Here is a 144,179-nt window from a genome sequence, read left to right on the forward strand (position 1 = left end):
CAGCCTGACCTCTTCTGTTTTATTTTGATGTTAGTTTCCAAGATTCCAGCATGGAGCTAATATTGGCTTGCTCTTTAACTTCACCATAAAAGTCCCAACTTATCCCCTGCCATACCAGAAAGGGGACTTTTGAAAATCAAAGTTTGACAGGTAAACAGGAAGATGCCATGGAGCCTCTCATGACTCCTAAAATGAGAATTTTTATAATTTCTATTTATAAGTTTCACATTCCTTCCATAGCGGGCATCTAGAATGATGGTCTGTAAGAATTTTCTAGGTTGAGGATCATGGGAGGGACTAAGAAGAAGTAGTAATAGAGAGAAATCTGTACATTCTGGTGTTGTATGGACCCCTAGTTATAAATACAGAAACATAGGTTATAGGGCTATGCATGTGTCCATCACAAGCATAGGAGATGCAGCAATGTAAACACTGCTTTATGTAGTGACCTCAAGAGAAGCTGTGCACACAGGAATGGCATGGTGCTATGTTCTGTGCCTCAGTATCAATGGCTTCTAAAGATCGACATTTTCTCAAATACAGCTTTGACATTTTAATAAATTAAGGGCCTCAAAATAAGGACCAAGATACATCTTTTTCTGGTAGGCGATTCTTTCAGCTTCTGTCGGGCTCTGAATTATATTCACCACATTGAAAAGAATGGTAAAGGGAATACAACATGTGTGTTCATGTTTTGAAGGGACAAAGACTATCCATGCTTAGAGATGACAGCCCCAGTGTCCCCAGACTGAGGTCTTTGAGATGTGAAGAGAAGCACCGGAAAGGAGAGCCTTCAAGAAGAGGTAAGAGTTTTGCTTTGACTGTAGCTCCTGCTTCATTTCCATGCCTTTCACATCCTTGGTTTCTATCCAATTCTCTTTTCAAAGAATGTTCAATGGGTTCTTATAGCCATTAAAGTTTTTAATTGGGGACTCCTACTTTGAGAATTTACTGACAATAAAAATAGGCATATTTTGGAGACTTGGCAGGATACGAGCCCCGGAGCATCTGAGCAGTGAACTCTTCAAGTCTTCGATTAAAAAAAAATGGCTCCAATAAAACTACATTGCCCAAAATGGGAAAGAAACAGAATGGAAAGAGTAAAAAAGTTGAAGAGGCAGAACCTCAAGAATTTGTGGTAGAAAAAGTACTGGAGCGGCGTGTAGTGAGTGGGAAGGTGGAGTATTTCCTTCAGTGGAAGGCTTCACAGATGCTGATAATACTTGGGAACCAGAAGAAAATTCAGATTGTTCAGAACTAATTGAAGCATTTCTTAATTCTCAAAAAGCTGGTAAAGGAAAAGATGGTACAAAAAGGAAATCTTTATCTGACAGTGAATCTGATGATAGCAAATCGAAGAAAAAGACAGATGCTGCTGACAAACCAAGGGGTTTTGCCAGAGGTCTTGATCCTGAACGAATAATCAGTGCCACAGACAGCAGTGGAAAATTAATGTTTCTCATGAAATGGAAGGACTCAGATGAGGCAGACTTGGTGCTGGCAAAGGAGGCAAATATGAAGTGTCCTCAGATTGTCATTGCCTTTTATGAGGAGAGACTGACTTGGCATTCTTGTCCAGAAGATGAAGCCCAATAATTGTTTTCATATATATATATATATATATATATGTATGTATGTATGTATGTATATATATATATATGTATGTATGTATGTATGTATATATATATATATAAAATCTGGATCTTGGGTTTTTAATTACTAGTGTAGAAAAATAGCATTCTAATGGAAATCGAGTTTGATATGCTGGTTTTAAAAGTATTGATAGTAGTTGGGATATTTTTGGTTTTTGTTTTGCATCAAAAGGCACTGACTGATTCCTTTGGGCAAATAAAAGCTTTCTGTAGTTGCTTCCTTTCACAATAGAATGTTTGATACCATGTTGTATTTCCTCAGCTTTGAAGAACAGCTTTTCTTAAACGCTGAGGAGATCTTACAGTCATTAGTCAACCAAAACTTATTTTTGACTGAGACACAGAAAGGACCATTCTGAGTTTTTTGTTTGTATTCGTGTGTTGCATAAGACACGTAACTTTTTCATTTTGTCTTGTTTTCTAATACTCAAAAACCATAGATGAAAATGTGTTGATGAGGTTCCATCATTGTGAACATTTTCCCAAAACCACAACCTCACAAGTAGGTGATTCTGTAATTTATCGAATAGTTTTACAGCAAGCACATCAGAATTTATGTAATATCATATTACATAAATTTATTTACAAAATTTTGTCGTTACAAACTCCCCTTTCAGAAAATGGAATTAGACAGTTTTAATAACAACACTTAAGCTGGGTGTTGTTGTGCATGCCTTTAATCCCAGCACTCTGAAGGCAGAGGGATTTCTGACTAGGTCAGCCTGGACTACACAGAGAAATCCCCATCTCTAAAAACCAAACAAAAGACTTAAGTGGGCATGTAAAGGTTTCTGTAGTGAACCATTCCTTTGTAGAAAGTTGAAATCTCCTAAAAGGTTATGATTCGTGGACTATCTGTTTGCTGTGGAAATGGAATACAGTTAGAGAAGATGTTGGCAATTTCAGACCCATTGACATAAATGAACAAAATTTGGTAATATAAATTGATGACTTGTATGCTTTTTCTTTACCCTGACTCGTTCCTTACTAGTAGGATCCATCTTTTCAGAATTTGGGTTCTGGTTCAATGAGCCAGAAAAATAACTTTGTAGTATCAGAATGTCATCCAACTGTATATTTACTTTATTGTAAATAATGGTGAACAGTGGTCAACAAATAGTTTTATATTCCTTTTAAAAATAGGCATATTTCAATCTCTAATGTGAGACACATTCCTGCAACTTGGATTAATAACATGAGAGAAGGAGAGAGAGAAGACAGGTGTGTCTTTCCCCCAACTGGATCCTTCTCCTTTTAGTTTTTGAACATATTTGATTTACATGAAGGCCTGGTAAGACATAGAGGGAGCAAGGGAGGGAGGAGAAGAGGAGGAGATTATAACTGGCTAACTTTGTAGCCTGTGACACATAGATTACATCAGAAATACAGAGTTCTGTTCGACAGAGAGATCCACTCATTCCCATTGGAGTGGCTTCTGTGTTGAGGGTTAGCACTTCCTGAACCAGGAGGAACAGTCATTGACCTCTCTCCTCCACACCAATCATTAATCTGGCCTTCGTTTTCAGCATGGGTTGATTTGGGGTGTTCTACTGTTTATACACAAAACAGTAAAAGCCACAGCCACCTACTGGAGGCTCTTCACTATCTTCCCCGCTGCTCTTTAGCACCACTGAATGGGTCTGTTCAGGTGTGCATGCCTTCTTTGTCTAGTGGGAGGTCATTTGGAGAGTCATCGGAGGGTAAGTGTGAAAGGACATGTGAGTGGTAGAGAAGGGATATGAGATGAGTGGCTGCTAGTACACAAATTTAGGAATGGGGTAAAATAGGGGAATGTCTTTATTCACACCTCATTCACTTTAAAATGACTGCATGGGTAACCACTGACATAAACTCCTTGTATTTATTAACTCCTTTGTTCCTCAAAGCAACTCTAGGTCACGGGTGTCATTATAACCAAAAACTGGGCATCAGAAAGGCCATGACTCTCAAGGAAACCAACTCAATATGCTCCTACTCCAGTGTTTGAACAGAAAAAGCCCATGACCAGAGGCTGTGCCCCAGTCTGCTAGACCATTTTGTCTCTCAAAGGAAATTAAGAAATTAAGATGAATTAAGAAGTAATTATTTTTTTACATGTAGTGAACTATGGGTAGTGCTACATGACTGTGCTTTCAGCTTTTGGGGAGCTGAGGCGGGGGATTGCAGTTTAAGGCCAACCTGAATGCCTGGATTTAAAAAACAAGACCACATCTCAAGAAAAAAAGAGAAAGAAAATTCAAGACCCCTATTGTTGATGTCCTGGCATTATGCTGACCATGCCCCCTGACAACTAGCAGGTTTGTACACGAGCATTCAGGCAGAAACTTAGACAGTTCAAAGGGCCCTGCATTGCATGGCTATGTCACACGTTAAGTGGCTGTGTAAGGAATCTGTATGCATGTGCAAGCTTTCCCTTTTAAGTGAGCACCTCCCACCTGTTCACCCCTTCTTTCCCCTTCCTCTTTCATCTCTGTTCCCAGTTGGCCAACATCTACCCCTCCCTTTGCTCCCTTTCCCCAATAAACTCCACATGGGTTTTGTTGAGTTTTGTGGTTCCTGTTTCATTGCCCTCAGCTGTAGCAAACAAGACTCATCCCATACCATTACTGGTCTACATTATTCATTGGCTTGTTTTGTTTTGATTTGGTTTGGTTTGGTTTTTTTCTCTGAAATAGGGTTTTGCTTTGTAGCCCAGGCTACTTTGACATTCACTACCTTCCTGCTTCCACATCCCACTGCTGGGACTTCTGATGTGTGCCACTAAAACTGGCTACTAGTTTAAATGATTTCTGGGATCCATATATAACTTGGGCTAATTGGTTCAGAAGAGGTGCATTTGTAGGAGTAACATGCAGTTGAAGTATTTACTTAAATCACAGCTGGAATACTTCTTGGTCACCTAGAAGTATTCTAAGCAGAATGAAAACTGTCTGAAGACAAAACAGGAGACCTCCGATGGGGTCATTCACAAGTGAGGCCATTGATATCAAAACAGAAAATGAAAAATTCCTCCTGTGTAACTCAGACATCAGGCTCAAGGGATTTGGCCTATCCAAATCCACTCCTTTCACCCTAATGCCCACTCCAAAAGCCCTGTCTCCCAAACAGTACTATTCTAAGGTACTAAAGGTTAGATGGTGGTATGAATTGAAGAGGTTGGCAGGGGGTAACACAATTCAGTCCCTAACAAATGCTATCCCAATGCATATCCTGTAAGCAAGGAAATGTGAGACATGAGATGATAGCCTGGGGAAAGGAATCCAGCAGGCTGAAGAGAGCTACTTGACAAATTTAGAGTGAATGGTGAACCATGAGAAATACAGTGTCAGACATAACAACTTGGTCCAAAGGGAACAATAAATAAAGAAACATGGACAGTATCAGATAATATTTTCGATAACTGTATGCTTCCCCAAGTAACAGATTAAAGCTAAGTCATTGTTAGGATTCCAAACAGGGCTATTGTCTTAAACATGACTTACCTGTCACAGAGAGGCAGACAGCCAAGTGTCTTTTTCTAATGCACAGTTCACACACCGGGAGAAGAGAAATGATTCACAGGAACCGAATCTAACACCTAACAATCTAGCTCTAAGAGATGCCATCAATATCCAGAGGTAGAGTTCACTCACAGACAGCAGGTAGAGGTGGCACAAGCACGTCACAGTCCATTTGCCCAGTGCATAACGGGCCACCATGTTCACATCCACTGGTGGGAAAAGGACAATGAGTGGGTGCTGGTTCTGTAAGTGTGTCCCTTGAGCTCAATGGAGGCTAGCTTGTCACAGCCTTAGTTGTACTTAGCCAGGGTTTCTGGTATTCAAAGTTCACCAAAGTCAAAGCCAAATCAGAGGCAGGAGGTCCTTGTAGGAGATGTGGTCACTAGAAGGGTCCCTTGTTGCTAGTATAGGTGGCTTGCATGTGTTGAGGTACAATGGAGACCAGGCTCTGCTGAGCTGCCTGGAGCCTGTGATTTTATGATCCTCCAGAGGCATGTCTTGTCCTTGAAGACATTTTGGTCCCTGCTTCTGATTGGTGGGTGCCTTGGGATCCTGGAGCTTTGTGGGTTGCACTCAGTTGCTTCCTTCTGCTGTCAGCACATTCTTACTCTATTTTGCATTCTGTATTCACTACAGCTCCCAAGGTGCCACCAAACTGTCTCCTAACTAAATGTGGTCTAGGATGAATGGGTGGCAGTGCCATTTTGAATCCCAAGCAAAGACTCGGGTGCCATTGGAGTTGGTGACACTCCTGCCTGCGGGGCAATGTCTGTTTGTGATTATCATCCTCAGTTTGCTAGGACAAGTTGGACACTGCTTTCTCCAGTGAGGAGAAGATGTCTGCTCACCACTGTAAAGGCAAGAGGAGTTGCTCTCTCTTCAGTTCACCTTCTTTCCATGGCAATACCTGTTGGCTGGGCCCACGGGGAATCACATTACTCATCTCTGTGACATTGCCCCTGGAATCTGTGCTGGGTCACAGCACTCACGGTACTGACACTGTAACAGTAAAGTGAGAGCGATATTGGTTTATTGTAGAGGAGGAAAACATTCTGCAGCTGTGCTTTTCCCCAGGAAACAACACAGCACTTCCCTGTTCAAGTTAGTGCTGTGAGCTGGCATCAATCTCTGAAGGTGGGAGCCGGGAGATGTAGGAAACTGTTCAAGGTATGAATAAGCCTCTAAACTTCACCTCCACATACTGTCAGAGAGGAAAGCTTATCTTGCTCTGCCTGGGTCGCTCCACAGCACTCCATCACTCCAGCCCAGCCCTTCCATGGAGTCTGCCTCTCAGCTCAGCTCACACCATGCTGGCTGTTGTTGAGTACATTCTGCTATTGTCACTTATTTTTGTGTCTTCAGTGCTATTTTTACTTTACATACACTGTGACCTTCTGGTTAATGTGGTCAGACTGAGAACTCTATTAGGTCAGGGTCCCTATCTTTTCACTCTATAGTTAATGCATGTTAAATTTACTCTCAGACTGATCCTACAATGAAGGAATGGCAAAGAAAGCATTCATTTTATGAAGCAATTTCACTTTGTCCTGTCTTTTATGCAAAGGATATTTCAAAAATTGCAATTGAGGAAATATGCCTGATGAATGTTGACAAAACTGTAATTTCAGCTAGGTAGCAAGCTCCTATAATCCCAGATACATAAATGTATACATGGATGATAGATAGATGATAGGCAGGTCGATAGATAGAAGAATCAACCAACTAGGAAGGAGGCTGAGCCAAGAGCTATATAGTACTACACTGTCTTAAACACACACACACACACACACACACACACAGAGAGAGAGAGAGAGAGAGAGAGAGAGAGAGAGAGAGAGAGAGAGAGAGAGAGAGAATTCAAAACCACCACCAACAACAAAATAAGGCCCGACAGAGTGGCACATGCCTATAATCCCTGCATCTGAGAGATGGTGTCAGGAGAATTTGTAGTTCAGGGGTTGTCTCAGCTTTGAAGTTAGCCTGGCACAGGTTGAGACTAAATGGATGCATGCATGCATGGATGGATGAATGGATGGATGGATGATAGGTAGATGATAGGTAGATAAATAGAAGAACCTACAAGCAAATCTGCAGGAATTTATGTTTCTTACTCTACCCCTGAGAACTCCCTATTCTCAACTCACTGCCAGAGACTGGGCTGGATTTCCCCCAGGTATTTCAAGAATCCCAGAACAGATGATAATCCAGTGTTTGTGTTGTATGAAATCCCAGAGCTGGCAGATTCTGGAGAGCAATTAATGAACAAATTTCCATTTTAATAAAGTGACCCAGAAGTTCCAGGTAACTGACACACAAATGCCATCAAACCAGTGAATGGGTGGACACACCTACCACCTAAACCTCAGTCTTTTTTTCTTTTTTTTAATCATTTTTTATTTGAATTAGAAACAAGACTGGTTTACATGACAATCCAAGTTCCCTTCTCCCTCCCTTCCTCCCCTACCACTCCCCCAACTAAAACCCTTCCTATCACATACCCTTTCTTCTATTCTTCACCTGACTCAACCTTTCTGCTCCCTTATGACCTCTGCATCCTTCCTCTTCTTCACATCTCATTCTTGTAGCTCCCTCCCCCCTCTTCCCATGTTCTCAATTTGCTCAGGGCAAACCTCAGTCTTTAATGTCATTTTTCTGAAGGAAGTAGCAATTCTCAAAGAAATGGCAGATTTGAGACTGAGGTAGAAAATATACAAGATGAATGGATTACTTGTAGTGCTATAAAGTGGAAAATGTATCAAAAGAATGAAAAAGCCCATATTGGTGTAACAAGGGCTATGCTCGTAGTTCTCAACCTCCTAATGTTGAGAATCTTTGATATAACCTAACCCTAACCCTATAGTTCCAACCAACGCACCAAACATAAAATCACTTTATTGCTACTTCATAATTGTAATTTTGCTGCTGTTATGAATTACATTATAAATATCTCATATTTCCAACAGTCTTAGGTAACCCTTGTGAAAGGGTTGTTCAATCCCAAAGGGATTGCAACCCACAGGTTGAGAACCACTGGGCTATAGCCATTTGAGAAAATAAATAAATAAGTAGATAAACAGTGGTATTGGATGATAGTCAAAAATAAAAACAATTTCACATGTATGTGATAAATACTTGAATAAATAAGTGATAATAAATGAATTCCATATGCAGAAAAACTCTCACTAAACCTGCAAGATATTCCACACTTAGACAGGTGTCCCTGTTTCTTCACACTTTTAATGTTGGGGACACATAATGGCTCTGTCCAGGGGCTGCAGTGTAGTGGGTGGGAGGAGACAGTTGGCTGGACTATTACTGCAGAGAAATACTCCATCTAGGTGGCCAAGGTGAAGGCACAAGTCACAGTAATGTGGCAGTGTCCTCCCTTCATAGGGTCTGATGAAGAAGGGACACTTCGGACTCTCCTACCTCTGTGATCTTTTGTCCTGAAATACATACTGTAGGTCAAGGTAAGTGGAAACAGCAATTTCTGATTAAGCTATCTATAGTATGAAAAAAAAAGTCAAAGAAAGGAAATATCTAGAAATGGCCACAACCAAAAAGAGCCTAAAAAACACAAGTACCAAGTGTTTCATATATCCAGGAGTCTGAAGAGTAGAAGAGATTTAGTGGGAATTGAAAGAATCTCAATTAAATGTTGACTTTCACCTAATGCTGATGCATGCATATCGAAAGCATTGGAGACTATGCAATCCTCCAAAAGTAGAGTGCCACTTGATCTGCTAACTTTGCCTGGGTGTCCATTCAAATGGGAGGAAATCTTTCCACCGGGGCGTATCTTACACCCTGTGATACTGTGCTGTAGCCCAAACACCAAGATGATCCAGGTGCCCTTTGGTGACTGAATGGATAAAGAAAAGGCATCATTTCACTAGAAAGACTCCTCAGCCAATGGAATGATGAAACCCTGTCATAGGCATCCTCGTGAATCAGACGTTGAGTGAAATTTGTGAGAGGCAGAAAGACAAACTGCTCATGTTTTAACTTATGCAGGCCGAGCACAAGTCAGGCTGTAGAAGTAGCGTAGAAATGCAGTCAGTTGTGATGGGAAGGGGAAGGGACCCAAGAGAAATGAGAGGGGACAGTTAGGGACAGTTAAAAGTGTTGATGAGTCCCTAGGTGCAGGATGGGTGGGTGGACATGATTAAACACAATGTCTGTACACACACACACACACACACACACACACACACACACACACACACACACACACATATATATATAAAGCTACTCAGTGGGCCTTTTAATTTGTCCAATGCATATAAAGCTAGATAATCTAAATACATATGCCATTCATAAATTGTGATAAACACACCACGCTGATACCAAAACCTCTATAATGAGGGAGCTGGGTTGAACATGAGTGTCTGGATTACCTTAAAATAGTCTGTAAGTTTGTCACTGTTCTGAAATAGCCTGTTTAAAACAAAACAACAACAAAATATGACCTCATGTGCCTCTGGAGGCACTGGGAGTTCACTGTGTTCCCAGCTGCTGTGTGGACACTTCTCCTCCAAGGAGCAGCTAGACAAAGGCATTTCACCTATGCATGGGGCATTTTATACAGACTTCTTGCCAACTCTGATGATTAATAGTCAGGATTCTGCCATAGTAAGGCTGTTCCAAGGATTGAGAATGGTTCCAGTTATCTGTCCACTCTCTCCTCTCTGTTATGTTTAATGTATGGACTATGGATTCCAGCATAATGAAAGTTCAAAAACAATAGCAGCTTGTTTCAAGAAAATGAGATGCCAAGAACACTGGGGCCCACGCTTCTCAGAAACAAAGGAGAGATGTAAGTACGGCTAGGGAACTGTGGCTTTCCATTGTTGGGATAGTTTCTGATCAAATTATTACATTTGGTGACCCCCATCCCTTCCCATTTATTGGGCTGGAGAGACTTGCTGTGGAGTTATATTCTGTGGGCACTAAAGGTTAATAGCGCCTTAAACTTTGCAAAACTGTGGAAAACACAATTTCAAAGCAAGTTAAAACATACCACGAGCCTGGTGAACGAACCTGCAAGAATGTAGCTTACTTTTTTTCTCAATTTTTTAATTTATATTAGAAACAAGATTGTTTCACATGTCAAGCCCAGTTCCCTCTCCCTCCCCTCCTCCCCTGTACCCTGAAACACCCTACCTATCCCATACTCTTTCTGCGTCCCAGGAGAGTGAGGCCTTCCATGGGAACATCTTCAGAGTCTGTCATATCCTTTGGAGTAGGGCTTAGGCCCTCCCCCGTGTGTCTAGGCTGAGGGAGTATCCCTCTATGTGAAATGGGCTCCCAAAGTCCATTCCTATGCTAGGGATAAGTATTCATCTACTATAAAAGGCCCCATAGATTTCTGAGGCCTCCACAGTGACATCTACATTCATGGGAACTGGAACAGTTCCATGCTGTTTTCGCAGCAATCAGTCTGGGGACCAAGAGCTCCCCCTTGTTCAGGTCAACTGTTTCTGTTGGTTTCATCAGTCTGGTCATGACCCCTTTGCTCATCACTCCTCCTTCTCTGCAAATGGATTCCAGTTCAATTCAGTGTTTAGCTGTGGCTGTCTGCTTCTACTTCTATCAGCTGCTGGATGAAGGTTCTAGGATGGCATATAAGTTAGTCATCAATCCCATTATCAGGGGAGGCATTTAAGGTACCCTCTCCACTGTTGCTTAGATGGTTAGTTGGTCTCATCCTTGTAGATCTCTGAACATTTCCCTAGTGCCTGATTTCTCTTTAAACCTATAATGGCTCCCTCTCTGATGGTATCTCTTATTTTGCTCTCCTCTATTCTTCCCCCTACACAAAAATTTCCTGCTCCCTTATGTCCTCCTCACCCCTCCTCTTCTCTCCTTCTCATTTTCCTAGCTGCCTCTCCCCTCCCCCATGCTCCCAATTTGCTCAGGATATCTTATCCCTTTCCCCTTCTCTGGGGGACCATTTATGTCTCTTAGAGTCCTCTTTGTTGCCTAACTTTTCTAGTGGTGTGAATTGTAGGCTGGCAATACTTTGCTCTATGTATAAAATCCACATATGAGTGAGTACATGTCCTGTTTGTCTTTTTGTGACTGGTTTACCTCCCTCAGGATGGTTTCTTCTTGTTCCACCCATTTGCCTGCAAATTTCAAGATTCCATTGTTTTTTTTTTTTTTTTCTGCTGAGTAGTACTCTATTCAGTAAATAGTAGTACTCTATTCAGTAGTAAATGTACCACGTTTTCTGCATCTATTCTTCAGTTGAGGGGCATCTAGGTTACTTCCAGGTTTTGGTTATTACAAATAATGCTGCTATGAACATAGTTCAACAGATGTCCTTATTGTATGAACGTGCTTCTTTTGGGTATATGCCTAAGAGTGGAATTGCTGGATCTTGTGGTAAACTGATTCCCATTTTCCTGAGGCATCGCCATACTAATTTCCAAAATGGTTGTACAAGTTGGCACTCCCACCACCAGTGGAGGAGTGTTCCCCTTTCTCCACATACTCTCCAGCATAAGGTATCATTGGTGTTTTTGATTTTAGCTATTTTGGCAGGAGAAAGATGGTATCTCAGATTTGTTTTGATTTGCATTTCCCTAACAGCTAAGGATGTTGAGCACTTTCTTATGTGTCTTTCAGCCATTTTAGATTCCTCTATTGAGAATTCTCTATTTAGTTCTGTACCCCACTTTTTAATTTGATTATTTGGTGATTTGGAAACTAGCTTCTTGAATTCTTTGTAAAATTTGGAGATCAGCTCTCTGTCAGATGTGGGGTTGGTGACTATCTTTTCTCATTCTGTAGGCTGCCTTTTTGTCTTGCTGACTGTGTCTTTTGCCTTACAGAAGCTTCTTCATTTGAAATCTTTCAAACTCCTAAAAAGTTTGTGATTGATGGGGCTAAAAAGAAAAGTCCCTGCAAGCCTTCCTGAGGGAACTTTGACAATGACCTGAGGCCACATGCTTATCCCAGAGGATAGAAAATGACAAATGATGACTTAGTGACTAGACACAGGAATTATGGGACTGTTTTCTAACATGGAAAAGATGTTCAGTTAGCAACTCTGAGCCCATGTCTGCCTCTAGTCCAGACTGTGTAGTTTAATGAAAATACTTTATTGTAAGGACTAGCATGAAATGGGCTGTGGCCTATGGTGTCAGTCCCTGTATCATGTGAGTTCTGAAAAGCCTGGGAAGTACAGTGGGCACACAGTCTAAAGTTCTGGCAGAGTTCATTCAAATCCACAAAAATAGACAGGAAAAAGCACGAAAGGGAAGGCTGTCCACACACACAGAAAATGGCAAGGGCAGGGGTGTGAGGATAGAGACACAAGTATTATGCCTGGGGTTGGGGGTCAGTGGTTAGATGATTTGTTGCACAAGTGTGAGGGCCAGAATTCAAATCCCCACAAACCCATGTAGATGCCAGGAGGGCCCACCTGCAATTCCAGCCTTGGAGGTGTAGACAGGACTCCAGAGTCAGCTGGTTAGTAAAGCTAACCATACCGGCAAGCTCTGGGTTTGACTGAGAGACCCTGCCTCAGTGAATAAGGTGGGAAGGCCACATGCACACACATGTGCATCCACATGTAAACATGGATGCATTGCCCCCCCAAAAAAAACTGGGAAAAAAGAAATGTCAACTGAAATGGGTACAGAGAAAATACAATCTTACAATATCTCAATCATTTGACATTTATTTTTTAAATTTAGTGGTAGGGATTGAACCCAGGGACTCAATCATGAACCCTGGGAGATATTTTTTTAAATGATACAATATTTTCAATCCTGGAAAAGTAACCTTGGCAACTAATCTGCCTCTGTTTTGATTATATCATACTCTCACTCTCTTTTATGAAGTCAACCTTAACTGTTCTGGGCTTTGCCAAATACCTAAGAAATTAGCTGAGATATAAATTATAAGTGACCTCGTACAGGATCTGAGGTCAGATTCATCCTTGTTGGTTTACTGTGTGTGCTAAAGGAGCTCCCAGGTTGACTGTTAACAGTTCTGTCTAGCTAAAGAGAAGTAGGGGTAGGGGGAGGCAGAAGAGAGAGTTGTTCTTACTTCCAAAAAAAAATCAACTTCTGTACAACTTCTAACTCTTGCTAGAAATGTTTCAGGAATACACCATGGTCACACAGCCATCAAATCATAGAGGAATTGGTAATGACAGCAAAGGGGGATACTATTGATCTGGGGTAGCATGGCATCTCATTTATATCATCTAAATTCCCAGATTACAGAATAATGATGTAAAACCTTAAATAGCACCACACCGTCATCTCTACTGTCTGAGACCTGTTAGGAGGGAATAGAACATGGAGAAATGAGAGGCCAGTTCTTTCTGTCAATCTTTTGATAATTGCACACCAAAGTTTTGAATTTATTGTCAGCCTGCCCTCTCCTAGAGCAGTCTAACACATCCTTGGGTCACTGTCCCTGCCTGTCCTCCTCACCTGGGTCATGCCTTTCTGGTCTGATTCTCCAAACTTCACTCACTTGTCAAGGTTTAGGTGAATGGCCCTCCCCCATGCTAGTCCCAACTACCTCCCTCTCCATCTCTTCCTTCATTTAAATAGTCTATTTAGGAAAGAAACCAATGTGAATGCTGTCACCTGTTTGGCTTTGTAGAGCTAGGAAACCAAAAGAGTGATAAACAAACAGGGCATTGTCCTTCCTCTCCTGTTGTGTAAGAGTATAAGGAAGCCCAGCACACAATCTCTTTCCCTCTTCTCTTCAATGGCTCTCTAACAGAAGTGACCAGTTGTAGGTGCTCTGTAAATGCTTCCCTGCTGTACGTAAATGAGGCATTAAATGGATGCCTGGACACAGCAAGTGGATGATGACCTGAGGACAGTGACCATGAGGTAGAAAGAGAGGTGCAACAGAACAATGTATTAGGTCAGAACAGTTTTATGGGGTCGGCTGCCGCTGGTTCCCACAGAGCCTGGTCTTCTTCAGAGGGTGAACTCGGTTGTTTTGACAGAGTCAAGGCAAAGAAAGTGAAAGAGGACTTGGTAAAATTGGTGGCCTTCATAAACATAGAACCCCCATTAGCAGTCCTTTATGGACAATAAAAAGTCATAGGACACAAGCAGATAATAATTTTCCTTTCCTAGAGCCCAAGGGAAAAAACAATCTGTGAACATCTTTCTTCAGTCATGTCCCGCTTTCCACTAATGAGAAAACTCAACCACTCCATTTCCTGTTTATGTAAAACTCTGTCAGTAGATGCCCCCCCCCAAAAATTATCCATCTTGCTGGCTTCCCCTAAGGATAGCCAACCAACATTAGTGTTTGCTTCAAGCAGGACTCACTAATGTGACTTGTCCCCAAAGAGTAGACTGCAAAGCCTGCTTCCTTGGTGCCCTCAAACCCTGCAAAGAATGGGTTTCATTAGATTGACTTTGTTGCATGGCCAGGCTCAGGGAAAGCCTTGGTTAAATTTGGACATGGGGCTTGAATTGGTGACATGTGACCTCGATGGTTAACTTTCTGAAGCAGGCTTGCCTGACCTGAGACTGTTGGGCCCAAAAGGGGAGTCCAACCTTGGGAGACACAGCCCATAGAGTTACTCACAGGACACAAGTTCGATGCAAAAGCAAAAGGATTTTATTCTAACGAGTTGGGGTCGTTCCCTGGGAAGAGAACGACCCCAAGTTTCCAAAGCAGGCAGTTTTTATGTCTTTTTGGTGACTAGGCAGGAGTATGACAACATATAATTGGCTATAACATACACGAGTCATTTACTGATTGGTTGGGAACTGAACTTACAGTTTTGCCCACAAGGGATTTGGAATGCTATTTTGGTTTTTACATCTGCAAGGCCATGGGACAGCTAGTGGTTTTTCTGGGAACCAAGTGACATACTTATTTTTAAAACTTGAGTGCTCTGAAACAGGGTAACCCAAAACAATTTTTAGACAAGAAACCAGACAGTTGTTGAAGATAATAACATTCCTTGGAAACTAGTAATAATAACAATTTCCAGAGACGGGTCATAATGATCGACCATTTCATGTGTTCTTTTTCCCAGAGCTATGTGTGTGGCCAGAGTGATTTTCAAATACAGGCTGGTGGGTAGTAGGCTGGGTTGAGTTGGGGTCTTTCAAGACCTTTCTTGAGACATTTTTTTGTTATGAACCAAGGCAGGATTACAAAGCATTTGTTTGCCTGTCTTCAGGGGGCAAATGCCAGAACTATGCCTTTGTTCAAACCATATCCTTGTTCTGCCAACACTTTGTGGTGATCTTATCACTGAAAGCTGGCCTTTGTTAAGCTACTCCATCCTTCATTGGTAGGAGACAGCATGTAATTCCGCCTCTGGTCATCAGCTGTGACAGGAATTTTATCATCTGCATACTTCGGCTAACTGTGCCTAGACTGAGGACACTTGCCAATGATGCACATTTTAATAGCCTGTCTTAACTGTTCATTTTAAAATAATCTTTACTCAAACCATGCTCATTATAGACTCTTCTCATCACCCAGGTGTAAAAGCAGTGTGGACATTTTTTTCCTGTATTAAATTCAGGGCCTTGTACAATGAGCCAGAGGCAAGAGACTAACATTTAGCTACATCCCACCCATTTTGAGACAGCATCTCAAAGGTGGCCCAGAATGACCTTACTCAAGACCTTCCCACTTCAGCCTCCTGTATGCCAGAATCATAGGGGTATGCCACCACACACGGCTTTCTGAACATGGAGAGAAAGTTGCCAAGATGATACTCCTTATAGTTCATGAACATTTCCTCAAATTGAGAATGTTTCTTAGCAAGATGGTTGTGGTGCATTAATTCCAGCATTGTGGAGGCAGGCAGATCTCTGCGAGCTCAAGGCCAGCTTGGTCTAAAAAGCAAGTTCCAGGGCAACTAGGGCTACACAGTGAAACTGTGTCTCAAAAACAAAACAAAACAAAAATATTTCCTTATAAAAACAGAAGTACAATGTCTAATATCAGGAAACTGTGATGGCTCTGTTTATTTAGTTTGGTAGTTCTAGATTGAACAGGGGGCCTCACACATGCTAAGTAAGAGCTCTACCCTGTTCTAATTTCTTATGTGGGTCATGCTTTCCATATTCCCCCATCCAGGATCCAATCTAGATTGCATTCTGCCCTTGGTCCTCATACTCCATTAATAAAAAGGGCTCCCGAGTCTCTTTTCATCTTGACCCTTATGCTTTTGAAGAGCAGTGGCCATCATTATGGAGCACTGTACTCTGCCTGGGCCATCCTGCAACTGTTTTGGGGTTGGATTCATAAAGGGTGTTTGGGCTACACATCTCAGACACAACGTTGTCATTCTCTCCACACCATGTAAGATGCCTGTTTCATGAATGGTCATGCTGCCCTTGCTCCCCCATTTAAGGGACACCATCAGACTCTTACCATTGTTGATTCTTGACTAAAGCAATTATTATAGTAGGATCAAACGGTGGTCTTCTGAACATACCATATCCATATGTAATATTGTCATTCTTCTAGCAAGAAGGACTTTCCTAACTCATTCAGTTTTGATCTTCAATTTCAGGGTAGATGTGTAGTCTTTATCAGTTCTTACGATTCCTATTTGTGGGATAAAAACAATAACCCTTTATTTAGATACTCAAATTACCTTTGATTTGACTAGTGGAAGGGACCTTTTCAAGGCTGTTTTTATTTCATTATGACATATCCATTATTCTTTGAGAATTCCTTGGGGAATATTATGATTTGGACTCCAAAATGCTTGTGTGTTAGCACCTTGGTTCCCAGATGGCTATACCATTGAAAAGTCTTGTGGACAGGTTAAGAGTCCACTAGCTTTATCAATGAGTTAGTCCACTCATGAGTTCATAGCTGAATGAACTCTTAGGTGGGGATCACCTGAAGAAAATGGGTCACTAGGGCCTTTCCTGTGAAGGATACTCTTCCTTAACTTAGATGCTCTCTCTATCTCTGTTTGTCTCCCCTTTTCTACCAATAAAACCTGCCACTTAAGCTCCATCTGCCTGGTATGTTTGTTCCTCACTACCTGTGAACAAGCCTGTGTTGCATTTTCTTGATTAACAGGTGATGTATGAGTGCCTGATCCACTGTGGGAATTGCCACTCCTGAGCTTGTCCTTCTGGGTGCTGTCAGAAAGCAGGCAAAGCAAGCTCTAGGGAGCATACCAGTAAATAGAGTCCTCCATGGCTTCTGGATTAGTTCCTGTTTGAACACCTGCCTTGACTTAACCTCACTGATGGGCTGTTATAAGAAAGGGTGATAGAAATCCTTCCATCCCCAATTGCTTTTTGTCACCATGACCCATCACAGCAACAGAAATCTTAATTCAGACAAATAGCAACCTAAGCTGTGTAGCTCCGAGGAGTAATCACTCCCGGGGGACTTCCAGTCTTAGCTCTGGGTAGCCTGAAACTTTGTCAAGGTTCATTGTTGTTGTCCTGGTACAAACCTCATTTTTACATGATTCCCACATCCTCCTGCAGATAGGAGAAATCTTTTGTGGAGGAACAGTTTCCCGAGTGCATGCTGGGACATTCTTCATTCTCCAAAGCTAGCACTACCACACTTTCTCCTCCTTACTCTGCTTGATCTGTGCATGCTGAGAGGAAGATGCATTGCTCAATCTTACCCTCTAGAATTGTGTGAACAGCATCTCACAGCATCTTGCCTTAATCTCAGGAATTGTCACCACTCCAGCTTTCTTCCTGCTCTCTAGTTCATAGTCTATAGACATTTCTGCACTGAGCTACATAGTCCTCTTAGATGAACAAACTGCTTCCAGGGTGAATTATCTCACCCCAAAACCTCAGCCATACACAAGCTATCTTTACAGGGGGGAAATCCATCATTGTTTCACTTAGGATGCTTGGACGATTTCACACCATTTTGAAATAAAACCCTAAGATGCATTGGTCTTCCCTTCTCTCTCATTGCTTGTGGTTTTGCTTTGTAATGTGTGTATTATGGAGTTATTGAGCCATTTCAAGTATAACTAAGTTCTGACATTCAGGTTTAACCATGGGAACACATGGTGACTTCAAACATATAACTAAGGCAACTCATCTTGATTTCTACACTACCAGAGCTTATAGCAGATGATGTACTTCAGAGCCAGTTTATTTAGAGCCAACCCATAACAAATTTAAGCAACACCTTCCTATATCCATGAGTATAGTTTGCAGATAATACAGTAAAATTTTCTCTCCAAGTTCAGATGTCTTTAATTTCTGGATTAATTTCCAACATAGGAGGGCTATGGCCGCCAAAGAAGGGGAATGATATAATCAGAACTGATGAATATATCTAATATTTATATATTACATATACAGCAGGCTCTGTGAGACTGCTGTCCTCTGTTCATGTCATCTCTGCTGCTAAGACTAAGGCTGCCTGTAAGTGATGCTTCACACCACATGCTGATTTTGACTTGTCTTGGGACATAAGTATTCCCATAGCCTCATCCAATCGGGCTTTACCATTACCAAGATCGTCCTTAAGGGCAGGCTTGGAGGCCACCATCGACCTTCTCTTTCTCTACAATCAGTTACCAATCACCTCCTGCAGCTGCCGAACTTCTCTGAATGCAACACTTGCTGATGTAGGGTTCCCATATGTTTGCACTTCCCTGCTTTATTTTGAATTTGCTACTTTGGAAGACATGCACAATCAGTGAATAACTCTTGGGTATTTATCATGCCCCAAATCAATATTATATTCACACAGAAATTGTAACACAGGCTGTCTTAGTTAGGGTTTCTATTGCTGAAGAGACACCATGACCACAGCAACTCTTTTTTTTTTTTTTTTTTTTGCATATGCCAGTTTTATTCACAATGTCCAAATGCAGAGGCAACACTTTTAGTAGGTGGATGGATGACTGGATAAAGAGACATAGCCAGGCAATAGTAACTAAAGGGAGATGAGTTATCCAGACACACAGAACCCCAGATGAAGCTGATCTGGAGGGTTCTGGCCTGTACAACCACAACTAAGCAGCATCACAGCTCTTAGAAAGGAAAACATTTAATTGGGACTACCTTACAGTTCAGAGGTTTAGTCCATCATGGCTGCATGCAGGCAGACATGGTGCTAGAGAAGGTGCTGAGAGCTCTACATTTGGGCCCCACAAGAAGCAGAAAGAGACAGGGAGCCACTAGGCCTGATTTGTGCTTCTGAAACCTCAAAGGCCCCCAACTCCTGAGTGACACACTTCCTCCAACAAGGCCACACCTACTCCAAAAGGCTACATCTCCAATAGAGTCTTTTTATCTCCAATAGAGGCTTTATCTCCTTCTGAGTCTATGGGGGCCATTGTCATACAAACTCCCACACATGCATTTGTAATCCTAAAGGACATACTAGCCCAAACCCAGAAATGACTGAAAACAGATAGATGTTTGCTTAAATTGGAGAAATTTTTTTCTCACAATACTCCACTTTAATAAATGATGGAAATGATGGAATAAAATGATGGCAATAATTAGAAAAGTAAAGGGATACATGCTTAGTAGATAATGTTCAAATCAGAACCTCACCTATGATTATGTTGATAAATTGATTAGCATATTAAAAATTCTAGGTATAGGGAAGACATTAGATGAAGAAGCTTAAGGTGAGGGAAATGTGGGTGTGTCTATAGAATGAATTATCAAAAAGCTTTATTTACATTGTACAGTTTTTCTATGAAAGGAAATTTGATTAAGTTGCATAATACCCTTTCCCAGACACACACACACACACACACACACACACACACACACACACACACACACACACACGTCAGCTGTGTGTATGTCTGTCTTACCATGAGCAGAGACATGTGAAAGAAGAGTGTGTGGGTTCTCCCTGCAAAGGCCTTAATATTTGTATTTATTTATTAATTTTCTGTGCCTGTGTGTGCCTTCATAAGTTAATATGTACCATGTGTACACAAAAGCATTTGGAGGTCAAGAGGGCATTGGGCCCCCTGGAATTGGAGTTAGAGGTTGTTGTGAATGGTGACGTGGGTGCTGGGGAACAAACTCGGATTCTCTGCAAGAGCAGTCAGTTCTGCCACCATAATAGACTCATCGCCCTGTAAAAGGTTGTACACAACTTCCTAAAAATCTCTATTTTAAATACTATACAAGGTCAACCTAGACTCCACACCTCTCCCAAAAGTAATTAAAAAAAAAACAAAACAGAAAAGAAGACAAGAAGAGCAACAAAGAGATATCATAAATTGTAATACATAGTTAATAGATTTAAAATATAGAAAACCTAGTATAGTCTACAGCAAGATTGACCCTGCTTGGACACCCTTGGGGGGGGGGGAGAAGATGCAGTACCAAGGACTCCACTCAGGCACTGGGAGTCAGTGATTAGCAGAGCTTGCTGCAGACTTGTTTGTTTATTGAGGAAGTTAGGAAAGATACCCCCTCCCAAGGTCGCACTGGCTCAGGCAGCTGACTCTGCTGCATTGTCATTTTCTCATTGGTGTCTCTGGTCAGGTGTCTCTATGTCAGCAGTCCCTGGGTGTGGAGGCTGGCTTGGCTCAGGGAGGAAGTGCCTGCCATGCATGGCCTGGGCACCTGGGCAAGGCAACTGTGGCTTGGGTAGGCTGGCTGGCAGTTTCCCCTACACAAGATGTTAATGTGACTTTCAACCATATGGAGCCATAATAAATTTGTGCTACACAGTTGACATTTCTCTATATTCTTGCATAGCTATGCTTACACAACATTTATTCACAACACTTTCTCCATGTATTTCTGTCAGACTGTCCCATCCACTCTCTCCAAGTTGTTTTTTTAAAGCATTCCTAAAGAGTCTACTAACTTTTAGAAGACCTCACTTAATTTAATGACTGTTGTTGCTTAAATCCCACACTCCTTTGTTCTAACTCCTCCCCAGCTCATCTGCAGACCTCACCTCAGACTCAGAAAGGATTTTGAACATCTTTGCTGTCTATGAAGAAGTACTGAGGGCTGTTGGCAGAGCCAGCCCTGTCAGGAAAGTTTTGCCAGGTCTATAAGCCCTGTTTTCTCTTTGAGGTGGTCTTGGTTCTGAGGTTCAAGTACACCTTTGGTCATCTCAAAGAAACACGAAGTTTTATTCACCCTTTTATAAATATGGCGACTACCTATGAAATTGGTTATATCTATATAACAAAGAAAACCTTCTTGAATATGTACTTAATAAATATTGAAAGAAACACAGTTTTATTAAGAAGGGGAGGATAAATGGGAGACTTATTTGGCTTTTTCCTGAAAAAGTTATTTTCAAAGATAAAAATAAGTATCTTTTACGGTTTTCCTCTCATGGGTTGACAACTGTGATCTGACTATGCACAGTTCTTCTAAATGGACTTACCACTTCCAGTCTTGACGACTGGTCTCATGTCCAGATTATTACAGATTAGGTTTTGAGATACAATGCAGTGTTAGTAAAACCCTTGGTAAAGTCATTTACCAATTCAGTTATGCCTCATCATAAATACGGCACCCTTTCTCTAGCTACAATTGTGATAAAGCTTGAGAGGGACCTTAGCAGATTCCATGGCAGGCAAGGGTGACGGAGACCGAGGGACAAACATGCCAGGCAGACAGAGCTCAGTGAGTTTTATTAGAAGGGTGTGTGTGTGGGGGGGGGGAGAGGCAAAGAGAGACAGAGACAGAGAGAGGACAGAAGAGAAGAGGGAGACAGGAAAAGTCCTGTCTGCCGCAGGAGGACACTAGAAAGAGAGGAGCAGGAAAGAGAAGAGGGCAGAAAGAGAGGAGCAGGAAAAAAAAAAAAAAAGCGCACAGAGGGCATTCTTTTAGAGGGGTCCTTTGCACCAGGGCTGACCAGGGTACTGCCTGAGTGCATTCTGCCAGGTGACAGGGCAGGCCCCATAATGCCTGAATCGTTACAGCTACTGTCGAGCAATGTAGGGAAAAAAAAAAAAAAGGAGCCATCTCCATGCAGTGACAAAAACTTTGTCTGTCTTACAGACACACTTAGGATTTCTAGGCGTGGCATCTCTTCTACACAGGTGCCTTCCTTATTTGTACCTGACTCAGACACAAATATAGTATCAATCATATATAACATTCCATGCCTGTTGCTTCTTGGCCTTCAAAAAGTTAAGATTGAATTAATATTAAATTTTTACTGCTTACAGTCAGATCCCTGATGTGTGTCCACGTTAATCAGGTTAAATAATAAAAATGGGTTTCTGTTTGAGTTACCTTGTTAACCCCCATAGAATATGATAAAACCATAAATTATTAGCACTGATCATAACTTTCATGACTTATTTTAAATTTCAAAAATGTGTGAAGGTACCAGCCAGGAAGTCACGCAATTTAGGAACAACCAAATATAACCCCTTATATATTATTTACTGTCAATGATTAGACAATATGGCCTTATGCAATGCTGAAATATTAAAATAAATAACATCTATAACACGAACCAGAATAAATTCCTCTGTAAACAGAGAGGCTCAGATTATCCTGTGATTAATAGTTAGCCACTACAGATACTTCTTAAGATGTTTAGATGTTTACTAAGCATTAATGAAAAAAACTTAAATTTTTATTATTTTGTTTCTTTTACAAAATGGGAAAGGTATTCATTCATTTTACTTTACATGTAAATATTGTATGTAAAAACATGCAAGCCAAAGCCTGCTCAGAAAAAAAAGTAAATAACTGCTACTATGTGGTTGGAGACATTGCTCATGCTTTAGGAGGGTGCCCCAGCTCCTCCTGAAGCTCCCCACTTATGTGGGGTGGCTCCAAGGCATCCTCTGACCTCTGCAGGGAGAATGCTGACTCCTCAGAGCTCTGGTCCCTGATGCACAGAGCTTCATTGTGGGACTTCCGGTTCGTGCTGGGCTCTGCCTTTCCTGCTTCCCAAGAGCCCAGGTTAGGGGCCACGAGCTGCTACCGTTTGCACCAACTGCCATCACTGTGGCAATGCCAGCGGCCACACCATGCTGCCTTTTTTCCTGGTCCTCTCCTGCCTGTGCCAACTGATCATTGCAGGCCAGGGTAAGTGAAGATGCTCTGGGCAAGGGACCACCTGTCCACAGGCCACCTGCCATTCTGGCTTCAAGAGTTGCTCTCGGGAGGTGCAGAACAAGGGCTAATGAAGGTGCCCAGAGCCCACCCAGTTCCAGGGTCTAGGGGCCCATCTTTGCCTGGTGGTTGGAAGATTCAGCCCAAAGACCGTTGACCCTCATTTGCTGACTTTCTACAATGAGGAGGACATCTGCAAAGTGGGAGGAGAGGGAGATGGAGAGGGAGCAGGATAGACAGAGCCCTGCAAGTCCCCAGTGTTTTCTTCTTGGCTAGAGGAGAGCTCAGCCAAGGCAGGGTATTTACTGCTGCGCTGGGGAATACTAACTGTGTCCCTCTCGGCAGAGTCTGAAACACCACTTCTGCAGACCACAGTGCCACAGAAAATCGAGAGCAACATCAAGGATGCCAAGGCAGCAGAAGCGCAGGTAATTAAGAAACCGGATTTGTGAAAAATGATGGGCGTTTATTTGCACTCCACTTCTGGCCCACAGCAGTGAATTCCTACATGGCCTCTTTGAAATTCTGTTCATGACTAATTTAGGAAGGTAAGACTCGTGGTCTGAGGGAGAGCAAAATGTCTCAGTTTTCTTTCATTTTCCAAGTAGTGTAATAACATTGCACAACTGTTTTATGAGAGACTTAAGCGCTCTAGCTTTCAGTAACACTACTATAACAAACACACTAATTATATATCCTTATGCATGAGACTGCACTAAATTTCACCTTGTTTAATGGTTTTTAAACTGACTACATTAAAATCTCCAGGCCTATAAATGTAAATCTCTTGAAAAACAAAACAGTGAAGTATAAAATCATAACATTGTCGGAGGTGTTTAAAATGAGCGTCCACATGAGTCTGAAGTGCTAATTTTAACCAATTGAATATTTAATCCCATACATTTTTTGACGGTATGTGCCAATGCTGTTTTTCCACCTCTCCATTGCTACCTCATATGTGAGCATTTTCTCAGAACCATTGACACAGGACTGATGCAGAAGCAGATAAAAATTTTTGGCAAAGTAGATGAGAATTTTTTCAGTTCTTTCCAGGCACACAATTGTTTCCTATGAAGTTCATCATCATCATCATCATCATTCCACATTGACTTCAAACCTTATAAAAGTCTTTCGGCTTTTGCTTTTCTAAAACAGCTATTTCAATTTAATATATAATATGAGTGTCATCTTGCCTAGTTTTACAGCCAGCCTCTTGGGATTTGACAGTAGATAATATTCAGTCTACAAGTCAATAATATTTCACATTCCCAGACATGAACTTAGCATTTTAAATGGTATTTTTACTCTTTTAAGGTTTCATAAATATATATGATACATCGTGATCATAGCCAACACCACACCCCTTCCCTCTCAGCTCCCTGTGGTCCAAACCTTAATGTCCTTTCTTTAAGTGCTTAAATTGATTGTCAAACAAGATTTATGTATATTTTCTCTGTGTATGATGCATGTGTGTCCTTTGCACCTGTCTGTGGGTTTCATGATAAAATCTCTCCATATCATCTTATTCTCTCAGGCTATAGTAACTGGAATTATAAAATTTCCTTTCCAATTGTTTGTTATCCAGTTTATAGGAATAAAAATGTCCCCTGTATAGTTAATTGAATATATCAATCTTGCAAATAATGGCGGTGACCATTTACAATGTGGGTACATTTTATGGCTTCTTTTGAGTGTCTGTGGTTCTGGTGTTAATTTGTAGTAGAAGACATTTGTATTTTATTTGTTACCCCTTTAGGTTCAATGATGACAGGAGTTGATATTTTTAATAATGGCTTTCTCTCTCTCTCTGCACAATTTGCCACAGGTCTCTTACTTGGTCAGAATTGAGGGCAAAGCATACACGTTCCATCTTGAAAAACAGTAAGTGCTCACCCTACCACAGAGCTGTTTCTAGTTGACCTTCTTCAACCATTCATCAAGCTGAGCGTAAATACCCCATTTACTTGCTTTATCTTCTTTAATATTCATGTGGAACTGAGACTTTAAATTCAATAATCTAAGTTCTAACTTAATGATGTCTTAAGCACATGAGATGAATGAAAATTGCCAAAGTCCGTAAAGCATGCAGTCATGCAAGCTATAGTTGTTACCTGCCCATGTGTAACTTTGCACCCGCATACGTTGTTTTGCATAGTTATGGGATTTCAAACATCTTACTTAGTACACTACACATGCCTGAGAAAAATGGAGACCAACCAGAAACATCACTGCCTAGGAAACCAGGTAGACCTTGTAAACACTAAAGTGCAGCTTAAATTGCAAACAGGCAGAACTTGCCTAGGTCATTTATTAAAGAGAATGAAAACTTGACTTATCAAAAACAGTGAGCAGACATCAATTGTGTGGTCGTAGACTTCACAGGGGTAAAGCAGAATGCACCCTACAGCTGTAGCTATTGAAGCACTGCATTCTCACTGTCCATGCCCCTTGCTTCTCCAGGAGCAGCTCCCTTCCAGGCCCAGCTCCCTTCCCTAGCTGCTGCTCCAGCACCAGCTCTGCCCCCTGCCCTCCTCTACCTTATGTTCCCTGCTCATATGCTGTTGTTTCTTGATGACAGACTGCATTTCTGTTATGCTCAAATGGTTTTGCCAACCCACCACTGCGTCTCTGCCATTTTGCTCCAATGTATATTCTTGACTTCCCCCTTTCTCCCTTTTTCCTTTGAGGAATCCAGTGGCATCAACATTGGATAAAACCTTCTATCACTCTTTATATTTTGTCTCTATTTAAAAGTTACAAAAATTCATAAAAAGGTTACACACACACACACACACACACACACACACACACACACACACACACACATCCATTGTTTTGAAATGGTCTGTTCTTTTGTGATAGAATGCAGGGTGCAAATTCTCAGTGTGGGTATATATCTTACATTATTCAGTATAAAATTTCATAGTGTAGAGTGTAATAGGTAATAAGGGTCCTTTACAGAGATTGTCTGTATGCATTCTGAAAATGACATTAGCAATTAGTATCTGTCCATGCTCAAATAGGCATTTTGTCTGAGGCACATGGACGATGAAGGTGGAGTCTCATTTTTGCTCTCTTTACTACATCTGACTTTGTATCCCATCCCACCATTGTAATCTACTTTGATAGGCTCCTCTGTAATCTGTTTCCAAAGTCCAAAGTGGTAATCATACATTTAAATAGATGTAAATTAGTATATTTTTGATTAAGAGCATTTAAGCCACATTTGTCACAATATGGGTGACAGTGATGTTCTTCTCTTCACTCTTCTTTGAAGCTTTGGAACTGATACCAAGAGATGTGTATCTTCCCCTCCAGGGCTTCTCAGCCCCCACCCTGTATCTGAGTTTACTCCTGTCCCACTGGGCAAAATTGGGAGAAGGCGCCATAACCTATGTGGTAGTAAGCTATCTGTGATTAACACGAAAATTCGATATTTGTCAATTTAAAAAATGTTTAGTGATAGATTTGGATGTTTACATGTACTGTTATTGGGTCTGTGGTTAGGACGCAATGGCAGTAAGTCCTTGGCACTTACCTCCTATCTGGGAAGTCAGAGAGAGATTGATGAAAAGACAAGGTCCCAAGATTCTCTTCAGGGACACAGGCTGCCAGTCATCTAGAACAGTGCATGCAGGTCTGCCTTGGTTGGTTATGGTCAATGTGATGCAAACCCATGTGTACCTGGGACTAGAGAATCTGAACTGGGGTTTACACCCCTCAGATTGCTGGCTGATGTCTGAGGGCCCAGCCCACCGGGTGGTACCACTCATTGGCAAAGCCATCCTGTGCTGCATAAGAAAGTCTGCTGGATGAGCCAGGGAGAGCAAACCTGTAAGTACATTCTTCTATGCTCTCCACTTCAGTGACTGCCTCCATGTTCCTGCTTTATTTCCTGCCCTGACATTCATTAATGATAGACAGTGATGTGGAAATACAGGCCAAATAAACTCTTTTATCCTCAAGTGGGCTTTGATCAGTGTTTTATCAAAGCAACAAAAACAACAGCAACAACAGAAAACAAACTAGGAAAAGGCCCCACTCTCAGTAGGCTAGCTACCATATTCCAGTAGCTCTAGGGACAGAAGGCTGGGCATAAGCACATGGTCTCTGGGGAGCACTGCTGATGCAAACAACCTGGTTAATGCTTCTAGAGTTGTTTCAATGTTTTTTTATTCAGCCTGGAGCCTACAAATTAAGTTGCTTATATGTGACACTGATACTTAGTTTGGCCAAAGAGAAGTTGTGTCTGTTTTTATGCCAGTGCCATACCGTTTTCATTACTATAGCTCTGTGGTGTCACTTAAAGTCTGGGATGTTGTTACCTCCAGCAGGGTTTTGTCTGTTGGACTTTTTAATTGTTCAGGATTGTTTTGGCTATCCTGGGTCTTTTGTCTTTCCATATAAAATTTAAGATTGTGTTTTTCAATTTCTGTGAAAAATTGTGTTGGAATTTTAAGGGAGATTATATTGAACCTGTAAATTTCTTTTGGTATGGTGATCATTTTTAGTATATTAATCCTACCAACCCATGAGCATGAGAGGTCTTTCTATTTTCTGATGTTGTTTTCCATATTTTGTCAATGTCTTAATTTCCCATTGTACAAGTCTTTCTCTCCTTTGTTTAGATTTATTCACAGATTTTTTTGAGGCTACTGTTAATGGTCTTGCTTCTCTGATTAATTCTTGGTGCCATTTGTTTATAGGAAGGGTGTGTGTGTGTGTGTGTGTGTGTGTGTGTGTGTGTGTACATGTGTTTGTTTTGTATCCTGCTAAATGTGACTCTGTTTACTAGCTATGGAGGTTTTCCAGTGGTACCCTTTGAGTCTTTTATTTATACAATTGTAGCATCTGAAAATAAAGCTACCTTTATGTCTTCCTTTCTAATTTGTAACCCTTCATCTCCTTCAGTAGTCTTACTGCTCTAGCTATGGATATAAGTACTGTATTGATCACTGATAGAGAGAGTGGGCATGCTTGTCTTATGTCTAATTTTTGGAAATGTTTTGTGTTTTTCTCCATTTAGCAAGATGTCAGCGGTGGACTTGCTGTAAATGGTCTTTATTGTACAGAGATGTGTCTCCTGTATCCCTAGAGTCCCCAGAACTTTTATCACAAAGAGAGGTTTTATTTAATCAAATTCCTTCCTATGTTTAATGAGATGGTTTAAATCTATTTATGTGGTGGTTTATGTCTCTTGATTGATGTTTGTTGAATCATCCTTTGATCTCTGATAAAAGCCAACTTGTTCATAATGGGTAATCTTTCTCTGTATTTTTGAATTGGGTTTCCACATATTTTACTGAGAAATTTTGCATCCAGTTTTATCAGAGAAAGGCCCATAATTTTCTTTTTGTGTTGGATCTTTCCATGTCAACTTTGGTATCAGGGTAATACTGATTTCATAAAAATAATTCAGAAACATCCCTTCACTTTCTATTTTGTGGAGTAGTTTGAGGAGTATTGCCATTAGTTCTTCTATGGAGGTCTGGAAGATTTCTGCACTGAATTCACCTGACTCCTGGGGTTTTGATTTTTGTTTTTAATTTTGGAGGTTTTTAATTATTGTTTCTATCTCATTGAATGTTATGGGACTAAATCTAGAATTAGCTTTTGCAGGCTGCATATATTCAGAAATGCAAATCTTTTACATTTCCAGTTTGGTATTGAGATCCAGTGGCACAATTGGCTAGCAAGGTACTTAGATTTTTAAAAGTGTGTTCTTAAGGTGCTCTGAATTTCCTCAGTGTCATAATGTATCCCATATCATCTTCCATTTTATTATTTGGATACTTTCTCTCTTTATTAGGTTAAATTGGCCAAATGTTTGTCAATCTTGTTAATCTTTTCAAAGACGAAGTTCTTCATGTCACTAATTTTTGTAGTATCTTCTGTATTTATAGTTCATTAATTTCAACCCTGGTTTTGATTATCTTTTCCCATCTGGTTTGGGGGTATTACTTGTCCTTATAATTCCAAGGCCTTCAGGTGTAATCATTCAGTTCTTAAGGATCTCTCAGATTCTCAGTGCAGGCCCTTACTGTTCTTAACTTACTTGTAGGACTGCCTCTATGTTCCATAGAATTTCTAACATTTTTCTTTTTCATTTGCCACTTTTAGGAATTTCCTAATTTCCCTGTTGATTTCTTTCTTGACTCAGTGAGTCAGTAGTCTGTTGCACAGTGTCCATGAGTTTGTGTGCTTTCTCTAGTTTCTGTTGTTGGTGTCCAGTTTCACTCCTTTGTGACCCAATAGGATGAGGGATGCCAACTCCATTTTCCTGTATTTGTTAAAACTGGCTTTCCTTTCTACTGTGTGGTTTATTTTGGAGAAAGTCCCGTTGGCTGCTTAGAAGAATGTATATCCTTTAGTGTCTGGGTGGGATGGTCTGTAGATGTCTGCTGTGTTTATCTGGTGAGGGCCCCAACATAAGCCCATACTCCAAGAGCTATCTGGTGTTTGACAGAGAGGCCAACCATGCACTTTGGAGCAAAGGCATCATCTTTACCAAACATTACCAGTAAAATTGGATGGCTGCATGTAGAAGAATGAACTCTAAAGTCTTTCTAAGCCCACAGAAAATTCAACTCCAAATGGCTTTAAGACTTCCGTATAAGACTGATACCCTGAATCTCATAGAAGGACAAGTAGGGAATATCTCTGAACTCATTGACATAGGAGGGGACTTTCTGAACAGAATACCAATAGTTGGAAGAATTAAAACCAGTAGCTAATGAAAGGGAACTTCATGAACCCAAAGTTTCTGTACAACAAAGAACACTGTCACTGGAGTGGAAAGGAAGCCTACAGAATGGGAAATAAATATTTAGCAGCTACATATCTAACTGAAAATTAGTAAGTAGGATATATAAAGAACTAAAACAACTAAACAAGCAAAAAAGCTAAACATCAAGGAAGCATACAATTTAAAAATGGGGCATGGAAGTAAAGAGATTTCTAAAAAGATGAAATAGACATGAGAGTAAAGAATTTTGAGATGGTTTGTAATTTTATGAAAAACATTTGATGCTGATTTGTGATTAACTCATTATCTACTATACTATAATCTACTCATTATTGAATACTAAAATTATCATACCATGAGATTTATTTGTGGTTAATATAAACTAAAACGTATATGAGAAGATGTTTGTATGTATCTAATATACCATTAGAACACAAGCTAGATAATGAAAAGACAAGTATTTTTAATTTTCAGATATTTTGGTTTGAAAGATTTCACTTTAGTTTAATTATTCTGAAAGTTTTTTTGTTAATGAACTCTTAAACCTGATATTGTTATTAATGATGTATTGCAATGAAATGTCATTATTTTGGTTGAAATAGGTCATTTTTACATCCAAGTTTTATGGCATATTCGAATACCAAGTCAGGAAAATTTCAAACAGACACTTCTTTAGTAAAGGTAAGCTTAGACTTCTGCTGTGTATACTTTGTGTGTGTGTGTGTGTGTGTGTGTGTGTGTGTGTGTGTGTGTGTGTGTAGTGGTGTTTTCCCCATATATGTTCATAGTTTTTAATTAGAAATAGTTATGCATACATTTATATATAGATTGTATATTTTTCTACACATGTATGGTTTCATACTAAGTTACCGTTAGAAGTTGGTTTTTGCATTTTACATTTATTTTTTTAATTTTATTTTTTCATTTTTTTGTAATTATTTTTTTTAGTTCAAATTAGGAACAAGCTTGCTTCACATGTCAATCCCTTCTCCTTCCCCTCCCCCCAACCCTCTACCCCAACTCCCCACTTGCCCCCCACCCCAAACACCCTCCACTCCCCAGGCAGGCTAGGGCCCTCGATAGAGCTCCTCAATGTCCACCACATCATCCTCGACTGTGCCTAGACCCTCCCCCATGAGTCCAGGCCAAGAGTCACACAATATATTTTTGATCATATTCTTTCTCCTTCCCCAACTCCCCCCAGATCGCCTCATCTCCATACCCACCCAACTCCATGTTCTTTTTCTTAAAAGAAAAAAGAACAAAAATCAAAACAAATAAACAAAAACAAAACAAAATACAAAGAACACCAAAATCAAACAACAATAAAAAGCACACACAAGGACCAGCCCCATGCTCAGCAGTAGTTGGTCAGAACAGAAGGATTGTATGACTTTTGTGTGTGCATTTTACATTTATTTTTAAAGTATTATTGTATCACTTGACTCCTGCCCTTTCCTACCTCCAACGTTTCTCCTGCCTCTTCCTTCCAACTGTGGTGATAATAACAAGGTATCCTGAAGGAGCCTAGGCTGGAGGTAAAATCACAATCCTCCTGCGTCCACTCTTCAGTGCTGGAATTCCAGGTTTGTGGTTATCATGAACAACTTGGATTCATTATTTACAAAGTAGGTGTAAGATGCTGCTGTTGGAAAGACAAAGAAACGCTTTTGAATCTACAGTGCTGTGGCTAAACAGATCCCAAATCCAAAGCCCCCGTTTGAACTGCTAGGAAAGCACACTGAGTAAGATGACTGCCCTGGGACTCTGAAATCCCTTATCTGAAAGTACAATTAAACCTTGTCTGAAGTCATCAGGAGTTAGAGGTGGAAAAGAAAAGGCAGGTTGAGGCATCAGGCACACACAAGGCTGGGAATGAAGTCCCACGGGTCCTGAACAGTGGAGGAGACCGTGGGAAAATGGTGAGAGGAGACTCCAGAGGCTGACTGCATACACACCAACACTGGAGGATGATGGGTCAGGGGAAATGAGGTAGCACCCATTGGTTCTCTGATGGAAACAGTGGGCTAGCTCATAAGGGATTCAAAAACAACCCCAGGGCTAAAAACCTTCCAGCACCTTGCATAGCACAAGCTGAAGGGGCGGCGACTATATGCCTGCATTTTACGATTAATTTTGATAAGCACTTATAAATTGTACATATTAACAGGGCCTAGTGTGGTTTTTCCACACGTGTATATTATATCATGTGCAATGAATGAAAACTACTAAACATCGAAAACACAAACAACAACAACAGAACCTTCTGGAACATCACCATCCAATTTTCAAGTTATACTGTAGAGCTACCGAACTAAAAACTGCATGGCACTGGCATAAACACAGAGAGCCTCTCGGCAGGCTCCAGTGTAGGTATATCTGCTGGCCCCTGTGCTACATGGTACGGTATGCTGCATGGCTCATGTGAGGCTCCTGGGACAGACAGGATTGTCCCTGGTTTTTCTCTTGTTAATTGCTGACCTCGTGATTCGCTGTCTCACTTCTGTCTGAGTGACTTTTCCTGTGTAGGTATTGGATGACACCTTACAGGAAGGTACAGTCAGAGATCCTTCGGAACTCTTCTCTTCCGTGGTTAATAGTGGGTTGGGACCTGGATTACTTCTTTGGAAAGGGCTGTTGGTATCACTTGAGGAGCAGGCTGCTGTTCCTTTTTGCTTCACATGCACGGTAGTGCAGATCTCCCTGTCTGGGCAAAGCCCTGGAGTGTGAGTACATTGGGCGTCATGCTGAAGGTGTATGTTGGGATTATATGGGCTCTGATGACAGCCCTTGTGGCTGTATCCAGTCTATTACTCCAGTTGTCAGTGATGAGGTTTGGAATGGGGTTTATGCCATGCTAAATAGAGATCTATACCTGGATGCTGTTAATATATAGATAGAGTTGAAGGAGTCATACAGTTGGAAGTGAAGTTTTACAGTGATAGGAACAAAAAGGTCCTGGAAATCACTACAATATAAGTCTATTAGGAGGAAGAAGAATTCACTAAAGGGATTATTAGTGGGGAAGTTTGGGGATCACTAACACTGATAACGTCAAGAGGTAAGAGTGTTAACTACTAATGATTAATTACCTTCCTATTGAGATATTAAGATAAAGCAAGGTGGACAAATGTGAGCTAAATAGTTATGGATTTACAAGATGGCTCCGTGCAAAAAATCATGCAAAACATGATGACCTGAGTTCCATCCCCTGGTCCCACATGGAAGAAGGAGAAAAGTGACCTCTGTTGTCCACTGTGACAGGGGCACACAGACAGGCAAAATAAATAAAAAAATACTTCAAAAAACCCTTCTTGCATTCTTGCATGACTCAGAAAAATTGAATGCAAATGTTCATAATTGAACCCAGCCAAATGCTATAAATCATAAGCTAGTGTGTACAAACTATACTCCTAGGCAATCTTGCTAAAAAGGAAAAGATACCATTAAATAGGGTAAGTAGTGGAAAAAAATTAAGGTTATAGCAACAATATTTCAGAGAGGAAAGTGATGAGGAGTGAAACATAGGAAGGCACTAAGGATGCATGTTCAGGAGAGGAGAGGGACTCTGGACATGGACACACAATGCAATGGCTGATCGTGGATGTTTGCTGATGTCAGGAAGCGGGCATGACCTCGAAGGCATCCCGTGGGGATCAGCTATGATATTTCTTCTGTTCCTTCTTAGGTTCATTGCTTTTATCAAGGACACGCTGCCGAGATCCCAGCATCAACGGTGACCCTCAGCACTTGCTCAGGTCTCAGGTACCACTCTGGAAGTGTGAACTAAGATTGTATGTCAACCCTCAGTTTCTACCATCTTCTGTGAGAACAAATGAGGCAAAAACAGAGAAAGAAAACAGAAAAAAAAAAGAATACAGAGCTGTTGACAGTGGTGGCTGTGTTTATACACCTCCTTTACTCCCATCTCTCTCTCTCTTGTCCTTTCATGTGCTTTTTAAAGGCCTTTTTGCCTTTTGCCATCATAAATCTTAAGCAGAAAAAGCTCCCATGAGCAGGGAGGGAATTCATATTTTCTAGACACATCAGATCACAATTTTTCTTAAATGCCATAATGGAGGGAGGATAGGTATTGTTGTAATTTAAGAAAAGTATCCAAGACAAAGATGCCATGAGACATCATTTGTTCAAGCAAAGGTTATTTTTGTTTGTTTGTTTTTGTTTTTAATTAGGGAAAGGGATCATAAAAAGGATAAAAAGGAGGTTGGAGACAGTTCTCTGGAGACAGGAGAAGCAGGAGAGGAGAGAGGGTCAGAAAGAGAGGTAGAGAGGGAGAGACAGCAGAACATAGAGAGGAGAGAAAGAGAGAGAGGATGGGAGGTGGGCAGGGCCCTTTTATAAGTGACAATAGTGAATGTGCACAGGTGGTGGTGTTCTTAGTGGCTGCAGCTGAGAGTGTATCCTGTCACAACCCCAAGGACAGACCAGTACAGATGCCTAAATACTAACAGGTATAACAATGGGTTTTAAATTCAATAGATAAAGAATTTATAGAAGATACTTTTAGCGTGATTTCTCAGTGGGAAGCCTATACTAAATGTGCTTTATTTTCTTTATATGTTTAGGGGCTTGTTGCAGTTAGAGAACATCACTTATGGAATTGAGCCATTAGAGTCATCAGCTACATTTGAACACATGATTTATCAAATAAAGAATAATAACATTGATTATTCCCCCTTAAGAGAAAATTTAAATTCCCAGCATGAAAGTCAGTCCTACCGAATTCTTGTAAAACCAGAGGTGAGTTTGTCCTTCATTTGTGCTATTTACATTGAAATTTTGAGATTGTGTATATTGGGAAAACAAAGTCAAACTGTTGTACAGTAATTATTTTAAGATATCATTGGTTTCCTCAGGTAGTCTAAAGGAAAGAACAAGTAGACATAATTTTTAAAAACTCATCAAAACTTGTCAGTGTCATTTGTATAGTGATTTATGGATCCTTTAAATAGATTCTCATAGTTGCTATTTGTGTGGGTTTGCATGCTGTTAACTTACTCAGTCCTGGATTTACTGACTGATACTTTGTATTTTCTTTGTCAATTCATTTGCTTTGTAAAAAAAAGCATTACTTTGCCATACAATTTAAAAGGAAAATGAGTCATGACAATAACCAGGACTTTGGCATGTTTGCTCTCAGATGGTTTGCCATAAATGCACAGTCACAAATGTCTAGACTTTTTAAGGAAAAATAATCCAGTCAGGGTTTTTAAAATTGTTTTCACTTTTTCTATGAAAAAGATTTCATATTTTTGCTTATTTTACATTTGTTACTTTCTAAATTAAATAATATTGGCAAGTAAATCTATTAAAATGCTAAATGAATGGGTGTCTACGGAAAAATTTAAAATAAGAATGGACCAAACTATTATTTTCTCCAGCCAGGAGCTGCCATGGGATGTACTGTCTTGTTTTGCAGTGTGCTTCTATTCTGTTTCTGACATAAATATATAAATGCACACTGATTTTAATTGTAAAGTATATACTTTATACACTTATGGCAGCCTCACATTAAAATTTTCCCTTTAATTGGTAAATTAATTTGATAGAAACAAAAATTAACTTTTCTTATAAATAATGTCAGCCAAGAGCAGGCTCTCTTCCAAAGAGATTGTTGGTATGCATCTTAACATCTCCATTTACAATGTGTGCTCACCTTCTCATTTGAACATCAGTGGCTAAATAAGTTAATTTCTAGGTATACATTCTTATCATATAAAACAGAAGTAAGAAAAAACCTGGTGAATGAAGCTTGAATCTAATTAATGACAAACTTCCTTTCACCATTCCCTTACCTTGTTTTTATTTAATTTGTTGGAAGTGTCAATTTGAATAAAAGTTGACAAACTAATCACAGAAATCCATAAAACTGACAGTCACGAACTGAACAACAAAGTTGTACTCCTCCCATGAGAAGGACCTTGTCAAATCAGTTAAAGGCTGAAAAGAAAACTTACTCTCATATACATAGTCTTTGGATCCAACCGGAACCTCAATGTCATGTCCTTCTGGATCTCCAGATGGGAGGTCCTGCCTTGGAACAGGTCCAGGGTTCTGGATTCCTCTTTAGACATTGGACTAAATGGCCTCTATGATCACAGAAGCCATATATGCACATTTCATGTTATTAAACATTATGTATTGAAATAAATAAGCCTTGTTACAATAAATGTTCAAGAAGCCACAAACCAAATCAGTAATGAGATATAATGTGGATAATATATTTCATCCTAAAAATAAGTAATTCCATACCCAACCAACTTATCTTCTATTGAAGACATTCAGAAAAAAAAAAAACAAACAAACATTAAATTGAAGCACCTTTAAAACAGCCAAGGTTGCCGGGCGTTGGTGGCACACGCCTTTAATCCCAGCACTCGGGAGGTAGATGCAGGTGTATCTCTGTGAGTTCAAGACCAGCCTGGTCTACAAGAGCTAGTTCCAGGACAGCCTCCAAAGCCACAGAGAAACCCTGTCTCTGAAAGCAAGCAAGCAAGCAAACAAACAAACAAAAACAAACAAACAAACAAAAAGCCAAAGTTATCCTTGTTTACATTATGATAGCAAACAATTTCTTTCCAGTCAAACTGTCTTTAGAGTATTTAAAGAATTTATCTGTCATCCCTGTTACTGAAATAAGTACAGTAAGCAGTCCTAAACCAGGACCCTTAACAGACATGTGGTTACCCGATTGAAGTTTTTTATTATATTGATGGGTTTTTGTTTGTTTGTTTGTTTCACAGAAAGCTGAAAATGTATCACTAATGAAGAGGACCCTGCGGGTGAAGATTGTTATGGATAAAGCAATGGTAGGACTGACCTGTCTGTCTTCCTGAGGTCTTGGTTTTGTAGTGAGATTGAGTAAGGATTGTGAATATAAAACTTAAACTTCCTTCCTTCCTTCCTTCCTTCCTTCCTTCCTTCCTTCCTTCCTTCCTTCCTTCCTTCCTTCCTTCCTTCCTTCCTTCCTTTGTTCTTTCCTCCTTCCCTTCCTCCCTCTCTCCCTTCCTTCCTTCCTTGCTTGCTTCCTTTTGAAGTATCTTTATTCTATGGGTGCAGTGTTTTGCCTGCATTGTGGAAGGCTGTGGACTATGTGCATGCAGTACTCTTAGCGTCCAGAAGAGGGAGGCAGATCCACTGGAACTGGAGTTGCACAAGGCTGTGAGGGACCCTGTGAATTTTGGGGTTTGAATTAAGGTCCTCTAGAAGGGCAAAGTGCTCTCAGCTGCTAAGCTATCTTTCCAGTCTGCATTTCACAGTTTTATACAAATGTTTTTTACTCTGTTCAAATGTCAGTCATGATGACATGTGCCAATAATCCCAGCACTTAGGACGGGAGGCAGAGAGGCTGAGTTTCCTACCACCCAGGGCTACCGTAAGAAGATCTTGTGTCAAAAGACAAACATTTCTTTCTCTGCTCAAAATAATGTGCCAAAGCCTTGCAGTGCATAGCGACTTCTCATCAGTCATCCCTGCACTGGCGTGAGGGCATGATAGCAATGGCACATGGCTTTGCATGAACAGGGTCTCCTACACCATCGCCCATCTTTAGCAGAGACTAGCAGGTGCACCTCAATTTTTATTGAGACTAGATCTCATTTCCATTATACTGGAAGTAGTTCATTAAGTACTAAATTGGATTAAATTTTCCAAATATTTACTTCCTGAGCTTACTTTATGTGTCATAGCCAGCTGGCTTGTTGAGTGGAAGCTCCATGTTTTACGGATGAAATGGCGGTTTGCTAGCACTCCAGTTACTTTGCACTCTCCTCTCCAAACAGTGCTGCACACTTCCTTTCTTCCCCCACCGGGTTGACCTCATTTGGTGTCAGTACTGACTTTCTGTGTCCCCTCAACATCCTCTGGTTCCCAGCATCCAGCCCACGGTGCATTGAGTCACTTAGTCTCATGGTGTGAATCCATTCCACCAGCCTCTGCCTCACCACACTGAAATCTCACTTAAACAGTCATTTCTGTTTTGCCTTAGTTAATGTTTACATGTACCATAGTCTACAGAATAAATGATTTAATTAATTCTCCAGTTTCTATTTTTCTTTTAATGAAAACACATTTTTCTTTTAATACAATTTGATTATAGTTTCTCCTTCCCCAACTCCTCCAAGAGCCTCCCCAAATCCGCTCCCGTCCAAATCTACACCTTTTCAGTTTCTCCTAAGAAAACAAACAGGCATCTAAAGAATAATTACAAAATAAAATAAGATAAAACAAAGCCAAAAGAATCAGAATAGGACAAAATAGAAGTAATAAAAGATAGCAAAAACACATATGAAACACATATAGGTCCAGAAACACACAGGATAAAAATATAGGAATTCCATAAAAACCCTAAACTGGAAGTCATAATATATCTGAAGGACTTGTGATGTTAAAAGAAAATAAAGAAATAATGCCCTGACATACATTATGAGATAAGGAACCTCTAAAGATGCAAATGAGTTCCTTTTGTATTGGCCATCTACTGCTGGGCACCGGGCCTGCCTGCCCTTAAGAGTGGTTTGTTTCCCCAGTGAGACTTCCTTGGCGAAAACGAAGTTTTCATTTGCAAGCCATATCCATTGGAGACAGCTTTGGGGTTAGGGAAGGGGACATGTACCCACTTCTCCTCTTAGCACTGGGATCCCATCTGGTGCAGGTCTGTGCAGGCCCTGTGCATGCTGTCTCAGTCTCTGTGAGGTCTTTGTGCATGGATCCTGCTGCGTTAAGAAGGCCTTGTTTTCTTGGTATCCTCCATCCCCTCTGGCTCTGACACTCATTCTGCCTCCTCTAGCCCCAAGGGAAGAGATCAATGGGGCTATCCCATTTAGGATTGGGTATTTCCCTCCCAGCATTTGTCCATTTCTGGGTCTCTGTATTCATCCCCATCGGCTGCCATCAAACAGTATTACATATTTTGTATGAAGTAGTCTGTGTCCGATTAAGCACCATTGCCAGGAGTTCATCGCTCACTTTCTCCTGAGCTTGTGGAAGAGTCTGCAGCTTTTGTTCATTTGAAATTGTCTTAGCATTTCAAGTTTGAACATTTTAGCCTTTTAAACAGTTCTGGTTTTTGGAAAAAAATACACCATTAAACTTTCAGGAAGTTGTAGCAAGAATACCTCACAGAGCAGCCTTTTCTTGTCACCTGTGTTACCGTCAAGTAGTCTTCTGCTGTCATCTGTGCTGTCTCCATTTGAATTCGAGAGCAAATTTTCAGTTACATCACAGGGATTACAATGAACAACAGCACAGCAGCATTTCCTGACTCTGAGGATGAGCCCTCCATTGCCCTGCATTTACACAGCTGGTCTCAGTAAGACTGTGTTTTATACTTATGCATAGTCTGTCCTTGCTACTTAGAAGTTTCTATGCAGGCATATTAAAGCTAACTTTTGCCTTGGTGTCTCAAATCTCTACTGTTAATTTGCTTGCTACTAAATATAACCATGTAAATTATAAATGTAATTAACACAAAATCATAAACAATATTTGCAGACAGTATGATGACTATCATCTCCTTATATGAAGGTATACTCTGGTAGCTGGCCACTAGCTGGGACACATGGTGCGTTTCTTTAATTGCAATGAAGCCCTGATGATAGAGACGTGAGTGCGGTCACAGTGAGTCAGTGACTAGACTCCTTGATTTTGTCCTCATCAGTTATGTGCTCTGGAACTTTAATTCATCCAATCTTAGTTTCTGTGCCCCTGAGGAGGAAGTTCCTCACAGCTATCCCTTCTAATAGTCTTAATCATTAAGACCCTGGGGTTTTGTGTAAAACACAGGATAGACAGTAACTAGGAAGTTTACAGGCACGGAGGATTAACTGACAACCAATTTTCACATTGCCTCTTCAGTTGAGTACTGCATGATTTTAACATCTGTATCTGAAACTATCAAAGAGTGATTATTTGATCAGTTATATTGGTAATCGAGAAACAAACTTGTCTTTCAGTTTGACCATTTGGGCTCTGAGATGGGAGTTGCGGTTCAGAAAGTTGTTCATATGTTTGGTCTCATTAACACCGTGAGTACTTCTGCTGTCATTGAAGTAAGAGAATAACGCTAACCCACTGCCAGGGTTTTTGTGAGTAGCCGTGTGGCTTTGTGAAATGTGTACTCCTCCCTGCACTTTGCCCCATGAGCTGGGTTGTCTCCTCATAGCAATCAGGTGAATGGAAGCCCAGCATTCACAGACAGGGCAGGATGACTGTCCACTCACACTGAAGAGTGTCCTCTTTTCAGATGTTTTCCGAGCTGAAGATGACAGTGATGTTAACCTCTCTAGAGATCTGGTCAGATGAAAACAAGATTGAAACAAATGGGGATGCTGATGAAGTTCTGCAAAGGTTTCTGGTATGGAAACAAAATCAGCCATCTGAAAGAGTCAAGGTTATCATGTATTTACTCCTGTAAGTACTTTATCTACAACAATGGGGACTTGACTAATTGTTTAATGTCAGCTGTCAAAGTTGTGTTTCTGTAACTGTGCCAGCATAAGCAAAATGTAAAGATCTGACCATGTAGTCAATTGCAGTTCCCCCCCCCAGACCCTATCACTCCATTCCACCTTGGCACTGAGGTGGGAGTATGAAAAGCAGCAGGGTGAATGTGGGCCTCTGTGTTTATAAAGACCTCACCAGGAAATGTTCATACCATGATGTTAATGCTATGAAAACAGTAATTACCCATTTTTCATGTTGCTGGTTTAAAAGGTAAATAACTGAACTGGACCAGCCACTTGCCTGCACCTATGGCTACTCCCAGTTTCTATAGTGACCTGAGATGTAGCTGTTAGCTACTTGCTGTGCATGCTTCAAGAGTCTTCATGTGGGCTTCAGCATTGCTCACTCAATTGGTTTGCATGGAAACAGGAGACATTCACTCCAGAAGATCTCAAGAGCTATAAAAGGACCATATGTCTTCTGTTGCCTCCTATTAGGTTCAAGGTCAGGCTTGAGTATTTGAAGGCAACACTAATGTCTAATTTCTGCATACTACCTCTTTTTTTTTCTTGATGTACCTCTCTTTCTTTCTCCTTCACCTCTGGTCCAACACTGTATAAAGACTTGTCCAATATGTGAAAAGCTTGACAATAAGATAACACTGGCCTTTAGATTTTAGAGTCAATGTCCATCTAGTGATGGGGATCCTGTGGGACAGGTCATGGAAATACTATGTGTCTCTAGGTTTTGGATAGGGTATCATAGAATCTTAAGCATCAAATTAACTTAAATTCCTATCAAGTATGGAGGACTTACTATTTGTGTTTTTACTAATTAATGAATGGTTGGTAGCATGAAGCATATGGCATGCTGAATACCATGTTTTAAAGATACAGAAATTCTAGAAAAACACTGTTTAAATGTCCTTTCTAGCAACATTTTGGAACAAGTGCACTGACATAAAATTTCACTTTAGGTATAAGGATTACCCTGATTATATGGGAGCAACATATCACGGGATGGCCTGCAACCCAAAGTTCACAGCAGGAATTGCTCTGGTATGCCTTCTGTTGTCCCTGTCCCTTGAAAGAAAAGACAAAGAATGCATTTGTATACTTTTGGCAAATTTGTATAATAGTATTTTTTAGGCTTTTAATGTTACAACTTATAAAAGAGTTGGTCTGGTTGAGAGACACACCCTGAATTTGTGATTTTAACCAGTTCTGTGGTGCTATTGTAAAATAAGTCTCAAGATATGTTCACCTTATTAAAAATGAGTCTCCACATCAATCAACAAAACCACTCCTGTGTCCCAGGTGATGGCACTCCATGTTCTGCTTCTACTGTTAGAACAACTTTGGTGATCTTCTTTGATTCTCTTTCATTACATGTATATCTCATAGATTTTGTTGTTTACCATTGTACTTGGCCAAAATATTAAATTTAAGTCAGTTATAAATAAAATTTTATTTCAATTTTAAAAAACTCCTCAGGCAATTTCTAAAGTAAAAATCGATTGCCAATTAAATCTTCATGGTCTAAATTTTTTTTCTAATTTTTTTTCAAAAAACAGTTATTAAGATTATTCTACTTCCCAGAATGTTTTTATATTTTTTGAATTCTATACAATAATATGCCATAAATGTAAGGTTTTATGCAGCAACTTTATTTTTCCTATCTGTCAGCTCCATTTGGACTAAAAGATTATTGCTTAAAAACGAATATCACAATTTGCTCATTTTCTTTTGCATGGGTTTCTGTGAGGAAACCTCAGAAATCCATGGGACCTCCTGTAGAAGTCCAGTATTTATCACTAGCATAGGTGATAAATAGCATGGACTTTGGGAGCCCATTTCATATAGAGGAATACTCCCTGAGCCAAGACACATGGGGATGGGCCTGGACCCTATCCCAAAGGATACAGTAGACACTGATGACACCCTATGGAAGGCCTCACCATCCAGGGGGAGCAGAAAAGATATGAGACAGATAAGGTTTTAGTTGAGGGGGTGGGGGTGGGGAGGGGAGGACGGGTGGGAGAAGGGAACTGGAATTGTCATGTAAAACAATCCTGTTTCTAATTCAAATAAAAAAAAGTTGGAAAAAGAAAAAAATACAAAAAAAAGTTTTGCTAGTCTATTTTCTTGACTTTGCATTGTTGTTTAGGAACCATTGCCAAATAAAGCCTGACAAAGCAAACAGGAAGAAGCAGGAGGATTGCAGGAGGAGGAGCAGGAGGACTGACACACTAATTCTGTTCCTTTTATCTGCCTAGCACCCAAAGACCTTAACCGTGGAGGGCTTTGCTGCTGTCCTATCCCAGCTGCTTGGGATTAACCTGGGCTTAACATATGATGATGTCTTCAACTGCTTCTGTCCTGGAAGCACATGCATAATGAACCCTTCAGCAATGTAAGGGGCCTTTCCAGGTCATGTCTCTGTAGAAGCTTAGGAAATACTTGCTGTGTTCTGACATACACTTTGTCAAAGTATCACCGATTAAGAACAGCTTAAATGAATGCATCCACAATAATTTAAAGCACACAGAAGAGGACAAGCTCATGGTATTACAGAAAACATGCTTGCCAGTTCTTAAGAGTCAACAGCCAGTACGCTGCTAGTATACAGAGTGAGTGGGAGTTTATGGGCTCTTTTGTCAGCACTGTCGATATGCTTCTATGGAAGAAACACAACAATGCTGAAATAGAGGAGGCTCAAAGTCTCAGCAGACCCGAGGATAAGGAAATTTAGCTGTGTACATTGGGGCACAGGGAGATAAAAGTTTACAAAAAACTTAGAAGCTACTGAGACTATAAGGAGGAGTTATTGTAGGGAGACCAAACACAGTCTCTGGGGGAGAGGAATGTTCTCATAATCACCCATAGGAATTTATTAACACTGAGAGTAAGGCCTTGGAAGAATCACTTATAGACAGGCTCTTGGCTATCACAGTTCACTACTAAATCTTGAAATATTCTGAACAGTTTCATTTGTTGCATCTGGCTTACTATTAGTTTTCTGTTAGGCTTTCCAAGCAATTGGTTAAGATAAGCTGTACAGATTGGACTTCAAGTCAAGTGTTCTAGAATGCTCAAACCTTCAGCCAATGGGAGTGAATTAAAATTATGGGCAGATGGTGTTGAGAGAAGTCATGAGGTGAAAGGAGAAGCTATGGCCCCTGGGTGGGGGTGGGGGTTGCTGAATGGAATCTTCCCGAGGGAGGAGGAGCCTGTGGGATGAATGAAGGAGACTATGGAAGCCATGAGTTTTGGTCTCCCCAGAGGCTTTCATGTACCAGAGAGGGAAAAACTGAACTGAGGGGGGGGGAAGCCCTCTTCATTACAAGGCAGGGGGCATGGCAGCTATCCTACTCCACACCTGCATTCCAGCTTTTTGTAGGGACAATTCTTTTGAAACTAATGTGCTATTTTTATTTGTGTCCTGAAGCTGAGGCCTCGAGCACTCTACCTCCCTCCACTTTCTGTATGTTGATCCTAACAAATTACAATAGAAAGAAATGCACTGCTTTGGTTATAACTGGCCAGCATTATAACCAGAGTTGGCTCTGCTTTAAAGTGAATATTCAGGAATCGTACAATTTATGTTACTTGGATAACAGTTGCATTTCTTTTATCTGAGGGATATTAATTTATTTTTAGACGTTCCCAGGGAATCAAGGTTTTTAGCAGCTGCAGCATGGATGCATTCAAACAGCTGGCTTCACAGCCTGATCTAGACTGCCTCCGGGAGAAACCAGAGCCAGAGTTTGAAGCTCTGCCCCAAATCAGAATATGTGGCAACTTCAAATTGGATGGATATGAGCAGTGTGACTGTGGCCCTGCAGAGGTTAGTGAGACTGTCCCGACTCATCCCAACACTTGGTCTATGTGTCATATCCACTCTTGTAGATTTACATGTAATGGAAAAGGGGAGAACATCATTTGACAGCAGGCACTCAAGATTTGTAGAACATGCAATGTTTGTCTTTCTGGGTGTAGATTACATCACGATCAATCAAAGTGCAGAGTTTTGGGGGCCAGTCCCAATGGATACATTTATGGAACACTACCATGGCTAAGTCTCAGGACATTGTAGAAGAGATGGTAGAAAGATTGTAGGAGCCAGAGAATCGGGGAGTTTGCTATGAGATTGTGTCTCCTAGTGATATAGGACTTGTATCCATAAAGTCTCATCAACATGACTGTCTAAACATTTGGTGAATGAGGAGGGGACCAATGAAAGTGTTAAAGCAAAAGGGGAAAAACCCATGAGGCCTCAGCCCTACACAGAGACCTGCCCATGACTAAGGAATGCTGAGGGGGATAAATAATCTTCTCCGGGGAGGAACACAACAATTGGTTATCCAATACCAACATCCGGCCCTGACAACATACATGCAAGTAACATTCCATAGACAGGGCAGGCGATATTTAAGAATATATATGTATACACACACATGCATTTATCAACAAATAATGTATATACAAATATGCATATAATAATGATTGATGGGAAAAGAGGCCATGAAGATGAAAGAGAGCAAGAAGGGTACCTGGGAGGGCTTGGAAGGAGGAAGCAGAATGGAGAAATATTGTAATAATACTATAATCTCAGAATAATTTATTTATCTTTCAAAACATTATGTGGGGTTTTACTTTTTACTACCATATTTTTCATTATCTAAGACAATTTTCAAGTGCAAACACATTTTGATAACATTCTTACCTTCTTTTAAGTCTCTCTAGGGTTTCCAACCTTGCTAATGCTTTAGCCCTTTAATATAGTTCCTCATTTTGGGGTAACCCCCAATATTTTCATTACTACTTCACACTGTAATTTTGCTACTATTGTGATTTGTAATGTAAATATCGGATACACAGGCTATCTTATGTGCAATCCCGTGAAAGGGTCGTTTGATCCCCCAAGGGGTTGAGACTCCAGGTTAAGAACCACTCCTCCAGATCCTTTCCTAATTCCAACCTACCCAACTTTAAGTTCTTTGTTTGAAAATAAGTAAAACTGCCATACAACAACAACAACAACAACAACATCAACAAAAACCACAAGCCAAGAAAACAAAATAAAACCACATGCAAAAAGAGAAAAAAAAAACCATAAAAGATAAATATTTAGAAGACAATTTGAACTATATCCATGTGGCAAAATGGGAGTCACAGGTTCTCTCTTAAGGCCTATGACATGTCCAGCCAGGAGTTCTTGGCTCCAATTACAGTGCCAGGCATTATCCCTGATCACAAAATAGCTTGTTGCCCCTATAATGTTCATGCCACCTTGTGTTTCTCATTAAGCCAAATGTTTTAGCTCTCAAGTTTCATGGGTAAGTAGGATGGCTGATGGCTGTTCATTCCTCAGTAGCCTGAATAGCACCTTATGAAAGCTAGCCAGTAGGAAGGAGGTCAGGCTTGGTTCCTCCATGTCTTGTGATCAAAGTATGTGATATCTTCAGAAATGGAGTCCTTTCATCAGGTTCTATTGGATGGAATGGCAATGGCAATGTATTGTGTGTGTGTGTGTGTGTGTGTGTGTGTGTGTGTGTGTGTGTGTGTGTGTTTGTATGTGTGTGTGTGTGTTTGTGTGTGTCAGATTCTATGAGACCCATTGACCAACAACTATGAGGGGCTACTCCACACCTGCTAAGTGAATTTTTTGTGTGATAACCTATTGCATCTGAAAGAGGCATTAGCCCTCCGTGAGGTATAAGTGCATCTAAACTCATATGTATATATTAGGAAACTTTGAAAATAGCATATTTTTAAATAATCTATTAGTTGTTATTGTATAAGCATTCTATAAGAAAGTATGCATTAAAGATAATAAAATGACATCAATCCACTGTATTGGGATAGTCCAGTAATTTGGGAAATGTAGTACAGGTATTTTTTTCTTTCTGTCCTTCAGGATAATGGGTTTAGTGTATCAAACATTAGCTATAAACAAAATCAGCAATTTTATGACAGTCATACCACCATTGATTTTCATCATCTGGGTCTTTTTTTGTACTGTAGCTTTTAATAAATAGAAGCTGTTAGAGTCAGGATAACTTATTTCCCCTCCCCTGTATGATATCCAATTAATTGGGGTAATTTGTTGAAAAGACTACCTTTTCCAAATTAACGTATCATGGTGCCTTTAGGAAGAAATGATTGTCTATTTTATAATTTTAATATATATTCTGAAATAATATATGCTTTTAAGTACTAAACACATATTGTGTGTTTTTCATAGTCCCCAAATAAAGTTTTTTCTTTCTTATGGCCCCTGGCTAAGAAAGAGCAACCAGAGTGAGTACCACAGTGTGATGAGAGGAGTCAGAAGGGGGAAAAGAGTGTGTTCAGGGGTCTATTATGTTCTCAGTAGAAAAGGTGAGTAAGGGACTGCAAGCAGTAGGACTGGTGAATTTGAATACTAAGGGTTGGCTCTTCCCTCACAGGTAGGTCCCAGTTGCCAAGTACGTGTCCCAATTTGTAAGAGCTTGACAAAGGAGGCATTTACTTTGGTTTGGTCAGTTTGAATGTAAAAGCTGTTGTAAAAAAATGGTTGTAACCATGTAGCTTATTTAAAGAAATTGGCAACAAATAAAAAAACAAACAAAAAACCAAAGATGAAAGAAAACACACAGGAGCCTTGACCTAGCCTAGACACACAGGATGAAGTGAAACACCATCATCCCCCTGCCTCTGTCCCATGGTCAGGGATATAGCGATGAGTGCATGTTAACCTGAATGGAGGAAGGCTTGTCATGAACACTAGTGTGTATTGCATAATTCGGTGACTTTGGCCACAGTGTCAAGAGATGCTAGAAACCTTTAGCTCCACTACAACTTTAGGAGGCTACATATTTAGATACGCTGTGTTGTTGGCAGGGCTGTGACTATTAGGGGATGCCTGTTAACTAGTGAAGATTTATTGGGAAGCCCACAATGGGATAAAAATCAGATATCCGATTTCTAACTCCTACATTGATCTGGACCATGTTTTCTTCTCTAGAAATGTACTCATAAAAATTGCTGTCACCCTGAAAATTGTACTCTGACAAGGTCTGCGCAATGTGGAACAGGGGCCTGCTGTGACAAAAGGACATGCAAGGTAAGCCTCACACACAGAACCTTTCAGGAATCTTTAGTATACTTCCTTCCTAGTTTTTAGAACCATCCTTCAAATGCTTTAATTTGCATTCTCTTTGGAGAGCTTTCTTTTGTTCTTAAGTCTTAAAAGTCAGAATATGAACAACCATTTGGAGCACTTCCTCCCCCATGAGGAAATGAGGAGTAGATACAAAGGATATTTTCTAATTTCCAATTTGTCCTTAATTTCAGCCTGTGGGTCACTTTTTCAACTCTGCTTTTTATTGCATTTAAATGTGTCCCAAAGACATCTCCAGCTGTGGTATGGAGTATCATTCAAAATTGTCATGCCATGAATTTTTCTTTGTCCTGTCTGAATACAGTTCTTTATGTTCAAATAATGTATAACAAAATGAGAACTAAGGAGGTTCATCTGACAAAGCAGCAATAACAAATCCCATTCTGAAGAACCATTAAAAAGGGATTAGGGCACGTAAGCTGGTGGCATGCAGCAGATAAACATGAAAGCTTGGCTCTGGCAGGGTGTCTTCTCTGAGTCCTGATGGTTAGAACCATATGTTTTCTAGGTGCCTGAACAGAGAGGCACATGAAGGGCATTCACAGACCTTGCACTTCTCTTACTAGAGCCTGTCAACTAATATCACTAAGTTGGGCTCTTCCATACAGCCCATCCTTCCGTAGTGAAAATCCAGAGGTCTGGTCATTAGGGAGAGATCCACGGAGAACAAGTTAATAGGCACTATGAGTCCATACTCATTTTTTCAGACACAATAAACTGGAAGTAGAGCCTTGCTCACAGATGCTCTATGTTATCACCTTGTCTTTACTGACTGAGTGGAGAAGGCCCTATTCTCTTCTTTGTGTTCTTGCAAATAGGTGAGTTTCCTCCAGACCTTGTCCAAAAGTTGAGCGATTTGATCCAAGTGTGTTCCTTAAGGCTTTCTGTTTAGACACAAGTGCACATGAAAAGCTATGATGGATATCAATGGAATCAGCTGGTTCACCCACAGGTACTAGTGAGAAAGATGTTTGGAGCCAACACCTAGACACTCTTAGAGGCCACTGTGAGTGCAACTGGCATCATATTATAATTATGTTCCCCAGTGTGTAGACAAAAAAAGATAATGAGTCCTTGAGTGGCATCTTCATTCTGTGTGTATTTTGGGAGTCTATTTTCTTGATGGTTCTCAAACAAGCTCTGTTCCTATGTAGAGCTCCATTTCTGCATCTTTTCTTTCTTTCCTTTTTTTAAAAAAACTGATTTTTAGTCCATATGGCATGATTTTTCAAAGGAATAGAGAAATCTTCTCTTGCCTACCTTCCAGAAAGTGGAGAACCAAGTCACCCTGACAAAATCTAGCCTGTTATTCATCTTTCAGATAGCTGAACGAGGGCGTCCTTGTAGGAAAAGTACGGACCTGTGTGATTTCCCTGAGTTCTGCAATGGATCATCTGAATTCTGTGTACCTGACACAAAATCTGCTGACCTAGAACTCTGCAACAACAAGACAGCCTATTGCTATGGTGGGATTTGCCAAGACTTGGATAGGCAGTGCATGGATATATTTGGAAAACGTATGAGATGTACCTTGTTTTTTGGTTTTGGTGGGATGCTTTTTTAATTGCTGCTATTTGTTGAAAGCCACAAATCTATCCTATAGCCTTATTATAAAATATTGATCTACACCCATATTTGAAAATCAAATCAAAGCAGTTCCTATCTATGTCAAAAAGGAAAAGACTATAACATTGAAACCATATAGGATATGAGTCAGGGTCGAGGCCATTGGTGAGAGAAGAGTAGAGTATTAGTGTATGGCCTTAGAGAGAGAGAGAGTGGCTTTTTCAACAGTTTTCTTTAACAGATTACTTTTTTTTTCTGGGTAGTTCTTGGTTGATTCTTGCCATTTACACTTCCAGACACTGACTCCCATTTACACTTCCAGATACTGAGTATCTCAGTATAAATGTCCTACACTTTTAAGTACTGTGAATTACTTTTTGGCTTTTAACATGAGAAAGTTGAAATCCTCTTTTTTTTTCAGATGCTAAGGGTGCTAATTATTTGTGTGTGGAAGAAGTGAATAATCAACACGACAAATTTGGAAACTGTCATGGACACTGCAAGTATGAGTATGTACTCATCAAATTGTACATTTTCAATGTGTGGTTTGTGCAGTGCAAAGAGGTGCACCTAGTGTTTACAGGCGGGTCACATGTTGCCTTTCATAATAGATACATGTTCTCAACAGCTTGCAATTATGGGTTGCCTTAAAGTTTTGAATTATCCTTGTATATTGAATTATTATTGAACTAATGGATAAGACAGCTAAGTGACAATATGCAACTTTTCTACCTTGTATTGCCAGTGAACTGTTTTGTGGAAAATTGATTTGCTACTGGAACCATGAAAAAATAATTCATAAAGAAAGTTATGATATCCAGTATACTTACATTGGAGGCCAAGTATGTGTGTCTGCACACTTAAGAGACGGTAACGCACAAGATGATACCTATGTACGCGAAGGTACTATTTGTGGTGAAGGCAAGGTAAATACACTTTTAATTGATGTTTATGCATTGTGTGTGTTTATAATGTATTTAAGAATGCCTATGAATGTGAACATACATACACGTGAGTGTGTATGTAATTTCTCTTGCTTTATCACAATAACGAAGTTTAATGGTGTATAACTAAAATGATGTAACAATATCCATTGTTTGTGTGTTAACCAGTAATTAATATTTAAAAGGAAAATCTGATTGCTATTGGTCAAAGAAGCTTTCATTTTGTTAATATTTTTCTTAGGAATTTGGCTATTGATAATTAAACTTGTTTTCTCTCACTTGGATTTCTAAACTTCCTTCTTAGGCTAGGATCTGGTCTGCAATAATTTATACAAGCCATGAACAAAAGGAGTCTAAAAACATACTGAAAAAAATCACAACCAAATGTCACCAAAATGTCAGGTTGTCAGAATAATGTGAATACTAAAGAGAAACGAAAGGGCCAAGTATTTAGTCAAAGATAATTATTACTAACTAATAAAGTACATCATGTACTTTTCTACTTTCATAATACCCTAACACTCCCAAACACAATCATTACAAAAGAAAATTTCCTTCTATGAGACAGAATAATAAAACATAAGGTTCAAGTGTCATTTATTTTTTCTTTTTGATGAAAATTCCCCAAAGTGTAAGAAAGTGTTCAGATAAGTAATTGTAGGGCTTTAGAGCAAAAGTATAGTCTGAGGCTGAAAGAAAAAAAAAAAACCTTGAGAAGTACCTAAGTATTCCCATAAGACATTATTTTATTTTATTCAACAAAGGAATCTCAAATGGCTGAGAAGCAGGTGTTCCACATCCTTAGCTGTCAGGGAAATGCAAATCAAAATGAATCAGATTCCATCTTAGTCCTGTCGGAATGGCCAAAACACAAATGATAGCTCATGATGGAGAGAATGTGGAGTAAGGGGAACACTCCTCCATTGCTGGTGGGAGTGCAAACTCGTACAGTCAATTAGGAAGTCTCTGTGGTGGTTCCTCAGGAAACTTAGAATTAACCTAGCACAAGACCCAGCTATACTGCTCTTGGATATATCCAGAAAGGATGCTCAATCATACAATCATACCACAAGGACACTTGCCCAACTATCTGTTTATTTGTATTAGCAAGAACCTGAAAATAACCTAGATGTCCCTCTACTGAGGAATAGATAAAGAAAATGTGATACATTTATACAATGGAATACTACTCAGCTGTTAAAAACAAGGATACCAGGAAATTTGAAGCCAAATGGATAGAACTAGAAACAAATCATCCTGAGTGAGGTAACGTGGACCAATAAAGACAAACATGGTATCTACTCACTCATAAATGGATATTGTCTTGTTACTTGAATTTTGGGGAATCCCTTTGTGGTAGCCAAATGATATATAGTAAAGCAGGGTCTCCTCCACTTGGGGTTCTTAATCTTGCTAATAAAAAATTTAAGAAGGGCTCAAATGAAAGCTCAAGAACAATTTTATTAGCATTGAAAAGATAAACCTCAGCACAGGCACGGTACAAGGGTGCAGGGAAGGAAGGATATCTATGCCATCTATGCTAGATGGTCAGACAAATGGTGCATGGCAGTAAGGACAAAGCTTTACAGAAAGGAGGAAGCCAGTGTGTTGAGGAAAACATGCTTAGAAGAGAGAAAGAAGAAAGGGAAAAGCAGGAAGACTTAAAACTCTACATGGCTGTAGCAGGTAGGTTAATGAGCCAGGGGCTGGGATCCTGGCAAGGAAAAGTTCTCTATCTCATTATAGGAAACAGTACTCCACCAGTTTCCTTCATGTGCCTTAAGGTGACTCACCCTTCTTAGGATGATTCTCGGCCAAGCAATGGCCCTAGTCATCTGGAATGTAACTTCTCTACCCAGGCCAGAAATTCAATTATTCTTACCAGTTACTTTTCTATTCTAATAGTAGTAGACTCTATGTATTTCAATAGAGTAGTGTTAAACTAATTTTTAGCTATTAAGAAATATATACTGGCATAGAAAAAATCAAGACACAATAAATGGCAATTAAAGGTTGGTCAAATAAGTTAGAGCATGTGCAAAATATAAAACAATTTCCCTTTTTAAGTTTCATCTTGGAAATTCTTTTAATGAGGCAATTATGAAAAAGACATTTGGGGATGTTAAATTGAAGTGAACATAGGGTATGGAGATTTCTGACCAAGGGCTGGAGAGATAGCTCAGCTGCTATTAAAGGTGCCTACGACTCTTGCCTGTACCATGTTATCCCTGTACATAAGTTTTGTAGCGAATGTAATCCCTCAGTTAGACTCTGTACTTGAAGTTTCTGCTGTTGCTTAACTTCAGCATTTTTAGATTGACTATGCTTTTCAGGCTTGTAGCCAAGGGAAATGTTTACGTGTGCACTACTTGAAAAGGGATTCAGCATGTAATTCAGACGACAAGTGCCAAGGACAAGGGGTATGTAGCCATTTTGTTTTTCATTTAATATGATCATTTCAATTCACTTCAAAAAACCTTTACCAGAGTCACCAGGTTCAGAATTATTTGATGTGGAAGTTCCCTCCAGAAAATTTCAGTTAAATGAGAAATGCAGATTGTACTATTGACACAGGCGTACACAACTTGTATGCACCATTAGACGGTCACAGGCCAACTGAACAAAGAAGCTCTGAATGATACAAAAAACACAGTGTGAAATATTGTCACCATGTTTGATTATTAACATATAGCCAAGTATTATCAAGCACCACACATATATGGTGCACCCATGTATCTGTGTGCTTTTTGGCAACAAAGGAGGTCAGACACTTTGTTTTAAGACATCAGAGTTTCTAGTCTATTAAGACTAGATCTGTCAATGAGCTCAGTTAATTGACTTTGTAAATTCACACACTGATAGCCTTTCAAATAACATATAACTATTAGGAATACTAAAAAAAGAAAACAGTTATAATTGTATGTTCAAATTACTCCATTTCCCCAAATTATAAGCAGTGAAATCTAATGAGCCAAATATAGGTAACATTTCCATTCTCTTTGAGAAATACTGGGAGTTTTGTATCTACACAGCAGGCATGAGAGCATGAGAACCTACATTTCTCATTATTCTGGTGAGATTGTATGATCGCTTCCAGCATGCTGAATGCATTGCTAATGGCACCTATTTAGTCACTAGTGTTTCAGTTCTACCTTCCCAGCTGTTGTGAAATTATATGGTGAGTTATGGGAGTTTGGAAGTTTTCCCAGCTTGCATTTGCTTAAAACTTACCAGTAAGTGTCTTCTTCAAAACCTGTGCTCTTTATAACAATCAAATTGGAATTCACCTAGTTTAACTCTTTTCACTTTCTGTGGTGATGACTCTGGAGTCCAGACTCTGCTCCTGACCCTCTTTTTATTTTTGCAAGAGTCTTGCCAGCCTACTGTATGAGTTAATATTTGCCTTTGGCACACTGGCTTCTTCGAAGAATTTTCTTTCATCTTCCATAGATGTTTTCTCCCATCAGAGCTTTTTTTTTCTAAATTAATAATAAAATGTAATTTATATTCTTCATAGTAGCTTTATCTTTCTAACTAGTCATTTCAATTATACCAAGAACATTATAACTTCTATTTAGAAACATGACCCACAAAAAGATAGGATTTTTAAAAACTTAATGCAAGCACATTTATTGGATCATTACTGTCTTTACTTTCATATTAAAACTGCTTAAAATAATTGCAATATTTCATCAATTTGCACATATTAATTATGGATAATAAATGACTTCTCTGTGTATACATATATAAGCACTTGGTTGCTCAGTTTTCATTTGGATCTGGTTTCAGGTTTGCAACAATCGAGACCACTGTCACTGTGAACCTGGCTTTGCCCCTCCGGAGTGTGACATGACACCTTCATCTCCAGGAGGGAGCTTAGATGATGGATTTTGGCTGCCCCTGGGTTAGTGTCTAGAGCAGGGCCTGCATGTGTGTAAGTACACTCCATCTCAGCAGCTCGATGTGGCCATTGAAGACTTGAAATTTCAGGAGAACAACTGAGAAGTTGATATTTCTACTCTGCTTGACTTCATTTAAATTCACAGAATCACGTGAGGCTATTTTAAATCTAATCTAGAAGTGTGAATATTTAACAGGCCATCTTCCTCTGATTTTTGTCGTGGCCTGCAGAGCATTTCTAGCATGCTTTTCTGCATAAACATGAGTGTCAGAAACAAGGAGAACTTACTACAGTCTGTATTGCCCCAGGGAGTTATATGTAAAAATGTGCTGGTTTACAGCTGAGTTGCATGTTTAAAAACTGTGTGTGTGCACATGCATGCATAGTGTGTGTGTGCTTGCACATGCATGCATGTGAGGTGGGGAGAGAAGAATGAGTTTGGGGATGCCTGAGATAACCAGAAGAAGAAATCAGATTCCCTGGATCTGGAGTTATAGGCCTAATGGTGAGTGGCCCAGTGTTGGTGCTGAGAAGCTAATTCAGGTCCTCTAGAAGAACATTTACTGCCTACCCACTGAGCCATCTCTTCAGCCCTGGCATGTTAAAAATCAATTGTTCTATTTAATGTAGAAAGTACCCAAATCTTCTATACCCTCAGATCGTGAATACCATATGCCACTAAAACACTTTAAAATGCATTTGGCAGAAAGTCATGAACAACCACTGCCCAGTTGACTTTATCAGATCTGTTCTCTACAACTTAGCATTCTATGCTGCCATATACACTAGCTGTGTGGAGCCAATGTATCCATTTTATTTATAATTAATTATATGTATAAGTAACTTACTATAGGAGCTTGGTGCAAAAGGAGCTACAGACTGTAAGGTTAAAGTAAGAAAAATGTCTCAGGAAAGCTGTTAAAATGCACTGCCTCAACCAAATAGGATGGATTTTTTTCTTAGTAGATAAACTAGAGAAAGATTTACTTTTTTAATTTAAGGAAATATTTCGTTGAAAAATTACATTAATTGTTAAATTGTTGATATCCTATATTATAGTTATAGTATACTAATCTGTTAATTTATCTTAATCTGTGTCATGTCAGTTTCATTTCTAGATTTAGCAAATCAAATCTTATTCTCACTGATTTTATTTTTCTTCAATTCTTATGTATTTAAGGCTATAGCTATACAGGTAAATATTTCTTAGATATGTAAGACTTTAAATACCAAAGTGCATATGACTTTTGATATAGCATATCTTTAAAAAATTGCAAAAATTTTATGGTGTATGTGTATGCACATGTCTGTAAACATTCATGCACAGACCAGAGCAGGGCCTTGGGCCCAGTCTTTTGTTGCTCTCTGTCTTATTTGTTGAGATGGTGACTGTCACTGAACCTGGAGCTCTCAACTTTAGCTAGACTGGCTGGCCAGTCTCTACCTACCAACACTGGGCCACCTTCTGTTTTACTTGGATTCTTTTTATTGCAAGCAACTGAATCCAAGAAGCACTGAGTTCTGGATTACTGACTGATCTTGTCAAGGGTTTATGCAGGTAACCATAGTCACAGCAAGTCACTCCAGACGAGGGCACCTCAGCACACTCTCCCCAACCTCTGGCCTCTGGCTCTTCCATTCTTTCTGCCCAGTCTTCTCTGAGGGTTGAGGGCAGGTCTTGATATAGATGTTCTTTTTAAGACTAGGAGATAACTCAACAGCCACTTACTCCCCAGCACCTTGGCCTCACTGATCATCCTCATGTTTCTACTCTTACCTTCTTTTTCTTTTGTATTGTACCCTTGGGAATTTATCTAATACAACTTCACCAGACTCCATCACTATGGAATTAGTAATGATTTTCACACCTGGATTTTTTCATGTTTCCTTAGTATTCTGTGTTGAGAATCATAAGAGTCTAGGCCATTGATTGGAAGTTTTTAATGACCCACTTTGAGAGAATGGAGTTGAAAATCCTCAGAAACAGAACAGTTGTAAAACAACAGAATGCTTTCTACGAACAATTAAATCCAAGGGTGAAGATTTTTGAAAAAAGAAAAAAAGCTTCAGGCAACATCGTTTTTCTTGCTAAAATGTGTGGTGTTTATCTCTCTGATTTAAGAGACCAAATAGTTCCATGTAAAAGAATGATGGAATTCATATACTATACATAAGAATTAATTCAAAATGAGACAACATTATAAAAAGTAACACCAAGAAGTCATAGAGGACAAAACAAAGTAATTTAGATCACTCACTGGTCTGCATCAATCACAGTTTTTGAAAAGTTAAATGGCTCTTTTGAATTTCAGACAGAAGGACACCTTTGGTTGTCAAGCGGCGTGATACTCGCTTTAAAAAGGGACTTCTGATTAGTTTATATGTTTTTCTGCCTTTCCTCATCATGATCGCCATCATTGTTATCAAGTGGAATATCACACACAGTTTCTGGAAGAAGGAAGAGGCTATAAGTGGAGGGTAAGTATACATGTTAATATCAAAAATGCACTATATGGCAGTATCTGAACCCAGCTAAGTAATGTAAGTATGGCTTTTTGGATAAACGGTTGATTGAAAAAACTGCTAGAACTACTGAACAAAAGGTTTTCAGGACATACCAAAGCTTATTTCGATTTTCTGATGGGCAGCCTTTCATGGCCTGATGTGTCAAAGACACTTGGAGCAACCCAATAAATCCTCAGGACTTTTCAAATGGAAATTTCCCAGGCAAGCCAAGTGTCTTCACATTGCAAGTCCTTTTTACACTCAGGGAATCAATAGAGACAAATTGGGAGCACATCTGCAAATAGTACATGTAGAAGGCGAGAAAAGTGAGCGTGCCGAACAAGGCAGAGCAAGTCTGGGAGCATTGCTACAGAATGTGAATGCATTAATTATCACTTATGTGTTTCTAAACTGCAACTAAGGTGTTGTGCAGCTTCTGTTTCAGTCATAATATCAGTGCAAGACACACTTTGCTTCCTTGGGATTCAGAGAAATTGGAATGCTGAGGCAAGGGTAAACAGGGGGTCTTGTAGTCCTGACCTGTAAGAAAACAATGATGCCTAATTACCAACACCATCTCTAGTTCTCAGATTAGGCAAGGAGCTGACAGCAACTCTGTAGTGTCAGGGCAATGTTCCTGATGATTTAAGTAGACATCTACACAATAATCAAATTGTTTGAGACACCAAATCACATGGCAACTGGCATAAAGATTCCTACACCATTGGGACATATTGGAATAATCTGGATAATTACCAGATATTTTGACTGCTGGCAAAACTGCCACAGTAAGGAATCATGGTTTCACAACAATGACAAAACCATGTCAAAGCAGCATGAGATACAAATATAGGTGGTTTCAGGTTAGCAAGAGGCCAACCTGAAATGGAGCTGAGACACAGAGTGTTGCTCTCAAGCACTCCATGGATGGTGATTGCTGTGCCCACTCTTGACTGGCACATTGGGGCCAATCTTTGTTTCCTTTGCAAACAGATATCCAAACACCTGTCCATGCTCACAACCTATTAGGTCATATTCTCCAGACAGAGCAGTAAAGAAGTTTGCAAAAATTGCCTAAAGTGACCTGTGCTCTACTTGGATTCATGGTCCCTGGTTAGGTGTTCCAACCTGATGCCACCATATGTGACCCGGGAAGCCCTTGACCATTATAATGACCTGCCCAGTGTATTATCCATGAGTGTTTAAGGAATCAAGAGGCTCTCTAATACCACTACTGTTGTTACATGTAGTTGAAAGATCTTATTGGAAGCCTTATTGATGAAGGCAAATCCATGTAAATAATTATGCATAGCTACTTGGTGGGAAAAAAACTAGATTGGTAAGAATTTGAAGATATACATGTAGTCCTATATAAATATTAACAGCTGCTTTGACAGTTATTTTAATATCTCATCCATTTTCATGTAGACAAGATAGAAGGGCACAGTGGTTAGACTATTTTGAAATCCAAAGATATAAACAAATACATAAATAATAACCTAGAAAAGCACATAAAGTCTTTGAAAGTTAGGATTTGGAAAGACAAAACACTGGAATGTCTTATCCTTAGCTGTCATGGGCAAAAAAGGTATTGATACACAGCATCGATCATTTAGTTCAAATCTGGCTTTTGGCATTTTTTTGTGATTTTTTTCTTAATGACAATGTTTATAACCCTGAAAACAACCCTATCTCTTTTGTACAGATCAACTTCAGAAGACAGTAATAAAGCAGAAGGCAGCATCCAGTCATAGAGTCAAAGGTGACTGAAGACATCCATTTGCTGAATGTTGTAAATGTGCTCTGAGCAACCCCTCAGTAGGAGTACAGAGCTGTTTTGGTATTTCCTAGGGCAGATTCCTATTTGCTAGTTTCACATGCTAGCTTCAACAAGGCTAGGAGAAAGCGTTTGCTCTTAGTATTGTTTTAAATTGGTTTGGAAAGCTTCAGTGAAAACTTCTAGTAATCTGATCTTTATCAGCAATATCTTGTAAGGCATTTTCATTTTCTGCAAACAAACACATCTCTTCATTGAAGGATGTAGTTTGCAAATATATAGGAGGTTGTCCTCTGACATTTACATATTCTTCTTCATCACTGAGGCTTTATGGGAATTGTGACCCTGCTTTACAAATGAGGAAGTAGATAAAGAAATTGTAACACCACCTCGTGCTGACAGGATGTCATTAAATTGTGTGGTTCTAGTTTAAGGCAGGCATGCCTCTCAGTTTCAAACTGTCAGAACCAACTTGACACATGCATTTCACTATATACGTGGAAACAAGGGGTGGAATTTATGTTGATGGAGGACCAGGAAACATATGGGCATGACTTCTTGCAATAAAGACAATTCTTTGTCGTAAGACAACATAAAGGAGATAACCATATGTATTTTACAAAATTTTGACTCGTTTATGTAAAATTAAAGGTATTTCATATCCTTCACCTGAACAAGTAGGAAAATTCCAAAGCTCAACAAAGCATCACCTGAAACACCCTTCAATTACATGTCAGCCATTACACCTGACTCTGATAGCTAAGTACTCGACAAAGTAGGAGCCATATGTAGATATTTGAGTGGTAATGTTTATGTGTGTGTATTTGGGGGTGGTAAGTTTGACCTTTGATCCTTTGTAGGGGAGGCTGCTCTAGTGATGTGCACAGGGGGTTGGGAAACACTTTTTATCAAGTAGGAAAAGATTGCGTTCTGCATCACTTCTTTTTCTTGTCGATGGTTTTCTATTTTTAAAGTTATTGCTCTTTAAAAAATATATATTTTTACTCCAAAGCTACAAAGAGAAACCCTGTCTCAAAAAACCAGTATATATGTATGTATGTATATAAAACCACCCACAAAACAATCATAGACAGGCTTTAGGATGTCATGATAAGAGACTTCATTTATCCACATGTGAATGGATATATATATATATATATATATATATATATATATATGTATATATTTACATCACTCCCCCTTCCATTCCCTCCCTCCAAGCTCTCCCATAAACCCCTCTCTTTGAAATTCAGTCTCTTTCTTCATTAATTTTTGCATGCTCCGTCTGCACATCATCCCTTGTATGTATTATTTCAGGGCTGGCCATTAATATCAGATAATCACTTGATGTGCTCTTCCCCGGGTGAGGCTGTTTGTCCTGCTCTCAGCTTCCCTTAGTTACCTATAGTTCTTTGTATAGGGCTGTGGCCTCCTGAGCTTTCCCTCACCTACTTTGGCATGTCTACTGTTGTCTTCCTGCAGCTCATGTCTAGGCAATCCTGTTAGTGGGATGTTTATGCATGTAGCTTCTGACACCACTAAGAGACACAATCTCAACAGCAAACTCCCTGGGGCTCCTTTGGTTCTTACAGTCTTTCTGTCCCCTGTCCTACAGTGTTCCCTGAGCAAGGGAGTGTTTTGTAGATCATCAGGACTAGATTCCTCAACTCTGCATTTGATTGGCTGTGGTTTTCTATGATGGTCTTTGTTGTAAGGAGAAGCTTCCTTTCTGAGGAGTAAGGACTACACTTACCTGTGTGTATAAGTACAGATATTTGAAATGTAGTTAGGGATAATGCTGGTTTAGTAAAGTGTTGGTTCTAGGTTCTTTTTCAAGATCCATGACTTAAGCAGTCCTTGGTAGTTGGCTTGGTTTCAAATATCAGGCATGATTTCCCTCTTGTTGAGGGAATCTTAAGTCCAGTTAGAGAGTTGTTGGTTACCACCAAGGTATGCATGCCACTACTGCACTCTGAGGGTCACTGTGCCATGCTAGTGTTATCATTCATGGGCTTCACAGCTAGGTAGGGGTGTTGGTTGCTTCCTTCCTTTGGAAGTTTGCATGGTGCCTTTTGATACTATGAAAGCCAGTTCTCAGGAAGGGAGTATTCAAGTCAGTTCCAGCTCAGGAGCCTCTGGGCTTTGTGTCTGAAGAGCATGGTGTCTTCAGCAATAGGGTCATACATTCTAGATGGTTTTCTTTTACTCAAGTAAAGTTTAGGAAATTTAGCTGAAACAGGTAAAGCCCATCTGACAACATGCCCTTTCCATGCAGCCATTGCAAACTAGTTACATACAGAACAAAGTAAACTGAGAAAAAAAATTAGTTTACGAAGTATGTGGATCATAGACAGAGAAGACCAGAATAAGTACAGCCACGTACTTTGTTATGTCATTATGTTAATTTATTAAATTTCTATACCTATAGTTGCATAGTATGAATTGTATAGCTTTTTAATAATGATGAGAATTTTATAATGATGAGAATAATGATGAATGAAGCTTTTCTATTTGCTGTGTTGTTTTTTTCCCCCTAAAAGCAGTTATGCAACATCAAACCACAATGGAAGAAGTACAAGAAACTCTTACGTGGTGTTATCCAAGAATATGGACCAGGCATTTCTTTTTCTGTGACTTACAGATTTCAGTTTTACATACCTCCAAATAAAACCTGTGGCTGAAAGTATACAGACTTGTGTCTGCTGATTCTTCCCTCTGAGCCAGGGAGATAAACATTCTAACCTGAGAACATTATCTACTGCTACTACCACCCATGTTCCCAAAGCCAAGAGCAAGCAAGCACTACAACCTATTCCTCTCCAGTCACCTGCCTGCTCTATCGTGTCAAGTTTTGGATGCCCAGAGGGAGGTTTGATGGATGGGAGTAATTCCTGCAGGTCCCAAATAGTCACTAGAGTCCTTTCTCTTTTAAAAAGGAATTTCCTAAACTGAGTTCCTGATCATAGACAGTGACCCTATGATCCTCTAAACACTGAGATTTAGGGTATTTCATGGAATTTGGTGTTTTGTGGCTATTTCTGCATTGAAACATTTCTCTTGATGGAAAGAGCCATGACTCAGGAAGCTCACTTTCAGAAGTTGTAAGGTAAGGCTCAGATCCCTCCTCCCCCTATGATTGTTAAGCAGAATAGATCACCTGAGCACAGGAGGGTTCTCTTCAGCTGCCTGTAAGCCAGGCACAGAGTTCTAGGGGTGTATCTTTCATGGATAATGACCAAGCTCACATAGATGGGCCTTCTGCTTGATGCATCTGACTTGGTCCTGCAAGTAACTCCAAAACACTAGCTGCTTCACCAACCTAATCTTGGGTTGAATTGTGTGTCTGTAGTCTGAGTTGAAACTTTGTTCCTAACATGTTGCAGCCTTCATGGTCCGATTCCCCTCTTAGTTTAGGTTGAGAGTACATCTCCACATCTTCAACATTATTCCTGAGTTAGTGCAGTGCTCATCAACTCAAGTTTGATCGTGACCTAGAGCCTTTGACAGAAGCAAAGATGATCCAAGCTTCATTCCAGAGACCCAAATGCTCCTTTTTCAAATGCCCCCCCCCAGCTGATAATGGATAAGTGTGGAACATCCAATGAACAGAGTATTATTCAGCATTTAAAAGATCAGACCACTATATCACTAAAAGATATCACTATAGATTGGGTGAACCCTGAAGTCATCATGCTGAAAAGCCTATCAGATAGGTCTGGTGTCACACATTTGGAAAGGCAAGAATTAGTTTACAACTAGTAAACAATTTAGGGCTCCTAGTAGCTGGAGATGAGGAAATGATGCAGGGGTAAAGTCTGTAAGACACAGTGATTATCTAGGGGGTAATAAATTCTAAAATTCACAGTTAACCATTGTATATATTCACAGATTAACACCACACTTTTCTACACTGCAAGTGCACGAATCATGTAGAATATGAATTATAACAAAACACAAATGTCCAGAAGACACAAAATCTTTTAACTATACATTTCCTCTTTCCTCACTGCCACAAATACTGCATCCTGGTAACTACAGCTCTGCCTTATTTTAGTAATAGTTTCTTAGTTATTAGCAGTTTCTACCTGACTCAGTTTTCACAGTGGCCTAAAGCTTGTTATTTTTGTGTTTGTGGGCCCCAGGATGGTGTACTACAGTGACAGGTGTCAGAGCACCATGGATGATGCAGGAGAGATGGGCTTTGAGTGTGTGGAGTTTGACATCCTTGGGAACGCAGAAGGCAGTAGAACATCCCTTGTTCCATAGGCCCTGGCTGCCCTTCCCATGTCTACAGTTTCCAAGTGTATAGGCTAACTGGGATGGCTAGTTTTCTGTCCATTTTATTCAAGCGAGGGTCATATGGGAAGAGGGGCTCTCAATTGACAAAATCCTCCCATGTAGGCAAACCTGTGGAACATTTTCTTGATTGACAATTGGTTGGAGGACCCAGCTCACTGTGGGCGTTGCCACTCCCGGGCAGGTTGTTGTACATGGTGTAAGAAAATAAGTTGAGCAATCCATGGGCAACTAGCCAGTAAGCAGCACACCTCCATGGTCTCTGCATCAGTTCCTGCCTATAGTTCCTGTCCTGACTTCCTGGAAAATGGTCTAAGTGTTTGATGGACTCATGTTGCTTTTGGTCGTGGTGTTTTGTTACGGTGATAGCTACCTTAACAAAACATGTGTAAGTGACATTGTAAGACAGCCTTGCTCCCCTTCCCTCTACCAATTATACGCTAGTACTGTAAGAAAGGAAGACGGGAGAGGGGTGCTTTATGCTTCATGATTGCTTTGCCTAGATCAAGTTCTATTTAGGTATTTGTCACGTTGATAATTAATAGGCGCATTTCTAGCTTGCTTTACATCCTCCATCACAATACAAGAAAAACGCCAGAAAACTGTAGAGAGGACAAAAATATCCAATCAAGACGAGCTATGCTTGTTTGTACTTTTGTGCCTACTGTAAGGGCCTGAGCTAGAAGCTAATGTCTGTCCTGTGTCAGGTGGAGGCACTGAACCTCGGGCGAGCCCTTGGTGGGCGGTCTCCCACGCTGCCCACGTGCCACCTCGGCTGCCAACCGTCTTGAGCTCACCTGTGCTTTCTGCTCTCCCATTCAACCATGCCTCTGCTTTTCATACTCGCCGAGTTTGCCATGCTGTTAACCCACCTCGGTAAGGCCCTGCGAGCATCTCACTCCTTCCATTTTGTGTTCCCTTAGCTGAGAGAGGATACCATTGTGTTCCTGGATTCCTGCTGATGCCCTTCCTCCATCTTGCCCCATCTCTGGCCCCACTCCAGGTCCCACCCCATACCCCGCCCCAGCCCGAACCAGGTGAACCCAGGATAAACATGGTGGCTTCTGCTCTATATTCCTATCTGGACTAACAGCAGGAAATCCAACTAGTCTTTCGAGTTCCCTGTATCCTGGGAAGTGGGGTGCAGTGCTTGTGCACCATCAGCACCCTCTCTGATTGCTCCCCAGATCCCTGAGAGACTCCGGCCTCAGCATGATTCTGAGGAGGAACAGGGTGGCCAGGTTGAACGTTGTGTCTTTTGTGTATATCTAAATCATTTCAGTGGGTCGTTAGCATGCCATTGGAAGTTGTGCATTGAGGAAGAGAGGGGGTTTATTACAAGCAAGTTCGTTGGCCTTACTGGAGCTCTGAGTGTGCTCAGGAACGCTGGCTGGAATGGGAGTATTATGATCAGGAAAATAAACCAAAACAAAATTCAAAACCCCAAACAACAAAAGATACGTTCTGTTTTTTGCTGCAGATTCCGAAGGAATATGTCTGCATGTCACTGTGCCAGTGAGGATAGAGCCACGCAAGGTCGGAGTTTCAGAAGGGAAGGTCAGTCTTCCAGGTTTCCTACTCACTACTCAGGTCTGAGGGTGACCTTTGGTTGACCATTGCATTGGTCCAGAGCACCCTCCATTGTAGTCACTTGCACAGCACAGCCTTTTGTTTCTGTCCCCGAGTCCCCTGCCTCCTCATTGTCTCCCGTGCCTCTTCCCTCTCCCTAACTCTTTTGAAAGTCTTTTTGCTATTGTTGTTGTTCTTAAGTTTCAAGAAATAGTGAATATTTCCCAGTAATCATTCTGGTAGAAAAAAAACAAACAAAAATATAAAGCAGATTAATGTAAAATTTGCATGACGATGACCCAACATGTGAATTAAAAGCATTGTTAGTAGCTACTAAACAATAAATTGATTTTTAGTAAAATTTGGACATGTAGAATTAGACAAATGTCAGCACAAGCAGAATTAATTTAGAGTTAGGATTACATATACGTGTGTGTGTGTGTGTGTGTGTGTGTGTGTGTGTGTGTGTGTGTGTATACAGACAGGCTGGGAGATAGTTTGCCTGCCTTATTCTAGATAATGAAGGCCCTAACAGCCATTATGCAGTAGGAAATGCTTTTCATCACTGAGAAAAGGGAGGGTTCAATTCTTGACTGAATTTTGACATATTTTTTAAATTTGGAATTATGTATTCTTTTCTTTTGATTTTTTAAAATTTAGTCATGGGGGCTGGAAAGATGGCTTCAGTGGTTAAGGCACACTGACCACTCTTCATTGTGGCAGTTCACCACTCTCTGTAGTTCCAGTCCCAGGAGAGCTGATACCTTCTTCTGTCCTTCCCAAGCATTGGCCATGTCTCCTGCACAGACATACATGCAGACAAAACACCCACACACATCAAACAAAGAAAATAAATAAAATTATTCAAAATTTACTTACCTACCCCACTGTGCCTGTGTGTGGGTGTGACTGGATGCATACATGCCAGGGTCCCTTTGTGAAGCTTAGAACAATCTGAGGAAGCCACTTCTCTCCTTCTACCCCTGACAGTCCTAAAGACAGAGCTTAAACTGTCAAGCGTGGAGGCTGCTACCTTTACCTGCTGAGCTATCTTGACAGCCCTTATTTGCAGTTCTTGAAGCTGCTTTTACTATGATAGAGTCTACTTCTGAAAATGATTTTTAAACCTCCATTGAGCTATTCAGATATGTAAGAGTACATATATGGAATGTACATTTTGACGAGTATTGGCATCTGATTTACCATTAAGACAATCAATTTACTAAATTGACATGCTTTCTAAACTTGCCTTATGTACTTCGGTGCTTTTATTTGTGTGTGGAACATGAACATACAATCTACCTTCTTTAACAAATATTTACATGCTGTGTGTGCATCAGTTCCCTAGAGCTGATTCATATTGCGTAACTTAAACTTTATACCCTTGAAGCCACAGTTCTCTAATTTTTCCCTCTCTCTGGAGCCTGACAACCAACATTCTCTTGGGTTTCTCTTAAGTTTGGCTTTTGTAGACACATCATGTAAGCACAGCCTTATATTGATCATTCATTAACTGACATATTTTACTTAACATTGCAGTGTCTGGATTCATCCAAGTAAATAACAGCTCTGCCCAGGTCTGGGTTATGAGTCTCTGATTTACAACTGTGTGTTCTTGAACTTCCTGGGTGTGTCTACTCATCAGCAACACTACCTGTGTCTCCCACAAAGTTCACAGGTTCCATTAGTTTAGCTTGTAATAGAGTTGCTGGTTTGGTGTCTGCATCTGTAGACACACACACACACACACACACACACACAGTGACTCTGCAATCACTTCCCAGTTTGCTTGGTTTTGTGTAACATGGAGGAGGAGGAGGATAAACATTGTTGTTACTTAGTAACTCCTGATATTTGGGAGCCCCATACCGGGGCTATGGCATTGCTTAGGCTGTTTTTTAATCCTTTGTAGTTTTATATGTTGGAAGTTATGTATAATATAATATGCATCTGTTTATAAATTGTTTATTTGTTCATTATATTTGACATATAACACAAGCCCTCAACCATTCCTTATTTACTTTTATTAGAAATGCATATATTATCAGATAAAAGAAATTGATAGAATATCAGTAATGCTAAATTACATTTTTCAAGATATATTCCTTTTTAAACATTTCAATCAACAAACTAAATCACACTCTTCCAAAGTCAACCAACTCTAAAATCTTACTAATTAACACAATGGATTCTAAAGAATATGTTCATTTTTAATGTGCTGAGATATTTTTATTAGCTTGAGTGAAAAATAGTGTCTTACATCAAATATGTCTGCATTACTAAATTATGTATCAATTTGCTCTATTTTAGGTGATTTATGTCATTACAATTGATGGGAAACCCTACTCTCTGCATCTCAAGAACTAGTAAGATGTATTTTTTTTCTTTTAGAAAAAGTAAATATCTATGCCCAGTTTTTACTCGTTTAAAGTTTATATCCAATATTTAAATTCAGTAGTGCAGCATAATGGTCAATCCACTTTCCAATTTGGGTTTATTAAGTCCTGAATTTTAGGTGTATGAAGCTCTTGTATTCAAATTTTCAGATTTACATCTTAAATTGAGAAATAAATTATATATTTGGAACTCTTCAGTTAGGTATTCCCTTGTACCCAAGCATGGTTAGTTGCATGGATTTCTAAAATCAAATACAGTCAGTAATCAAGTGGCTGTTGTTGGAAAATTCAGGTGGGGTCAATTTTAGGGTACACTAAGTATTTCAATGACTTAAAACAACCTTCCTTAGTAAGTTTTACATATAAAAAATCTCCTGAGTCAGCTTCAGCAATCTCAGTGCTGTGCAGTAGTGTTTCTGTGGTTAAATAACAGCTCTCTTGTAATTTTGGTCCATGTCTGTTCCCACCCACAATTCAAAACACCAATCAATCTTTCTATATCATCATTGCATTTTCTCAGCATTTTCTATAAGAAGGATCAGGTGGTCTCTTTGTAGCCTCAGGGATTAACAAAGATGTCTAACAACTGTTGTTTGTCTTCCTTTTTGCTTTGTGGCTGAGCAAGGCTGCAGAAGTTATCTTCATCCATGACATCTGCCAACCTTACACTGGCCTTTCCTTCTTCTGCAATGCATTCCACTAAAAATGATTAGAAATTTTGATAAAGTTATCACCGTCCTTCAGGATTATTTTCAATATCATGGTTGTATTTTAGTCTTCATTTAGTCATTTATTTTCTACCAGTTGATGACATTTGTCATAACTGATCAATATCTTTTCCATAAAATGCTTTTCCCATTGGACTCTAGAATATCATCACTCCCTGGCCCTGGTTTGACTCTTACCAGTATTCCTAATTATGTCATTTTTCTCTGCACCACCTCTTTGCAGATTCTTCTTCACCATTATGATCTGAAGATACAAAATGAATCTTATGTCAAATGTGTATCAGTCAGCTACTGTTTTAGTTCAGTCTTGTGGCTATGTGTGTGTTCACTGACCATTAGCTGCTTGTGATTTATAACCATACATGATTCCATTGCAATGGGTGCTGCACTCATTTAATACTTATTTCATAATCACATGTTTTTACAATTCCTGTTGCTAACTTGCTAAAAGTGAACCTCTGATGCTCTCCCCAAATCTGCATTTCTCATAACCATCTTAGTAAATGGCAAGTCATCTCTTCTGGTTTTCAAAAAAAAAAAAAGAAAGAAAGAAAGAAAAAGGAAAAGGAAAAGGAAAAGAAAGGAAATAAAGAAGAAAAATATATTCTTGGCATCTCTTACTTTTGCCTTTCCCAAGGTTCAGTGCTTTATGTAAGCCCATGTGGGCCCCACAATGATTTTCATCATCATTCAAGACTCCATCAGGGATGGCCTGGGTATTAGTCTTCTGACTGGCCTCAGCTTCTGTGTATTTGCAGATTGTTCACAACATAGCATTGAGTTTGGCTCTGTTAAAATGTTGGCCTGCTACTATCTTCATTTACCCCAACCCTCTGGGACTGCACTCACCATCTTTCTTGTTACTGCACATAGTACCCATTGTTACACTTCATATATGCAAACCTATTTCTGGCTCAAGACTCTTTCATTTTATCCCAACTCTTTGTGAAAGTCCATATGGCTTGTTCTTTGTGTCTACTCATCTATTTCATGAGCTTTGTCATGTCATCCCATATACTTTGGTGTTATCACCCTATAACAACCAGGCCTTGTTCATATAACAATACATTACTCTGACTGTCTGTTGTTTAGCACTATATTCCAGGGACCAGAGAAGGGACTGTCATGTGGTGGACATATTTGTGAGTATTTGTTCATGAAGACATACACAGAAATACCTGATAGTGCTCTCCAAGTGTTGAGCTCTCCTGACTCTGCCCATATATCAGTTTTTAAACAGAATTAAAAAATATATACCACACTAAAATTACTGTAATTAAATCATGCTATTATAGTAATCTATTGCACTTAACATTGTTTTATTAGTGTGTATTTTCACTTTAAATGATGACTTAAATTCTATTTGTTGGTTTCTTCTAGCTCATTCTTATCCCAGGATTTTTTGGTTTATACATATAATGAAACTGGATATTTGTATGATGACTCTTCACACTTTATGGTAAGAATCAGAATGTCTTAATATTTGTTATCTTTTATTTTGTTGTTCAAAGGGATGTACAGTACACTTAGGTTATGGTCTCCCTTTTAGACATTGTTTTCGTTTGCGGAGATTGAACCCGGGCCTTTGTATATCCTAGGAAAACCCTATCATTGTGCTACTTTCCAAGCCCCATGTTGACACTAATTCAAATATTTTACTCCTTGGAACTGTGACCTGTTGTGTGGATGACTTCTATACATGGGAAGGTGGTAGAAAAATGGAGAAACACACATGGGCCAATTAAAGGAAGCCCCTCAAATCTTATTTCCTGAGAGTTTGCATTAAAAATTCTACATAATTCATGATTTAATATTATCAAATCTTTTGCTATGGTGAGCCTTCTAAAATATTTGACAGCACAGTTTTGTTGTTGTTGTTGTTGTTGTTAAAATAATTTGTTTCTTTGCCCATGTGGTCTGCAGACACATTGCCATTACCGAGGATACATTGATGAATATCCAAACTCCATGGTGACACTCAACATCTGTTCTGGCCTCAGGTAATAACAGGTTCTCTTCATTCATGTTAACATCTGAACTTTAGTTGTTACTCAAACTAATGCATTGAGGGCATCCTGAGTGGAAGTGTTTCCAGGATGCTGGGCAGGAAGGTATAGTTTGGGAAATGAGAACTTTAGAACACTTTAACAAGGTGGTTCTCATAAATGGGTTGTGACCCCTCCCACAAACCTCTATCTACTGTTATGAATCATAATGTAAATATTTTTTGGAGATAGAGGCCATTGGTCAGCTTTTTATTTTTGAATTCTATATAAGGTAAGAGAGAGATTTACATTAATCTTCTACTAGCAAATATCTAGTTTTCCCAACAATGTTCATGAGAATGTCAGATTTTCCTCCAACCTAAGATGTTGGCCTCTTGTCAGGAATCACTTGGCTATAGATGTGTGGGCTGATTTCTGGGTTCTTGGTCCTACCCCCATTGGTCTATACATCTGCCAATAACAAGGCATTCTATTACTATAGCTCTGTAGCATCACCTGAAATTCTGTATTTTGATACTTTAAGATTTCTGGATTTGCTCACAATTACTTGGATGATCAAGGTCCTTTGTCCTTCCACATGAATCTCAGTTGTTTTTTCCAATATTTAGATTTTTTAAAATAGAGATTTACAAAATCTATAGATTTCCTTTGGTATTGTGTCAGAATCTCTCCTGTCTGTGACTGTCTCTTGTATTTGTGTTTCACTCAGTCACTGTGGCAAGGTGTCTCTAGGGGCCCCAAACTGTGCCTTTTCTTGTTTCCTGACCCAAAGAATAGTGTGTTTCCCCAAAGCAGTGCCTTTTCTAGATAGTTCCTGGTTATAGTTTTCAGTGATGCTGAGAGATGGGAGGAATTTGTTATCTGAAGGAGTCGTCCCTGCCAGGCCACATTTTACATGGTATAAAGCTTATAAGAATTGGGGATTACTCCTGTACCAGGCCTGTTGGTCTGTTGTTAGCATTGCAGCGGTGAGCTTGTACCATGTCTCAGCTTGGACTTTTTGGGTCCGGGCTCCACCCACTGCAAGGGAGCCAAGCTTGAAGCTGCCTATGACTTTGTATTTTGCTCCAAGTTGCCTTTCTGATTCCATTTCTCTCTTTTCCCAGAGCACCTCCCCTTTCTTCTCTCCAGAGAACTTCTCTTGTTCCTCTTATTCCCTGAAACATATGAAGTGGACTTTAATTTTGTCCCACTGTTCCAGGACCTAAATAGATCTGGTATTCTAATACTGTCTTTTAAAAGGAGTGTAGTTCAGCATAGGGTGGTGTGTGCATGTGATCTCAGCACTTTGTATCAGAGGCAAAATGATCCAAAGTTTGAGGCTACTCTGAGCTATTCTTCAAAATTAAGACCAATAATGGTGGTTTTAAATAGTGGTACCTGCAAAAGCAAGTCAGGGGAAAATATATAAAATCATTTGTTTCACCATGGTTTCTTGTTTCTCACATTCCAGATGATAGCTTGGTGGGGGAAGTGCTGTGCATGGTTTTGGTAATGATTGCCTTTCTGAATTCAGGGGATTCCTGCAGTTTGAAAATATCAGCTATCGAATTGAACCACTGGAATCTTCAGCCAAATTTGAGCACATAGTTTATCAAGTGAAAAATGGCAATCCAACGCTAGCAGAAAATTACAGCCAGATTTGGCAAACAGACCAGCTTGAAACAGGTCATTTCATTGCACAGGTAACCATTGGGGTTCTGATGGTAAAGAACACCAGGGAATCAATCCTGTCATTCATCAGTCATGAAGAGAGACAAGACCTATGAGTATAAATAATACATTTCATACCTTTTTTTTCTATGCCTTGACATAAAGCATTCACATTTCACACAACCTGGAAGATCACCTAGTATTATTCTTCACATTTGCTGCCTTATGATGCACTTGTTTTCATGTTGGTAATTTTCAAAGAAAATATTTGTTATTGAAAACTATTGAACAATGAAGGAAGAATAGCCACTATTTCCAGTAGCCTGCTGAAAGTGCTTTCAACATTTCATATGTAGCTTTACAAACTAATTGGAGATATTTTCTAATAGACAATCATTTCTATATTACTGAAAATGGAAAGAAATGTTAGTAAGCTTTTAGCATCAATTAAACTATGATTTAAATAGGGTTCATCAATAAGCTTACCTAGGAAGTACTGTTACATAGAAATAAGAAAATTAGTTGAGGGGCTCTGTGGTGATATCTTGCTTGTACAAATAAAGCATATCTGAAGATCAGAGGATGGAGCTTGCCACTAATAACTATAGAGGTCTGTAGGTCTGTACAGAAACAGGAAGTGAGATGGCTGGGCAGAGAGTGTATATAAGCAGGAAGAAACAGAAACTTGCTCTCAAATTCATGGCTTCTTATTTTTTAAATGTATTTGTTACACACACACACACACACACACACACACACACACACACACACACACACACAGAGAGAGAGAGAGAGAGAGAGAGGTTTATAAATACAGCCCACTGAGGTCATTCAGTGTTGCACATGTGTGTTTAGAGCAGACCTCTTAGGATTGGCTAACCTTTCAGGAACTCACAGCAGCCACCAATGCCTGGAGTTCTGTTTCAGAGGGTGAAGCTCTCATAGGGAACCTCTCATGTCATAGATGTTTTGAAGTGAAAGTTATGTTTTGCAATAGTTTTTGTATTTAGGTCTTGATGATGGTTTTGCGTATGTCTTCCCTGACTTCTTTGCATGTTAACTTTCATTTTTAGAAATCTCAGTACATAGGACACATGAGGAAGGGCCTAGGCCTGGCCCAGGATGATGTGGTAGACTTTGGGGAGCCCTTTTTGAGTGCCTTTCCCTGCCTGGGGAGTGGAGGGGGGATGGCTAGGGGCAGGTGGGATGTTGGGGGGGAGGGGAGGGATAGGGAGAAGGGATTGACAAAAATGAAACCAGGTAAATCTATGAAAGAAAATAAAATGAAAAAATACAATAAAGTAAAAATGCTGCTCTGTTACAATAAGTCTTTCCGCCAAAAGCCGCTGAGCCCCACTGCCACATGTGTGCTTTACGCCAGCCACCTGCCTGAGTTAGGCCAAATGAATACACAGAAACTTGTATTAGGTACAATGCTGCTTGGCCAATGACTAGGATTTCTCATCCATTAGCTCAGTCTGAACTATCATAAACCTATATATTTTAATAAGACTTATCTTATCGGACGCCTTATTGGCGTCCCTCCTTGCCAGTGGATCATATCCTGCCGCTGGAGCAGGTGTGGAGGGGAAAAGAGGCACGCTTCCTGTTTCTCCTTCTTTAAATATGAGTCTCCTTGCTATGTCACTTCCTGCCTGGATCATCACTTCTCTACTACATTTCCCAGAATCCTCTTTGACTCCTAGTCCTGTCTAACTTGCTATCTCATTGGCCAAACAGTATTTTATTTAACAATCAATAAGATAAACATACACAGTACATTCCCCATCATCTCCTCTTTTCTGTCTAAATACAAGAAGGATAACTTATGTTTTATAATAACTGAAGAAAACTATAACCATAACTATCTGTCTTCAATTCTATCAAAGACCACAGAAGGATAATATATAAACTCTAGAATTGAGAGAGACATCTCACTACCTGGACAGTCACCCAAAGTTCCTCTGTAATGTTGGGACATCCATCTTCAACCCATAGGCCATAGTGTGTCTGGCACACTTCTCCATTTCAACAGGAACCCTTCAATACTGTCTTGTTTTGTAAGTTCAGCAGTCACTTTCTTGTGGGTCCTGAATGTTTAGTTTACACAGCAACAAACAGTCTAGGCAAGAGCAATTTCTTGCCCAAATGGCTAATCTTGCCATGTTGAAAGCAAACTCCATAATGAGTTTCTTCGATGCCCATCCTCCTTTCTGACGTAATTGGTGTGTCAGGAGCAGTTGTGTCTCACTGCCAAGAATAACCCTAAACCATTTAAATGCCATATTTCTGTAGGTCTTTGAAAGGTTTGAAGAATACCTAACCATCTCAAATACATCTCTGTAAATCTAGAAAACCTAACCTAATTATAAATTCTGACTATTACAAGTAAAAGATCTGTATAAACACAATACCTAAACAAGAGGAGACATATACATAATGCCCGGCCTTAGCTTGGCTTATTTCTTCCAGCTTTTCTTAACTTAAATTATCCAAACTACCTTTGCCTCTGGGCTTTTATCTTTCTCTAGTCTATAATCTTTACTTACTTCTTACTCGAGGCTTGCTGTGTGGCTGGGTGACTGGGTGGCCCCTGACGTCCTCTCTCCTTCTTCATCTTTCCCTGATCTTCTCTTCCCATGTTTCTACTCCTATTTGATGTGGGAGGTCCTTCTTCTGTATGCTGTGAATATATGTTTCTCTTATTGGTTGATGAGTAAAGCTGTTTCAGCCAATGGACAGGCAGGACATAGCCAGAAAAGAAGCAGGCGTGGCTACAGGTTCCCCTACACTGGTCAAAAAAAAATCTCAGTACATATTAACAATTAATATTTTTGCTTGTTTTCTAGGATAAAAATCACTCACAATTATTACCTCAAAGTCTGAAACTGCACATTATAGTGGGAAAATCTTTGGTAAGTCATTCTCCGTCCTGCATACTTTCTGGTCCCCTTCCATCTCATTTCCATCTCTTCTCTCCCTCTCCTATTTCCCTTTCTTTTCTGTTCACCTCTTCATTCCGCTACCCTCCTCCATTTCTTCCCTTTTCCTTTCCTCCTTCTTAATTAAAAATTTAGAGACAGAAATAATTTGTTTTCTTTGAAGTCACAGGGGTTTTAGTTTGTTATTCATTCAATATTGTCTGTTTTATAAAATTTGAAATTTGATTTTTAAAAGACAGCTAAACAGTAAGAGAAATATCTGTGATGTAGTGTATGTTACTATAAACAATGTGAAAAATAGTACAATCTTGGAAGGTGCCGTAGCTGTTCGACATTCAGAGCACAAATATTCCTAAGGTAAATAGTGAAGAATTTAACAGATGCACACAGTTGTAGGAACCCAAAGCAGGAGTCTCTGAAATATGCCACTCTGAGTGATAGATGGGTTGATGCAACTGAAATGGATGTAACCACCATTCCAGGATTGTAGGCTTATGGGAGGACCAAACAAGGTAGCTGAATCCCAGCTTAAGGCAAACTTGTGTTTCATTCCATATGTAGCTGGGAGATACTGAAGGATTTGTGCAGCATGACAAATGGAATCAGTTAAGACTGCATTTTCAGTAATGTGGAGGGATTTAAAGTGGTCAGAGATGGGCATGTAGGGCAGAGGAGAGTGTGATGGAAGAGATAACTAAAGTCCCATATGGAAACCTTTTCCAATTTATATATGCATATAAAGGAATTTAATTTGAATTACTCGACACAGGAGATGATACTCTTTCCAGAATCCAAAGGTTGCAAATAAGTTTCCCAGTGCTAATTATGGGATACCTCCCTTTGTGTTCTTGGTCAGAAGTGTCCTGGAGACCCCAAAATAATGTAGGCTATAGAAAATGTTCTTAGTTGCCCACCAGAAGTTGCTGGTGAGACCTTATTATGGAAGACAGCACATATATTGGGCATAAAACATAGAGCATTAGAATTCGTATTGACCAGGAAATGTCTTCCTGGTGGTTAGCTTCCATAGTAATGGCAAGGGCTGGGGGAAAGGCCATCAACAGTTTCACTCAACTGTGTTCTCTGTGAACTACATAGTGACCAGTGTGGCAAAATATGCCCAGAGGTGCAACAGTGGCATACATGTTATAGGAGTAACCAACAACTATTTTTTAAAAATTGGATTTAGGCCTGTTCCACAGGAGAAAATGCATGCCTAGTACTGTAAGTCTGGCTAAGTACCCATGGTTGGGGCTCTCACAGGCCCCAGGGACCAACTATACATATTTTATTATTTCTTTGATAATTTAATATTGTATATTTTAATTATATTTGCTATTTTGCTAAATGGACCATATATCAAGTTGCCTTCTAAATTCATATCTATATATCTGTAGGTCACTGTAGCTTTCATATCTCATTAGAGAAGTTTTCTTTGTACAGTTCATAGTGTTTAACAAGGAAGCTCACAATTGATCAAAGTGTAGCTAATAACAGTCAAAGTGCTTGGCCATAAATGGGACATCATATCACACACACACACACACACACACAGAGAGAGAGAGAGAGAGAGAGAGAGAGAGAGAGAGAGAGAGAGAGAGAGAGAGACTCATAAGAGACAGGGTTGGGGAAGACTGCAACAAAACAATGCTTTCTGGTCAGAACCATTTCTCTCATGAGCTCACAGAAGTTGTATTTTCCTTCATGAGACCTGATCAAGCTGGTCAACACTCGAGTATGGACTGGGAAGGGATTTTTGAGCCCCCGTCCTAAGTGAGGAGCTATAGATAGTTGATGGCTCCTAGGGGACAAAGAGTCAGGTTTTTTTGTTTTGCTTTTGATTTTGTTTTTTGTTAAGATGTGGCTCCTAGTAGGTTGCTCATGTTCTAGTGGATGGCCCACATCCAAGGAAGTACAAGCTGAATTCCACAGGTTATAAAAAATAAAAAAGATAAAGAAATGAAGAAAGAGAAGACACAAATTTGAGGGGTTGAGAATAGGATGGATTTGGGAAGAGTTGGGGAAGAAGTGGGGGTGAGTATGATTAAAATATACAATATTAGTTTCTCAAAGAAATAATAAAAATATGTACAGTTGGTCTTTCTTTGGACCACCAGCTCCCAAATAATGTGGAGACTTCTTATTAAGTATGAAAGGTTTGTCTTAGCTTAGGTTTGTTCCCAACTAGCTCTTAAAACTTAAATTAACCTGTTTATGTTAACCCATGTTCTGCCACATGACTCGTTACCGTTCCTCAATAGCTTACGTCTGATTTCCTCGACATCTTGCTGGCGAATCCCTAGCCTCTCAGATTCTTCCCAGAGTTCTTACCTCTGCCAGGAAGTCCCACCTATTCTCTCCTGCCATTCAACTCTTTATTAAATCAATCAGAAGGTGTCTTAGGGAGATTAGGTAAAACAGAGACATCTTCACACAGTATGATCCAATGTCACACACCAATATGTTTAAAGGAAGAGTACAGATGTAGAGAAGAGCTAAAAGGGTCCACTATAATTCCCATCTTTTGGAGAGTATAGTGAAGAGGATTTGGGAAATGTTGACCAGCAAATTGTTGCATGACTCATATCTTATGTTCATGCTCACAGAACCTAACTACACAAATCCATATTCTTTTTCCAATTGAAAATTGGGGAAATGGGCCTGGCGCTTCTAGCCCAGGGTCCACAAGAAGACAACAGGTACAGCCTGGCGCTAACCAGGAGCCTGCCTGGTGCCTCTGGTGCCAGGCTGTCGGGCCCATTATGGTAGGTGAGTCGGGAGGTAGAATTGAGAGTTGGAATGGTTCATGGGCTGGGGAGAGTAAGGGTTCTGAAGAGGTGAGGGTGCTGAGGAAAAGGTCAATGTGAATGAACTGCTTGCCACCTGAGTCAAAGGTGATGTCTGGGCCTGGGCTAGAGCCAAGAGCCAAGTCTTGCCTTCTGTCCACTTAGAGAATCGTTGTAATGCATTCATTCAACAGGATTTTCCCTACATATTGTGATGATGTTTGTCTTTTCTCCTGAGGACTGACTTTGAATTTCAGTTATTTTTTCTGTTCCTTCATGTATTTTCTCTTCTTCATTTGCTGAGCATGCTTTGAGAAGTCCTTGGATTCCTGTTTCATAGGCAATGTCTGGCTGCGGAGGTCCAGTTATCATGGGGTGGAATCCGCAGAGCTGTGTTAGAGTTTCTGGTTTCACCCATTCTGCTTGAGAGTCTTAGAAGTTTACACTGAGTCTGTTCTAAATGCCAGTGTGTTCTTGGGTCTTTGTTTTTAATAAAAATTACTAATTAAAAATTATCATTATGCAGTTAGATAAGGTATAATTACAGTATTGATTACAAATAATTATAGTTTAAATAATATAAATTATATTACATATGATTATATTATGATTAGTATAAAATTATAGTTGTAATTGGCAAAATAAAACTTTAATAAAAATAAAAACTATTAGCATGTAAAAATATGTGATAAAACCTATGCTTGTCCTATATTGCCAAAATTATCCGGCTGTTGAAAAATTACTATCATATTTAACAAATCCTAAAAAAGGTAATTTGTGTTTCAGTATGATTATATGGGATCTGACATTACCGCCGTAACACAGAAAATTTTCCAGATTATTGGGCTTGTCAACACAGTAAGTTTTTAATTTTTCAGATGTCTAATTCTATGAAAAAAACATTGACTTTAATTTGCATTTTATGAGTATGGAAAATTAATGACTTGAATATATTTTGCTTTCTCAATGTTCCCACTACTCTAGCCAACTTCTTTCTGTATTTTTAATCTAATAGTTGATGACTTTGAAACATACACTGTAAATCCTATTCCTAGATGTTTGCTCAGCTGGAGTTGACTGTTGTGTTAGCCTCCTTGGAACTGTGGTCAGATAAAAATCATATTTCTACTGATGGAGATGCTAATGATATTTTACAAAGACTTTTGGACTGGAAACAAGACTATCTTACCGTACAGTCCCACGAGATAACACATTTACTTATGTGAGTAGGCAGCTCTCTGCACGATAAACATATTAATAATTAATAATTCCATTAAGGTCAGTTTTTGCATTTGTTATACTCCAGTTTTCCATAGGACACTTTGAAGATATATATATATATATATATATATATATATATATATATATAGAGAGAGAGAGAGAGAGAGAGAGAGAAGGTGATGGTTTAAAAATTAAAACAATGATGGCCAATTTTATGCTAGCTTATTTTCCTATTTGAAGTAGAATTAGTGTGAGCAAACACTGAATTTCATTAATTTATATGATATCAAATTTATTGCAAAATATGTCTAATGAAAAATATAAAAATTGTTTATTTAATTTCACCCAAACAGATTTTTAATATATCTCATGTCTACTTTTTCATGAGGATAGATTTGTGTAGTTTGTTTTGTGATCATTTAATATTAAATAAGTGCTTGTGTTTAAGATAAGTAAAATTTCTTCTTCAACAAGTTAGAAGTTCTTTTCCATACTTTTCAACTTTTAGTGGCCTAAAAAGTTGCTGCATAATAAGGGAAAGTTAGTAGCATTTCAGATAATAGAACATCAAATCTGGGAGCTAAGTGAAGAATTGATATCAAATGAATAATTACAGTAATTTGGACATTTTGCATACTTTATTAGATATCCAGATTGGACATTTATATATTCCTCAAGTATTTTTTTTAACTTCATGAGGAGGTAAATGTATGCTTATATATTATGGTACACAATTACACAATGCCAAGTCAAACCATCATGGTGTAGTTACAGGAAACACCCGAAATACATTGGAGCAGCATCGCCAGGTGAACTGTGCAATAAAAGCTATGCTGCGGGTATTGTCATGGTATGTAGTTTTCATTTTTTACTTACTGCTTTTCAACACCTGTATACCATGTAAGTGTTTATGTAGTGGTTAAACAGTTTCTAACAGTTGGGTTTTTCCTATATATGTATAGTCATTATTATTCTGCTGGGACAAAATTGTTTGAATCTAAAAATGTCCCAGTGCATTACAAATTTTAAGCATAATTAGTGTAGTACAGATTAGTATATTCTGTCACTAACTAGTTGTGACATTTACTAAAGTTGCCTAGGATTTTTAAGTAACTCAAACATTAGTTCAAAAGTAGAGACACCTCCATGTGTCCAAACTCAGAGAGTAGCAAAAGTCATCAACTTGTGTTTGTCATCTCATAACACTTTGTGTTGTCTGCATAGATTTCATTTTATTCTCTTATGAACCAAATGATGAACTAATATTAATTGCACAACAAGTGGCTCTTCCCAAATTTAATAATTGTATCACATTGGTTTGTCCAAACTCTTTAATAAAATATGTCTGCCTTCCTCCATGTTTGAGAAAGCCCTCTTTCTCTACTCTAGAGACATTCTGGGCAGAGTTTTCCTTTCTTACCACTGTACACAGGACATGATGCACAGCTGGGATTCAACAATACTTGCTTTGTCTTCTTTGAAACATGCGCATTTCTGTTTTACATTCCACTGACCCACGTCTCTACAACTGACTGAGGAAAAGAAGACAGTTGTCATAGGAGCTGGGTGATGGAGAAGGAATTTGATTCTTTTAAATTTTCAGTTAATTGTAGTATTTGAAAAATACGTAACAAAATATATGTATATACATACATATATATGTGCGTGCACTCGTGCATACACACACACACACACACACACACACACACACACACACACACACCTTGGAATTTGCTAGTCTTTGGTATTTCCCTTGGGAACTTAAAGCCATACTTTTTTCCTGCACATGATTGTAGCTTGCATCTTGTATAGCAGCAGTTCTCAACCTGTGGGTCATGACCCCTTCTCTGTCTAATGACCCTTGTGCAGGGGTCACATATCGGATATCCTGCATACCAGATATTTACAGTATAATTCCTAAGAGTACATAATCTTTACTAATTATATGTACACATTTAAAATAATTTTGCTTCAGTTTTTCTTCTAGTTGTAGTATTAGATTTCATTCTGCAGGGTTTCTAAGCCCTTCTTGTTATCTCAGTTCTTCACCCACAGGCTCTCAGATTCAGAGCCTTCTCAGATCCTGCTCCAGGCTGTCTCCATGGGAACTGTGTGTCCTTTTCTTCCTTACTTCCTGGCTTGTGTGTATCTCAGGGCAGAACTCATAGTGATGGCTTTGTGACTGAAATTATTTTAAACAATTTATCTTAGAAGTTGTTTTATTTTGAGGAGTCTCTTCATCTTCATGACTTTAACCAACAGTTTATATCAGTTAGATAATTGTAAAAGAAGAAGACCATGACTCCTTCATTACTGGACATTAAGACTCCAGATTCCATATTTTACCTCAAAATCTGGGAACATCAAATGTCAACACCAGAGATTTCAGACTTAGCACAGACATCAGAGAAGCATACCTATTAGCTTTTTTGTTTCATATTGATAGAATGTTTTTCTTTTAAAGTACACACATGTCTACAATATAATGAGGGAATTACCAATATGGAGTCAGTAAAAATATAAGGGTATTTATTAGGGAGATGCCTTACTTACAGAGCTACCTAGCCAGCTGGCAGGGCAGGAGTAAGTACAGCAAGCCATTGATGAAAAGGAAGAAGGGAGTTCCACATGCTCACCCCTCACTCTTAAACCTTCTCTACATCACCCTGACCATGCCCTCAAAGGCATGCCCAGGCATACCTGTAGCCAGACCCTAGCAGGCATGGTTACAGTGTCCCCTACAATTCCCCTTTTAATCAAAAAGAAGATTAACAGTGTAAACTATCCAAAATTAACAATCATAAAAAGGTGAAATATAAGAAGATACAACAATCAGCTTATGTCACATCATAACTATGTCTATTTTAACTAAACCCTAAAGTCATCTGAAAGAGGTGTCCAAGCCTGAACACCTCCTTCCAATCCCAACCATAAACAATAGGAAGCTATCCCAAACTAGGTGTATATTATCCTTAGTGACAACAATGGGGGAAAGGGTGCGTAGCATCCTCCAAGTTACTTCCTGCTGAAATGGGATGGTAATAACCTCATGGGGTCCTGTAGGAAGAAAATGTTAGTTCAGTGAAAGTCTCAATTGGATTGTGTCTAGTCCATGTTAGATGGGATTTTCTTGATCTGAAGATCTTGCTTAAAATCCTAAAGTCAGTACTGGAAGCTCTGGCTGGAGTGTCAGTTGAAATGGAGCAAGTTGGATCCAGTGCAGTCGAGGAGGTGTGGTCCATTTTCTTTCGGGGGCATCCAGGTATTGCTGTCAGGCAGGTCTTCATTGGCTGCGTGGGATTCAAACATAAATGTTAGCAGAGAAATGTTTGCTTGTGTATGTATGCATACTGGGAAAGGCAACCATGGGAGAATAACAATTATGAGAGGGTTATATAATAACCTTGAGAGAAAGAGCCAAGAATAGACAAAGACAGTCCCCAACTTTTCTCTTATTCTGTATTACATCAATTGGCTTCTTGATATAATATAGAAACTCTAAAGTTTAGTTAAACAACATGCTTGGATTTTAGAGGAGAAAAGTCAAATCCACCTCTAAAGCCAGCATTGATTTAATTTAATAGGGACTAGGAAATAAAGAGAAATAGAGTTCTCTGAGAGACAGCTGTAAAGTTAACCATATGGCATATTCCTTTTGTTTGAAGTTTATAGCTACCCTCTCTTCTTAAGTATCTACCCTTTGACTTCTGAAGATGAGTTTTCCTGTGAAGATAAAAGCAAACCACTTCCCTTTCCTTTGGGAGGTTTCTATTTAGTTTATGAGATATACCTTAGTAGAATACCTGTCATTTGTCCTCCTCGAGAGGTTTCTCCTTCTCAACTCCAATCTTGATCAACTTTGATGGTATCCAAAGTTTTTCTTCTCCTGTGGAAACAAATGCAAAACTCCTTCCCCAATGTAACACATGTCCTGGTTTCCATACAGAGGTTAGTGCATGTGTAGTTTTGTGGAACATATTTTTAAAAAATCCCTTTCATTTAAAGAATGCACAAATAAAATTTCATTTAAATTAAGGTAGCCAATTACCATAACAAAGTAAATTGTTATAAAGTATGCTCAATATAAAAAGAATTAGAATATAAAATTTTGTGATTACAAGAACATTTATCACTTGACTTTGTTTTATTATTATATAATACTTTTTCTCTTCAATCTTCTCTATTTTAGTATCCAGAAGACATAGGGTTGGAGGGAATTTCAGTGGTTATCACTCAATTGATTGGCTTCCACATAGGATTATCATATGACGATGTCAATAATTGTTCCTGTTCCAGAGCTCCATGCATAATGCAACAGGGAGCATTGTAAGAATTTTTATGATGAATTTTATTTTTAGATTTATTTATTTATTTATTTATTTATTTATTTATTTATTTATTTATTTATTTATTTGTGTTTTGCCTGTGTGTGTGTGTGTGTGTGTGTGTGTGTGTCTTTATGCCATGTGCATGCTTGGTTCTTACTAAAAACTGAATGTGGATGCTACCCAGGTCCTCTGCTTATAATTGCTGAGCCATCTTTCCAGCCCCTAATAATGACTAATTTTATGTATTTTCTTCCAATTATGATTTCATGATTTGATGACCATTGAATTTTTTTTTACTTTTTAAACTTAAATTAGAAACAAGATTGTTTTACATGTCAATCCCAGTTGCCTCTCCCTCCCCTCCTCCCCTACCAACCCCCTTACTAAAACCCTACCTATCACATATCCTTTCTGCTCCCCAGGGAGGGAGAGTCCTTCCATAGGGGGTCATCAGAGTCTATCATATCCTTTAGGATAGGGCCTAGGCCCACCCCCTTGTGTCTTGGCTCAGGGAGTATCCCTCTATAGAATGGGCTCCCTAAGTCCACACCTATGCTAGAGATAAGTACTGAACTACTACAGGAGGTCCTGGAGATATCTGAGGTCTCCTCACTAAAACCCACGTTCCTGGGGTCTGGATCGGTCCGATGCTGGTATCCCAGCTATAAGTCTGGGGACCAAGAGCTTTCCATTGTTCCAGTCATCTGTTTCTGTGAGGTTCACCAGCCTTTTGTCTGTACCCCTTTGCTCATCAGTCCTTCTCTGCAACTGGATTCCAGTTCATTTCAGTGATTAGTTGTGGGTGTCTGTTTCTACTTCCACCAGCTGCTGGATGAAGGTTATAGGATGGCATATAAGACAGTTATCAACTCATTATTAGGGGAGGGCATTTAAGGTAGCCTCTCCTCTGTTCCTTAGATTGTTAGCTGGTGTCATCTTTGTAGATAACCAGACATTTCCCTATTGCGTGATTTCTCTGTAAACCTAAAATGGTATCTATTATGGTATCTCCTTTCTTGTTTTCATCTATTCTTCCCCCGACTCAACCTTTCTGCTCCCTCATGTCCTCCTCACCCCTTCTCTTCTCCCCTTCTCATTCTCCTATCTCCCTCCCCCTCCTCCTGTGTTCCCAATTAGCTCAGGAGATCTTGACCCGTTCCCCTTTTCAAGGGGACCATGTATGTCTCTCTTAGGGTCCTCCTTGTATACTAGCTTCTCTGGCAGTGTGGATTGTAGGCTGATAATCCTTTACTCTGTGTCTGAAATCCATATATGAGTGAGTACATACCATGTTTGTCTTTTTGTGACTAGGATACCTCACTCAGAATGGTTTCTTCTAGTTTCATCCATTTGCCTTCAAATTTCAAGATTCCATTGTTTTTTTTTTCTCCTTCGTAGTACTCCATTGTGTAAATGTACCACATTTTCATTATCCATTTTTCAGTTGAGGGGCATCTAGGCTGCTTCCAGTTTCTGGCTATTACTGATGCCATGAACATCGTTGAACAGATGTGCTTGTTGTATGAATGTGCTTCTTTTGAGTATATGCCTAAGAGTAATTGCTGGATCTTGTGGTGGACTGATTCCCATTTTCCTGAGGAGTAACCGTAATGATTTCCAAAGTGGCTGTACAAGTTGGCACTCCCACCAGCAGTGGAGAAGTGTTCCCCTTTCTCCATATCCTCTCCAGCATAAATGTCATTGGTGTTATTGATTTTAGCCATTCTGACAGGTGTAAGAGGGTATCTTAGAGTTGTTTTGATTTGCATTTCCCTGATGGCTAAGGATGTTGAATACTTTCCTAAGTGTCTTTCAGCCATTTTAGATTCCTCTATTGAGAATTGTCTATTTAGTTCTATACCCCACTTTTTAATTGGATTGTTTGGTGTTTTGGAGAATAGCTTCTTGAGTTCTTTGTATATTTTGGAGATCAACCCTCTGTCAGATGTGGTGTTGGTGAATATCTTTTCCCAGGCTGTGGGCTACTGTTTTGTCTTGTTGACTGTGTCCTTTGCCTTACAGAAGCTTCTTAGTTTCAGGAGGTCCATTTTATCAATTGTTGACCTCAGTGTCTGTGCTACTGGTGTAATGTTCAGTAAGAAGTCTCCTGTACCCATTAATTCAAGGGTATTTTCCACTTTGTCTTCTAATAGTTCCAGTGTGCCTGGATTTATGTTGAGGTCTTTGATCAATTTGGACTTAAATTTTGTGCATAGTGATAGATATGGATCTATCTGCAACCTTCTACATGCTAGCATCCAGTTATGCCAGCACCATTTGTTGAAGATACTTTTTTTATTCCATTGTATAGCTTTAGCTGCTTTGTCAAAAATCAGGTGTTCATAGGTGTGTGGGTTAATCTCAGGGTTTTCAATTCTATTCCATTGGTCTACCTGTCTATTTTTGTGCCAATACCAAGCTGTTTTCAAGACTATAGCTCTGTAATAGAGCTTGAAGTTAGGGATGATGATGCCTCCAGAGGTTCCTTTATTATACAGGATTGTTTTGGCTATCCTGGGTCTTTTGTTTTTCCATATAAAGTTGAGAATTGTTCTTACAAAGTCTTGAAGAATTGTATTGGGATTTTGATGGGGATTATATTGAATCTGTAGATTGCTTTTGTCAAGATTGCCATTTTTACTATGTTGATCCTACCCATCCAAGAACATGGGAGATCCTTCCATTATCTAGAATCTTCTTTAAACTCTTTCTTTAGAGACTCAAAATTCTTACAGGACAGGTCTTTTACTTTTTTGCTTAGTGTTACCCCACTATTTTATGTTGTTTGTGGCAATTGTAAAGGGTGATGTTTCTCTGATTTCTTTCTCCACCAATGTATCGTCTGTATATAGTAGGGCTACAGATTTTTTGAGTTAATCTTGTATCCTCCCACTTTGGTGAAGGTGTTTATCAGCTGTAGGAATTCCCTGGTAGAGTTTTTCGGGTCACTCATGTAGACTATTATATCATCTGCAAATAGTAAAAGTTTGACTTCTTCTTTTCTGATTTGTATCCCCTTGATCTCCTTTTGTTGTCTTATTGCTCTAACTAGAACTTCAAGGACAATATTGAAGATGTACGGACAGAGTGGACAGCCTTGTCTTGCCCCTGATTTTAGAGGAATTGCGTTGAGTTTCTCTGGATTTAATTTTGATGTTGGCTGTCGGCTTGCTGTATATTGCTTTTATTACGTTGAGGTGTGTTCCTGTTATCCCTGATTTCTCCAAGACCTTTATCATGAAGGGATGTTGGATTTTGTCAAAGGCTTTTTTGGCAACTAGTGAGATGATCATATGGTTTTATTTCCCTCAGTTTGTTTATATGGTGGATTACATTGATGGATTTTCATTTGTTGAACCATCTTTGCATCCCTGGGATGAAGCCTACTTGATCATGGTGGATCATTTCTCTGATGTGTTCTTGGATTTTATTTGCCAGTATTTTCTTGAGTATTTTTCATCAATGTTCATGAGGGATATTGGTCTATAGTTCTCTTTCTTAGTTGTGGCTTTGTGTGGCTTGGGTATCAAGGTTACTGAAGCCTCTAAAAAGAGTTTGGCAATGAACCTTCTGCTTCTATTGTGTGGAATACTTTGAGGAGAATTGGTTTTAGCTGTTCCCTTGAATTTTTGAAGCCATCTGGCCCTGGGCTTTTTTTGGGTGGGAGACTTCTGATGACTGCTTCAATTTCATTAGGGGTTATAGGTCTATTTAAGTTGCTTATCTGTTCTTGATTTAATTTTGGTAAGTGAAATCTGTCCAGAAAATTGTCCATTTCCTATAGATTTTCGAATTTTGAGGAATACAGGTTTTTGACGTATGACCTGATGATTCTCTGGATTTCCTCTCTGTTTGTTGTTATGTCTCCCTTTTCTTTCCAGATTTTATTTATTTGCATGTTCACTATCTGTTGTTTGGTAAGTTTGAATAAAGGTTTGTCTATCTTGTTGATTTTCTCGAAGAACCAACTCTTTGTTATAGTGATTCTTCGTATTGTTCTCCTAGTTTCCACTTTATTAATTTCAGCCTCAATTTGATTATTTCCTGGTGTCTGCTCCTCTGGGGTATATTGACTTCTTTGTGTTCCTGAGCTTTCAGTTGTGCTGTTAATTCTCTAGTGTGATTATTCTCCTGTTTCTTCATGTGGGCACTTAGCGCTATGAACTTTCCTCTTAGCACTGCTTTCAAAGTGTCCTATAAGTTTGGGTATGTTGTGTCCACATTCTCATTGAATTCTAGGAAATCTTTAATTTCTTTTTTTTTATTTCTTCCTCAACCCAGGAATTGTGCAGTTGGGTGTTACTTAATTTCTGCAATTCGTGTTGTTGTTGAGTTCTAACTTTAAAGCATGGTGGTCTGATAAGATACAGGGTGTTATTTTAATTTTTTTTGTATCTGTTGAGATGTGCTATGTTGCCAAGTATATGGTTGATTTTAGAGTTCCATGTGGCACTGAGAAGAAGGTATATTCTTTTGTATTTGGATGGAATATTCTATAGATGTCTGTTAAGCCCAATTGGGTCATAACTTCTATTAGGTCCTTTTTTTTCTTTGTTAAGTTTCTGTCTGGTGTTCCTGTCCAGTGGTGAGAGTGGGGTGTTGAAGTCTCCCACTATAGGTGTGTGCAGTTTTATGTGTGATTCGAGTTTTAGTAATGTTTCTTTTACAAACATGGATGCCTTTGTATTTGGGGCATAATTGTTCAGAATTGAGACTTCATCCTGATGGATTTCTCCTGGGATGAGTAGGAAGTGACCTCCTTCATCTCTTTTGATTGATTTTAGTTTAAAGTCCAATTTGTTGGATATTAAGATTGCTACCCCTGCTTGTTTCTTAGGTCCATTTGATTGGAAAATCTTTTCCCAACCTTTAATTTTTAGGTACTGTCTGTCTTTGAAGTTGAGGTGTGTTTCTTGTATGCAGCAGAAGAATGAATTCTGTCTTCTTATCCATTCTGCTAACCTGTGTCTTTTTATAGGAGGGGATAAGACCATTAATATTGAGGGATATTAATGACCATTGATTGTTCATTCTTGTTTGTTTTGGATTTGGTGGTGGTGGTGAAATTATGTGTGGGTTTCCATCCTTTTTTTTCTTTTGGCTGTTGGTAAAGTGTGATTATCTATTGTCTATATTTTTTCTGGTTGTAGTTAACTTCCTGGGGTTGCAGTTTTCCTTCCAGAACACTCTGTAGTGCTGGATTGGTGGATATGTATTATTTGAATCTGGTTTTGTCATGGAATATCTTGTTTTCTCCATTTATATTCATTGAAGCTTTGCTGGGTATAGCAGTCTGGGCTAGCATCTGTGGTCTCTTAGTGTAGGAGAATATCTATCCAGGACCTTCTGACTCTCAGTTTCCATGGAAGTCAGGTGTAATTCTGATAGGTTTGCCTTTATATGCTACTTGACCCTTTTCCTTTGCTGCTCTTAATATTTTCTCTTTATTCTGTAAGTTTGGGGTTTTGATTATTATGTGGCTGTGACGAGGTGACCTTTTTTTTTGGTACAGTCTATTTGGTATTCTGTAGGATTTTTGTACTTTCATTGGCATGTCTTTCTGTAGGTTGGGAAAGTTTTCTTCTATGATTTTGTTGAATATGTTTTCTGTGCCCTTGAGTTGGATTTCTTCACCTTCTTCTATATTTATTATTCTTAGGTCTGGTCTTTTCAGGTTATCCCATATTTCCTGGATATTTTGTGTTAGGGATTTGTTGAACTTAAGATTTTCTTTGGTTGACGAATCTATTTCTCCTAGTGCATCTTCAACACCTGAGATTCTTTCTTCCATCTCTTGTATTCTGTTGGTTATGCTTACATCTGTAGTTCCTGATCATTTACCCAGCTTTTCTATTTCCAGTATTCCCTCAGATTATGCTTTCTTTGTTGTCTCTATTTCATTTTCAGGTCTTGAACTGTTTCCTTGAAAGATTTGTTGATATCTTGTATTTTTGGTTTGTTTTTTCTTCCATTTCTTTAAGGGATTTTCTTATATCCTCTTTGAGGTCCTCTATCATTTTCATGAAGATGTTTGTAACGTCATTTTCTTCTGCTTCAGCTGCATTGTGATGTTCTGGTCTTGCTTGTGTATGGTCCCTAGTCTCTGGTGGTGTCATATTGGTTTTTCTGTTGTTGAATGTGCTTTTATATTGCCTTCTTCCCATCCTTTCTTCCAGTGGGTGTAGCAGGAGTCTCTTCCTCTCCTGGTGGGTATGGGACCAAGGTTCCCTTCTGGTAGATGCAAACAGTTCCAATACTCTGATGTCTGTCCTCTTCTTGTGGATTGAGGCGGACTGTTCCCGGGGGCTTGGCAGTCTCTGGGTGTGTTGGCTCCCACCAACTTCAGATCCCGTGAGCGGACCCCTGGTGTCAGGTGCCCCCTCGAAATATTTTTTATTGATATTTCCATATTATCCATATAAAATTTCCATATTAGGGTTGGAAAGTTATATCATGCTTGATAAAATAGCATATAAAGAATTTTCCATGTTTGTCTGACTCATTCTATGTCTAGCTGGCTTCTCCACCCTTTTTCTTCCCAGCATCCTCTGTGCCTGGAAATCCTGCCTAGCTATTGTCTGCTCAGCTTTTTATTAAACCAATCATGGTGACACATCTTATTCCACAACATTTAACCTCTGCTGAAGTATATGTTTTTATTTGCTCCATCTTGGATCATTTGATTACCAATGGAGCATCATCTAGATGTGTTTTAGTAACTAGGTTTATTTATCAGAGACTATTATTTCACTTTAGGAGTTCCAGTGGGATGAAGACCTTTAGTAACTGTAGCATGCATTATTACAAGCACTATGTTTCAAATTTTGTTGTGACATGTCTTGGTAACCTTTCAAATGTGCAATTATTACAACAAAATCAACCCATGTGTGGTAACGGAATTGTGGAAGTTAATGAAGAATGTGACTGTGGTAATGACACGGTGAGTAGTAAACATTTAGGTTGACCATAGTTGTTCTAATCCAAAGAACACAAAGCATTTGTCATAGTATATATTGGGTGCACATTATGGCATCTTTACCATATAATTGATGTATGAGAATGAAGAGAAATGAATTGCTTTTCCACATCTCTTTTGTGATTTTCTTTTGTAAGAGAGGGCCTTGTTTAGGCCAGGATGACCTTGAACTGGCCTGCAGGTCAAGATTGCCAGCTCCTTCTGTGCCTTATTGCCCATCATGCCAATGGTGTCTACTGACACTCCCAATGATTGACCCTAGTCTATAGACAAAATATACAACTGATATCTTTAGGATTTTGTGATCTCCTGAGATGGCCCTGCTCTGAAATTGGCAGACGCTCCCCTCCCCCAAACTAGTCCCCTATCTTGTGTGCAGTAAGAGCCCTTCAGATAGTAAAGGCCAAACAGAAAGACCTGGAATTACCAAGGCAGAAATTAAGAGGGACAGATAATGTCTCCCCCCCCCACCCCCAGACAGGGTTTCCCTGTGGCTTTGGAGGCTGTCCTGGAACTAGCTCTTATAGACCAGGCTGGTCTTGAACTCTCAGAGATCCACCTGTCTCTGCCTCCTGAGTTCTGTGATTAAAGGCATGTACCACCAATGCCTGGCTTAAGAGACCAATATGTCTTAGATGGAGAAATCAAGAGATTCGGGGATCATTTGAACTTTGTGAAATGAATAACAACAGTATCACAGAAGTATTCTGTATGGAGGCATTGCAAACGACTATGGCATCAGAAGCCTCCAAACACTATTTTCATAAACAGACTCCATATTCTGTTACTCTCTGAACAAGTAGAGATGTTTTATTGTCATAAACAGACAGGCCAGTACTAACACTATTAGCAGGGAAAGGGACCATGAATACATACTTAACATGTCTTGGCTGCACTTCCTAAAGTTTACCTTCATTCTCAATAGAAATGTGTAGCAAGTGAATACTTAATGAGAGAATTGAAGGAAGTTTGTGTTTCTCCTAGAAAGTCACACTTCTCCCCAACTCCCCTGAAATGCATTTCATATTAGTAAATTCTGAGCCAATTACCCAAATTTTCACATTAGAGATCAACAACTAATTTAAATGCTATTTCCTTAGTTATTACAGTTACATATACTTTTGGTTATTCTAGAAATAATATAAGCTGAGGATACTGAAGCTTCATGGAATGCAATTAGGAGCACAGGATGCAAATTAAAATTGATAAAAGAGCAAGAGTTATTAAGTTGTGAATGGTGGTGCCTTCCTAAAATCCCCAGGGCTTGGGACAGGGAGACACTGGCACCCTCCACTGTACAGCAGAGCAGTCTTGGCTACATGATAACCTGTTTCAGGAAGGAAGGAGAAAGGGGGAGGAAGGAGAGCTGGGTGTCTATCCTAACTGGAATCCTCTTTCTTTGGAAATTGCAGAAATGCCAATTTAAAGAGTGCTGCAACTATGAAACATGTAGACTGAAAGCCTCTGCAAAATGTGGCTCTGGACCTTGCTGTACATCAAACTGTGAGGTAAGAGGCTGGCACTTAGCAAAGGGAAGCTGAACTGCAGCAATGCAAGACTGGATTAACTAAAGCAGTGTGGAATGACACAAAGAATGTAGGCACTAGTGATTCCATGATAAAGTACCATGAACTTGAAAAAAGATATCCCGGACTGGTGCTTTCTTGTCGAGGGTATAGAAACCACAAAGTTGATCAACTTCTAAATTCTCAAACAGGATAAAAGATATGCACCACATCATGGAAAGTGCCAACAGTCAGATAACTCATAAGGTCAAGTAAATGATGACTGATGAAAATTATAATAAGAATGACAGACAAAACATACACTGTTCAAAGGGCTCATAGACTGCAAAGTAAAAGGCACAATGACAAAATTGTTTCTGTCAATGGAATTATTACATTTTAATTAATTTTTATTGCAGGTGTGCTTGTGTGTGTGTGTGTGTGTGTGTGTGTGTGTGTGTGTGTGTGTGTGTAGACGAACTGTGCACTCACACATGCTACGATGTATGTGTGAAGGGCAGAGGTCATAGGTTCTCTCCCTGTACCATGCAGGTTCTGGGGACTGAACTCAGGCTTCAGGCTTGACATCACCTAGCCATCTCCCCAGTCTTGGTTGCATGCATTTTTATTACTACCCAAAAGCATGATAAACTGTGGTATAAACTTCATCAGCAATACAACACTATCCCTATACCATGTGGTTGGGTGAGAAAGCAAACTCCATAATGGAAAATACTTTAGGATTCCCATTCTTACAAATCACCAATATGTAAAACTTGCAAATGTTCCTTTCCCACAATTGTACTCTATCCCTGAGCCACACCCTTGTCCTGTGTGCATGCTAGGCAAATACTCTATCCCTGAGCCACGCTCCAACCCTAATCACACTTCTCATACCTGAAAGCTTTCCTTTAATATTTCGTGTAATATAGGTATAGTGAGAATGGATTCTCTTAGCTACTGCTTGCCTAGGGAAAGCTTTGTTTCTCATTAGGTTTTATCATTTTATGTATATGAATTGTCATGTGTGCACAACAGCACGTGTGGAAGGTAGAGAACTCCTTGTAAGAGCCAGTTCTCTCCACCCACCATGAGTCCAGGTATGGGGCCCTGTCATCCTTTTTTGGCAGCAGACATTTCTGTCCACTAACCTGCTGTTACATTCATTTTGACATATATTTCTGGGGTCTGAAATTCTAACTCAAAATTTTTCTCTTTCATTTCTTTAAAGATACTACATTTTTATTAATTATCTTTCCATTATTAAATCTTATTCAATTACAGATGATAATAGTGGGCTGCTGTTTTGTCTTGTTGACTGTGTTCTTTGCCTTACAGAAGCTTCTCAGTTTCAGGAGGCCCCACTTATTAATTGTCAATCTCAATGTCTGTGCTACTGGTGTTATGTTCAGGAAGCAGTCTCCTGTACCAATTCGTTCAAGGGTGCCCCCTCCACACTTTCTCTTCTAAGAGGTTCAGTGTGGTTGGATTTATGTTGAGGTTTTTGATACATTTGAACTTAAATTTAGTACATGATGATAGATATGGATCTATCTGCAATCTTCTACATGTCGGCATCCAGTTATGCCAGCACCATTTGTTAAAGATGCTTTCTTTTTTCCATTGTATAACTTTAGCTTCTTTGTCAAAAGTCGGGTATTCCTAGGTATGTGGGTTAATATCAGGGTTTTTGATTCTGTTCCATTGGTCTACCTGTCTATTTTTGTGCCAATACCAAGCTGTTTCAGGACTATAGCTTTATAATAGAACTTGAAGTCAGGGACGGTGATACCTCTGCAAGTTCCTTTATAGTACATAGTTGTTTTGGCTATCCTGGGTCTTTTGTTTTTTCATATAAAGTTGAGTTTTGTTCTTTCAAAGTCTTGAAGAATTGTGTTGGGATTTTGATGGGGATTATATTGAATCTGTAGATTGCTTTTGGCAAGATTGCCATTTTTACTATGTTGATCCTACCTATTTGAGAGCATGGGAGATCTTTCTATTTTCTGGTATCTTCTTGCCAAAGTTGTATCTTCTCAAAGTTCTTGCTATACAGATCTTTCACTTGTTTGGTTAGTGTTATCTCAAGGTATTTTATATTGTTTGTGGCTATTATAAACGGTGATGTTTCTCCGATTTCCTTCTCAGCCCCTTTATTGTCTGTATATAGTAGGGATACTATTTTTTTTTTTAGTTAATCTTGTATCCTCCCACTTTGTGAAGGTGTTTATCAGTTTTAGGAGTTCCATGGTAGAGTTTTTCAGGTCACTTATGTAAACTATCATATCATCTGAAAATAGTGAAAATTTGCCTTCTTTTCTGAGTTGTATCCCCTTGATCTCCTTTTGTTGTCTTATTGCTCTAGTTAGAACTTGCAGTACAATATTGAAGAGCTATGGAGAGAGTGGATGGCCTTGTTTTGCTCCTGATTTTAGAATTGCTTTGAGTTTCTCTCCATTTGGTTTGATGTTGGCTGTTGGTTTGCTGCATATTGCTTTTATTATGTTTAGGTATGTTCCTGTTATTCCTGATCTCTCCAAGACCTTTATCATGAATAGGTGTTGGATTTTGTCAGAGGCTTTTTCAGCATCTAGTGAGATGATCATGTGGTTTTTCTTTTGCAGTTTGTTTATATGGTGGATTACACTGATGGATTTTCATATGTTGAAAATCCCTGGTATGAAGCCTACTTGACCATGCTGGATGAGTTTTCTGATTCTGAGTGTTCTTGGATTCGATTTGCCAGTATTTTGTTGAGTATTTTTGCATCAATGTTCATGAGGGATATTGGTCTACAGTTCTCTTTCTTAGTTGTGTCTTTGTGTGACTTGGGTACTAAGGTAATTCTAGCCTCATAAAAAGAGTTTGGCAGTGACCCTTCTGCTTATATTGTGTGGACAGTTTGGGGATTACTGATATTAGCTCTTCTTTGAATTTCTGATAGAATTCTGCACTGAAGCCATTTGGCCCTGGACTTGTTTTTTTTTTTTTTTTTTTTTTTTTTTTTTTTGTATGGGACTTTTGATGACCACTTCTATTTCATTAGGGGTTATAGGTCTATTTAAATTGCTTATCTGTTATTGATTTAATTTTGGTGATTTCTATCCAGAAAATTGTCCATTCCTTTAAATTTTTGAATTTTGTGGTATACAGGTTTTCAAAGTAGGACATTATAAATTTTGTTATGGATGGCAACAGCTGAAAAATTTATTCAACCAGCCATAAAAACGTATCTGGCTATGCAGAAAGACCCTTTTGTTCTCAGAATAATAAACATTGGTGGTGAGATGTGTTAATTCATGCAAAGTTCTATTAAATGAAAAGTGATTTTCCTTCCTAATTTGCGAGTATAAAAGAGATTTAGTATATCTCTCCTACACAAATAAGGTAGTAAGAGTGAAAGCTGAAACTGGCTTCCAGTTCTTGCCAACATCAGAGGTAGAACCAATTGTTCTAGGCTTCTCAGTCCTCATGCTGCTAATGTCAGAATTCACGGTATGAAACATGAGGCTGTGGCCAGCTGCAAGCCTGCTGTCAATGGGAGCTGTGCATATCCTGAAGCCAGTTACCCTTCTCTGGGATTCCCAGTAGATATTTTACCTGGATTTTCCTTTCTAGAATTCTTAGTCTGGGGAAGTCTCAGTCCCTCAATTAGCCATAACCAGACATGTTTAGCCAATTTCCTTGGCAAATATGCATAGAGTCATTCACAACCCCTGAACTTTTTCCTGTCCCTAGCTATCATCAGCAGGCACTCCCTGTAGGAAGGCTGTTGACCCGGAGTGTGATTTCACGGAATATTGCGATGGATCCTCTAGCCATTGTGTTCCTGACAGCTTTGCATTGAATGGCCATTTGTGCAGGTTGGGATCTGCGTATTGCTATGATGGAAGGTGCCAAGCTCTTAATGACCAGTGTGTCAATTTGTTTGGAAAAGGTACTGATTTCTTTCATATTTGTGTTGCACTTGGATTGCTCTGAAGTGTATATATTATGTACCATAGAGTCTAGATGGGGAAGAGCCTGGGTCCCAATTCTAAGAAGGGCTAAACTGAAATTAAAGAAAAATTTATAGGCATGATTGAAATTTTCCAAGAAAATTGCTATGTAGGTTTGATTTGAGAGAAATGTGTTGCCTAAGACCTCCTAAATTATATTAAAATATGAATAGCAAAAGAGCAGATAGTGACACCTTAATTTCCTATTATCCACTGCATTCATAATCTAGAATTAAATTAAATTCGAACCTTTCAAAGCTAGAGTGAATGTCATCCATGTGCAACCTCTTTTCTGACCGATGAACTGGCAATGTAACAGCAGCAACAGGCTACCTGGCCAGAACTCCAGCTTATGACTTTTGACAGGTTTTGTCTCATTACAGTCTCATTACATAGTCCAGGATTACTTTGAACTCATCATCCTCCTGTCTTAGCCTTGTTCATACGATTTTAGAGAAATCCAGATAAGACCCCTGCATGCCTGCTGTTGTTTTTAGTGTGCCCCAATACGATTATCTATATGTTGAGTGATTAAAATAATTTGAATGCATGAAGAATTTATAACTCAATGTAGAAATCAGAGCAGTGAGTTTGGGAAAGGAGCTAACAGGAAAGTACCCTTCAGGATGAACAAGACCCTCATGGACATGTGGGCTATGACTGGGCCTTGAGGTGGGAAACCAGTTAGATGGATAGAGCTTCCCATCTGAAACAACATGGCCGGACTTCAAAGGAAAAGCTTGGCTTCCTATTAAACCCTGTAGAGGAATTTCATTAAGAGAGAACTTCAAGTAAGAGAATAAGAAAAATCTGCCATAGTCAACATGATGGGTGGCCTTAAGGGGGAGGCAGCCTTCAGAAAAATCCTGCCCCCCAGACGAAGTGGATACCGGTATATTCACAAGTAATTTGGAGTCTATTTAATATTATGAACATAATAGGCTCTCCCTTGGGAAAATGACCTGTCTAGCCACAGGCTCTCATCCCAAATTATAGTACCAGGCATGTGTTCCAGCTTATGGAATTGATGTTACATCTAAACAGAAAGTGGTTGGCTATTCCCTTGACATTTGTATCACTAACACGCCAGGGGGAAGGCCTTGCCAGGCTATAGTCATTACAGTGTGCAGGTTCACAGATGGAGAAGTATGATGACTACTTTTCTTCTCTGGCAACATGCATATCACATACTAGCACTGGTAAAGTGAGCCAATAAGGATGAAACTTTCTGATCAGTACCAGCTTGGTAGCATCTTCAGCAACAGTATCTTCCCACTAAGTTCTGGAAAGTAACCAAGAGCATTAGCAATAACCTGTCATGTTTGAGGGTCTATAAGATCTCACTGACCAAGAGGTACCCCCTTCCTAACACTGGAATTTTGTTACTTTATAAAAACTAATAGTGGCAATGTTGCTCTGTTATAAGGTAACTCTGTTTAAACTCTTTTAATACAATTTTAATAACCTCATTCAAAGGCACTATTTTACATCATTTCCATATTCCCTTGCTCCTCCAATTCCTCACATGTTCCCCTGTCTATCAAATTCATGAATATTCTTTAAATATTGTTTCAAACATATGCATACATGTAGCATAAGTATAGCCTATTGAGTCCACTTGGTGTTGCTCCTATGTATATGTGTTTAAATCTGACCAGTTGGGATTGAATAACATTATCAGGGAGTTTGATACAGGAAAAAACAGTTTTTCCTCTCTTATCAGCCATTAATTGCCTGTAGATCTTCATTTAGGGAGATTCTATATTGCCTTCTATATTGCCACACTAAGTACCCTTGTAATTGTTCAGGTCCTGATTAGGCAACAACATTTTTAGGATTTGGTGTCCTGCCATATTGCCAAAATTGGTGATCATATCTAGAAGTTTCCTGGTAGAATTTTTGGCTCTCTAGTGCATAGTATCATGCCATCTGCAAATAGGGATAGTTGGACTTCTTCTTTTTCTATTTGTATCCCTTTAATTTTCTTTTCTTGCCTTATTGCTCCACTAGTGCTTCAAACACAATGCAGGAAAGTAATGGGATAGTGGACAGCCCTGCCACATTCATTATCTCAGTGGGATTGCTTCAAGCTGTTCACCATTTAGGATGATGTTGGCTGTCAGCATCTCATATATAGCTTCTATTATATTGAAGAATGTTCCCTACAATTCTAGATTCTCTAGACAAGGGCTATGAAAGCCAAATACTTCATTCAATTCTGATGATTTATTAGCATTGGTTATTTATATGATTCAGTTTAGAGGACTGAATATTGTAGGCATGAATACACATAAAATAAAATAATCAAAAAATAAAAAGCAAGGTGGATTGTGTCTGGGGAACAATGCATAAACTTTCACTCTGGTCTCCACATATACAGACATGTACACATGCATGTACACATGTGCACACACACATACACATACCCATGCACATGTATACACACATACATGCACATGTACAAACACACAATACATATATTTTTTTAAAACTGAAGGGAGCAAAGATGGTTATACATATAATTCCAATCCTTAGGAGGTTGAGGCAGGAGATTTTCAAGGCCAGCACCAGTCTGAGATATATAGTGCACCATGTTTAAAAACAAAAAAGAAATCCGTAAATGGATCAATGTAATTTCTTGCAATGGCTACAATCCCTTTTGTTTTGTGTTATGAAATTGGCAGGCTGCCCATGAAAATCAAACAAAGCATGAAAAATGCATGCCTATTTGAAATGACAGTTTTATTAGCCCATTACTAAAGAGCATGTAATTTGGATTAAGGATAATAAACTAAAGGACATGTTTCCCATTTTAGGTTCTCAAGGCGCTTCCTATGCCTGTTTTGAAAAGGTTAATTCACCACGTGAAAAGCTGGCAAACTGTGGTTTTAAAAATCCATACCCATTTCCTTGTGGACAAAAGTACGTATATGGAGTGTGATTGGTTTTCTGAGTCATGTTGCTTGTCAAGGCACGTAGGCTAAACAAAACCAACTATCGATTGCATGATAGGAAAATATCCTCAAATGGGTGCATGATCACACACGTGTGTGCACATGCCACACACATGTGCACACATGTGTCATCTCATAGCAATTCAGAGTTTTCTCTTCTCACGATTTTCCTGTTGCCATCCTCAGAACTCAACTGAATGAGGAATGGGGTGATATTTATTAAGAGGAGCTTCCCAACTTCCAGAAAAATTAAAATTGGGTCAGGTCTATCTATCATTGCAGGTATCCTAAAGCAGATATTTTGTTTTATTACAACATATGATTGTTGAGGAAAGAAATTTCCACCTTGTTTGTTGTTTCCAAATGACTGGTATGCAAAACTAAAGAGCATGTCTCCATGGCTGAACTTGGACTACAGTAATGAGGTTTATTATAGCATAAAGCTGGGTCCAATAATGAGAGTGGTTGCCTTGGAACAAGTGCTGCCGGAAGTTCACTTGGCTCCAAAAAATTCACCGAGGGGAGGGGGCAATTCCAGCTTAGTCAGTAAAGTGTTTGCCTGAGTTTGGACCCACATGGGAGGCAAGCCAAGATGGGTGGTAGGCATTATGATCTCAGTGCTGGGGACATAGAGAAAGACAGATCCCAGGGACTCACTAGCCCACTAGCATTGTTTACTTGGTGAACCTGAGGACAGTGAGAAACAAAAAGTAAAGTTGAATAGCACTTGAAGACTGACACCCCTCACTGACCTCTGGCCTCCATGGACATGTACACATGAGGTCATTTATGTACACATGGATTTGAGTAACAAATTGAATGTATTGGGAAATTCCATGTGGTATTATAATATATATCATAAGATAATGGTATATAATCAAAAATGCTGAAAGAGTAAGTGGTTACCACCATTGGGAAACTTTGGATGACAGATCCAGACTGACCAAACTGTATAAAAGTCAGTCTAAGTGACTACAGAGGCAGGTAATAGAAAATAAAGTCATGTGTACACCTGTGAATTCAGTAGATACATTCCAGTTCTGCCACTGTGCTAATTAATTTGTTTGCATTTATCTTTTTTTAAAAAAAATTATTTATTTATTACATATACTGTTCTACTTACAGGTCAGAAGAGGGCACCTGGTTGAATTGTAGATGGTTGTAAGCCACCATGTGGTTGCTGGGAATTGAACTCAGGACCTCTGGAAGAGCAGTCAGTGCTCTTAACCTCTGAACCATCTCTCCAGTCCTGCTGTTTATGCTTTTTTTGTTTTGTTTTGTTTTGTTTTTCGACACAGGGTTTCTCTGTGAAGCTTTGGAGCCTATACTGGCACTCACTCTGTAGATCAGGCTGGCCTCGAACTCACAGAGATCTGCTTGCCTCTGCCTCCCAAGTGCTAGGTTAAACGTGTGCACCACCAATGCCTGGCTAGTTTTTAAAAATCTTATAGCATCATAAAACAAAATTGCTATTTTGTTATTTTTCTGGTTTTATGTCTTTAACATTTATCCCACTATCTATGAAACACTTAATTGGAAGCTGGGATCACTGAAAAGTAAAGTGATAAAGAATTTTTCTTTTCCATTTCCAGGGATGTTCTCTGTGGAAAATTAGCTTGTTTACAGCCACACAAGAATTACAAAAGCACAGTCCGGTCCGTTTTATATTCATATGTCCATGACAGTGTGTGTCTGTCCATTCCTCCTGGGTTGTCTATGAGATCAGATGGGAGAGATTATGCCTATGTGGCTGATGGCACTGTGTGTGGACCACAAATGGTAACAGACTGGGGATTATATTTAGCTATGTTAATTTACATTAATTACCACATACCATGTTCCATGATAGCTATCACAATTTGTACCTGATGCTTCCTATATGGTGTCAAGTAAGCCTTAGTTAGCATGTCACGTTGCCTTTGTGGAAAAGAAAAATGTGGGTTTGGTCTTTGTTTGTTTATTTGTCTGTACTTGTTTGCTTTCAAGCCATAGTTTCACTGTGTAGCCCTGGCTGTCCTGGAACTCAGTCTGTAGATCTGGCTGGCCTCGAACTCAGAGATCCACCTGCCTCTGTCTCCTGAGTGCTGGGATTAGAGGCGTGCACCACCACTGCCCAGCTAAAAAGTATGTGTTTTTACCAGGAGTCTACTAGCCCTTAAGGGCTATTACTTTTAGACTTAATAATCTCCAATAGTAAAATTCTGAGGTCTGATTTCACCTTGGTTCACTGAAAGCCATATTCATTTTCATTAAATCATGTGTTATGAATCTGATCAGACTGGAAGTGTGACATGTTTGGAAGAGCCAAAGCTGTACTGGGAAATCATGGCTAATGGCTACTACACAGAGACAAGCTCTACATATCTACATATGTAGATGTGTAGCATATCTACACATGCAAGTGTACACATTTATGCAAATTATTTTCACAAAGTCATTATACAAAGAGAGAACTAAAGTTCAGTTTATCAGTCTAGAGGATGAGGAGACCCAGCTTTGTAAACACACTAATAGCCCTTTGAGGTTAAAAGTAGCAATTATAAACCCTTTAACTACGGTACTGTGGCCTTCAGCATTTACTTGGAGATTGCAGAGCCAACTCTTAACTCTAAGATCATTGGTTCCTGAACCCTGGAGAAGCTTACCCATGTTGAGGAACCCAGTTCCTGGGGTTGGCTGCCTTGTGCGGTCAACTTCCTCATGAACTACATCTAAGAGCTTGCTTCTCACAAATAGAATAGAGAGAAGGTTTGGAATATCAGATTAGGGAAGAGTGGTGCATGGTTTCTCTCGTCTTAGAATATTTTGGTGACATGAGCCACAGCCATGGAGAAACCCACAGTTCTGAGCCTGAGAGGATATACACAGCCCCTACTCATATGACCAGGGAGGAAGAGGAGTCCACCCCTAAATAGATGAGCAAGCCATTAAAGAAAGTGTATCTTCCAGATCAGACCTTCCGATAGGACAGTAGCCGCAGAGACTTTGATCAGAGTTCCACACAAGACTGTGAGGTAGGAGCTCCAAGCACTGGGACCTAACCCACCCCAGGCAGTGTGCTCCAACTCCATGGCTGCCAGGACAGCATGGCAGCTTTTCTCATCATATAAGTAGGAACAGATGAACTTCCACAAGTGCCAAGCATGATTACCTTGTGAATGAGGAATTTGACAAAAAAAAGTCCCTAAAAGTGATAGTTGTTGGTTTGTAGGAGGTAATGACTTGCTCCTGGGCAGGGACACAGGTGACTCTGCTTGGCAGGGGCACAGCTTTCAAGTCTAGGGCCTGAACCTGTCTCTTTCTTCCTTCTTGGCTAAGTATTTCTAAGTAAATACTGTATTATTTTTTTAATTTTCCATCTGACTTTATTTCTGAATGCACTTTCTTAAAAAACAAAAACAAACAAAAAACAATACACTTTCTGTGGGAATGACAAATATCAGTAGCAGGAAATCCAGTTATACAAAAAATACTACATCTAGTCTGGGGTAGATATATTTATTTTGGTTAACATAATTAAGTGACACAAATTACACAATAACTCTAAGGTAACTAACATGAGACTACAGAACTGCAACTCTCCCACACCTGTGTGGACTTGGTTCTTTCTGGCTGAGCAAGTTCTCAAAACCTTGGATGCCTTCTCCAGAGTTCTGCCAATGTAATCTGTTAAGGAGTAAAGCTCTGAAGTAGTGACTCACCAGAGTTCCCTGCAGCCTACAGATGAGAGACAGGACATGTTAGTTATAAAGCAGTTACGGCCTAATTCACAAAAGTTACCAAATGTTTCTCTTTCTAGAAAGAAGCAAGAAGTTAAGAAATTCTTTGAGTTAGCACCTAGTGTCAGGTGGAGTGCAGAGAGAGCTGTTAGAGCAGTGTCAGAAAGACCCTGGCTGGTCAGACAGGTTGGACATCATTAATAATCATGGTTGGCTTCTAAATACTGGTAGCAAGATGACTTCTGATTTGTAATCTTAGGTAAATTATAGATAAATGAAAAGGCCAGTAATCATACACTAAGATTAATAAACAGCACTTCAAAATTAACCGCATGAGGGCTGTGCTTGCACAAGGCTTCACAAAATGAGGCACTCAGATTTTTTTCTTCCCACGTCTGGCTTGCAGAGAAGCTCTCGTGGCCATTTCAAAAATCTCTCTCACTCTATCTTAGGTGTTTGCTAAACACTCCATGTACCCAAAAGCGCCAATCCTGCTTGCCGTATCTCTGCCTTCTTCAGGTTTTACCAGCTCCTGTTTCATTTTGGCTAACTCCTGTTTTGTGTGCTCATCATTCCGAAGATCCTTCTTGTTCCCAACCAGGATGATGGCACATTGAAACAGAAATGTTTGACTTTTGGAGTCCATTTTTCCGGGGTGTTTTCTAAACTATCAGGGCTGTCAATGGAGAAACACATCAGTATAACATCAGTGTCTGGATAGGAGAGAGGCCTCAGGCAATCATAATTTTCCTGTCCAGCCAACTCTACCGGCTTTCCATCCACTTCCATATCTGCCACATAGTTTTCAAACACCGTGGGCACATAAACCTCTGGGAATTGGTCCTTGCTGAAGACTATGAGCAAGCATGTCTTACCACAAGCTCCATCACCACAATCACCAGTTTCTTTCTGATGGCAGCCATCCCTTACAAAGGTCCTGGAAAACACACAGCTTCTGTGACAGTGGTTGTACAAAGTACCTGGAACAACTCAGACGCAAGGCTCAAAGCAATGACTCCAAGTCTGGCCTCATCGGTCTGAGGAAGTCTGTCTGCAAGGACTGGCAGTTCTGCAGAAGACAGGGGACTCAGGAGAGAAGCTACGGAGGACTGCGGGCAGCGGGCGGGGCACCCGAGAAAACGAGGGCAGGCGGTGTAAATATTGTATTATTATAAAGACAAAAATTTATGTCTTTATTGGATTGCCCATTGCCAATTGGTAGAAATGTAACTGATATTTTTCAAGTTAATATGTTATTCTGAAACTCTGCTGAATTCCCTGATGCATTAAGCTTGTGTGTGTGTTTGCCTGCGCATCTCTATGTAATCTGTAAGTCTGTGTGTTTGCACAGGCATGTGTGTGTAGTTTGTCACTCCCTGTGTGTGTCCATGCTCGTCTGTGTGTAGTATGTTTGTTTGTTTATGCAAACATCAGTGTGTAGTTTGTCAGTTTGTGTGTTTGCACATTCATCTGTGTATAGTAGGTCACTGTGTCATCATGGACATCTTTGTGTGCTTGTATGACATCCATGTGCAGTCTGTAAGTTGGTGTCTGTTTGCAAATGCATCAGTGTGTAGCATGTAAGACTATACATGTTAGTTGATGAGTCCGTGGTCAGTGCGGCAGCCTGTGTGTGTTTGCCTGGCTGTTAGTTTGCAGTCTGTCAGTCAGTCTGGTTTTTTGGACATTTCTGTACAGCAAATCAGCCTGTGAGTGTTTGTACAGCCATCTGTGTGTATCAGCCTGTATGTATTTGAATATATATATGTGGTCTCTACAAGTCTGTGTGTGATTACACAGCCATCTGTCTGAGGCCCGTCAGTCTGTATGTGTTGGCATGGGCATGTCTGTGTAATCTGTCTATGTACATCGGGAATCACCTACATATGTGATCATGTCATCTATAAGAAAATAATTTTACTACTACTTTTATGATTTGAATATGTTTTATTTATTTTTAGTATCTAAATTGCTCCAGCTGGAATACTTATTATTACACTGAATATTGAAAGTAAGGATCAAAGGAAGGCTAGTTTATACAATTTATGATTTGTTTATTGGTTGAATATTAATTTTGAATAAATAATTACTGAGAGGTCATTTTCTTCCACATTTGACATATTCATATTGTGAATTACTTAATTATACCTCATATAAATAATTGAAATAAGTAAGCTACAAAGTCAAGTAAAATAGAAAAAGGTAGATGAGGCCAAAATAATTATATACCCAGATTACTAATTACCATTTGATTTCAACTTTGACATGACAGGGTTTGACAGCAGCCAAGGAAACAAAGTTAAACTATTTCTCTCACCCTATATTTCTGATATATGCCACCAAAAAGATTCAAAACAATTTATGAATTGTATTTGAGACATAAGAAACATTATTCTCCAGCCTTAAGGGGACAATTATTCACAACAAATACAATCATCCATAGCAAACATCACTACTGTAGGAAATGCAGGGCAGATTTCAGTCAGCTCAAACTGTAGGGATCAAAATTCAGACCACACATGGTCCCCATCAAGCTCTGAGCAGACAGGCTCCTCCTACTTTGATAACATTGCTGTTGATGGGACTGTGTTAGAAAGACAGAAGCTTTGTGTTAAAAATCAAAGAAAAATGGATAAGCAGGTCTTGGGCATCTTTTATGTACAGGTAACAGATTGTGGATTTTTTTTTTCAGTTTACATGACATTTGTGACTGTGAAATATTCTGTTTAATTTTAGTATTGTGTAAACAGAACCTGCAAAGAAGTTAATTTAATGGGAAATGACTGCAACGCCACTAAGAAGTGCAAAGGGAATGGGGTAAGTCACTCAGCTTCAGTGGTCCTTGCAGGCAGCTGGAGCGATTCCAGTCTGCTTTGGAGAACAGATGGCTACGCTGCTCTTGAAGCTCATGACTTTGTGTCGTAAATTAGAATGAGAAAATCAAGTGTCTTTCTGCCTTTCCTATAGTTTCCATTACAGTGCTGTAAGGAAACGGAAGGGATATGCTCTACCATACTTAGCTGCTGGCTTTCCACCCATAATAGGGTGTATTATGTTTGCTTCATTTTTATAGATTTTTTTTAATAAGTAATTTACTGTTCAGTCTAGATTTCCTAAGAGTAACTATTTTATATGGTACTGTATCTATCAAATCATTTCCTTTTATTCATACAATCACATGCACTTTTTCTTACTCAGTTCATGGATATAATGGATTATATGAATTTGTTTTTAGCTTAAAACCTGTCTAAATACCATCATTAAATGTTATTTGAATGTGAACTGTTGAATTTAATTTTACCAGTATTTTGGGAGATTTCGCTACTATGTTTGCAGTAATATTGGCCTGAAGCTTTTCTTTTGTGTTACATGGTATCTGACCTGGGACTCTAGTAATGCTAGCCTGATAGGATGAATCAGGAAGGATACACCCGCCCTTTTTTTTATATAAATTATACATCCATTGATGGAACTTTTCTCTTAAACACTAGGTCTAATTAATGAAAGAATAAATCTGGGGTTAGTGATTTCTATTTTGAAAGTAAACATTGATGTAATTTTATTACCCGATATAGAATTCATATTGTGTATTTCTGTTCTCGTGCATTCTCGTGGATATTTTTCTCTTAGGGAACTAGGCCATTTCTCCCAGATCATCAATTTTTGAACATGTAATTTTTCATAAATTTTATTTATTAACCTTTTATTACCCATAGGTTTATACTGATGGCTAGAGACTGAGTGTTTGTTTGTTTGTTTGTTTGTTTGTTTGTTTGTTTGAGACAGGGTTCACTGTAGCCCAGCCTGGCCTTGAGCTGCATGTGTAGCTGAGACTGACCACAAGTACATGATCCTCCTGCCATACCCTCCCAAGGGTTGGGTGACAAGTGTGACTCTCATGGCCAGAAACAGTCACATTAGCAGCCATTACTTACCACCCACCTCTGGCGAGCAACCAAGGACAACAGTGACGGTTTTGAGAGTCTCATGGACAACTTGCCAGCGTGTTTTTATCACAGCAACAAAAAGGGAATTAGAACATGCACTTCCATGGGTTTTTCTTACTTTGGTTTCTGGTGTGTCTCTTCCTGAGGCACTTTTGGTTGCATTTGCCAGTAGAACTATTAGTCTATTTCTTGATTTTTAACTTTTAATTAACTATGACCCTCTTTGCATTTTAGTGGAATTGTTGTTACATATATCATAAACTATTTACTACTTTATTCATTTCCCTTTATTCATTTCCTTTTACTTTAGATTGAGTAATTTTTAATTCCTTCTTTTTCTGTACCTTATATAAAGGTAATTATGAACTATAACCCTTGGAAACAAGTTAATTTTTTAATAGACATCTGTTCTTAAACTTTATTGTTTTATGCCACAAACTCAAATAGAAGCTTTCTCTCTTCATGTGCATCTGTGTCTTGAACTTAATATATTTTTGCATGTTCTTCATAACCTTGGCCTCTACATTCTATGTTTTGTTTGGCTTTTGGGGACCTTGAGGTCACATATATCGTAAGGGGTCCTATGCATTATGTTAAGTTCATTTCCTAAGAGTCATATTATCACAAGGGAAATAATATTTTCTATTTCAGAACAAAGGTTCTGTCATGAGAACTGTCGCCTTTTTTGAGAGAGGTGGGATTTTTTAATACCAACTTGTTAAAAATCTAGATAGAAAAATATATTTTGAGAGATGCATTTTTAGAGGGAGAGACAGATTTTAATTTCCAAATAAATCATCTGTTTATTTTTTAAAGGGGTATTAGCTTTCTTCCCCCAAATCCTGGAAGTCTCTTACCTTGCCTGTTCCTTTCAGTCCTCCTGGGAGAGAAGAGGACTCTGGCTTCCTCAGTAGACTGTGGCTTCCTTTGGACCTCTGACTTCCTCAGCGGACTCTGACTTCCTTAGTGGACTCTGACTTTCTCAGTGAACACTGTCTTTCTTCATTTTATTCTACTCAGAATCTCACAGGATTGCTCTTCCAATATCTTCTTTTTCTGGACATTAGAAATGTTGACAACTACTATCCAAGATTGTGGATTTTGTTTATCTTTTCTATGACAAATACCAGCTAAATGTATGGTCTGTAATGCTTTCCCCTCAGAAAAGGGTATAGAATACAAATGTAGAACTTTTAGTATTGGTTTGCTTTAGCTGACTTTCTCAAGGTTACTAAGAATACAGGGATAAGAAGAATAAACTAAAAACACTGACAGGAGGTGGGAGTAAAGTGGAGGAGGGAAGGGAGGGAACTGTGGTTGGAATGTAAAATAAATAAAAAAATATATAAAAAACTAAAAACACAAAGCAAAAACCTCCTTTTAAAGTATGACTAGGATTTTGTCACAATAAAAATACTTTAAAATTAAATCTTTTTGTAAAGATAATATTTAGAGGCTGGAGAGATGACTCAGCAGGGAAGGCTTGAGACTCTTGCAGAGGACCTGAGTTCAGTTCTTCCACCATGTTGAGTGACTCACAACTCAAGTTCTAGGAGAGGGAATCTGATACCTCTGGTCTACATGGGCACCAATGTTCATGTGCACACACTCACACACAATAAAAATATTTTTAAAAATATTTTTAAAAACAATAAAAATCTTTAAAAAGACAATATTTGTGAAAATTATTCATCTATGGGAACATAAACATCATGGGCTGGTCAATTTGTTGTTGTTTTTTGTTTTGTTGTTCTGTTTTGTTGTTGTTTGGTTGGTTTATTTGTCAACTCCTTGAGTCAACTGGGAAAAGGGAACCTGAATGGAGAAAACCCCTCCATCAGATCATCCTATAGGCAATTCAGTGGTGCATTTTCCTGCCTAATGATTGATGTGGGGGGTCCACTGTGGTTGGTGCCATCCCCTGGCCAGGTGGTCCTGGGTTGTATAACAGGTAACTGAGGAAGCCATGGGAACAAGCCAATTAGCAGTGGCCTCTGCTACAGTTTCTACCTCTAGGTTCCAGCCTTGAGCTCCTGCTGAACTACTAGCTACAAGTGTAAGCTAGAACAAACTCTCTCCTTCCTCAGCTGATGTTGGCCATGGTGTTTATCACAGCAATAGAAAGCACAGACTGGCGGGCCATAACTTTATTGTATCTCATTTTTAGAAGATTATTGGAGAAGAAAAACACTTATTAAAAATAGACAATAAGAATTAGATTATATTTTCCCATTGTGATTTTGTCCTTTAATTATGCCACCAAAGTTTTAATTTTTTAACCCATTTTTCACACTGTGTGACTACAAAAACCTTAAAAATATTCTACATATTTCAGTCAGTTTATATCAGACTTACCTACTAAGATGATTCAAAATGACTGCATGTTTTTCTGTTTTAGATATGTAATAACTTTGGTAATTGCCAATGCTTTCCTGACTACAGGCCTCCGGACTGTAAATTACAGATTGGATCACCAGGGGGCAGCATCGACGATGGAAATGCTCGCAGATCTGGTCAGTACAAGTAACCCTCCAAAGCAAGTAGTGTGTTGTTTATTGTGGTCTTAATTACAGAAGGGCATCTTTGTTGTATCTTTCCCAGCCCAGTTACAAATAAATTAACTTAATGCCATATTTGCAATGAATTTTATCAGAAGGAGTCAACTCTAACCAACTTAGTGAAGTCAATTAAAATAGAATTGTACTGTTAAGTTTCAAGGAATGTCATTAAGTAAAAATTTAAAAATCATATATAGAATAATGAGAACTATACGCAGGGCTCACATTTCATATTATTAAAACAGAAAACTATTGAGAAGCAACTCTGGAATACATTGTTCATTCTAACTGAAACTGAGAAAAATTAACAGCAAAATATAAATGTATTCCTAATGGTAAGTCCCATTCTGAATACATCCTCATATTTTCCTTTGTTTCTATAGCAAATAAAAGCTATGTTATAAACTACTCACTAGTTCAATCATTCATTCCTTCATATATTCCCTCCATAAGCATGTCATCAGGTACCTGCAGAAGGAATAATATTGAGATCCATGTTTCAGAAAGTATTCATAATCAATAACATAGAAGTTTCATAAGTGGAGGTATATTACCTGATAAACAATGGTGTTAGCTATATTGGTCTGAAGTAGACATATAAATAAACAATGAATAAATTGTTTCATATATCAAGTATTTGAAAATAACAGTGACTAAAACACGGTTATAAATTAATAGCTGACACAGGAAACAAGAAGTTCAAATATGCTGTACAAATTTTTATATGAGACTCAAGGGTTGCACAGGGCAAGAGCATAATCTGCTTAAATTTATAGTGAGACCTGGGTGTGATGGAACGTGACGGTAATCTCAACACAGGAATCTGAAGCAGGAGGATTGCTACAAGTTTGAGGCTAGCCTGACCTAAAGAGAAAGACCCTGTGCTATTTAGAGTTTCTATTATTGTGATGAAACACCATGACCCAAAGCAACTTGTGGAAGAAAGGGTTTATTTCATCTTACAGTTTTCAGCTCATATTCTGTCACTGAGAGAAGTCTGGACAGGAACTCAAACAGGGCAGGAAACTGGAGGCAGGGGTGGATGCAGAGACCATGAAGGGGTGCTGCTTACTGGCTTGCTCTCCTCGGCTTGCTCATCTTGCTTTCTGATAAAGCCCAGGATGACCACCTGCCTTGGAGTTGTACCACCCACGACTGAGTCACTAATTAAGAAAATACAGTACAAACTCATTATGGAGGCATTGTCTCAATTAAGAGTTCCTTTTTCCAAATAACTCTAATCTGTGTCAAGTTGAGAATAAACTAGCCAGACACTATCTCAGAGAAAAAGAAATTGAATAGTAAGCAGTTTGGCTATAGTGGAATTCATGTGAAGGCATTTTTTTTTAACAATGCTGTTTGTAGTTGTTTAAGGACATGAAGAGTTTATAATCCAAACTTTATACTTACATTAGGTGAAAACAGCAATTAGTGGGGTAATAAAAAGTGAGTTGAGAACACTGTGTATAACTTCAGAAAGTCATTGTATTTTAGACACATGTTGTCTGAGATGAGCTCCAGTATGGAAAATGTATAGTAAAAAAGAAGTGGTTGGATCCAGCCATGGTAGCTCCTGCCTGAAATCCCAGCACTTGAGACTAGAGCAGGAAGATTGCTCTGAGGCCAGCCTGGGTTTCAGTGTGAAATTGGGCCTAAAAACAACAGAAAACTAGATTCTTGCTTCTAGTCATGGCAGAATAATATCAGAAAAATGCATGAGTTATTTATCAAAAAGAATATAGGCCTATATGAAATTGGGAGAAGACTATAGGCCTATGGGTAATTGGTGAGACAGTTTCAACATCCCTGTGAATGTGATGAAAGATCAGATGACAGGAAGTAAAGGGGAGAGAATGGATAAAATCTTTAAATGATGCATCCACCAAAGAGACCCCGTCTTTTAATAGTGGGAGATATTTGGAATAACAAGAGTATGAGTCTACAGATTCCTCCCCCTTGATGGATGTTATTGCCCTTCAGCCAGTTCTGTCAACACCATCGTCTAATCAGGAAAGTGCAGTAAGAAAATATTAAGTTTATGGCTACAGACTAAAGGAAAGGACAGAAGACAATGAGAATGACTGAAATGTTTGGAATACTATCCATTGCACTGCAACTATGTCACTAAGAGAACATGGAAGAAAAGAAAATTTGTGGTACTGAAATGAAAAGGATTTTGTTGTTGAAAATTCTCAGAACTGAATTTTAATTTAGAATTTGTTGTTAGTTCCTCAAAGATTTTGAATAATTTGTGGTTTGGTCATATTAACCACCCTCCCTTGGCTCTTTCTGGATCCATACCCCCTTCCCAATTCAGGTCCCCTCTATTTTTGTAACCCACGAAGTACAATTTTTGCTGGCCATATACTCTTGGATGTGTGCTCTTCCACTGGAACATGGTCAGTGGACCAGGGCTTACACAGTGAAAGACATCCAACTCTCCCTCTCCAGCAGCTACCGATTGCCAACTGCGGCTCAGCTATGAGTGGGACTTTGTGCAGCCTTCCTTCTCCATGCTAGGTGTTTGTCTGGCTTGAGTTGGCACAGGTCTTGTACATGCTGTCAAAATCTCTTGAGTGCATATTTGTCCTGTTGTGTCTGCAAATAGACATTTCCTTGTAGTCACCCACCACCACTGGGTCTGCCAATCATTCTGCCCATACTTATGCAATGACCTTGAGCCTTGGTGGGGAGGGGTGGGGTGTGGCTGTCTCATCTATGGCTGACTATTCTGTGATCTCTTTTAATTGGCATCTTGACCATGCGTGGGTCTCTGTTAACCATCATCTACCATTTCTCTGATCAGTGTCAAAGGATATACCAAATCCAGGGGGAATATGACTAAGGGTCAGCTTAATATTATCTATGCCACACAGAATAATAAAATCTCTTTAATGAAAAATAAAAACATTTAAGTTTTTCTCAGTTTTAGTTCCTTGAGAATTTTGAACAATGTATTTGGAACATATTCACCACCCTTCCCTAATTTCTCCTAGATCTACCCTGCCTTCCTTCCCACCAAACTTTAGGCCCTTTCTTTTTTTTATCCCAATAGTGCTGGGTTTTTCTCTAGGGCCTATGACACAGCTCCTATGCACAGTTTCTTGTCAATCCAGTCATTGCTGTGGTCTCATGGTTCACAGTCGGGCAGACTTCTGATTACTTTCTCCTCCAGTAGTTGGAACTATGAGACATCATTGACAAAAAATCCTAAAAGAGGTGACCCATTCCTGATACTGGACCTTTTGTTAGCCTCTGGTGTTTGGCAGTGGCTTTGTCCCCATTATTGCATAAATACATTAAAATGTTGTTCTATGTGTATGTATATGTTTTAGGAAGCTGCTATAGGAGTAAATTTCCAAATGACTTTTAAAAAATGTCTTTAGTCTTAGTTGTCCCTCCCTGTATTCCCCCACCATGCCTTCCCAAGTATGAAAACGTGTCATGTGGTTTTGAAGTCTTCTCTTATTTCCCAAGATAGTTGCTTGCAGTTTGCTAAATTATTAATCACATTATGCAGGCATGAGATTAACGTGGAAAAAATGGGTCTAAGTTTCAGATCAACCTGTCCTTTCTGGTGTTTCTTTTCCAGACGTATTTCTTTCGACAAAGCACTTCACTAAGCATCAGGACAGCTGGCTGATCCTGAGCTTCTTCATCTTTCTGCCTTTTATCATAAGTCTTATCATTGGGATCATGAAGAGAAATGAGAGAAAAATCATACCTCAGAGAGAACACCAAATATGAGGGGTAAATATGCCCGATAGCATTAACTTACTTGGTTCAATGGAACTGCATTTTTAATGGGTTATGTTTTCTAACATCTGATATTTTACTCATAAATATGAACTATTTTTTGCCTGAAATAAGTTGAATTCTGATAGTTTTCTTTCTTAGTACTTAGGTGCCCTGGATCTTTTTCTAGTTGTATTCAATACTGCACTGGGAACTTATTTGCCAGACGAGACTAAAATCAGTACGTCACTTTAATTTTCCTCCTGGTTGTGTCTAACCATGGAAGAAAGTTGAACTTCAAGGAAAACTTTTCCTAGTGTAGGCATTGTATTAAAACTTTCATTAATAAATTATTTTTAACTTCACAATCCTTCCATATTTGTCTCAAATGCTATCAAAGCCTTGTTTCGAGCTTTAGGCTGCCTGCCCCTAGAATCTGCCGATCATTTGCCTTTGGAACAGGGAAGTGATAAGAATATGGATGTAAGTGAGGTCCGGAGAAGCCCAGGCTCAAAGACTGAATGAGTGACCTAGATTCCTAAGGTTGGCCAAACTGCAGTCTCTTGAAAAGCCTTGTGTCCTTCTGTGACCAGCGAGGCCTGCTCTACCTGTCATGGGAGCAAGTCATCTGCTGGCTATTTGGAGGCAGCCTCAGAGAGGTGACTTGTTTAGGCTCAGTTGGTGACCTGCACTGTTAGTGCCTCCTGAGGGCACAGCTATCTAGCCTTCCCAGATGAAGTTGCCACACAAATCAATCCCAGAAAAGACCCTGCTTTCTGGAAGGGGGAATGCAGAGTACACTACAGGGTGTCTGTAGTGATGCTGGTGGTGTCATTAGCTGCCATGCCCACCTCCCTACCCCACCCCGGTCCTAGAAGGATGGGTTCCTTGTGTAGCAAGGACAAAGCATAATGAGTATTCTATTTGCTGCAGGAATTCAACTTCAGGCTGAACTCTCTGTGGAGCCTGGGGAGCTAAAGGCTGCTGGTGCATTTAGGGAAGAACTGATTTGGGTCAGTTTGTATCAGAGAAGCAGAATGAATATAACTGACATCAACTGATTTTTATGGTTGTAAGGACCTGCAAGGGGGAGTGCAGAATTGTCCCCTTTATTTTGGGAGCAACGTGCAGGCAAATGACTGGCCAACACAGACTCACACCATGCTGCCCACCAGCTTACTGTAACAGATGCCCACAAGATCCAGGCTATTAAAGTCTGGCACACGATGAGCAGGCCTCCGGTGGTACGGCTGTCTTTCAGTAATGTTAATGAGTTTAGGTTGTTGATCAAATTTAGTGGGAAAGTATTTGGGATCATAAAATGTGCTGCTTTTTGAAGCTGCTTCTCAAAAAGCCACCAGTTGGCTTGATCATTTGTCACTCTATCAGACGTCACTGAAACCCTGCCCACACACTCTAAAGATCTGCATATGGTGCTGGAGCAGCCAGTCCCCTGTGAAGAATGCCTCATGGGTGAGACAAGATTGTTCTCCCTGACCCAGGGGATGATGTGTTTATTTGGAAAACCCCATGAAGCTGCCACACATCATTGACTACACATAACACACTTACAGGAAGTTCCTAGTCACATATTAGTCTCCTGAGATATTTGGAAGGAGCAGTGCCCTCCCATTTCCACAGTCAAATTACTCTTCATCCATCTTTAGTTGAGAGACTGAATCAGTCCCTGAGGACCCTGGGACCCTGGGACCCTGGCTCCTGCTGATATCGTTGGGCTATTCCGGCCCCCACAGAGTGCAGAGAGTGCAGAGGTGAGCTGCTTCGGCCCCTGCCTTGGACCTAACTTCTGCCTGACCACTCTGGGAACTCCTGCCTAAGGGTCTGCAGACAGGACGACTCAACCCCTGAGGACCAAGCAACCCAGAGTCAGCTGACATCTATGTGCCAGTCCTGCTCTCGCCCACCTGGAGAGCGAGTGCCTCAGACCTGCCTGCACCCAACTTGAGACCCATCAGAGTATCGGAGCCATTTGCACCCACTTGAAGAGAACACCTGACACATACACACCAGGAAAGGAAGTGACACCACCTGTACCCACTGCAAGAAGAGATGGGAAGACGACAATATAAGAACACATCCAACAACAGGAAAACGAATATGACACCACCAGAGTCTAGGGACTCTACACCAGCAAGACATGAACATCCCAACACAGAAGAAGCAGGAGAGAGCCACCTTCAAAACAACTTCATGCAGATGATAGAGAACCTAAGAGAGGAGAAGAACCAAAAGATGCAAGAAATCAAGGAAAGCCAAAAACGCCAAGAAAATACAACTAAACAGCTGAAGGAAACAGTTCAGGACCTGAAAACTGAATTAAATACAATAAAGAAAACACAAACTGAGGGAATGCTGGAAGTGGAAAAGATGAGTAAACAATCAGGAACCAATAGAATACAAAAGATGGAAGACAGAATCTCAGATGCTGAAGATAAATTAGAGGAAATAAGTACATCAAGCAAAGAAAATCTGAAGTTCAACAAATCCATAACACAAAATATCCAGGAAATATGAGACACCGTGAAAAGACTAAACCTAAGGATAATAGATATAGAAGAAAGTGAAGACACCCAACTCAAAGGTGCAGAAAACATATTCAACAAATTCATAGAAGAAAACTTTCCCAACCTAAAGAAAGACATGCCAATGAAAGTACAAGAAGCCTACAGAACGCCAAATAGAGTGGACCACAAAAGAAAGTCCCCTCGTCACATAATAATTAAAACACCAAACATACAGAATAAAGAAAAAATATTAAGAGCAGCAAGGGAAAAAGGCCAAGTAACATATAAAGGCAAACCTATCAGAATTACACCAGACTTCTCCATGGAAACTCTGAAAGCCAGAAGGATCTGGATAGATATTCTACCAACTCTGAGAGAACATGGATGCCAGCCCAGACTACTATACCCAGCAAAGCTTTCAATCACTATAAATGGAGAAAACAAGATATTCCATGACAAAACAGGATTTAAACAATATGTAACCACTAATCCAGCCCTACAGAAAGTACTGGAAGGAAAACTCCAACCTAAGGAAATTAACTACACTCACATAAACATAGGCAATAGATAATCCCACTCTACAAAAAACACAAAATAAAAGGCAGGATAAATCCACATACAATACCAGTGCCAACAACAAATCAAAAGCAAACAAGAATAAACACTCAATGGATCTTAATTTCCCTCAATATTAATGGTCTTAACTCGCCTATAAAAAGACACAGGCTAACAGACTGGATACAAAGACAGAATCCATCCTTCTGCTGCATACAAGAAACACACCTCGAATTCAAAGACAGACATTACCTCAGAGTAAAGGGTTGGGATAAGATATTCCAATCAAATGGACCCAAGAAACGAGCTGGAGTAGCTATCCTAGTATCTAACAAGTTAGACTTCAAACTAAAATCAATCAAAAGAGATGAAGAAGGTCATTTCATATTCATCACAGGAAAAATCCATCAGGAAGAAGTCTCAATTCTAAACATCTATGCCCCAAATACAAAGACACCAACATTCGTAAAAGAAACATTATTAAAACTCAAATCACAAATAAGACCTCACACAGTTATAGTGGGAGACTTCAACACCCCACTCTCACACCCCACTGGACAGGACCACCAGATAGAAACTTAACAAAGAGACAAAGGAACTAACAGAAGTTATGATACAATTGGGATTAACAGACATCTATAGAACATTCCATCCAAACACAAAAGAATATACCTTCTTTTCAGCATCACATGGAACCTTCTCAAAAATTGACCACATACTCAGCAACATAGCAAACCTCAATAGGTACAAAAAAAATGCAATAATCCCCTGTGTCTTATCAGACCACCTTTAAAGTTAGAAATCAAAAACAAAAAGTGCAGAAAACCTACCAACTCATGGAAATCGAACAACACACAATTGCACCATTCCTGGGTCAAAGAAGAAATAAAGAAATTAAAGACTTCCTAGAATTCAATGAAAATGTAGGCACAACATACCCAAACTTATGGGACCCTTTGAAAGCAGTACTAAGAGGAAAGTTCATAGCTCTAAGTTTCACATGAAGAAACTAGAGAATAGTCACACCAGAGAGTTGACATCACAGCTGAAAACTCTAGAACAAATGGAAGTAAATTCACCTTGGAGGAGCAGATGCCAGGAAATAATCAAACTGAGGGCAGAAATCAATAAAGTGGAAACAAAGAAAACAATTCAAAGAATCAGTGTAACAAAGAGTTGGTTCTTCGAGAAAATCAACAAGATAGACAAGCCATTATCCCAACTAGCCAAAAGGCAGAGAGAGAACATGCAAATTAACAAAACCAGAAATGAAAAGGGGGGACATAACAATGGACACTGAGGAAATCCAGAGAATCGTCAGGTCATACTTTGAAAACCTGTACTCCAAAAAATTTGAAAATTTAAAGGAAATGGACAATTTTCTGGACAGATATCACTTACCAAAATTGAATCAAGAACAGATAAGCAACTTAAACAAACCTATAAACTCCAAGGAAATAGAAGCAGTTATCAAAAGTCTCCCAACCAAAAAAAGCCCAGGGTCAGATGGATTCACTGCAGAATTCTACCAGAAATTCAAAGAAGAGCTAATACCAATATTCCTCAAATTGTCCCACACAAAAGAAGCAGAAGGGACATTGCCAAACTCTTTTTACGAGGCTACAATCACTTTGATACCTAAGCCACACAAAGACACAACTAAGAAAGAGAACTACATACCAATATCCCTCATGAACATTGATGCAACAATTCTCAATAAAATACTGACATATCAAATCCAAGAACACATCAGAAATTTCATCCATCTTGATCAAGTAGGCTTCATCCCAGGGATGTAAGGGTGGTTCAACACATGAGAATCCATCAATGTAATCCACCATATAAACAGACTGAGAAAATAAACCACATGATCATCTCACTAGATGTAGTAAAAGCCTTTGGCAAAATCCAACACCACTTCATGATAAAGGTATTGGAAAAATCAGGGATAACAGGAACATACCTCAATGTAATAAAAGCAATATACAGCAAGCTGACAGCCAACATCAAATTAAATCCAGAGAAACTCAATGCAATTCCTCTAAAATCAGGGACAAGACAAGGCTGTCCACTCTCTCCATTCCTCTTTAATATTGTCCTTGAAGTTCTAGCTAGAGCAATAAGACAACAAAAGGAGATCAAGGGAATACAAATCAGAAAGGAAGAAGTCAAACTCTCACTATTTGCAGATGATATGATAGTCTACATGAGTGACCCAAAAAAAACTCTACCAGGGAACTCCTACAGCTGATAAACACCTTCAGCAAAGTGGAAGGATACAACATTAACTCAAAAAAATTTGTAGCCCTACTATATACCGATGACACATTGGCGGAGAAAGAAATCAGAGAAACATCACCCTTTACAATTGCCACAAACAACATAAAATACCTTGGGGTAACACTAACCAAAAAAGTGAAAGACCTGTACTGTAAGAATTTTGAGTCTCTAAAGAAAGAAATTAAAGAAGATACCAGAAAATGGAAAGATCTCCCATGCTCTTGGATAGGTAGGATAAACATAGTAAAAATGGCAATCTTGCCAAAAGCAATCTACAGATTCAATGCAATCCCCATCAAAATCCCAACACAATTCTTCACTGACCTTGAAAGAACAATTCTCAACTTTATATGGAGAAACAAAAGACCCAGGATAGCCAAAAGAACCCTGTACAATGAAGGAACTTCTGCAGGCATCACCATTTCTGACTTCAAGCTCTATTACAGAGCTATAGTCCTGAAAACAGCTTGGTATTGGCACAAAAATAGACAGGTAGACCAATGGAATAGAGTTGAAAACCCTGATATTAGCCCACACACCTAGGAACACCTGATTTTTGATAAACAATCCAAATGTATATGATGGAACAAAGAGAACATCTTCAACAAATGGTGCTGGCATAACTGTTTGAAGACATGTAGAAGACTGCAGTTAGACCCACGCCTATCGCCTTGCACAAAACTTAAGTCCAAATGCATCAATAAATCATCAATAAAAACATAAATCTAGCTACACTGATACTATTAGAAGACAAAGTGGGAAATACCCTTGAATTAATGGGTACAGGAGACTTCTTACTGAACATTGCACCAGTAGCACATACAGTGAGGTCAACAATTGATAAATGGGACCTCCTGAAACTGAGAAGCTTCTGTAAGGCAAAGGACACATTCAGCAAGACAAAACGGCAGCCCACAGCCTGGGAAAAGATATTCACCAACACCACATCTGACAGAGGGCTGATCTCCAAAATATACAAAGAACTCAAGAAGCTAGTCTCCAAAACACCAAACAATCCAATTAAAAAGTGGGGTACAGAACTAAATAGACAATTCTCAATAGAGGAATCTAAAATGGCTGAAAGACACATAAGAAAGTGTTCAACATCCTTAGCCACCAGGGAAATGCAAATCAAAACAACTCTGAGATACCATCTCACTCCTGTCAGAATGTCCAAAATCAAAAACACCAATGACAGTTCATGCTGGAGAGGATGTGGAGAAAGGGGAACACTTCTCCACTGCTGGTGGGAGTGCCAACTTGTATAGCCACTTTGGAAATCAGTATGGAGACTTCTCAAAAAAATGGCAATCAGTCTACCACAAGATCCAGCAATTCCACTCTTAGGCATATACCCAAAAGAAGCATATTCATACAACAAGGACATCTGTTCAACGATGTTCATAGCAGCATTATTTGTAATAGCCAGAAGCTGGAAGCAGCCTAGATGCCCCTCAACCGAAGAATGGATGGAGAAAATGTGGTACATTTACACAATGGAGTACTACTCAGCGGGGGAAAAAAGAAAAAAAACAATGGAATCTTGAAATTTGCAGGAAAATGGATGGAACTAGAAGAAACCATTCTGATCGAGGTAACCCAATCACAAAAAGACAAACATAGTATGTACTCACTCATATGCGGATTTTAGACATAGAGTAAATGGTTACCAGCCTACAATCCACACTGCCAAAGAAGCTAATAAACAAGGAGGACCCTAAGAGAGATATACATGGTCCCCTGGAGAAGGAGAAAGAGTCAAGATACCCTGAGCAAAATTGGGAGCATGGGAAGAGGGGGCAGGGAGCTAGGAGAATGAGAAGGGAGAAGAGGAGGGATGCAGAGGACATGAGGGAGCAGAAAGGTTGAGTCAGGGGAAGAATAGAAGATAACAAGAATGGAGATACCATAATAGAGGGAGACATTTTTGGTTTACAGAGAAATCAGGCACTAGGGAAATGTCTGGAGATCTACAAAGATGACACCAGCTAATAATCTAAGCAACAGAGAAGAGGTTACCTTAAATGCCCTCCCCTGATAATGAGATTGATGACTTACATGCTGCCCTATAGCCTTCATCCAGCAGCTGGTGGAAGTAGAAGCAGACACCCACAACTAATCACCGAACAGACCTGGAACCCAGTTGCAAAGAAGGACGAATGAAGAGCAAAGGGGTCCAGACAAGGCTAGGGAAACCCACAGAAACAGCTGACCTGAACATCGGGGAACTCTTGCTCCCCAGACTGATAGCTGGAACACCAGCATGGGACTGATCCAGACCCCAGGAACATGGGTTTCTGTGAGGAAATCTCAGAAATCTACGGGACCTCCCGTAGAATTTCAGGACTTATCCCTAGCATAGCTGTGGACTTTGGGGGCCCATTTCATATAGAAAAATACTCCCTGAGCCAAGATACACGGGGGTGGCCCTAGGCCCTATCCCAAAGTATATGATAGACTCTGATGACACCCTATGGAAGGTCTCACCATCCATGGGAAGCAGAAAGGATATGTGATAGATAGGGTTTTAGATGGGGGGGGTCGTAGGGGAGGATGGCAGGGAGAAGGGAACTTGGATTGTCATGTAAAACAATACTGTTTCTAATTCAAATTTAAGAAGTTGAAAAAACAACCATCTTTAGTTGATCAACTTTAGCTACTTAAAATGTCCAATGGTAATTTTTGCAGTGGCCACAAGGTGGCACTATACATTCATTGTCACAAAAGGAAGGCCCCACAGTTATGACTCAGCCTGGCAGAGTTGGCCCACCATTCCTTGATAGATCTCAATTCAAAATTTTGCCAAATGCATGCCTAGACATTTGCCAAAGCTTTTCTTACTTTATTTTTGTTTCTATTTAAGGCTAAGATATACTATATTTTAACTTTTCTGTGTAGATATTGCATATATGTATTCAAGCATGGATGGACAACACAATTATGTAGCAAAATGTACTCTCCAAGTTGAAATTTTAAATTCTACTATTAAATATGCATGTGAGGGTATTCATGTATGTGCGTACATCTGTATGTGTATATGTGTACATGTATGGGTATGTATGTGTGATGTGTTATGTGTGTGTGTGTGTGTGTGTGTGTGTGTGTGTGTGTGTGTATCTGTGTGTGTGCATATGTTGTGTGTGTGTTAGAGTTTCTATTGCTGTGATAAAGCAACATGACTATAAGCAACTTGGGAAGGAAAGGGCTTAATTCTATACGGTGGACACTTTATCATAGCAAAATGTATTATCTGAAAATGAGTAAATAAAAACTTGAAACCTTCAATGGAATGCAAATTGCCAATCTGAATATTAGCTACAGCATGCTTTCAATACCAGTGTGCAGCCCGGGGCTCCCAGGTCAATGGGCACCAGTACCCTTGCTAGGAGTGCTCTGGAGCCTGTACCCTTGGGTGCCCCGGGGTACCTAGTGTTGAGGTATCTGTGTGCCCGGTCACTATAAGGGTTTTAGCCACCTCAGGGTCTAGTGCGGTGGTTCTCAACCTTCCTAATGCCATGACCCTTTAATGCAGTTTCCCATGGTGTGGTGACTCCCAACCAATTATTATTTCATTGCTACTTCATAACTGTAACTTTGCTACTGTTATGAATTGTAATATAAGTATATGATATGCAGGATTTCTGATATTCAATGCTGTGAAAAGGTCTTTTGACCCCCAAAGGGGTTTCAACCCACAAGTTGAGAGCCACTGCTCTATTGCTTTCTCACATGCGAACTCTATATTAATACACACAAGAAGCATCTAATCTTTCATTAGTTTCCCTAAACCATGACTTTCCCCCTGAGAAATAAAGTGAGGTAAGCTGAGTTGACCAGAAGGCACATACCTGTAACCCCAATTTTGACAGGACAAAAGCAAGATGATGGAGCTTCATAAAATCTACCAGTCTTTAAAACAAACAAAAGGAAGACAAAAGAAAAAGTTCAATCTTAGAAAAAGAAATGTGTCCTATTTTATGGTTGTTTCATGGCTGTGAATGGTTTGTCCAAAACGTAGATTATAAATATAGATTGTGTACATACCACCTTCCTTTTGTAGTTTTTGGACAGTTCCCTCAAGACTAGGTATGTCTGACATGATTTAATGTTTGTGTATTTGAAAGTTACTCTAGCTGGTAACCCAGAAGCTGGTCTTGTTCTTGATCCCATCGTTAATTTCTCTTTTCCTCTTCATTACAGCAAGTTACTCATTATATCAGAAAGCTGCCAAGGATGGACCAAAGGAGAAAATGTGTGTTCTAATCCCTCTGTTACTCCTGGATGCAGTTTAAATCTCAGACTTTTGTAAAATAAAATGGACACATGTAAAAGTGGAGGCTTCTAGGTGTCTCTTCAGAGGCTGTGGATGGCAGGTGACAAATGGTGGGTCAAGGGTGGCTAGTGGCAAGTGTTGGGAGGGCTGTTTGAAGTTCTTCCTGCTGGAAACTTCTGGAGCCACAGACCTGGGGCCTGACAGAATCATAAGTTTAAGGAAGATAAAGTGGGGAAAGATTGAAGAATGAAAACCAATTAGAGTCTGTACTCTGAAGTGACAGAAAAGGCAGAGTTAAGTCCAAAGGATGGGGCTTGGCTATGGGTCTGATGAACTTTTAGTGGGGTTTGCTTGAATAAGGGAACAGACTGAAGCCACCAGAACAGCTAGTGAAGGGCAATGGCATGAGACTCCACAGCAGACAGGTGGAGAGGACAAATGGTATTGGTTATGTGTATCGAAGCAACATGGAATCTCACATACAATGGAAAAACACCACTCATCCTCAGCTACCACAACCAATTCAGAACAAATAAGTTACTTCAGTAGACCTCTACTCAGTACAGAAATGCAATCAATTTACAACATTTCCAGAAAGATTGCTGTAGACCCAGATAGCATCAAAGATGAATTCTATGCAACACTGAAGGGGAAGTTGATACTAATTCTACAAAAGCTCTTCCAGAAAACCAAGATAATTATGCCTGTCCCCATGTATGTGCTAAACAAAAATCATGTGCTAAACAAAAATGCTCTGCTGACACTTCTGAAGTGAGAGGGAAAAAATGGGACCCATGAGCAGCAAATACAGCCTGTCATACCTAGAACAGACCTGTCTTTATTCTCCTCTAAAAATAGGACGATTAGGGAGCTTGTGAACCTCAGTGTAATCAAGAGCTGTCAGGTGGCACACCCGAGCACTCTTCAAAGGCCAAATAACCTTTCCAATTGGTATACCTCATTTTGCTTTGTTTTTTTGAAACAGGGTTTCTCTGTGTAACAGTCCTGATTGTCCTGGAACTCATTCTGTAGACCAGGCTGACCTCGAAGTCACAGAGATCCTCCTGCCTCTGTCTCCTGAGTGCTGGGATTAAAGGCGTGTGCACCACTACTGCCCAGCCTAATTTATTATTATTATTATTAGTAGTAGTAGTAGTAGTAGCAGCAGCAGCAGCAGTAGCATTTTTCAAGTTATTAATTTTATTCAGAATTTTATGTTTCTTGAACGAATAAATACTAGGAATTGTGTGAAAGTGGGAATCATTTTCTCTCCCCCGCTCCCAGCCCCTGAGCACATTTCCCCATTCAAGATCATCCTTTGTTCCATGTGGAACTCAAGGCCAATTTTGGATAGAGCATTGCTTCAAAATGTGTGTTCCTGTATCTGTTTGTCGACATAGCCGAGGATATAGACAACGAGCATGTGTAGCCTTAATTCCACAGTTCCTCATAGCACTATAAATGTAGTCCCCCACCTTAGTTCTTCATCACCATCAGTCTTCATATTCTCCACCATTGCATTTCATGTGGTCCTGTCCATTGCAGAAACTCTAAATATAAAACAAAGTTTAAAATCTCACTTGTTTGAGGCCTAGGGAGAATGCTTCATGAATAAAATGTGTGCCACACAAATGGGAGAACCAGAGTTTAAACCTTCAGCACAGAGAACTCACCATGTTGCCAGGCTGGCTTTGAACTTGAGGCAATCCTGTTTTCTCCCTGCCTCCCCAGGGCTAGGATTAAGGCAAGGACCACTGCAATCAGTGACTCTTCTTGATGACACTAAAAAGTTCACGGGATCTACCTCAAACTGGAATCTTGTAATTTCTCTACTGACCACAGCTTGATTTGTGGGCAGGGCAAGACATGTTTGTGGCCAGCAGTGGTGACCTGTGGCCCATTTATGCTGAACACCTTATGAGCAGCCTGTTCCCTCAAATTCAGAAGAATTACTGGGCTTTCTAATTTAATGAATGAACTAAGGAAAAAGGAGTGAGGAAATTAATTAACATTTTTTTCTTAAACAGTCAAACTATGTAACCCAGGCTGTCCTCAAACTTGCCATTCTCCTGCCTCAGTCTCCCAAGTGTTAGAATTAGAGACAAGCCCTGCCCCATAAATTAATTCTTTTGAAGAGGAAAGATTGGAAGGAAAAAATCATGTTGCTCACATTTTCACAAAATCTTTTGAGCTGCTAAAATCTAATACAGTTTGGATGTAACTGATATCCAAGTTATGAGTAAAATATCCTTCCTCTGACCTGGTGGCCAGCAAGACATTATGACCCATATGTGCAGTTTCCTAGAATTCCTGAGCTTGACAGTGAAGACCTCAGGGGATGCCAGACATTCCGTCAAAAATCACTTTTGTTTCCACACTCACTCCCCACGATGGTCAATGTTAACGGCCAATTGAACTCAATCTAAGACACCTAGGAGCCAAGTCTCCAGGCACACAATGAGGGATTTTCTAGGTTAAGGTCAGCCTCTGAAGATGGTTGTAAAAAGTTATTTTGACTGTGTTCACTGAGGTGGGAAGACCCATTTTAAGTGTTTGCATCACTGATGTTTCCTGGGTGAGAATCTGAACTGTACCCAACCCAACATCCACACTGCTGACACTGAGCTACACCTCCAGTGCCATCACTGTGCACCAAAACGTCCTCTTTGGAGAATTTAGGAAAAGTTTGGGAACATTCACCATCATCTGGCCACCAACATGCATACCAGCCCCTACACCAGTATCAATAACAACTTTTTGAAGTAAGAATAAAGTTCAGAATATTAAACTGATCTGCAATTAAAATTATAATTTGGTTTCACTGTGTATGTTTTGAAATGAGACGACTAATACATTTTAAAAACCCATGTGCTAAAAACGCTAGAGAAGATGATATAGGACTGGCTTGTAGGAAGGGGGAGGGGAATTGGGGGAAAGGGAAATACTTGGAAAAGGGGAGGAAGGTACAGAGGGAGAGGAGGAGAAGACAGATATATAATACTAAAGATGTTTTGGGGGGAAAGCAGAGGGAAACCTATTATTCCATAAGTTTACATAAAAATAGAGTTACGCCACATGAAGGGTATGATCCCCAGCAAGAGCCACAGACTAACAAAACCTCTATTGTCAGTCAGGGATAAATCCCTTCAAGTTTTTGGTCAAGGGAATCCAAGAGACACCCAAAACAGTATAGGCTATTGCCATTGCTCTAGGTTGTTGAAGGTAAGACCCTACTGCTGAAGACACTGCATGCTTTCACCACAGTGCTTGGAGAAGTCAAGCTGGAGGTCTTTTCCCTGAGGATAACTCTCATCATATTAATAGGTGCTACACAGATGCCAAGGGAGAAGCGTTAGTAGTACTACACGGTTGTAGTTCCTGAAAACCACAGCTATGACCATCCCAGCAGACTACTCCCAAGAGTTCAATAATGGCACGTACGTCTTAGGGATAACCAACAATTCTTTGTGTTTACAGTCCATTCAACAGAATGTAATTCATGCCTGGAAATGTATCCTGATCCTTTGATTCTAGAAGAGAACCTACTGCTGCCATGTTGCTAAATTAATAAGGGTTTCAACTTCCTGCTAAATACTTGTGTTTATGCTCATAGATGGGTCAACTCTCATCTCTCACCAAGCAAAGATTTTGCAGTAGAGGCTATAGAGATCCACAACTGATCAAAATGAAGAGAATAGGAGAATGTAGAGTGCCCACTTCCAAATGAGACATCTGTAATATGACCACTACATCTAAGGCTCAGGGAATATCCGTGGGAAAGCTGGCAGAAAGACGGCAAGAGCCAAGAAGACAGGATTGATGCAATATAGTTTCAGATGTATGAAATGGGAAACATTTGAAGGATGTGACACAAAATAGAAGGAAGCAAATACAGCATATGTGTGTGACATCCAACGTGGGATGGAGGCACCTGGGTAAGCAGGGTGACAAACTTTACTAGCCATTGCTCTTTAGAACTTCTCCTGAGATATTTTTTCCAAGTCAGAATTTCTAGAACTTCATTCCATGTTTAGACTAACACATTTTCCAGTTGTCAATAATGTGTTACAGTATTTCTTTCAAGGAGAAATGATAGGACTTCATGTAAAAATCTTACCTTTTGTCATACCTTGAAGATATAATAAGACTTCATGAAAAAAAAAAAAAAGATTTTATGACCCGCCTTGGACATGGCTCCAAATGAATCACCCTCATGAAACATTTAGTTTACAAAAGCCTCACCATTCTCCTTGCTGTGTTATTTTTGGTTTCGATTTTTCCTGACTTTTTTTTTTTATAATGAGTACATATTCTTGTAAAAGCCATCTGTTCAAAGAAAAGCCATCACAGGCTAATGATGTCAGAGTTGTTCTAGAATGTTCCAGAGTCTTGGTTCATTAGTTTGCCCCAAGAACTGATGGCCTGCATGATAAGCCTGCATTGTCTTTTAGTGTACTTTTATTTTTTTCTTCTGATCATCAAAAAGAACAATGTGGTTTCTTCTTTTGGTTCAGTATTTCACAAGAACAAGAATAGCTCTACAGAGTGAGGCCCTATCTTGAAAATTAAAAAAAAATAAATATAATAAAAAACACAAAACAAGACAAAAAACATTGTATCAAAGTGGACATAAACTTAGATGTACTATATAAACCTTTACTAGACAGTCTCAATTTTGTATTGTGAGAAACATTTTTTGTTATTTGAACTTTTGCTTTAGTTTTGGACATACAAGACAGTCTCCAGATGTGCAGAGCTGTTGCCTCATCATACATTTGCCCTGGCAGCCAAATACAGTAGAAAAAAGGTGAATGACCCTCCAAGAAATTGACTCATTAGTTACATGAAGAAGTGAGCCCTCCATTAGACTTAACACAGACATCTGGGTAAGATAACAAAGAGAAGGTCTGTGTAAGGATCTGCCCTGCCCATCAAGTGCTTTTGCTCTCTGTTGCTTCAGTTGCTGGCTAACCTGTCTCCTAGGTTGGCCTTCAGGGTAACTGAGGCATGACACTGATATTTTTAAAGACCTATGGAAATGTATATGAAAGTCAGTAACAGATAACTACTGGTACTTTAGACCATAGCTGTCATGATCACTTCATTTTAAACTCAAACTTTGAAAAGCTTTCTAAAGTAAAATGCTCTCTCCTGGTCACCTATCTTCATGGTTCTTGTCATTTCAGTTGTGCCCTTTGAGGCTTTAATTCCCGATTCTGCTGGGGTAACAGATAGGGTGGAGGTATTTGCAAGGGTGTATGTACTCAGTCACCATAATGGGTACTGGAAACCCCGGGGACATCATAGCCAATAGCTGATGTCCTTAAAGATAAGTCTGATAAGAAATACAAATGTTTAATTTCTTCATATGGTGAATAGACTTGCTTTGTGGTTTTTGCTGTTTGTCAAATCACAAATACATAAAATAGAAAATGAAACTCTCCCAAGTGGAAGTCACTTTTCCTTGCCTACGCATCAGCTGTGGGGATTGGCCCAACTGTGTCTATAAAGAGATGCTTGGGAGCTCCTTCAGTGGCCAAGGGGGTCAGTGGAGTGGACAGCAATGGCACACACGTCTCCTACGGAAGGCTCTAGGAGGACCCTTGAAGAATACCACATAAATGAAGATGTAGGTTTTGCTCTGCCACATCCACTGGTAAGAGAGATCTAAGTGAAAACTCTGTTTTATTTTATCCTCATTATATCCTCATAATTTATCATGACAGGTGAATTTCTAAGAAGGCAACCATGTCCCCTCTCACCTTCTCATGAACGATTTCATAAAGAACTATCAAACTTGGAACCAGGGTACAAATAAGGGAGCTTCCTTGTCCTTCAATATCTGTCCTTCCAAATTCATTCATGTTTGTGCTCCTTACTTTCCTAGCGTGGAAATGAAAAGTAACGAAAGAAGGACAGCATGGGAAGTCTTTTAACTTCATAAAGCTTGTAGGGGGAAGTGGTTTGGTAACAACAACCTTTTCAAAGGCAACAGTCAAATGGCCCAAGTCGTGGGAATTACCCTCCTCTTCTGAACTATATCAAGTGTACAGAGCCTGTGTTCCTCACTAATTTCTATAGATGAGACTGCATATCAAGTGCCTTTTATTAAGTATCAATAATGCTTATCGTTTGCCAAGCATGATTCAAAGAAGGGTCTAAACTACTCGACTGTGCTTTTGTGCAAGTTTTTAGCCTCGAAGTGCAGTGTGTGTGTGTGTGTGTGTGTGTGTGTGTGTGTGTGTGTGTGTATTGGGGAATATACTCATCTTAAAACACCACACGTCTCAACCAGGTACGGTGGTGCACAAGTATAATTCCAGCACCGGGAAAGGAGGATGGCCGCAAATTAGAGACCAGACTGTCTCAAACAAAACAAACCCAAGAACCTACTGGACAAACGCAAACTCTGTCACTTAATTGGATTGTAAAGAACGCCACGCATACCAGTTTATCATCAACAATTTTCACTATGAGAACTTACGGGGAATGGAGAATAGGATGGAGGCAAGATAGTCCTATCGAGGTGGCCTGTGCTCACCTAGTCCCACTAAGAACTGGTGTAAACAGCCGCTTGTTGAGCTTGAGGGAGACTGGGAGGGATCCAGCCAGGAGGAGCGCTGAGCCAGGAAGGCACGGATCTTGTGTCCGTGGGCTAGAGACTGAGATAAAATACGGAAAACCAAGGCGGTTCCCAGGTGATCGAGGTAATAGAACCCCGCAGAGTTAAGGGTGGCTGCAAGCCTGTGCCAGCTTGTTGTGGTCTGGGGCTTTCTAGGGCGTGCACCCTGCGGGGAGCTCAGGAGGAGCATCCGGAGCAGCTCCCATCCAATCAGGCAGCTTGTAGCCTCGAGGGCGGTACTAAGGTCTTGCGCACAGCCCCGGCTCCGGTGCCTGTGGGCACTATGCCTGGTACCCATGCAAGAGACGCCCTGGAGGCTGCATCCTTGGGTACCCTGGAGTACCTAGTGTTGAGGTTTCCGTGTACCGAGTCACAATGTGAGTACTGGCCACTTCAGTGTCTAGCGCAGTGATTCTCAAACTTCCTAACGCTGCAACCCAGTTTCTTACATTGTGGTGATCCCCAACCATAAAATTATTTTCGTTGCTGTAATTTTGCTACTGTTACGAATCATAATGTAAAGCTCTGTGCTTTTCGATGGTCTTGGGCAACCCTGTTAAAGGGTCTAGCGACCCATGGGTTGAGAAATCGCTGAAGAAGTCAGAGGCAGCCAGAGGGAGCAGGCATCGGGACTCCACGTGGGTGTGGTTTAGAGTTCTGGGATCCATTTCAGGACATTGCCTGAATGTGTAAGATTCATTGTCGATGTGTGATCGTAAATATGAGATTTAAGAGATATCTTTATTTGAATTTCATTTTTTATTTGTGGGTGTGAGCGAAAATAACCTGTGGTGGAGGAAGTAGACACCAAGCAAACAGCAGTTCCTCCCCATGAATGGCTTCACTTTGCATCATGCTCTCTCCTACCTGCAACAGCTTAGGTACTAGCTCGATGTCCCCAGTATCAGGGTACTAGTGTTCAAGCAAGTAGGTATTTTATTTGATACTCCTAAAGCACACGCACAGCCTGTCTCAGAGGAGTGTGAGAACCCATCAATTGTTTCCTTTCAGTGATGAGGCAACCATTCTGGATTGAATAAGGAAAACAATCATATGTTGAGATTCCTAAGATTTATGCTGAGAACAAATCTGTCAGAAATCGTGTCGGGGAAAAAGACATTGATAGGTTAGGAAGATGGCTTAGTCAGTGTCATGCATGCACAAGAACATAAATTCAAACCCCAGGAGCCACACTAAAAAACGAAACAAAACAAAAAGCTGGTAAGGTGGTGTGCACTTGAAATCCCAGTGGGTCCCTGGGGCTTGCTGGCCTAATTGGTGGGCTCTAAGATAGAGGGGCCCAGCTTCAATAGTAAGGTGAACAACACGCCTTAGGTTATCTTCTCACCTATACACATACACATACACACACACACACACACACACACACACACACACTCACTCACATGCACACATATACACACCTGCACAGACATCCACACTCATGCACACATTCATCCACACACAGGCACACACTTACACACACAAACACACATTCATCCACACACAGGCACACACTTACACACACAAACACACATTCATCCACACACAGGCACACACACATGGCCATACACAGACTGTATCCTATTTCTTTGCCCCACCTCAAACTGCAAAAATTATAGCAACAGCCATGACTACTGCCTACTTAGTATGGAACAGGCGCTAAGTGTCCAGTAATACGCCAGGCCCTGCAAGAGACATATTAGATTTTGACTCTGAAAACTGGAAATGCGTGTTTGAGCTACAAATCAGTTACACACAACAGAAGTGGCAGGTGGATTTTTAAATGTGTGTCAGAGAAACATATGTGAAACTGGGTGCAGTGCCTAATTGACTGGTGACTTCAATGCCATCTCATTTTTCTTCCATTCAAAAAATATGCCTGAGAAGAAAGAAAGTATCAGAAAATAAGTGATTCGGTGTAAAGGGGCATAACCCATGGGATTCATGGAGAGGGGACTGGGGTAGGATGGAGTAGTGAGGACGGCTCGGTAGAATTGTAGCCGGATTTGGAAAGACTTGAATGAAGCACTGGAAGGGGGAGGGGCATGGGCCTCTGCCTATGCACGGTCAGGCGGCAACACCCACCTGGGGTTTGTTGGGTCACCAGTGGAGCTAAAAGCTCCATAGACTGTCCTCAGGAAAGCCCATGCTACTTTAAGTGAGCTCCATGAGCAATTCAAACATGCTGGTCTTGTTTTTCTTTCAAGGAGGAACTGCCTCAGGCATTCAGTGCCTGGACCCGAATTGCTGGTAATCTTCCTACACTGATTGACAATGGGCAGCTTCGAGGAGAAGTTGAGAAGGTTTGTAAAAACTGTGTAATCGTCTTTCTGTGTAGCTTCTTCACATTTTAATCTTGGTTTTAAAACCCACAACATTTCCAGCATTGATGTTAGTCAAATGTCTCCATCTATTCTCAGCTGCCAGTACTCAACACTGATGAGCTGAGAGGGCACAGGTTGCAGCGCCTGGCACATTTGGCTCTGGGGTACATCACCATGGCATATGTGTGGAACCGAGGAGATGGTGATATTAAAAAGGTTTGGAGATTTTTTTGGGGGGGAGGATATTTCTCATTTTGGACTTTCATTAACATGAAAATGAATTCCAGTTTACAATAAATGTAAAAGCTTTAGAGGGCTTGGAATATAAATCAATTATTGAGATCTTGCCTGGCCTGTGGAAGATTCTAGATTTGAACCCCAGTACTTCAAAAAGTTAAATATTAGAACTGTATGATTATCATTACTAGTGATGCTGGGGAGTTGCTGCTTCCCAATGTTAGGGTTGAGCCTGGGACCTCATGTATGTATGTTGGACTACACTGAGCTACATTTTAAAAGTTTGCATGTAGAGGCCATCATGGTCCTAGCATCATTATAAACTTTCCCCAAGTGAGCTCAGATGATTTTACTGAGTGCTTCTCTGTTCCCCTCTGGTCTTATGTCTGCAAACCTCTGATGGAGAACATGTATTTCCTTTTGAACATGTGTAACTAGCTGCAACTGAAGTGTTTCCGGATTCACAGCATGCGTAGGTGTGATTTGATGAACAGTGGTTCTGGTTTTGTCCCTAGCAAAACCAAGAAATCCAGAGACAGCTGACTTTTCCTTTTTTACACACTGGCTTCCAAGATCTATGCTCCAGGATGGGTTTTAGCAGTGAGATGAGAAGATGTTTCTGTGGCTGAAATTGAGCTGTTTTAATCAGGTGCTGCCCAGAAACATTGCTGTTCCCTACTGTGAACTCTCAGAGAAGCTGGGGCTGCCTCCGATTCTGTCTTACGCAGACTGTGTCCTGGCAAACTGGAAGAAAAAGGACCCCAATGGGTATGTAATTGAGCAGAACAGGGCTTGGAATGCATGCTATTAATGCAGGATACTTATTCCTAAATTTAGGGCAGCACAGCTTCTGTTGTTAGGTAGAGTTTCTAAGACTGTTGTGTTTGTAACTACAAATGTATTATATGAGCATGACAGCAGTATCTGGATACCTACAGGAAAATCCAGAGAGCCTCCATGTTCAGTCTGAGTATTATGGACACGCCTCATACATCCACCACCTGAAGGCAGCTATAGGAGTGTGTGTATCACCTCAGAAAATGCCTTCATGCTTCTCTTTATTCAATTCCTTCCCCCACATAAAAAATACATTCTAAATAGTGATCATTGGTTTGGGGTCTGTCAAGATGGCTCAGCAGGCAAAGGTACTTGCACAGCCTTGTCAGTCTAAGTTTAACCTTTGGGACACAAGTAAAGGAAGCAAAGAATTGACTCCACAAAATTTCACTCTGACCTGTACGTGTGCACCATGGTACATGTGCCCCATATCATGCACACAGATAATTGGTTTTTAATTTAATTGGTTTTGTATTTAAAGGTTAGTTGGTATTTGAGATATTTTGGTTCATTTTGCTAGCTTTGTTTCATTTGTTTTATTTTTGACAGTGTCTTGCCCCATAGCCCAAAGTGTCCTTGAATTGCTTGTCCCCCTGCATCAGTCACCTGGGCTCTAGGATCACAAGTGTATATATCTCAACACCCAGGGAGTTGTATTTCAGATCAATAAAGCCATTGTCTTAGTTAGGATTTCTATTGCTGTGATAAAACTCCACGACTAAGAGCATCTTGGAGAAAGAATGTTTTATTTCATCTCATAATTCTATCAAGGGGGTATCTTGAGGCAGGAACTGGAGCAGAAGCCATGAGGAGTGCTGCTTCCAAGTTTGCTATCTATGGCTTGTTTAGTCAAATTCTTTATAGTACCATGACCACCAGCTCAGAGGGTGGCACTGCCCACACTGAGCAGGGCCTTCCCCCATCAATCATCAATCAAGAAAAGCTTGCCCACAGGCCAATCTGGTGGTGGCATCTTCTCAATTAATATTCCCTCTTCTGAAACCATTAGCCAGCACAAACATCAAATACAAACTTCTTAATGTGTGGTTTCCTTTCATTAAAGTGTTTTTGAGATTCCACAGATTTAATTTCTAGAGACAGTTATGTTTAAGAATGAACACATCCTCAGTGGGAGAAGCAGCTACCTGTGTGCTTTCAGGGCAGCCTGCTCAGAAGTCAGCCAGTGATGGGACCTGAAACAAAAAACAAGGGGCTAGCAGCCTCTGTGGCTATAACTTGTACCTATGAGATGGAGTCAGCACATGGGAGTGCCTCAAAATGCAAGGATTTGTTCTAGAATGTTCTTGCCTAGTAACAAATAATTCTGAATTTGTGCTCTTTAATTTCTTAAAGTATAACTCAGAGGTTCTCAACCTGGAGGTTGTGACCCTTTTGGAGTCACATATCAATTATCTTCTCATATCAGATATTTACATCATGATTCACAATGGTAGCAAAATTACAGTTATGAAGTAGCAATGAAAGTAATTTTATGGTTGGGGAGTCAACACAACATGAGGAACTTTATTGAAGGGTCTCAGCATTAAGAAGGTTGATAAATATATAAAAAAACATATTTTCCCTTCATTAAACCTATATCTCAACACTAATCAATCAATCATAGTGTATGAACAAATATTCAGATTCACCTGGTTTTATAACTGTTTTCTTTTCTCTTCCAATTGGCACATTGTTTTATGGTTGCTCTCCTCAGGCCCAGGACATATGAGTAAGTATTTGGTTTTTATTTTATTCTAAGAATTACTTGCTCTCTAAAGTGAATGTAGGATAATGGGGATATTCAAAATGATTGGGTTTAAGAAGAAAGTAATTAAAATAATTATTTAAAAGGCAAATAATCCAGCCCTTAGTTGTATCTATTGATATGTCTATTTGACATTGTAGCTACAGAACCTTGCAAAGCTGCTATTTGCATCTACATGTATGAAATTAATATGGACAGGTACAAAAAAGTACATATCTCTATGTATATGTGACCCTATGACATTTGTGGCTAGAATTAACTAATAATATCACCTATTAGTCTATGTCACTCTTTTTCACCCAATTCTTACCAGTTTTGATCTATGTACTAAACTTTATTAAAAGTTGGGGAGCTAAGACATATGACACTAGTGTGATCTCACCTAGATGAAGTTAGGCTAAATATATAGAAATAAATTTATAAAAAATAAAATGCTACAAGTACTCCTCAAACAGAAGATTGAAAGGTGGAGTCCAGAAGATGGGGGAGGGGAGGGCTTGTGTTTATAGCCTAAGACACAGTGAGGGTGAAGGTCTTGGAGGCACAAGTGTTTCAGAGCATTATCACAACAGGAGGCCTCTAGCTGGAACCACCTTAAGTAACAACTGACAAAAATAATACTTCGGGAAAGGAGGCGAGAAATGGTTCCATAGGTCTTTATTGGTGATGGCCAAGAGTTTAAACAGTATCTTTAAATTAAGAGCTTTTTAAAACAGGGTCCCACAGCAGACAAGCATCATCGTGGCCAAACTTTAGAACCCAGGAATCTAAGCACTTCAAAACCCATAGACACACAGATTGTGAAGACAGAGTTGCAACAATGCCAAAACTTCAGTAGAAAAGAAAAATAGAATCTAGCCAGTCTTGTGTGTGTGTGTGTGTGTGTGTGTGTGTGTGTGTGTGTGTGTGTGTGTGAGACACACACACAAGTGTGTGGAGTAGTGGGTTGGGTGGGCAGGGTTTACTGGGAATAGAACTCAGGGCTTTGAGCATGCATTTATGACAATATGCATGCCTGTACAATTTATGGAAACAGACCTATTATATGGTTTGTGTTCTGGAATTAAATTCCAAGTGTGAGCATGACCTGAATTACATATGATCTTTAGGCAATGCACCCAATATACCTGACTTTTAGTATCTCAAATGTGCAGTAGAAAGAGTAGGACACAACATACCACTCTGGCACAATTCTTTTTGAAATGAAAAATTATAAAGATTCTGGGAAGTATGTTGCTCTACAAATATGCCATTGGTTTTCCTGAATTGTTTGCCAACCGTGACTGGTTTTTCTCAGGAACATGGACATTCTGTTCTCGTTTCCCGGTGGGGACTGCGGTAAAGGCTTCTTCCTTGTCTCTCTATTGGTGGAAATCGCAGCTTCTCCTGCAATCCAAGTACGTCTGCTCTTTCTTAGCTGTTTCCTTCCCATTCACGTAACAGAGCAACTATGCAGCAACTCAATTACAATAGCATGGTTGATTTTACCCTGATCATAAAATTGAAGGAAATACATCCTTAACTAAAAAAGAGATATTTAGTTATTTTCATACATCTCCCTGAAATATAAAATCTAATTAAGAATCAAACTTGAGATTTCAGCAAGAAATAAAAATCTTAAAAGGGATTGGTCATTAATGCACTGTGATGTAAATCCAATTGTTCTGACCAGAAAGAGAAATGCAGAGGTCTGGGGAGATGGCTCAGTGGGTAAAGTGTTTGGTTTGTAAGGGTGAGACCTGAGTCTGGTCTCCTGAATCCGTAGGAAAAACCTTGGCTTGTCAGGATGCACTTGCAAGGCCTGGAGGTGGAGATAGGCAGATCCCTAGGCTCTCCAGTCAGCCAGCAAGCCTAATTAGTAAGCTCCAGGCCATGAGAGGTCCTGTTTCATAAGCCATGAGTGATTCTTAATGATTCTGGATGTTAATCTCTGGCCTCCACATGCGTGCAAGCACATGCATGTGCACCCAACAGGTGTATACAAATTCATATACATTCATGTACAGTCAAGAAATAGAAATGGAAACAAACTTGATTTGCTGAGTAAGATATGATTATCCTGTGCCTATGTTTGCTGCTAGATCTTACATAGCTCTACTTTTTAAACCTTATTTTAAGGCAATCCCCACTGTATCCAGTGCAGTACAGAATCAAGACCAGAAGGAGTTGGCAAAGGCACTGTGTGATATAGCTGCTAGTCTGGAGAATGCCAGGGAATATTTTAGGAGAATGCGTGGTAAGTATCATTGGCAGTACATATTCTGGGCTCATAGCCATGTGTCCGGTATCTGAAGCAAAGAGGTGTTTTAAAAAAGGCAGTGCAAGGCAACCATTACCGAGCACTTGTCCACCTCGCTGCATGATTACGCTTTTGGGGAGGAGATCTCATTATTTCCTTTTTCAGGAAAGGAAATCTAAAGTCAAAGAGATAAGGTTGCACCACTGGTAAACAAAGAACCCAGAATTCCAAGTGGTGTATTTTTAACGCAGAGGAACTTCCTTGCCTGCCACTAAAATCCATGAAGAAACCTGTTGAATGCAAAGACAATTTAAGGGTTGAAAAACCTAGACTCCAATCTGAATTAACTCTGCTTCTTCATAAATTCACTATGGGGAAACAGAGAAAAGAATTGCTTCAAAATTGAAGTAGAAACAGAAGAAACTCTATAACACCCAGGATGTGCAAAAGAGTACTTTGGGGAGGAAATGTGCCTTCCTGGCTCAGTTTAACAAGTGGAGTTTTCTTTGTGAGTTTGAAGCTACTAATGATGGTCTATTGATGGAGAAAACCCTTCTAATCAAATGGTAGTAAGTGTTAGGGAGACCCCTGCGTGGATCCCATGGGACTACAGAGTATGTGCATTTGAGCATGCATGCTTGCATACATGTGTGTGCACGTGTGTCTGTGAGTGTGTTTGCATATGTGTGAGCATATGTGTGTTTGAGTCTGTGTGTTTGCGTGTGTGTGTGTGTGTGTGTGTGTGTGTGTGTGTGTGTGTGTGTGTGTGTGCTGCCCGTGGAGCCCAGAGCTCACAGATGCCAAGAAAGCACACTCCCAGTGAGTTACATGTCCATTCCTGGTTTGTCTTTGCAAGCATTGCATCTACTGTGTCAGGAAGCACACAGAGTGTTGCCGTGCAATGTGTCTTGTAGGTAAGGCTAGTTGGTCCCTTAGCAGACCCAATGCAGGGTGCAGGTGAGGTGATGAGTAGGTTTTTCCAGGAGAGGACAGAGGAAAGACATACTTGCCCACAGACACTCCATGGGTCTGCCTGGTACCTTTAATGTAGTCTGATAGTTGTTTGCAGTTTGTTTGAATTCATTGCATACCTCTGATGCTATTTAGTAAATACTTCCATTTTTTTTTCTTCACAGAATTCGTGGATCCAAACCAGTTTTTTAATGTTCTGCGCATATATTTGTCGGGGTATGTAGTCTGAGGCTTGAGTTTATTTTCTCAATTCATGTAAAGAACAGACCGGATCCTAACTTCTGGCCTCTACTATTCTTTGTATTGAAATGATAATTTTTATGCTCACAGCCACATCAGTGTTGCATAGAAAGCACAGACTGTGTTACCTGGTGACTGTTGGCCAGAGGTAGGAAAATGACTCAGAACAAAGAGAGAGAGAATGACCTGAACTAGGGTGAAGCAAGGTTCCACTCAGAAAGTATGTCAAACTCTCTCAGAACTCTGCTATTTATTATTTTCGTGCACAAAAATGAGTGACAGAGGAAGAATTAGAGGAAGAATCCCCTCTGGTGTAAGATTTCTATCTGGTAATTAATTCAAATGATTTTTCCTCTCTTTTTGGTCTAGTTGGAAAGGCAACCCCAAGATGTCAGAGGGTCTGCTATATGAGGGGGTCTGGGACACCCCAAAAAAGTTTTCAGGGGGCAGCGCTGGCCAGAGCAGCATCTTTCAGTGCCTTGACATCCTTCTGGGAATACAGCATAGGACTGGTAAAGGTAGGTAGAAATGACAGCATATATTTTCTGTACTACTATCAGGACTATATCTTAATGCAGGTTAAGGATCCTCCCCAACAGCCTCTCTTCTGAATATATGTGGTGCATCAGGGACTCTCACCCTATTTCACAGATGATCCAAAGTTCAAACCCAGGTTTATCATTCTCTGTATTGAGCGCTGACACATAACTATAGCCAGTATCATGCGCTCTGAAAATGAGACACATCTGTGAGCAGAAGCTGTCACTGACCTCAGTGACAGCAAAGAGCTGCCACAGCCCTGGTGTGCAACATCCTGTAGCAAGGCATCCCAGAGTATGGCTTGCACCTGATGACTGCATGTATTAAATGTTTTGTAGGGGCTTCAGGGGAGAGAAAGAAAAATCCTCCCACTTTTGTGTTTTCTTGAACTTAGCAAACAGGAGAACGCACTGTGCTAGGTGAAACTTAAGATACATGTTTTAAAAAAGATAGCTCAAACCCTTTGGTTGGGCATCATGATCTACTAAGGGCAGATTATACAGTCCCTTTTTGTACCAGAAGCCTCTTGGAAGGATCCAATATGACAGAAAAGCAAGAAGGCAAGAGCTGGGTGTGATGCTGCACATGTATAATCCCATCATTCAGGATGTTGAAGAAGTGTTATAAATTCAAAGGCATCCTGAACTACATACTGAGGTTTTGCCCAGTAGAGCCAAATAAAGGAAGGAGGGGAGAAGTAATAGAGAGGGAGAGGAAAGACAGGGAACAAAAGAGAAGGAAGGCAAAGCAAACACAGGGATAATATCTTATTAGGAATATTTTGCTTATTCTGTCTTCATTAATAGCCAATGCTAGCAGCAAGTAGCAAGCTCTTCCTTCAAATCCTCCACAATGGATATAGATAATGATCACACAGTCAGCCTGGCCTTGTCCCCCCTTTCTCTACTTTCTCCCCCACCCCCTTACCTGTCTTCATCTTGCTGTAGGATCTCCTGCAGAATTCCTCCAGGAAATGAGAGAGTACATGCCTCCAGCCCACCGAGACTTCCTTTGCTCATTAGAGTCAGGTCCCTCAGTCCGTGAGTTTGTCATTTCATGCGAAGACGAAGACCTGCGGAATGCATATAACAAATGTGTGAACGGGCTGGTCTCTCTGAGAAAATTCCATCTCACCATAGTAAATACATACATTGTGACTCCTTCGAAGCAGCAGCCCGGGGGTGGCTCCGGGTCAGAGGAAAACAGAGGGACTGGGGGTACTGATGTAATGAATTTCCTGAACAGTGTGAAGGATGCAACTGAGAAAGCCCTTCTGAGTAGTGTTTAGTGTAGCAAGATTGCATTTGCTTAGTGCACAGATATCTGCATCCGTCCTGTCATAGCTTGTTAAATCAGAACCATGGAGTAAGGGTATGGAATGAGTTACCAGTAAGGCACTATAGATTTCAAAATCATCTGTAGGACAATGACAAAAGAGAACTACTTAGTAATATTTTAAAATGATACAAGAAAAGTTATAAATTATATTAGTGATTGGAATAGGACAATGAAGCTCAGTGAATAAAACTTGTAAGGTTGAATAAATCTTGTGTCCCTTGTAGCTGTAATTCAAGATCCCTCCAAGTGACTTTTACTTACAAGGGCTGAGCCCTATACTTTTAAAATGTTATTACTGCACTTTTCCATCATCACATTTTCATTAGTCTGAATTCTCATTACACAGGAATCTTAAGATACCAGATGACTATTTACCAGTCTTAGAAAATATCTCTGGAAGGAATATGTAAGAGAATGAATGAATGTGTGAATGCATTTATCAGAGCTAAGATGAGATCATCTTTTGTGATGGTTTGAATGAGGAATGCCCCCCTCCATAGGTTCACACTTAGCAAGCTGAACATTTGCTCCCTGTTTGGTGGCACAGTTTGGGGTGCTTATGGCCTTTAGGAGGTGCAGCCTTGCTGTCTGAAGAGGACTTTGAAGGTTTACAGCCTTGTCTCGCTTGCAGTTCACATTCTCTGCTGTCATGTGGTTAAATATGTGACCAGTCAGCTTCCTGCTTCAGTTGCCTGCTGCAATGCCTTCCCAACTCGTATGGACATCCTCTCTGGAACCACAAGCCACAATGAACTATTTTTTCCTTAAGTGGCTTCAGGTCATGGTATTTCATCACAGAAGCAGGAAAGCTACTAATAAATCTTCATAATACAATTTCTCCTGAAAGTCTAGGTCACTGGCATTTTATACTCTGACATGAGTTAATTTAATAATATGGGATCCTGAATGAGTTAAGAGGAATTGAGATTGGAGGGCACAATACCTGTAATCCCAGCATTCAGGTGGCTGACACAGGAAGGCAATGAAAGTTCACTTCATACTAAGTTCTAGGCCAGCCTGTATGAAAAAAAAACATAAAAGTAAATAAGTAAATAAATACAAATTAAAAGTCACTTGAGCCAAATGTAATAGCACATACCTGCAATTCCAGCATATAGAGATTCTGGAAGTCCAAGGCCAGATGGTCTACACAGTGAGTACCAGTCCAGCCTGGACTACAGAGTGAGACCTTGTTTCAAAAACAAAACTAAAACTAAAATGAGCAAAACCTGTAAATTCAGAGTCAAACTTTTCTTTTAAGAATGACAAAAATCAATGCCCAGAAGGATGACATTACCACACAATTACAAAAGGGAAGACATTTAGTTTCTCGGCTACACTCCTTGTTGTTTTTGCTTTACTTGGAATATGTTAGAAGGAAAGCTACTTGGGAAAGAGGGAAATGAAGGAATTTCAGTGATCTGAAATCACAGGAGAGGCAAATGGGGAAACAGAAATTAAGTATGTAACAAACAATGGCAAGCCCAACAATGGCCCTGCAGACAAGGACTTAACAATCTCTTTGAATGTATGAAGACTTCATCTCTGAAGAAATAAAACATGACATGTGATTACAAAGGAGTGTAGACAGATAGGTGCCAGCATGACAGCGCAATCATGAACCTCAGTGACGTTCCTCAGACATAGCATGCCGTGGTGGCATCAAGTGCAATCTGGCTCACAGCAAAGGTTTACGAGTACAATAACCTGTCCCTCTGTGATGGCATGTGTTTTCTTTTCCATCTTGCTGATCTTTCCACAATGAACACACATGAGTTTATAATGAGAAAAGTGGGTATTTCTGTAGACCTACACCTGTATGTCTATACATGTGTATGTAAATCTTAAGATAGAACCAAAAAGATTATCTTTAGACCTTAACATGCTACAGAAATTTCAAAACTAAGATCTGGTGATTTAGGCTCCATCCTAAATACTTATTGGTATTGAAATCTTAAGTGTGTCACTTTATATTTCTGTCATAAGAATACAATAGCATTTTGGGAACACATGATAAAACAAAACCAAAACCTTCAGGGCATGCAGAAGGCACAAAGTAAGGAACCAGATCTCAAAACACCCTTCAAAGGTCTGATCTCTGGTGATATAGCTTCCTTCCATAGTCCCCCAAAGGTCTTTCACCTTGCAGTAGCACCATAGACCAAGCCTGCATCAATGAAGGCATGTAAAATAACACAGTTGAACATGATAGAGCATATACAGAATCCCAGCCTTTCAAAGGTCGAGGCAGAGGGACCGAGAGTTCAAGACCAGCCTTTGTTACATACAGAGTTCAAAGCCATCTTGAGCAAATGCAAAAGGAAAACTCAAGATGTAAAGCTAAATCATAAAAGCAGTTAAAATGTAATTTATCTAGCCCCATAGCTTGAACTCTTAACCAGAAAGAGACAAGGAAGAGGTAGATGAGTATAGTGGTACATACTGGTGTTCCTAGCTCTCAGGTGGTCCAGGCAGGAAGACTTCAAGTTCAAGACCAACTTGGGCTACATAATCTCAAAATTTTAAATTGTATATAATAATAAGAGAGAACACACAGGCACACACAGAGAATGAGAGAGAGAGAAAGAGAGAGAGAAGAGACTCAGAAAAAGAAAGAGAGATGTTTCCACCTTCTAAACAATGTCTCTAAAGAAAAGATTTACTAACAAACACACTTGATTTATGGTTTTTGTTTTTTGAGACATGGTCTTACTATGTTGCTCTGGCTGACCTGGAGCTCTATCTGTAGACCAGTCTGGCCTTGAACTCACAGAAACCTGCCTCTGCCTTCTGAGTGTTGGGATTAAAGGCATGCATTACCACTTCCAAGTTACCTAATATTTTAATTACACATCTTTCCTACCCTCAATGAGCCACGGTTTCTAGACTCATTGGAAAGCTGTGGGGCAGCAGTACATGATAGGCCTTTTGCTTTGTTTGGAAGTTAGGACAAGTTTCCTGGGATAGACAGTGTTGGTTGAATTAATGGTTACAGCTAACCTGTAAGTTTTCTAGTGTGAAATAAAAGAAATACACAAGTCCTCACATGAGCTAAGGCATCAACATAGAAGCATGGCTTCTATAAATGATGGTCAGATTGCTTGGCATGCGGAATCTTTTGGCACAGAAACTCTTCCATAGAATGTGTTCACAGTGACAGTTCATACTCAGTCCTTCCCTATGCCTGACACTGCTAAATGCTTCACATGCATCAATCCCCAACTCCCCACAATGAGCTATGAAGGGACTTTTCCAGCTGCTTTTTTCTTTAAGGAAAATGACACTTGGGGAGAGTCCAACACTACCCAAAGCTACATAGCTATGGCAAAGCCAAAGCCCAAGTCTAGAATTTTTGGACCATTACACGGTAGTGCCCACTGTGCTGAAAGATGCTCATGAGGAAACTGATCCTTTTTTTGTCTTTTCCAATACTAGGGCTGGTTATGTATCTCCATAGTTTTGTGCTTGCCTGCCATGTACAAAGCACTGGGGTAGTCTCCAATATGCACTACATATTAATCAAGTATGGATCCTTAATTGTAAGAGTTCTCTCAAGTTTCCCACTCATACATGATTTCTTTTTAAGTATATCCTAGTAGTAGAAGAGTAAAGGTTAGGGATTGAAGCCAATTTTTGTCTCAAAGCGAGGAACTATGGCCCAGCAGTTTCAAAACAGGGACTCAGAGGCAAGTTCCTGACCTTGCGAGTTTCCCTATACTTTCAGCAGCTGTGCCTCTGCTGTCAGGACTGCATCTAGGGAGCTAAGTCTACAGAATGCAGAGATTGGGGCCTGGGAACGTGGTGATAAGCTTCACACAAGATGCAAATGATTTTCAAGTTTCAGATCTGCAAAGTAGAAAGTCGTTGCCGGTGTCTACAGATTTTTAAATAATCCTGTCAATGGGATAGATGGGTAAACAATAACAGCATTGAGAGTCCAACCTAAGTCCAACTGGTATTAGAGTGTGCTTCTGTCTTGGAATTGTGTAACTATTTGCAAGACAGCAAGCACACACAGCTGGTATTATAAAATTGTCACCAGGGAGAAGGGAACTAAGAATCATGTACAGAACAGAACAGATGGAAACATTCTCTAAAGTAGAGCTTAGCCCTTCCTCCACCAGGTGATCATAATAGTCATTTGTATTAGGAAAGAACAGAGTCCTAGGAACTATTATTTTATAATATCTTACAGATTTATTTCTTTTATGTGTTGCTCTGTGCACCTGCATAAGTTTATGTGAATCCCATGTGCACAAGCACCCATAGATGCAGAAGAGGACATTGGATCCACTGGGACTAGTGTTCATGTGCTTGTGAACCTTCATGGTGGTTCTGGGAACCTAACCTGGCTCCTCTGAAATAACAATAAGCACTCTGAGTCACTTAGACATCACTCCAGGCCCATCTTCCCAACCTTAATGTAAACATCATAATCACAATGTTTGTGGATGCATTTCAAAGAGGAATGTCATTCAAAGCCTGGCACTCCAAGTGGAACTCCTAACAGCATTTCCCAGAAAACACAAAATGCACATGTATTTTCTATTTGGTCCTTAGTAGTAGCTATAGCTGCTACTAGTTATTGCATTACCATTTGCTGTTGAGCATCAATAACACATCAAGTAAGATGACTTCAGTGGGCTATGACACACTAATATTCTTTTCTGAATATAGCAAAAACCTGATACAGAAAGCCACCATTTGCGTTATCAGAAGCACACACCATGAAATGCCATATCTGCATTTACTCTTTATGGGTCAAAATAAACTAAACTTTAAGCCCGAAGGGTAGCAGTGAGTTTAATTCGTGGAAGGGAGATGTCCGAGAAGTTTCTAAAGAGAGATCCTCACAGGTCGAGAAACAGAAAGGTAGCTGCCATGTATTGCCATGTACCAACCAAATGATGGGTAAAGCATCCAGGGAACATCCAATGGCACAGGTGTGTCAATTAACTAGAAAATTCTCCAGAGGAAATAGGAACGTGTGTACAGATCTGTTCAGTTTTGGAAGATCTAGCCCTCAATTAGCTGTTTTACAAAGTACTGGACATGTAGCTAATGGAAAAATCACCTTGGTATTCATTTTGAGGTTTGCTTTTATGATAGAACCCAAAAGAGAAAATTTAATTTCAGTGATTTAAAAAAAAAAGAGAGAGACTGAAGCCATGTGGTAGGTGGTGAAGGCCTTTAATCCTAGCACTTGATAGGCAGAGGCAAGAGGATCTCTGAATTTGAGGCCAGCCTGGCCTACAGACAGAGTTCCAGGACAACCGGGGATACACAGAGAAGCCCTGTCTCAAATAAACAAACAAACAAATAAATAAATAAAACAAAATAAAAGAGTGAGAAATCTTTTACCTTGAAAGGAGAAAGTCAGATTAGCAGCTAGGATGAGATGATGAAAATGTGCGTGGCCAGGCGATTGTTGAGTGCCAGACTCTGATTTCAGTGATGGAAACAGAAGTTAGTTAGTACATTTGTCTTCCTGGTCATTATATGACAGATTGCTCCCATTTCCACCAGCATGGAGCAAGAGAGACAAATAGAATGATCATGAGTGCTCGGCTTCTCCCCAGTGGGCCTCAGTTCCTGATATTTTGTCATATTGTGGGGCTCTGTCATCCAGTCCAAATACCTGGGACCAATTGGGGCTATCTCCTATCTGAATTGTGCTATTCTGCCTCAAACCTCATAGGCTTATCCTGTCTCATAATGCAAAACTCATTCAGTTCAACTGCAAACACCTTCATAGTCTTAACAGTAGAAACATTGTTTGAAAGGCCAAATTCTCTTCTGATACTCAAGGAAATCTCTTATCTATGAGCCCTTGTAACATCAAAAACCAAGGTACACACAATGTCACAC

General features: G+C 39.7%; 3 protein-coding genes and 2 pseudogenes across 3 annotated transcripts; 4 read left to right on the forward strand and 1 right to left on the reverse strand.

Moving 5' to 3' along the window:
• Nucleotides 1–1,057: 1,057 nt before the first annotated feature.
• LOC100754983 lies at nt 1,058–1,596 on the forward strand (annotated as a pseudogene).
• Nucleotides 1,597–23,093: 21,497 nt separating this feature from the next.
• Nucleotides 23,094–62,510, forward strand: LOC100754689 (A disintegrin and metallopeptidase domain 3-like). Its single transcript, XM_027395393.2, has 20 exons — nt 23,094–23,151; nt 23,524–23,606; nt 25,004–25,059; nt 30,526–30,604; nt 33,612–33,688; nt 34,510–34,684; nt 36,688–36,753; nt 39,898–39,969; nt 40,188–40,354; nt 41,364–41,445; nt 42,663–42,799; nt 44,047–44,233; nt 47,396–47,494; nt 48,873–49,068; nt 49,539–49,626; nt 49,863–50,043; nt 52,395–52,481; nt 53,851–53,965; nt 56,275–56,440; nt 62,387–62,510. The coding sequence occupies exons 1-20, from the start codon at nt 23,094–23,096 to the stop codon at nt 62,508–62,510; spliced, it is 2,295 nt and encodes a 764-aa protein (XP_027251194.1).
• Nucleotides 62,511–63,364: 854 nt separating this feature from the next.
• Nucleotides 63,365–111,573, forward strand: Adam18 (ADAM metallopeptidase domain 18). The gene is made up of 19 exons (XM_027395313.2): nt 63,365–63,416; nt 64,021–64,097; nt 66,420–66,475; nt 68,614–68,692; nt 69,157–69,233; nt 70,756–70,924; nt 73,742–73,807; nt 77,407–77,478; nt 77,676–77,842; nt 78,610–78,691; nt 82,031–82,167; nt 88,926–89,109; nt 90,558–90,653; nt 94,389–94,587; nt 97,465–97,570; nt 99,195–99,381; nt 104,058–104,138; nt 107,667–107,781; nt 111,419–111,573. The coding sequence occupies exons 1-19, from the start codon at nt 63,365–63,367 to the stop codon at nt 111,571–111,573; spliced, it is 2,157 nt and encodes a 718-aa protein (XP_027251114.1).
• On the reverse strand, nt 101,544–102,251 carry LOC100757217 (annotated as a pseudogene).
• Nucleotides 111,574–126,757: 15,184 nt separating the features above from the next.
• Ido1 (indoleamine 2,3-dioxygenase 1) lies at nt 126,758–138,261 on the forward strand. The gene is made up of 10 exons (XM_027395314.2): nt 126,758–126,850; nt 130,027–130,122; nt 130,240–130,359; nt 131,030–131,148; nt 132,932–132,946; nt 134,280–134,379; nt 135,101–135,218; nt 136,358–136,409; nt 136,803–136,951; nt 137,921–138,261. The coding sequence occupies exons 1-10, from the start codon at nt 126,758–126,760 to the stop codon at nt 138,259–138,261; spliced, it is 1,203 nt and encodes a 400-aa protein (XP_027251115.1).
• Nucleotides 138,262–144,179: the final 5,918 nt, after the last annotated feature.

Source organism: Cricetulus griseus, assembly GCF_003668045.3.
Source record: "Cricetulus griseus strain 17A/GY chromosome 1 unlocalized genomic scaffold, alternate assembly CriGri-PICRH-1.0 chr1_1, whole genome shotgun sequence".
Taxonomy (NCBI): Eukaryota; Metazoa; Chordata; class Mammalia; order Rodentia; family Cricetidae; genus Cricetulus; species Cricetulus griseus.

Coding starts and splice junctions, on each gene's coding strand:
- Ido1 (XM_027395314.2), top strand. CDS start 126,758: ATGGCACACACGTCTCCTACGGAAGGCTCTAGGAGGACCCTTGAAGAA. Junction 130,123..130,239: donor TTCGAGGAGAAGTTGAGAAG/GTTTGTAAAAAC, acceptor ATCTATTCTCAG/CTGCCAGTACTCAACACTGA. Junction 136,952..137,920: donor ACAGCATAGGACTGGTAAAG/GTAGGTAGAAAT, acceptor ATCTTGCTGTAG/GATCTCCTGCAGAATTCCTC.
- Adam18 (XM_027395313.2), top strand. CDS start 63,365: ATGCCTCTGCTTTTCATACTCGCCGAGTTTGCCATGCTGTTAACCCAC. Junction 63,417..64,020: donor CATGCTGTTAACCCACCTCG/GTAAGGCCCTGC, acceptor TTTTTGCTGCAG/ATTCCGAAGGAATATGTCTG. Junction 104,139..107,666: donor AGAAGTGCAAAGGGAATGGG/GTAAGTCACTCA, acceptor TTTCTGTTTTAG/ATATGTAATAACTTTGGTAA.
- LOC100754689 (XM_027395393.2), top strand. CDS start 23,094: ATGCTGCCTTTTTTCCTGGTCCTCTCCTGCCTGTGCCAACTGATCATT. Junction 40,355..41,363: donor GTTATCATGTATTTACTCCT/GTAAGTACTTTA, acceptor ATTTCACTTTAG/GTATAAGGATTACCCTGATT. Junction 41,446..42,662: donor TCACAGCAGGAATTGCTCTG/GTATGCCTTCTG, acceptor TTATCTGCCTAG/CACCCAAAGACCTTAACCGT.